The 144,179-nt window shown below is 41.1% G+C and overlaps 5 protein-coding genes and 1 long non-coding RNA gene across 11 annotated transcripts in view; 5 read left to right on the forward strand and 1 right to left on the reverse strand.

The window, feature by feature from the left end:
- The first annotated feature begins 7,636 nt into the window (after positions 1-7,636).
- LOC129157439 (uncharacterized) lies at positions 7,637-9,023 on the forward strand. Its single transcript, XR_008560657.2, has 3 exons — positions 7,637-7,709; positions 7,797-7,884; positions 8,355-9,023. It is a non-coding gene; the product is annotated as an uncharacterized lncRNA (long non-coding RNA).
- A 22,110-nt stretch (positions 9,024-31,133) lies between these two features.
- On the reverse strand, positions 31,134-59,295 carry ca12 (carbonic anhydrase XII). 5 transcript variants are annotated; one of them, XR_008559554.2, is made up of 12 exons: positions 58,704-59,292; positions 58,568-58,588; positions 56,319-56,498; positions 54,972-55,114; positions 42,153-42,248; positions 42,007-42,070; positions 39,809-39,966; positions 39,586-39,712; positions 37,256-37,279; positions 36,866-36,950; positions 33,590-33,727; positions 31,134-31,800 (listed from the first exon to the last, which is right to left on the reverse strand). XR_008559554.2 is itself a non-coding variant. In XM_015964425.3 (11 exons), exons 1-11 carry the CDS (start codon positions 58,765-58,767, stop codon positions 33,649-33,651), a joined length of 1,041 nt encoding a protein of 346 aa, XP_015819911.1. In that variant the 5' UTR covers positions 58,768-59,292; the 3' UTR covers positions 31,134-33,648. The 5 variants fall into 5 exon arrangements, 4 of the variants coding, with proteins under 4 accessions (XP_015819911.1, XP_070406778.1, XP_070406777.1 ...); XM_015964425.3 differs by having other exon boundaries at positions 31,134-33,727; XM_070550677.1 differs by lacking the exon at positions 37,256-37,279 and having other exon boundaries at positions 31,134-33,727.
- A 5,597-nt stretch (positions 59,296-64,892) lies between these two features.
- si:dkeyp-73b11.8 (inter-alpha-trypsin inhibitor) lies at positions 64,893-67,935 on the forward strand. Its single transcript, XM_015964427.3, has 6 exons — positions 64,893-65,019; positions 65,888-66,079; positions 66,585-66,761; positions 66,873-66,917; positions 67,036-67,114; positions 67,220-67,935. The coding sequence occupies exons 1-6, from the start codon at positions 64,956-64,958 to the stop codon at positions 67,317-67,319; spliced, it is 657 nt and encodes a 218-aa protein (XP_015819913.1). The 5' UTR covers positions 64,893-64,955; the 3' UTR covers positions 67,320-67,935.
- A 1,366-nt stretch (positions 67,936-69,301) lies between these two features.
- Positions 69,302-89,822, forward strand: usp3 (ubiquitin specific peptidase 3). Of its 2 annotated transcripts, none has more exons than XM_054733068.2 (15): positions 69,302-69,735; positions 69,971-70,031; positions 70,734-70,871; positions 71,409-71,492; positions 71,582-71,663; positions 71,776-71,855; positions 76,042-76,155; positions 76,504-76,617; positions 83,716-83,865; positions 84,038-84,144; positions 84,314-84,394; positions 84,498-84,616; positions 84,682-84,798; positions 86,903-86,970; positions 88,776-89,822. In XM_054733068.2, exons 1-15 carry the CDS (start codon positions 69,645-69,647, stop codon positions 89,221-89,223), a joined length of 1,854 nt encoding a protein of 617 aa, XP_054589043.1. In that variant the 5' UTR covers positions 69,302-69,644; the 3' UTR covers positions 89,224-89,822. The 2 variants fall into 2 exon arrangements, with proteins under 2 accessions (XP_054589043.1, XP_054589044.1); XM_054733069.2 differs by having other exon boundaries at positions 84,685-84,798.
- A 1,609-nt stretch (positions 89,823-91,431) lies between these two features.
- Positions 91,432-97,394, forward strand: fbxl22 (F-box and leucine-rich repeat protein 22). The gene is made up of 2 exons (XM_015964429.3): positions 91,432-91,975; positions 96,936-97,394. Exons 1-2 carry the CDS (start codon positions 91,638-91,640, stop codon positions 97,282-97,284), a joined length of 687 nt encoding a protein of 228 aa, XP_015819915.1. The 5' UTR covers positions 91,432-91,637; the 3' UTR covers positions 97,285-97,394.
- A 45,336-nt stretch (positions 97,395-142,730) lies between these two features.
- Positions 142,731-144,179, forward strand: part of LOC107388748 (circadian-associated transcriptional repressor) — a 7,376-nt gene continuing 5,927 nt past the window's right edge. Inside the window, exon 1 of the mRNA XM_015964430.3 lies at positions 142,731-142,868. The gene's annotated coding sequence lies outside the window, so the exon portion shown is untranslated. The remainder of the gene's footprint in view (positions 142,869-144,179) is intronic.

Raw genomic sequence — 144,179 nt, forward strand, 5'->3', positions numbered from 1 at the left:
ATATCAGAAGGAGACTGCTTGTTTAAAAAAAATAGACATTTTAACGTTTTAATGAACCTTTAAACATTTTTAAAAATGAACATTTTAATGTTTTAATGAAGATTTTAACATTTTAATGAACATTTTAAAATTTTTGTGAAAATTGTAACATTTTAATGAACCTTTTAACGTTTTTAAAATTGAAGGTTTTAACGTTTTAATGAACATTTAAACATTTTAATGAACATTTTAACGTTTTTAAAAATGAATATTTAAACATTTTAATGAAGATTTTAACGTTTTAATGAACATTTTAATGTTTTAATGAATAATTTAACGTTTTAATGAACATTTTAAAGTTTTAATGAAAATTTTAATGTTTTAATGAAGATTTTAACATTTTAATGAACATTTAAACGTTTTAATGAACGTTTAAAAGTTTTAATGAATATTTAAACGTTTTTAAAAATGAACATTTAACCGTTTTAATGAAGAATTTAACGTTTTAATGAACATTTAAACATTTTAATGAACATCTTAGGTGTGTTCTTGCTGTGTCTTTGTAAATCCATGCTTTCGTTCTTTTTTAAACACAGAAACAGTTTTGTTTACCTGTTTCTAGCTACGGTTTCGCCGACAGCTGCCGGCGAAACCGTAGCTACAAACAGGTAAACAAAACTGTTTCTGTGTTTAAAAAAGAACGAAAGCATGGATTTACAAAGACACAGCAAGAACACACCTAAGATGTTCAAAGAGAAATACGGACAACAAGGAACGAAGGACTTCCGCCGTTTGGAACGATTACACCAGAAATGCGCACGTCTAAGAAACCACCTTCGCTTCTGTTTGAGATGCCGGGACGAAAACATCACACCCACAAGCCTACAGCTGAAAACATCGATCCGGACCCAGACAGCACAAAATATAATAGAAAGAGCACAGAGAGCACTGCTCAAGGAGAGGATAAGGAACGTCATAACCAAACAGAGGCGTGTGGAGGACGAACTGGAAAGAGGACACCTGGACTTGAAAAGGAATTACAAACTTGATAAACAAATGGAGGAACTAATTAAAGGACACATGATGGAAAAACAGGAACAAGAGTTCATAAAAGTGAAAGAAAGACACATAAAGAAGTTAAACAGACTCATAAACAAGAAAAAGAGGGGAGAAATACAAGGCAACTCCACACCAAACTCATGGGTATGTAACATTTCACAATACAAACTAACAGAAGCAGAAGAGAGCATATTAAAGAAAGGCTTAAACTTTGCAGTCACACCAAAAGAAATACCATATGATGAATTTATTGTAGCAACAGAACTAGCATGTCAACAGATCACAGATGAGGGAAAGAAAGCAGAACTCAGAAATAACGTAGTTGGGATATTAAAAAACAGCCAAATTCAACACAGCAATATTACAAAAGAAGAACAATCAGCCATGACAGCTTTATCCAAAAATGAACAGATAATTATTCTACCGGCAGATAAAGGAAGAACCACAGTAGTTATGGACAGAGAAAAATATAAACAACAGATGAAACAGATGCTAGAAGACAAAAATACATATGAAATACTTAAAAAAGATCCAACAGAAAACATTAAGAAAAACATGAAAAAATTACTGAAGCCACTGCACGAAAAAGGCAAAATAACAGAAAAAATGTACAAACACTGGATTCCCACAGCAAACATAACACCAAGAATATATGGAACACCAAAAATACATAAACAAAACACCCCACTTAGACCAATAGTTGACAGCATAGGTACACCAACATACAACATGGCAAAAGATATCAGCAGAATCATCAGCCCGTTATTAGGAAATACAGACCAACACTGCAAAAATAGCATAGAATTGGCAAAAGAACTAAAGGAAATTACAATAGAAGACAACGACATACTCATCTCACATGTCGTCACATCTCTGTTCACAAAAACACCAACCCAAAAAACCATAGACATAGTAGTTAACAGAATCAGACAAGACAAAACTTTACATAAAAGGACAAACCTCACAGCAGATGACATAGCACAACTGATAGGACTGGTAGCTAACTCCACTTACTTCACATACGACAACACAATATACAAACAACTGGAAGGCTTCGCCATGGGTAACCCGTTATCAGCCACCCTGTGCGAGTTTTTCATGGAAGACCTGGAACAAAAAGCCATAGCCACCGCCCCCCCAAACTGCAAAATAAAACTATGGAAACGCTACGTAGACGACATACTGGAAATCATACCAAAAGGTCAAACAGAAACACTAACACAACACTTAAACAATATTGACGACACGGGCAACATAAAATTCACTTATGAGTTAGAAACAGAAGGCAGCATAGCATTTATGGACATGAAAATCACCAGGCAGACCGACGGGACCCTAAACATAAACACATACAGGAAACCAACACACACAGACCAATATTTATTATGGACATCAGAACACCCCACCATACACAAAATGTCAGTAATCAGAACATTATATCACCGAGCAAACATAATAACAGAAGAGAGAGACCGTAAACAAGAGGACAAACACATACAACACGCTTTAAAGACCTGCAGATACCCGACATGGGCAATAAACAAAGGAAAACAACAAACAAAAACAGAAAGCAAAGAACAACCCAAAAAAAGAACCAGAAACCCAGAAAGACAAGAACCAAAACCAGTGATAACCCTACCATACATCAGAGGCATAACGGAAAAAATAAGAGCAACAATGAAAAAACACAACATAAACACACCAACAAAGCCATACACAACAGTTAGAAACAGATTAGTACACCCAAAAGACAAAATATCAGCTGGACAAAAATGTGGAGTCATCTACGAAATCCCATGCAAAATATGCAATAAAACATACATAGGAGAAACCGGACGCCAACTCAATACACGGACAATAGAACACAGAAAGGAGTGCGAGAAAGAGGCAAATCGTAAACACACAAGAGCAGCAAAAGAAGAAGCAGAAAGTACAATAAAAAAGTCAGCCGTAACAGATCATTGCTTAAGAGAAAACCATATAATGGACTGGGACAGCACACAGATCATAACCACTGAACAACAAAAATACAAAAGATGGATCAAGGAAGCAATAGAGATAAGGAGACGTGGATGTGGGACCATGAACAGGGACGACGGAGTTTACACGCTGGACCACGCATGGGACTGCATCGTCGGAGAGGGGAGAGCGGGCAGTAGAGGGCGACAACGTCCTCTGCTGCCCGCAGATAAACGGAGAAGGAAGTGACGCGCCACCATCAGCGTCAGCCTGAAGAAGCCGGCAGCTGTCGGCGAAACCGTAGCTACAAACAGGTAAACAAAACTGTTTCTGTGTTTAAAAAAGAACGAAAGCATGGATTTTAATGAACATTTCAACGTTTTTGAAAATGAAGGTTTTAACGTTTTTATGAAGATTTTAACATTTTAATGAACATTTAAACGTTTTAATGAACGTTTAAAAGTTTTAATGAATATTTTAACGTTTTTAAAAATGAACATTTAACCGTTTTAATGAAGAATTTAACGTTTTAATGAACATTTAAACATTTTAATGAACATTTCAACGTTTTTAAAAATGAAGGTTTTAACGTTTTAATGAAGATTTTAACATTTTAATGAACATTTTAACGTTTTAATGAAAATTTTAACATTTCAATGAACCTTTTAACATTTTTAAAAATGAACATTTAAACGTTTTAATGAAGAATTTAACGTTTTAATGAACATTTAAACATTTTAATGAACATTTTAACGTTTTTAAAAATGAATATTTAAACATTTTAATGAACATTTTAACATTGTAATGAAGATTTTAACATTTTAATGAACATTTTAACGTTTTTATGAAGATTTTAACGTTTTAATGAACATTTAAACATTTTAATGAACATTTAAACGTTTTAATGAACGTTTAAAAGTTTTAATGAATATTTTAACGTTTTTAAAAATGAACATTTAACCGTTTTAATGAAGAATTTAACGTTTTAATGAACATTTAAACATTTTAATGAACATTTCAACATTTTAATGAACATTTCAACGTTTTAATGAACATTTTAATGTTTTAATAAAGATCTTAACCAGGGGCGGCGTTAGGCCCGGCTACTTGGGCTGAAGCCCCGGATTTTTCATAGGAAGCCCCGGATCCAAATCGCGGAAGTAACATGCAGTAGGTCTGTTTCTTTCAAAGCTCATTAGACTAACATGCAGTACCAAAGTCCAACAGAGAGAGAGCAGCTGGCAGTAGTTTGTATACAGCCTGCCTAAGCCTCCACTACTGAAGAAGAAGCCCCTCAGCAGCAGGTTTCTTCTACACTCTTTGCCTGAAACGCATGAGTGAAGATGGACATAAGGACGTTTTTTAGACCAAAAGTACCGCGACAGAACCCCAGCTTTGATGAGACTGGTGCTGACTCAGGTTTATGAGTCTTATTTGAAAATATTTGTTGTGCTGCTGGTTTGCCTAAAGTTAGCTTACTATCAGGAAAAGTTGGAGAAAGAACGGGAATATTTACTATCATCTCACACTAAACACTAACAGGAACAATACTCTGCCCTGAAAATGCTTAATATGTAGCTTCAGATTAAAAATTATGTGGTACAAGACAAATATGTAGTTGACCAGTGAGTGTCACGTGTGCGCGCGCGTATGTGTGCGCATGTGTTAAGCCCTGGATGTTCTTCAGTCCTTAATCCGCCCCTGATTTTAACGTTTTTAAATAATGAACATTTAACTTTTTTAATGAAGAATTTACCGTTTTAATGAACATTTAAACATTTTAATGTTGATTTTAACGTTTTAATGAAGATTTTAACGTTTTAATGATGATTTTAACGTTTTTAAAAACGAACATTTAAACGTTTTAATGATGATTTTAATGTTTTTAAAAACGAACATTTAAACTTTTGTTACGTTTTACCTTCTTCAGGGCGGGGAAACCAGGGAGGCAAGAAGGAACTTGTGTAAAGAAAAACAAATTTATTAAAACATTAGAGGATAACACATAACCAAGGGCTGGAAATCCTAACAGAAATACACTAACACAGCCCATAAAACTCAGAGAGTCCAATGTTCACATAAAATAAAGCAGGAGACTAAGGCTCAGATCTTTTAACTGGCAGCACCAAAAGAAAACCATTCAGACCTATAGTCCAACAGGATGGTACAAAAGAAAGAAAGATGTGGGATGGATTAACTAAAAGACTCAGGGTTATTTCCAAAACCTAAAGAAGCTTTCACCTTCTACATAATTCAGCGACTTAACCTCAAAAGACTCTCAAACTCTAACAGTGGCCACTGTAGTTCTTTTACCAAGAGTAATTACTACACCCAAAGAGAGGCTTAATAAAAGCTGAGGAATTATTTTCTTTCAAGATGTTTAAACTTCTAAAACCCTGAAACCAGCCCAAAGGGAGTCTACTTGGTTACAAGTAGCTCCCAGAATGAAAATTCCTCCAGCCTTTTATCCTTTCCAGATCCAGAGAAAATGATTAGTCCAATTGCTTCCACCTGAAGAACTGTGGAGGGATCCAATGGTGATGAGGCTGCCGGCGCTCATTGTGGTTTCCATGGTTACTGGACAACAGCATGACAGCCATCTTGTATCTGGGTCTGGTGTTGTCACTCCAAAAGAAAACAAAACAATGGGAAGAAAACTACCAAAACAGGGGAAAAAATTCTGACTGAACAGTAATAATAATACGACCAACCATTGTAAAAACCCAGGTGTCGTAACAACGTTTTAATGAAGATTTATATTCAACAAGCAAATATATATATATATATATATATATATATATATATATATATATATATATATATATATATATATGTATCAGACATATATATCTTGTTTCTAGATTATATCAGAAGGGGACTGCTTGTTTCTTTATGATGTCAGAAAGATACTGCTTGTTTCTTTATGATGTCAGAGGCAGACTGCTTGTTTCTTTATGATGTCAGAGGCAGACTGCTTGTTTCTTTATGATGTCAGAGGCAGACTGCTTGTTTCTTTATGATGTCAGAAGGAGACTGCTTGTTTCTATATATCAGAAGGAGACTGCTTGTTTATGATGTCAGAAGGAGACTGCTTGTTTCTTTATGATGTCAGAAGGAGACTGCTTGTTTCTTTATGATGTCAGAAAGAGACTGCTTGTTTCTACATGATATCAGAATGAGACTACTTGTTTCAAAAAATGAACATTTTAACTTTTTAATGACCCTTTAAACATTTTTAAAAATTAACATTTAACATTGTAATGAAAAATGTAACGTTTTAATGAACATTTAAGCATTTTAATGAACATTTTAACGTTTCAATGAACATTTTAACATTGTAATGAACATTTTAATGTTTTAATGAACATTTTAACGTTTTAAAAAAATGGACATTTAACCGTTTTAATGAAGAATTTAACGTTTTAATGAACATTTAAACATTTTAATGATGATTTTAACGTTTTAATGAGCATTTTAATGTTTTAATGAACATTTAAACGTTTTAATGAACATTTTAACATTTTAATGAAGATTTTAACATTTTTAAAAATGAAGATTTTAATGCTTTTATGAAGATTTGAACGTTTTAATGAACATTTAAACATTTTAATGAACATTTTAATGTTTTAATGAACATTTAAATGTTTTAATGAAAATTTAACATTTTTAAAAATGAAGATTTTAACGTTTTAATGAAGATTTTAATGTTTTAATGAACATTTAAACGTTTTAATGAACATTTTAACGTTTTAATGAACATTTCAACATTTTAATGAACAATTCAACGTTTAATGAACCTTTAAACTTTTTAATGAACATTTTAACGTTTTTAAAAATGAACATTTTAATGTTTTAATGAACATTTTAACGTTTTAATGAATAATTTAACGTTTTAATGGAGATTTTAACGTTTTAATGAACATTTTAAAGGAGACATAACATGAAAAACCCACTTTTTTTTCCATTAACACAGCGTGGTTCATTCGTTCGTGTCTCCAGGCTAGTGGCTAAGTACTGAGGGCTTCATCTATCTAAAAGGAGTCATTTCCATCTGAATGTGGCAGCAACGGGACACAGCAGCAGAGCGGTAAGCTTCATATAACTTTAAAATGTCGACAAACTTTACTTTAGATTTACGGCATTAGCAGCACTAAAGCGTTAGCATCCGGCTTGCTATCGCTAGCACAGTATGCTAGTAAAGTTAGCACCCAGATTAATGTGGATTTGGCTGATTTTCGTGGAATAAAACGTGATTTCTGATCAACGCCTTCTTTTACACCAGACGTACATCCGCTGATTGTAGCAGCAGAGAGCCTGTGTGTTATTTTACGTGAGTGTGATGTAATCTTAGCATCCAGTAAATAAAGTCCCATATCAGCTAAAATGCAGCGTGACAAAGTCATTAAAGTGCGTCAACACAGTGGATTTAATAGAGTTTTAAAGAACAATCTCTGAGTGAAGTGAGGTTAGTTTTTTGTCTCACTGCAGATATAAAAACCAACTCTGCATCTGTCAGACGCAGCAAAGCTCACCGTCTGTATGAGCGTGAGCGTCGGAAAGCTGATAAAATCAGCTGAAAAATAATTAAAACAAAATTAAAAATGTTCGTTTGCTTTTTAGAGTCAACATCCAGAAGGTGCTGTGTTTCACTGACAGGCTGTCAGACTAACGCCCTGATGAGCTCAGCTGGGACAAACTGGTCTGATGTTTAGGTAAGTGAAGATCTGCTTCTCCAAGTCCTTGAGATGCTAGTAAAAAATAATTTAGCCAGCTTGCTGTTACTTTTCTTCTCCTCTAAGGAACACAGAACGTTCAGATGTTGGAGCTTCACGTCACCTACTGAAGAAGGAGACCCACCAGTAAAGAGACGGTCTGGACCAGACCAAAGTGAGTGATGACACACCTCAGCCACCCTCATCATTAAGAACACCTCACCACCTGAATCACTCCGTCTGATGACAGCAGAGTGATTTATTTGATGTTTTACTTGTTTAGTCTGTTTAGAAATTATTGAATTACATTATTTTCTGTAAACAACCATCTGATCTGGATGTGTGCAGAATAACTTTCCCCAAATTCAGCAGCAGCTGGCCTACAAAAACAGCTGCAGCATGTAGTAAGTCTGTCTGCACTGCTCTCTAATGAGCTTCCTTTCATAAGGAATCATTTGTATAATTTTAGTGTCACTATTTTATTACATTTGTAAGAATATGAAGTCACTGCAGCAAAGTGAACTTGTGAACAAAGTAAACCAAAACAACACAAACGTGACTATAAACATGAAAGCTAAAGAACCAACTTTCCTAAAGCTGCTTGTAAACAAAATATGTCACTAAAGTTATTGTCTATCATTGCAGAATATGGCGATGACATCATGGAACTGGTCTTTGGAAAAGTTTTCCCTGAACCAACTCCGTTTCTAGATGAGGTAGAGAAGATCTGCATCTCACCAACCCTCTGGTCTCAGTATTCAGACAACGGAGGTCTCCCACTGTTATCCAGGACCAGTTTGAAGCCCACATACTGCCCCTCCCTCCTCATCAGGAAACATCAATCCGTATCCTGAGGACAACAGAAGATGGCAGGAGGACAGGAACTCTGAGACCTAGATACCACCAGCACAGAGACACAAAGCACCTGTGTGCACAACGCCTGTTTAACTACTAAAGCCTGTTTATTATATTTTTCTACTTATTTGCTGTGAGGTTAATACTTAGAAAATTTGTATATTAATGTAAACAATTAAAAAAATCACTGATTGTATGCTTTCTTTTAGATGTAATGGTCCAAACTCAGCCTTGTAGACATTTATTGCATCCTGTAGGTAAATACACAGAACAGGCTCAGATCCAGGATGACCCAGCATGCTCTTCTTCCATTCTGGCTGTTAGGGATTTTATCAATAACTCAATGCCTACTGATGTTTTCACCTAACAGTATTTATTTAGAATGCAGGTAAGATTTAACCATATTTGTTAGCAAAGCAGACTGATCTTGGGAATTTCACTGCAGCACTGATGTCCACCTCTGTGTACACATTAGAGAATTACCACGTTACAGCTAAACACACATTTAATAAAGATATAGGCTACGCATTGCAGACAATAAAAACAAAGTTGTAAGCATTAGAATTATAAAGATCACATTAAAGAACATTTGGAGGAATGTGCTTTATTTTTGACTAGAATCTCAAATCTTTAAATTAAAATGTAACTGCTTTTTATCCATTTTCAGCCATTAAGACACCCAATATAAAATAAGACTACTTATAAAATTATTTATAATTATATGTATATATATAGAGAGAGAGATAGATAGAGATCTTAATAAAATATATTATTTTAATGCTGTATCATTTTTTAAAACTTTTTTTATAGAAATAAATAAGCAAGCAGCATTCCTTGTGTGTGTGTGTGTGTGTGTGTGCGCGCGCGCACGCGCGTGCCTGCTCGCTTGTCCTTCCGTCGGCCGTGACGGGTGTGTGTGTGACTACAGACAAATGCATGAGAGAGTTAGCAGCCTTGAAACAGCTTGATGAACAACTCTCCCCACGTTTTAAAAATGCTAATATGCTATGCTAAATCTGCTATGCTAAATAATGATTTCTCTATAGAACTACAAAGTCCGACTGGGGGAGGAGAGTACAGATCTGCACTATGGAGGGGGGCGGAGTTTACAGCTCCTCCTCCAGTTTAAAGAGACAGTACCCAAAAACGGCTCGTTCTCAAGACTCTTCTCAGAACAGGGGTAGATGAGGGTCTGTAGAGCAACAATAATGAGGAAATCAGAACAAAGAACTGCAGTTCCACTGTATTTAGACCCCAACTGAAGGATTTAGATGTAAAAAGGAATAACTTAAAAGCATGTTATGTCTCCTTTAACGTTTGAAAAATGTATATTTTAACGTTTTAATGAAGAATTTAACATTTTAATGAACATTTTAACGTTTTAATGAAGATTTTAACATTTTAATGAACATTTTAACGTTTTAATGAAAATTTTAACATTTTAATGAACATTTTAACATTTTTAAAAATGAATATTTAAACGTTTTAATGAAGAATTTAACGTTTTAATGGACAATTAAACGTTTTCATGAACATTTTAACGTTTTTAAAAAATGAAAATTTAAACATTTTAATGAAGATTTAAACATTTTAATGATGATTTTAATGTTTTTAAAAATGAAAATTTAAACGTTTTAATGAAGAGTTTTATTCAACAAGCATATATATATATTCTGATATATATCAGACATATATATCTTGTTTCTACATAATATCAGAAGGAGACTGCTTGTTTCTTTATGATGTCAGAAAGATACTGCTTGTTTCTACATGATATCAGAAGGAGACTGCTTGTTTAAAAAAATAGACATTTTAACGTTTTAATGAACCTTTAAACGTTTTTAAAAATGAACATTTAAACGTTTTCCTGAAGAATTTAATGTTTTAATGAACCTTTAAACATTTTAATGAACATTTTAACGTTTTTAAAAATAAACATTTAAACGTTTTAATTAAGAATTTAACTTTTTAATGAACATTTAAACATTTAATGAACATTTTAACGTTTTTAAAAATGAATATTTAAACATTTTAATGAAGATTTTAACGTTTTAATGAACATTTCAACGTTTTAATGAATAATTTAACGTTTTAATGAACATTTTAATGTTTTAATGAAAATTTTAACGTTTTAATGAAGATTTTAACATTTTAATGAACATTTAAACGTTTTAATGAACATTTTAACGTTTTAAGGAACATTTAAATGTTTTAATGAACATTTAAACATTTTAATGAAGATTTAAACATTTTAATGATGATTTTAATGTTTTTAAAAATGAAAATTTAAACGTTTTAATGAAGATTTTTATTCAACAAGCATATATATATATTCTGATATATGTCAGACAAATATATCTTGTTACATGATATCAGAAGGAGACTGCTTGTTTCTTTATGATGTCAGAAGGAGACTGCTTGTTGATATCAGAAGGAGACTGCTTGTTTAAAAAAAATAGACATTTTAACGTTTTAATGAACCTTTAAACATTTTTAAAAATGAACATTTAAACGTAATGAAAAATTTAACGTTTTATTGAACCTTTAAACGTTTTCAAAAATGAACATTAAAACGTTTTCATGAAGAATTTAATGTTTTAATGAACGTTTAAACATTTTAATGAACATTTTAACGTTTTTAAAAATGAACATTTAAACGTTTTAATGAAGAATTTAACGTTTTAATGAACATTTAAACATTTTAATGAACATTTTAACGTTTTTAAAAATGAATATTTAAACATTTTAATGAAGATTTTAACGTTTCAATTAACACTTCAACGTTTTAATGAATAATTTAACGTTTTAATGAACATTTTAACGTTTTAATGAACATTTTAACGTTTTAATGAACCTTTAAACGTTTTAATGAACATTTTAATATTTTTAAAAATGGACATTTTATTGTTTAAATGAACATTTTAACGTTTTAATGAATAATTTAACGTTTAAATGAAGATTTTAACGTTTTAATGAACATTTTAACGTTTTAATGAAGATTTTAACATTTTAATGAACCTTTTAACGTTTTTAAAAATGATCATTTAAACATTTTAATGAAGAATTTAACATTTTAATGAACATTTAAACATTTTAATGATGATTTTAACGTTTTAATGAAGATTTTCACGTTTTAATGATGATTTTAATGTTTTTAAAAACGAAAATTTTAAAGTTTTAATGAAGATTTAAACGTTTTAATGATGATTTTAATGTTTTTAAAAACGAACATTTAAACGTTTTAATGAAGATTTATATTCAACAAGCATATATATATGTATCAGACATATATATCTTGTTTCTACATGATATCAGAAGGAGACTGCTTGTTTCTTTATGATGTCAGAAAGATACTGCTTGTTTCTTTATGATGTCAGAGGCAGACTGCTTGTTTGTTTATGATGTCAGAGGCAGACTGCTTGTTTCTTTATGATGTCAGAAGGAGACTGCTTGTTTCTACATGATATAAGAAGGAGACTGCTTGTTTATTTATGATGTCAAATGGAGACTGCTTGTTTCTTTATGATGTCAGAAAGAGACTGCTTGTTTCAAAAAATGAACATTTTAACTTTTTAATGAACCTTTAAACGTTTTAAAAATGAACATTTAAACGTTGTAATGAAAAATTTAACGTTTTAATGAACCTTTAAACGTTTTTAAAAATGAAAATTTAAAAGTTTTAATGAAGAATTTAACATTTTAATGAACATTTAAACATTTTAATTAACATTTTAACGTTTTTAAAAATGAACATTTAAACATTTTAATGAACCTTTTAATGTTTTTAAAAATGAACATTTAAATGTTTTAATGAAGAATTTATTGTTTTAATGAACATTTTAACATTTTAATGAATATTTTAATGTTTGAATGAAGATTTTAACATTATACTGAACATTTAAACGTTTTAATGAACATTTTAACGTTTAAAAAAATGAAGATTTTAACGTTTTATTGAACCTTTAAACGTTTTTAAAACTGAACATTTAAACGTTTTAATGAACATTTTATCATTTTAATGAACATTTTAACGTTTTTAAAACTGAACATTTAAACATTTTAATGAAGATTTTAACGTTTTAATGAACATTTTAACATTTAAATGAACATTTTAAATTTTTAATGAAGATTTTAACATTTTTAAAAAATGAACATTTAACCATTTTAATGAAGAATTTAACATTTTAATGAACATTTAAACATTTTAATGATGATTTTAACGTTTTAATGAAGATTTTAACGTTTTAATGACGATTTTAACGTTTTTAAAAACGAACATTTAAACGTTTTAATGAAGATTTTAACGTTTTAATGAAGAATTTAACGTTTTAATGAACATTTTAACGTTTTAATGAAGATTTTTACATTGTAATGAACATTTTAACATTTTAATGAAAATTTTAACGTTTTAATGAACCTTTTAACATTTTTAAAAATGAACATTTAAACGTTTTAATGAAGAATTTAACGTTTTAATGGACATTTAAACATTTTCATGAACATTTTAACGTTTTAATGAAGATTTTAACGTTTTAATGAACATTTTAACATTTTAATGAACATTTTAACGTTTTAATGAAACTTTAAATGTTTTAATGATTATTTTAACGTTTTTAAAAATGAACATTTTAACATTTTAATGAACATTTTAACGTTTTAATGAAGAATTTAATCTTTTAATGAAGATTTTAATGTTTTAATAAACATTTTAACGTTTTAATGAACATTACATAAAGTTGTGTCTGGTTGTAGCATTTCATATTTCCTAGTTCCTACTGCAGGAGTTCAGATGTACTAATCCACGCACTTAAATTTTAATGTTCTGATTTTATTGAAACACTTGTTCTGAAATAGTTCCTTTACTATTGTGATCAAAAATATTTAATCTCAATTCTGAGGCTGCTCTGTAAATAGTTTTTGAATAAACAATACACATATCAACTTCTGATCATTCCATATTAATTTCAGACTTAAAATAATGTATTGATGTAAACCACACCCACTTCCGGTTAAACCACACCCACTTCCGGGTAATGCCACGCCCATTCCGAGTACAGATATACCGTAAATCCTCTAATACAGGCCCGGGCCTGTATTTGACTCAAGCTCATCAAGCTCCAGGCCTTTATTGGAAGGAGGGCCAGTATTAGAGGCAGGCCTCTATTTCTATTTGAGCAAAATGAACTAATGGTTCGCTGGAGTTTTTGACAATTAAAATTGCGCCCACATTTTCAAAGTTAAACACAATTCATTTAACAACGGTAGTTCCTGCTTCAGCCCTCTCCCCCCTCCCCCTGCGCAGCGGCTGCAAACTCACTGATGCGCCTGCAGCCTCTCGGAGTTCCTGCTGCTCTAAACATTAAAATAATTATTTCATTTTCTGTTCCTCACTTCTGATTACCTTCAATGGTGTCTGTTTGTTGCAACAGCAGGTACAAAAACTAACTTGTTTTTATTTGACTATTTTTCTGTCCTGCCTGTTTATTATCTTCCTGCATCTCCTCTCAATCCTAAAGAAAAACTGCTACCTGGGTTCATATATATTCACCTCATGAGTTACCTTTGAACTGCAGTTCTAAAAGATCTACCGACCGCTAAAACAGCGGAGCGCTTGCTGTTTGGCGGCTGTATCAGTGATCAGTGCGTCGGAGGACAAGGTGATGCGCGCAGCGCCCCGCTCCACAGCATGCAGCGAAACACATCAGGCGCAAATAAAAGACAGAAAACATTAAAGGAAATGAACTGACATGAACGATCGCGTGTTAAATTAGTTTTTGAGGTGGCTACACCTGATTGTTACTGTGGCCGTGCTCAGGAGGCAGATCTACCGACCGCGAAAGCAGCTGAGCGCTCCCTGCTGTGATCTGTGCGTCGGAGGACAAGGTGAAGCGCCCCGCTCCACAGCAGCGATACACATCAGGCGCAACTAAAAGACAGAAAATATTAAAGGAAATGAACCGACATGAACGATCGCGTGTCAGTACCTACGGTCCGGCACAGCTGGTTGCTGATCACAGAGAATGTGATCATACGATAATTCAATAGGGAGCATGGTTTCACAGACGCGGAAGTGATAGCGTTGGTGCTCTAGGAAACCCCCGAGCGTTCGAGCGTCAACGAAGTGACACGGAAATGCCGTGCTTTCCAGAAGTAAGTAAGATAACTTACTATGAGCTGATAGTTCGTTGGATTGATCGGTAGGTTGGAAACTCTGATCGTGATCTGAAGAAACGATGACTGAGTGGTGAGCTGGAAAGGCGACTTCCGTTTATAGCCGCGGTTTGTGACGTAGGTGCGACGTGAAGGGAATCCCCACGAGGGGCATGCTGGGAGTCCCTACTTCGCGGATTTTCACCTATTGCGGCCAGGTCTGGAACGCATCTACCGCGATAAACGAGGGATTACTGTAGTTCATACACCCCCTACTGCTGCTCCCCAGAGTGTTCTGCAGCATAATCAGCACGTTCTCTTTGAACTTGATAGTGTAATGACCTGGCTGGGGTTGTAAGCAAGGTGCATTCTGGGTATTGTGTTATATGTGTTTCCTATCGTTCTGCTAGTTCCTATGTGCTGATTTGCGTGTTGTGTGAGTGTTATGTAAGCCACAGGGAAGGTGATGTGTGTTCTGTGGAGCGGGTTGAATTAGCATGGTTAACTGACACCGTGACTCTGTGTGGTAGGAGCGTGATAGAGGATTGTGTCTGTAGCTACAAAGCATTGAAGAAAAAGCCTAAAAGAGGTCTGCGTGAACTTCTACTGCCTCTTGCTGGTTGATTTGAGGACTACAACCCTGCCGCTGGGACGCTCGTACTTGCTTGTTACCACATTCCATCCGGCCACAATAAGAGACCGGCCATTATTGGCTCTGCTTACTCCGACACCGGCCAGAATTGGAGACCCGGCCGGCCTGTATTAGAGGATTCACGGTAGATGCGGACAATTTACTTGGTTGAACAGATAAAGATACAGATAGCGGTGTACTCGCTCATCCCTATAGTTTATTGCCAGACTTAAAGTCCATTTTAAAATAAACATACAGATAAAAGAAAAAGATACAAGAAAAGAAAGGATACCAATTAACATTAATACCAATAAAAGCATATATAAAATCACAGGATATAACTGCAGTGGAGGTGAGGGACAACAAAACTCACTAGTTGAGATAAACCCACCCAAACATTTTAACCAGTGCATTCCCAGCCTAGACATATAACGAGAGCAGCTCACAGTGGGACTTGAGAGAGCAACTATAATACTATTGGAAGATTCTTCCAGCCGTCTCATAAACTTGAACATTAAATGTCTTAGAAGTGCCTTAAATGTGCACACTCTCACAGAAACAAACGTTTGACTAGCACTGCCTCCCCTGGGAATTTTGAGGAGGATTCTCATTGCATCATTGTATGCCACTTGTAACCTGTGCAAGCTAGACTTTTTATAGAATGACCACAGATGTGCAGTATATAGTGGTGTGCAGTATGCTTTAAATAATGCCACTTTAACAGGTGTGGAACAACAGCTGAATTTCTGTGCAATGGTGTCTGCTTGCACATATAGCTTGCAGCACTGCCTGTAAATATCATCATCGTCACTCATCTAGGCTGTGATAAAGTGTCCAAGATATTTTATCTTTTCACAGACTGCAAGACTGTTGCTGGACAACTTAAACACAGGAAAATTAAGCCTTTTATCCTGGGTGGTTCTGTAGAATAGAACAACACTTTTGCTCGAGTTATATTTTAAATCATATTCCATTCCATACCCAGTACTAACATCTAGGAGCTGCTGCTGCTCATGCAGACACTAAAGGTGGTTTCCCAGGAGCACTACTCAGCCTAAAACAGCTCTGTACAGCGTGGTTTGAGTCAGCCCATCTGAAAGCAGTTTTGTTCCCACGCCAGCTCCATGAAGCCCCCAGCCAATCAGCAGCCAGAATCACGATACCGGCCCAACTCAGCCTTGCCAGGTACCTCAATGGAGCAGGGACTAAAAATAGGGGAGAAAAATAGAGGGAAAATACCAAACCGTGCCCTTGGAAACTGTGGTCGGGCTGAACTGCATCGGTACGAGTTGCCCTGAGTAGTGTTCCTGGAAAAGCACCTTACCCCTTCTTTCCACCAGAGCCGTCAGCAGCACGTTACTGCAGCAGCACGTCATAGCTGCTGATAGGAACCGCTGTGGTCAACAGAACCTTTTCCACCGGAGCCACCAGCAGCAGTCAGCAGCGCGAGTCGGCCGCGTCTCAGGAGCAGCATGTCGCGGCCCTTACACTCCGGTTCTATTTTCTACACGTTACGCCTCTGAAACGGGTCAAGTTCGACATTTTTGGGGAAGGAAAGACAGGAAATCGGACGCGGAAACGGAGCGAAGCTTCTCGAGATTTTCAGAATAAAGAAACGTACTGCCTTCCGGTTGCTTTACTTTAAAAAAGTTACTAACTGTGCGGCCCCGTGAGAAGTTATCACCTGGCTTGTGGCCTCCTTTGTTTTTCAGGTCCGTATTAGCGATTATAAAACGGACAGAACATAAAACACAAACCTTTTGGAGCCATAATGTAGTTTTCTCCTGCTAGTTGTTGTGTTTACTGACGAAGTCACTCGTGTGACTTTGTGCTCTGTCGGTGACAGCTGCTCCCATGCTGCTACGCGTCTCGTGGGAAGGGCCGAGCAGCAGCATAAGCGAGCAAGACGTGCTGCTGCAGTAAAGTACTGCTGACGGCTCCGGTGGAAAGAAGGGGTTAAGGCTGCAGAACCAGGCATATCAGCTCTACTAAGTCCAACAGACCTGACCGGCAATCTGAAGTTGCAAGTGTGGTATTCTGGCCACAGAGCGGTGAGGGTCTGAGTGACATTTCATTCACCATGTAAAGGGTCATTTTGGCACATACTGGCTCAAGAAAGTGAGTTCAAAATATGAAAATGTTGTAAATTATCACTTTAAGTTATCTTGGTGTCATGGTCTGAGGTGAGTCCTCCTCTCTCTGCTAAACCTTCTCTGAGCTTCTCCTGCAGATGGGCGTGTCAAGGAGTGGACCAGCTGCAGTCCATCTGCTCATCAGTTGGCCAGGGACATAGAAGCTGCTGGGAGACATCTTTATTCACTGGCCAGATTGCTAGTTCCTGTGTGTTTTTCCAAGCTTGCCTGATTTTTGTAAGCTGCCTCTTCTCCAGATTTCCACCACCACCTTTCACACCGTCCTGCAACCTACCGGACCAGTCCCGCTGTCTCCCAGCCGGTCCCTGGCTCTCCACTCCATACTGACCCTGCCTTACCGGATCCTGCTCCCTATTCCGTGCTCAGCTCCTCCAGTCCTCCAGCAACCTGGAAACCCAGGCCTAGTCCACACGTAGCTGGGGTTTTTTAAAAACAAATATCCGCCCCTCCAAAAACTTGCATCCACACCACCGGGTTTTAAAAACAAACTCTGTCCACACGTACCCGGATAAATACGTTGTTAAGGACATGCCAGACCTGTAGGCGGCAGTACTTCCCCCGTTCTTAACCTCGTCCTTCGTCTGTGGTCTTCCGCAAGGAGCAGTAATTCCGCTTGCAAAAACAAACAAGCAAAAAGCGCTTGGACAATTGATGGATCGGGTAGTGACAGAGCGCAGCAGTGAGGGCTTCCATGATGCTGGATAGTGTAAACACAGGTCGCACACGTGATGTCAGCATTTTTCTGTTGCGGACCTTAAAACTCCGGTTTTGTCCGTCCACACGCAGACACCCAAAACGGAGAAAACGCAGATCTTCACTTTGGCCGGAGTTTTCAAAAAGATCCATTTTCGTGTGGATGACAGGCCAAAATGTAGAAAAATATCTACGTTTTGGCAGATCCCCGGCTACGTGTGGACAGGGCCCCAGTCCCCGGAGAACCAGCAAGTGTGTGTCTCTGACTCCCACTCCTCAAGATCCTTAAGATTCAGTTTTTGGGTAAAATTCACTATTTTTACACACACACACTCACACACACACACACACACACACACACACACACACACACACACACACACACACACACACACACACACACACACAGTTATAATCTAAAAGATGATCTCTATATTTCAACATTAGAACCTCCATGACATCCTGGATTAGTGCAAACAACGAATTGAGCTAAGGAGTTACTCCAGCATCAGGAAGATTTATTCTGGTAAATTGTTGGTTAAATATTTTCCAGAGTTATATCAATAAATACACACAGCAGTAAAACTGTAGATTACTGAACTATATTGGGACACGTGATGGAGCTAAGACCAGCTGAGAACTCGTCAGCTTAGAGCTCCCAGTGGAGCACAGGAAATGAAATATTTAAGAAAAGTAAACAAACCGTATCAATTTTGGTTCTGAAGATGAACAGAATCCTCCTCTATGTCCAAATAATAGGACATAGGCAGGTCTTCTGAGTCAAACGGTCTAAAACATGTCTGCACCTCTGGTAGTGATATCCAGCTGGCGGGGTCGGAACTCGGTTGAACTTCTCCGGTAATCCAATATCCGTTCTCGTCGCCGTATCCCAGAGAAAAAACAAATCTGACAGACTAGTAGAGGCTTCAGAAGCTACATCTGATTGATGACACATTGTTCTCTGCTATAACGCTAACGCAGAAACACCGGAGTCAGGCGTTGTGTACTACAACTGTTTCAGCAGAGCTCCATGTGAAACATCAGCAGCTGCCCAGGGCGTAGACCGGAAGTTAGTTTCTGTTTTTCCCGCGCCGGTCACAAACATCAGATTATCTTACAATTCCAGCCGTCAAAATCCAAAAACCTTTTTCATCTAAGGTTTTAATACACATTTACACATGCCGTTCAAACGAATTTTGCCTCTGGCCGATATCGTTAAATGAGTGAGTGAACCCACTGCCAAGGATGAACTCTGCTAACTTTATAAATCAGCTGCTCTAAATAAGCATGAAGGTCAGAGAGGAGCTCTAGGATGGACATGGATAAAGGAACTGAATGTAGAGGTAAAGTTGGAAGAAGAAGAAGAAAATATCATTTATATAGCGCCTCTCAAGATAAAAACCACGAGGCGCTTCACAAAAACAAAAACAAAAAATTTAAAAATTGTAAAAATATAAAAAAGCATTTCGAAAATGTTTAAAAATACATTTAAAATGAGCAAGAATAAGCAATTGCGATTTAAAAGAAAAAATGTTAAGAAAGAGAGAGAGTGAATAGGAAAGAGGGAAACCAGTGGATCCTGAGGAAGGTGGAATAGGTGGGGAGAGCAGAATAAAGAGAGAATAAAGTTGGGCAGGGCCAACGTTAACAGCTGTCATTTGAAATGTTTGACTTTCATTTAGCTTGTTGTGTGACAGGTTAGAGCACAGTCTCATGTTAGAGTTTTGTCATGAGAACATTGAGATACTTCACATGCTGATGGCATCTAAAAATTAACTTTTTTTCAAAATAAAGAATAATTTTAATCACAATTGAAACGTACAATCCTAAAAAAAAAACCTCGTCCAATCAATGTGCACGTCCTGTTCTCACTGATAGGATAGAAATCCTTCCATCAAACTGTGTGTGTGTCCGTGTGTGTGCGTGCATACACGAGTGTGTTGTGAACGTTGTGGTTTTGCACTGATGTAACCATCTTTACGCTGACAAAAATGTAACTAAGTAAATTTTACTTTGAGTACATTTTATTTACAATACTTTTTACTTTTACTTGAGTAAAAATTTAGGCAAGTACTTTAACTTGTACTTAAGTAGGAAATTTTAGTAATCTTTCCACCTCTGGTTATTACATAGTTAGCTAAGTGACAGTCCTAAAACAGCTGCAGTAATAGCTTGTGTCCACCAGAGGGCTGAGAGACCCCTCGGGTGTACCTGCTGCAAAGAGGCAGGTTAGGAATCCGTTGCACGCACATGCGTGTATACGTCATAGAATTAGAACGTTGCTCGTCTATAAAAGCTCATCGAATTTTAAAAGTCTTTCTTTCTTTCTTAGAGCAGCACTTGGTCGAGAGAGCCTCTGGAGATTTGCTTCAATAATAGCCCTTGGACGAGCTTGGAGAGCCTCTGCAGAGCAGAAATCGCTGAAGAAGTTTGTGGCTAGCTGAAGAAGACCCAAGAACCAACCTACTAGAGAGATGTTGGCCTTCCGGGAGGAGCACGGTAAGCTAACATCAGTTAAATTCTCCATCTGACTTATTTCATGTTTCCTAAAGGACAAACTACTGAAACATTATTATAATGTTAAATTCGTGTATTTGAGAGACCGAAGGTGTGTTTTAAAACCACATTTGGTGTTGTACTCGTGAACAAGACCCCGAGATACTTGAACTCCTCCACTTGAGGCAGGACCTCTCCACCGACATGGAGTTGACAAACGCTCTTTTCCGATCGTGAACCATGGTCTCAGACTTGGAGGTGCTGATCCTCATCCCAGCCTCTTCACACTCGGCTGCGAACCTCCCCAGCAAGAGCAGTCGATCTACTACCGCCCACTCCTCACCTATGGTATTGAGCTTTGTGTAATGACAGAAAGGACACGATCGCGGATACAAGCGTCTGAAATGAGTTTTCTCCGCGGGGTGGCTGGGTCAGCCTTAGGGATAGGGTGAGGAGCTCGGACATTCGGTAGAGACTCGGAATAGAGTCGCTGCTCCTCCATATCGAGGAGTCAGTTGAGGTGGTTTGGGCATCTAGCTAGGATGCCTCCTGCACGCCTCCCTGGTGAGGTGTTTTGGGCATGTCCTGCTGGCAGGAGGCCCCCTGGACGACCCAGGACACGTTGGAGAAAGTACATATCCGAACTGGCCCAGGAACGCCTAGGGGTCCTGCCGGAGAAGCTGGTGGAGGTGGCTGGGGAGAGGACGGTGTGGAACAACTGCCTAGTTGGGATGCTGCCCTCGCGACCCGGACACGGATAGGCGGAAAAAGACGAGACGAGATTTGGTGTTTTAGGTGAAACATGTTTTCTGTGGACAAGTGAGGCTCAAATTCCCCTGGAACAGTGAGGACTTTAAGCGCTTTTGTGCTGTTGTAATCTCCAGTTTGAACACATCAAATGTTTTTACTAGTTTTGTTCTGGTATGTATTGGTTTCATTTGTGTTATTGATATAAAAGAGGATGGACAGAAGCGAGGTGATGAGCGCGAAGAGCGCCTGTTGGTTTTTGTCAGCTGGGCAAGCAAAATAAAAGCTGAATATGTGGTTCTTTTAGCGGGATAGAGACAAAAGGTTTCTCACATTAGCACCGACCTGTGACTCAACCTCATCACACAGCCTCAACATCTTGAGGGTCCCAGCCAGCAGGTCGGTGGGATGACTATATCAGACTAGAGAGAACCGTTAAAAGAAAACCACCAATTTGGTTTCAGCAAATCCATTTAGTTCAATTTTACATCGACATGTTTTAAACTAATTAAATGACATGTACGATTCTAAAAATGTATGGTTCAAACAATAACATGTTGTTTTCGTAACCATAGAAACGGATGAACCGGGTATGAAACGTCATGACGTAGAACATGCTAGAACGTACAGCTAGTTTTAGCTTCAGCCTGTTAGCATCGGTGAACATGAGTTGTTTTCATAAATCTGAATGAACTAGAGGACTTTGATCTTTAAGGACTTCATCATTTTTATCCAAGTAAAAAGTTTGACGTGTTCTCTGAGTTGGTTCTCAGGTTTATAAATGCATTTCTGTCCGTTTGAATATTTTTTAAACAGTTTTCACCAGTTTAATGAGTCTTCTGTTTATTTTTATAGAGCCCATTCTAAAACAACTTTATTTGAGCAGTGTTGTGTCTACAAGCTGTAAAAGAATAAATCTTTTTAGAAATACATCAGCTATAAATATGAAACATAAATAATAAACAATCACATCAATTAAAAATGGAAACTTTTTCAGTAAAAGCAGAAATCGGTTTTAACCTGTTAAACCCTAAAAAACAACCAGATTAGTAAAGTGTATCTTGTGCACACATGCAGATGCAGACACACATCTCTTGTATTGTAAACGAGTCACTGTAGCTTATTAATAACTGTTTTATGAGACAAGTAGATTTAATGTGTCTTGTTTTGTCCTCACAGGCATCTTCATCGTGGAGCGTCCCGTGACTGCAGGGGTCCCTGAGGTCATCCGGATTCTCTGTGAAGATGAAGGTGGGTACCCAGCCCTTCACATTCCTGATGATGATGTGGTGTTTGTGTGTCATCATGGTCAGGCTCCTCTAGAAGAGGCAGAGTTTGCTGTTGAGGGTCTGAGTAGTGATGAGGAGTCGGAGGAGACTGACAATAGCTCAGATTGGTCAGCTTTAGAAGGTTTTCTGGCTTCTAGTGTGGACTCTGGTTATGGTAGCTCAATTCTGGATAGCGATGAAGACCAGCAGCTTCCACCACCAGAAGACTTCTGGCTGGCGGTAGCTCCTCCGGCCCCACCGGAAGAGCTTCCAGAAGATCCCAGGCCTGCCCACGGGAGCGCTGAAGAGGTCCAGGATGTAGAAGAACCCACTCCTTCTACCTCGGTCCTTGGATCCAGCCAGAAGAGGACTGGAGAGCGCTTCCCGTACATCCCACCGAAGAGACCAAGATGGGACGACTCGGACGACTCCGACTCGGACTAGAGATATCTTTTTTTTCCCAGTGCAGCGCCACTGAATATTTTTTCTTTATTTATTTCTTGAACTGGTTGACTGGAAACGTTTGTCTCAGGTAGCTTGTTGCACCAGGACTGTTTTTTACCAGGTCACCAGATGTTTGTTTTAGTCACCAAGTGTTTTATCAAGTCAGCTGATCTGGTAATGTCTTAGGTAGCATCTGGCACCAGGACGTTTTCATCCGTTGGCTGAGTTTAGCGTTTTATTATTTCAGAAGTGTGTTTTTAGAGTTGGTAGAACTGGAGATGCTGATGTGGACAGTTTCACCTGGGCTTCTGTGTCTGGTTGCTAAATCTTCTATTTTATTTGGGTCCTGAGAGGATTTCCTTTTCATCTGATGGAGCAGGCAGTCTGGTTTAGCATCATACCATACACACACATACATACATGTATATTAGTATATGATTTAACGTTCACTAAAAGATGTAAGCCTGGAACTCAAGAGGCCATCGGAGCAAACAAGATCCCACCTGAGATGGATGATGAGAGGTAGTAGAAGACAAACATGAGACCAAGGAGGGCAGGAAGATGGAGGCAAAACTACAACTACAGTGATGCTTCTGATAATCTGGTAGAGCAGATAGAGCAGGTCTTAGTGAGAAATGGGACGTTTACTTAGTGACATGAGCATAAGCTGGGGTGATCTTTGATCTGTATGAAAGACAAGGACGATAACATCATCTTCATCATGTCCTTTCTGTTTCACTAACTGTTCTGTCACAAGAAACTGTTCTAAATCATCTGTAGAAAAGTTTGATTCCAGGTTTAGGAGGAGCTCTGCGTGTCTGTTCGTGTCCTCACGTCCTGCTGGACTGAGCTTCTCTGGGCTTTGTGGTCCTGCAGGAACCAGGAAGGAGCTGAACAGCAGAGCTCTGACACAGATGGAGCAAACAAAGGTTTTAGTGTTTAAATGTGCACGCGTTTAAAAATAGCTCTTTACAAAAGATCAACAATAAATACTAAAATATTAAAGGCTGATAAAATATAGTCTAATTAAACATGTAAATGATTAAAATTAACTTGAATATTTTAACAAGTTACTGTGCTGTTAAATTAAAGCAATAAAGACTCAGATTATTTACATTCAACATACCTTTAAGATTCACCGCAGAACAAAATTACGATGCGTTTGACCGCGACTAAAGAACGGATAAACATCATAAAAGAACGAGAAGTTAACGAAAAGCGTAAAAGTCAAAGGAGGCTCTAAATCTGTAAAACATTTATAAAATATTAAAAATTAATTTAATTAGAAATATTTTTTTAATCAGACGGTTTCTTTTTTCCTGCATCAAGACAGAATTTATGTTCCACCAACATTAAATGCTGTGTTGATGCAGGTTTTGCTTTACAGTCTCCGGTCGCCCAAAGCAAAAGGCTCTGGTAACGGAACTCTCAGTAATGAGACGGGGTTCGATTCCCTGCAGGGCCCTGCTGCTTATGCCGACTGAGACTAGCGCTGTTTCACTACACTTTACCGTCTACATAAAGATAAACTAGGTTCAGTTATTCATTTTAAGGAATTTTTTCATAAATCATCATAAAAATCTAAATTCCTCTAAACCAGGGGTGTCAAACTCAAACTCACACGGGGCCGAAATGAAAATCTGGGACGGAGTTGAGGGCCAAACTTAATATATTTTGAAAAAGTGATGGCAAATTTGCACATTTTCTTTATCAACATTTACTCAATTTTGAACCTTTAAATTTGGAAACAATCTTATTTCTGCATTAACACTGAATGTGGAATAACCAAATTACACACGAGCAAGTCAGTTTTAAATAAAAGGCGGTATTCATTACTCGTGGTATAATCAGCATTTTTAAAATTATTCAGGATTTATGTTTTCTTGTTTATTCATTTTTCTTATTTTTTATTCTCCTTTTTTCCTCCTGTAATAAGTGTCATCGCTGCTGTGACATCTAGCTTTCCCCACTGAGGAACAATAAAGGGATTTTCTATTCTATTCATCTATCTGCAGCCTTTCCACTTCCTGTTTACTGTAGGTTAAATCTTTTCTCACGGGCCAACAACAAAATAAAAACATAATTTTATCTTAAATGAAAATGCAATATCTCACCTGTTTAACTTTCATGGTTTGGAGCAGAAAAAGAGCATAAAACCAACATATTTAAAGCTCAATTTGCTCCACTGGTTTACTGTGATGCTCACCTGTTCCAGCCAGATACCTGCATCATGGGGTTGATCTGAGCTGAGGAGAAGACTCCTGTTGTTTTGTTCATCTTCATCATAATAATGACAACATTAGATGACAACAGGTGCTCACATAGGTTTGTGCTGCTGAACATGTCTGAGCAGCTTGACCACGTTGTTGTGTGTCGGGGAGGAAACACAACCACTGAGCCTTGCTGGTTTGAGCGTTTCGCTGTTTGCTGGAGTTATATCGGCTCTGTCTGGACCGATGGTCTGGAAGTTAGTTGGAAAACTTTCTCTTTCGGTTGTGAACACATTACTGAGCGGCTAGAATCTCAGTTTCTGGGCTTCAACGTCAGAAAATAGCTGAGTGAACTCAGTGCTGAGTGAGAGGAGTGTAGTTTGTCCGAGACAGAGGAGCTACAGACACCGGAGTCACCCAATGGAGTCACAGGGATGACAACCACCATGGTGAGACACGCAGGCCCAATGCTGAGCCCAGCAACCGCAGACCCTCTCAAGTGCCGATAAACACCAGCAACAAGCCCTCAATGAAACAGCAGCACAAGAGAACCAGAAGAGTGGAGAACGAGTCTGATCAGAATTATCCGGTTCCTGATAACAGAGCATCACCTAGTGAACACAAACAACAAAGTCACCCCAAGAAAGCTCAGAAGAAGACCAGAAACATGGAAATAAGTCAAGAGCCAGATGAAAACATCAGTGACACCAGCAACCATGAGAATCAGATGGATAACGAGACTGATTGCTCTGATGAATCTATTCCAGAGTCTGTGAGGTCCAGGTCACACTCAAGTGATCGGGAGGGTTCAAGACCTGTATGCTCTACTTCAAAAGGCTCCAGTGGTTCAAAAGGGATTAGCAAATGCAACATGGTTATCAAATTTGATTTGAGCAACGCAGCTCATGAGAAAGTTGTGATTACATTTAAAAATGTAACCGTTACGTATCGGCTCACAGAGATTCACGGAAGACAAAAAAAGAACAACTGAGAAGTTGTGAATGAGGAGATGATGCCTGAGGCCAGACATTTCAAACGCACCGTGTCATCTAGATTAGGTGACCCTTCATCAGTTTGCTTCCACTTGCTTTTTTTTAATGGATTTGTTCTAAAAAAAATTTAAGTCACGTTTTTAATTGGAGGTTTTTTTTCGCAGCTTGCAACAAAACTTCATTAGCTGGCTTCAATTGGGATTTTAAAAAGTTACGTTCAAACTGAAAGATGTCTCTTACAGCGCAGAAACTCCCCCCTTCATACACTATTGCTTTATTTTTGTTAAAAACACACGTGCGCACCACATTTCTGCTACACGCTGACCATTTCTAAATGACCAAAGGTTCCTTGATGTTGCCTCCACTTAGCGGCAAAGTGGCGCCATTGTTTTATGAAACAAACTTCAGAGACGCTCTCTTTGCAGCAAACCTAAAGAGACCCTGTTATTGATATTCTCGAGAGTTGCTTTGAACATGAAGCAGGGTTTTTTCCTTTAGTCTGCCACTAGGTGACCAACTGTAATCAGCAGCAACACAAAAAGACGATCCGACCCGCTGCATCGATGCCACAACTTTGTAAAACATTAAAACTGCTGAACCTGAATGAACATTTGTCTTATTATCTACAACCTAAAACCAAAGTCATTGTGGTTTCATGTTGCTTTTCATGGCAATGATGTAGATGTTCTTTTAAATCATCTTAAGAAGTTAACTTTAATCTGTTGTTCATCTGAAATGTTAAATAGATTTATAGTAGATGAGAATACGTTTAGATCTGAGCGCAGCTTTTGACACATTTAAGTCAATTGCACCCCCTAGTGGGGATCCCGCGTACTGCTTTGGATTAGTTTTTTTCTTTCAGGCGTAGATGGATCATGCTTCGGCTCAGAGCTTAATACCAACAAAATAGGATTTAAGCCTGTTGTTATTGATGAAAGTTCTTCTTTTTGATTTTATTCTAACATTTTCATGGAAACTTCTTGTGCCTTCTGCCCAAACACTGGCAAAATATTAACCTGATAACTTGTTTTAGATTCCTGTGTTTAAGATGACTTTTTTGTGTTTTGGTTTAAAAGTTTGCAGGTATGATTTGATTGTGGGTTTCTTAATTAAAGAAAATTCTGTTATAACACAATTTACAGTATCTGTTAGCTGAATAAATAATAATCAATGATAGAGAGAGTTGTTTGACACCTCAGATCTAAACCTGGATCTCTTGGGACATTATCTTGTTGGAAGGTCTATCTCCCGCATGTCTCTGTAGGTTTGCAGTTGTAAGATACTTTCTTTCATTTTTAGATGAGGGATGAACAATGCTCCTTGAGATGTTCAGTTCTTAGTATCTTTAAAAATTCTTAACTGTTCTTTAAACATCCCGGCTTGATGTTTGTACATAAATCTGCAACTAAAATATTCAAAAAATGTTGACATTTCTAAAATATTGATGCTTTAAGCCTATTGATGTTGACTGAGTAAATGGCTGGGTAGCATACTTTGAGACAATGTGTACAAAAGGCTTCATGTTATTAGTTGCGTTGCTTTGAAATAACGTGTTTCCTTTTGTGGCCACCAGAGGGCAAACTAACCTAAGGTATGATGTAGACCTCTGTCAGACCACCCCAGGGCGGATGTGGCTACATTGTAGCTTACCATCACTGGCAGCGTGTGAATGTAAGAGAATGTAGACAGATGGCAGACAAACATGGTGGTGAACATGACATCTTGATATAAAATTATACAATGAAAACCAGGAACTCTGTTTTTTACAGAATCAGATACACTGGTTCTGATTTAGTGGGGCTACATTAATTTCTAATTCACTATTAGCTCTGATACCAAGAACTAATATTTAACTATATTAATTAAGGAGATCCCATTCAGATTAAAAATCTCTATTGTAACGTGAGGAAATATGGGTTTTCTGTCACAATGGTGGTGCTGGACTCAGCTGGGTCAAAGCTGGGTCGCTGAGAACTTTCACCCACAGATTAAGACCTGAACGCCAGCGAGTCTGGGAGGAAACCATAACATCAGCCACCTGCACTCTACCAGAAGATGTGTTTCCATGAGTTGTACCCAGACCAAGTCAAAACATAAAGTTTAAACTTCTTTTTCTTGATTTTAATGTTAAAATAACCATTATCATTTTGCTCATTATAAATGTGTTTAATCAAATGAATGGTTCTTATGCTTTGGGGTAATTATAATGGCTTAATGAATCCATAATTAGATAGTGTTGAGGATGTTTGTTGCTGACCTTCACACACAAACATTCACACACACCCACACACATCTTCCCACAGTAAACTCCAGACACATTTGATGACGCACACGTTTGCTTTGAGAAGAGAAAGGTTTTTGGTAAGTTTGAGTCTTATGATTTCAGTTCGTGTTGGACAACGAGAGAGAACAGACCTGAAAACCAAAGGGGGGGCAGAGCCTGTTGGCTCGTTCTTCCCCCCTTTCACGCTGTTTCTGCCAAGCCAGGCAGAATAGCTGAATCGCGACTTCTAACGCAGACTCATTACCGAGTCTTTTGATTTCTGAGTGAATTAACTTAAGAAAGCGCATCGATAGAACGCTCTACCATCCACGTGTACCGAGGGCAACTCTGGACCGGTTCCGTTCGACACCTACATCTCCTGTCAGCTGCCGGTGTCATCTGGATGAATCACAACATCCTCCACGGCCCGGATCCGAAAGAGGGTCCACAAGAGTTCGGTGAGACAGAGCACGGTTTTTAGCGTTTGATGCAGTTCTCTGATAAGACCTAAGTTTATCCAAACCATCACTTCACTCAGACACCTGTTTCTTCCTGAAGCAAAATCAGACTCACACACGCATTCATGTCACGACATTCTCAATCTTCATAAATTCACCAGAAGGTCTATTTGAGCAAGAACAGCATATCAACTGTTAAAGATTGTCCCACAAAGTTGCAAATGTTGATTGTTATTTCCTGTTTGTCAATTTTCAAAATCATTAGTTTAATTTGAAGAATTAAAACTTTTAATTGTCAAACTGGTTTCCTCATTGAACTGAAACACAGACACTCAGATATTATCGGCAGTTTATCGATGAAAACAACCTTTGATTCTTCTTAACAATAAAACTGAGTAAAGACAGTTTCTCCTTACAATATGGTTAAACCAACCAAATTTTTCTTTACACTATCAAGGGAGACATGGCCAAGATTGGCAGCAGCAAGGATCAAACACGGTTACAAGGATTACAGTTAAACACACGGAGAAACAAAGATTACATTATTAACAGAGTTACCACCATTTTAATTAACAGTTGTGTGTTGTGGAGTTGGTCAGCCTCAAGGACTTTTAGTTAAATTTTCTGTCATGTTCCAGTCATTCTACAGTGTGTTTCAACCCGATGGTGCTTAGTGGATCGAGGATCTTTATCCAAGTCCAGTTCGTGCAAATAGAAAAGAAAGCAACGAGTGATTTAGCACACAGAGAGAATTAAAAACCAGCACTTCTCGTTTCAAGAAGGAAAATTACAAAGAAAGACAACGGTCTGAGGACTGTACACATAAAGCTATACAAACGAATGTTTCTCCAAATGATCACAACAGGCCATCTCACCCAAAGGTTTAACAGGGGATTCCAATTTGTGATCAACCTCAGACAAGCACGATAAACACGGGTCAACCGTTCAAAGATACTGAGTCAAAGCATTCATGTATAGTCAGGGACAAACTCCTGCATCAAGTGGAGGTGTTTAAGTATCTCTGGTTCTTGTTAATGGGTGAGGGAAAGGTGGGGCGTGAGATCAATAGCAGATTGGTGCTGCGTCTGATTTATGTGGGGGTCGTGCCGATCTGTCGTGGTGAAGAGAGAGCTGAGCTGTTCCAACCCTTATCTATGGTCATGGGCTTTGGGTATTTTCCAAAAGAAAAAGCAGATACAAGCGACTGAAATGAGTTTTCTCTGCAGGGTGGCTGTGCTCTTTCTTAGAGATATGGTCCTCTCAGTCATCCGGGAGGGGCTTGGAGTAGATCAGCTGCTCCTCCACATCGAGAGGAACATGTTGAGGTGGGTAGGATGCCTCCTGGACACCTCCCTGGTGAGGTTTTCTGGGCACGTCCAACTGGGAGGAGACCCAAAGGAAGACCCGGGACATGCTGGGGACAATGCCTTGGGATTTTCCCGGAGGAGCTGGCCTAAGTGGCTGGGGAGAGGAACGTCTGGACCTTCCTGCTCAGGCTGCTGCCCCAACCCTGGATAAGTGGACTAAAATGGATGGAAGGCATTCTTGTATGAAATGTCCTCATAGTCCAGCACGGGCAAAAATATTGCAGCAAGTTGCTTCTTGTTTTCATGTTTCCAAAATAAAAATAAAGTTTTAACTTCATTTTCTTTACAAGTGTGTAAACATGTGGTCTGAAGGTGTGCGAGTCATCAATCAACACACCAAAATATTTTTAAAAATCAATCTGTGGATACATTTGGCCAGTTTCAATATATCACAATGACCAATTTATAATCAACTATTTCTCCCTTTTATATTTATGACTAATTTGGAACTTGTTGGTCTTGATAAGCCTGGTTAAAAATGTTCACATGACAGTTCTGTTCTATCTGACACGAGTGAGCTCACTGACTGGGAAACATGTCAGATTTGATCTTAAGTCTTGTTGCCGTTTGGCGAGGGCTCATCCATGAGCTGAAAAAAAAAGGCTGATTTTAGGATTTAGGTTTAACTAAAACTCTGCTAGAGCATTATTTTTATGTAGTTCAACCATTTAGAGGAAAATACAACCAAGACACAGACTCTGTTTGAAAACACATCACAGTTTTAATTTTTGACTGCAGTTATTTACAGTCAGTGTGAACACATTACAACCACCGCACAAATATTCCAAGTTACAAACACATCCTGACACGTCATGACAGATCTTTTTAAGAAACACGTGGCAACAGCACATCCGCGGTAGTATGCCGGCACAAATAGCCGTGGACAGACAGAAACAGTGTGTTGGGTAAATAGTGAACAAAACGTAACTGAAGGTGATTATTTTAGTTGTAGTGATGTTGCAGTGGAGCTCCTAGAAAAGTTCACAGGGGTGGCCATGGAGCACGAGAAAAGTTTAGGGTGGCACACCAAATTGATCTTTGTGGTAACTCTGGGAAAGTTCAGCCTGTAGTATTGCAATAAATGCAAAATTTTCATCAAAAGAAACTAAATAAATGTATGGTTTGTGTGAACATTAACTCATTAACTGCTATTGACGACAAAAGTCATCATTTTAAATCCAACCGTTCACTGCCAATGACAACTAAAGTCGTCATTTGCATTGTTTTACTGTGTGGGCGTCGGAACGAGCCCCCGCACTGTGAGAACATCCCAGCTCTAAAGCCGATCTTCATCCGCGTATGTCACACGTCACGTGATCAGGAAGCAGAAAATCCATGTGTTAAGAGATCTTTTTGGGCCGCTGCTGTAAAAAAAAAAAAAGTGAGGTGCGAACCAGAAAAGCTTCTGCCATCACAATTCCACAACGGATTATGAAAGATCGGGTAACGCTCAAAACGCATGGATTCTTCTTGATGTAAGAGGTGAGTCTACTCTTTGTTTTGGTTGTTTTGGTTGTTTTGGCGTTGACATCATCATAGCACGCAATGTTCCGTGACTCTTTAAAAACAGTGACAATGCTGAAAAACTCTGGCAGCGAAGGGCTTTTCTGATCAGGAAATGGCTGGCAGTGAATGAGTTAACATGACTTATAGGGAGCTTAAGTCACTTCCGTATCATGGGTCCCCGGAAGAACGAAAAAATGAATGCAAGTCAACGGGGCTAAAAACGTTATTTTCTAATGCGCGTTGCCTTACGCCCTGGATCGCACATATGTTGTGCTGCAATTTAAATGAAAAGTAATGATGGGTGTTTTGACCATGCCAGTCACGTACTTAGAGATTTATTAGCTTGTAAAAGTTCGTAATTCGCATGACTACAAACTAGAAATCGGCATGTCGCACATGGGACGTCACCACATAATCTCCTCTCCCCAAAATAGCTGCTACTTACCATATGACCAGATTAGGGTGGTTCTCCTGTGGGAAGTTTGCTGAACTTACAGCCATTTCCCTTCAGTTTTCTCCGTGTCTGTTTCGATGAAGTCACTTTCGTGAAGCGCATTTGTAGTCCTGGACTTATTTTCACACAAAACCTAAAATATCGTTTCCCCCTGTTCGAAAAGAAGCACGTTCTTAGTATCAAAATGTGTCAAACTTCACGGACATCATATGTGAAATCCATGGCACAAAACAAGCGGATTAGAAAATAATGTTTTTAGCCCCGTTGACTTGCAGTCAGTTTTTCGTTCTTCCGGGGACCCGTGATGCGGAAGTGACTTAGGCTCCCTATTAAAGAACACTTCCGTGGGTGTGGCCTGTGGGGTGGCCAACATTTTTCTAGGCCACCCCTTGGGGGCGCCACTGTGATGATGTGACCTCATACTTGTTTTATTCTACACTGTCACTTCTTCTTATTGTCTTTTGACCATTTAAACACACATAAAAAGACAAATGAGTTGCTCCTGCATAAAAGCGTAAACATAGGTCTCAGATGATGATGTCATGTGTCCCCACTGGTCCAACTGCATGAACTGTACTCTGACAGACTCTCTGGTGTGCTGAGAAGTAAGTCTTGTGATCAGGGTCTGTAGCCAGCCTACATGCAGGCAGTAACACAAAAGCCTTTTTTTCTCCTCTCAACGTCGTTAACATGGAAGGAGCCGTTTGTTCAATGCTGAGAACCCTTTTATTATGAAACCCAGAGCAATTCTAAGTAGAGGGTTGGTGGAACCGTGGTACGGCCCATCCCTTTCAGGCTCCATTGTTTGGTCTGTGGTTAGGTTTTCCATCATGTCAAGAACAAGTGTCACAATCTGATTTGACCCCAGATGTTCACCAGTTCAGTCACTACCCTGCTCTGCCTGCCTGGAAGCTTCTGTGTAGAGCTCTCCGTCAGAGAGTCATCGGACTGTGTCAGATAATTGAAGAAGAATTTGAGGGGACAGTTTGCCCTCTTGCTCTTGGGAAAAGGAAGTCACACAGCATACAACATCTAGCATGGAGGTCAACCATGTTCTGCCTGCCAAGACACAGGAAGAAATGGCCTGTCTGTGGCTTAAGGGGGACAAAAGTGGTTCCCAAAACTCAGTGGATGTTGCATGCATCCATGGATGTTTTAAATGAGCAAAGCGTGACTTCACTAACACAACTCACTGAGGAGAAGGGACAACAGTCTCATTGAGATCCTTCAAACCGAGGTCCAGAACAACTTCCTACACTCTTGAGCCGTACTCGTCTCTGTCTCCAATGTCGTATGCAACACCTTTGCTTTTGTTCTGTTCGGTAGCAGATCTAAAGAAATGAAGAAATACAAGGTCATCTGTATGAATACATAATGTTGTCATGTCCATGGATGTATCTAGGGACCATCAAGGAAGTTGGCTGTTTTATTTTCAGTTTAAACCACTGTGGTTTGTTTATTGTGCACCAGCTACCTGGTCTAATTGCACCTGATCACCACATCTGTTCTGATTTTCTTAGTCCTACAAATCCCTGGTTTTTAGTTGTATTATGTCAGACCCTGCACACACGTAGCCAGGAATCCCAGTGAACAAAGGTATTTTTAAGGTTTGGTCTGTCATCCACACTAATGGCGCCAAAACTGAAACTTTCAAAAACCTTAGACCAAAGCAAAGATTTGCTAGTTTTCTGCTGTTGACATCATGTTGATATCACATGTGAAACCTTTATTCACTTGCTTGTTTTTACACGTTTTCTCACTGCTTTATGTGGATGACCACAAGCGAAGCATAGTTAAAGATGTTTAATGCACCTAGTTATTGCAAGGAATGTTTTACAGCAAAAACGCCAAAGATTTGGAGAACTGCTGCCACCTAGAGGCTTGGCATGCCTATGAATGTGCTTCACAATGTGCTGTTGTTCTTTTTCTTTCTTTTTGTTTGTTTGTTTGTTTGTTTGTTTGTTTGTTTGACAAAAATTCATGGACAGGGGAGGATATTGGCTTTACAAAAATCCAGCTATGTGTACATGGCTTAAGACCTCTGTTGCTGAATTCCTGAATTTAGATCGTGAGGTTTTTTGATCAGTGACTTTCTGGCTTAATGTTTTTACCATTTGTTCATTTTACCAATGTTCTTTAACCCTCCCACTGTCTTCACGGGTGACCCCGCGAGGAAACTTGACCACTGAGCAGGATTGATGGTTTATCCCTTGAGGTCCACGTGGCAGGGGGGAGGTGGTGCTCACTCCTCACCTCTGCCACATGGACCGAAGGGACAGGGACGAAATTTTGATTTCAGAAGTGGGGGGGACACAGCAGGCTTGTGCGGATTTGGGGTGTTATGTAAAGACCCCTTGGCACATCACGTGCCCATCTCAATAATTTTTCCATCCTTATTGAAGTGCAGTTTTGGCTGTTGACAATGGATAGGCCATTGTATTTATTGTTTTGGGTCTTTTTTTATTGTTTTTGGTGCAACATTTTCTAACAGGGAGTGAGATTCCTTTTTTATTTAATTTTTGTTTGTTATTTTTATTCATTTGGAAGTTCTGGTTCTGGGCATTTCAATGTTAAATGAAGGTTTCTTTGTTGCATTTTAAAGGGTGTACTTGCATTATTATGATATATTAACATTATATTAGTGGTTATTTTGGTCTAGATAATGTTGACAATATCGTTTATCATCAACAATTTGTTGGACAAAATATCGTCCAGCAAAATTTGTTACTTTCCCAGGCCTAGTCAAAAGTATAAAAATTATTTATACATAAACGGTCCTCCTGAGATCTGGCCGTTTGTTCATTTGCTGTGTTAGAGGACATGCTGAACTAATGTTTTACACATGATCATCACCCTAACATTTGAGTGTATAAAAACATATTAAATATGTTTTTCCCCTTAAAAGTGTTTAAACAGTTGTTGCATTTCAACACACACAAAAAAAAAAATGGAAAAAATAAGATAAATCTAATGAAAAGTGTACATCTTTGACATTAAGCTTAAAAAAATCTGTTGACGATGATGATACTGTTCATTTTTCAGAGCTTTTTAATGTGAACATATACATTGCAATAGATAAGTTTACAATAAAGTTAAATGATAAAAGTTTTGAAGTTACACTTCTACTACTACTACTACTAGTAATAATAATCATGATGATAATAGTAATAAAAAAATAATTATTATAATAATACGAATAAATTGTGTCTGAGGAGTCAGTTATGTGGAGGAGATGAGTTTGTAAAAGTTAGTTTTGAGTATGTTTGTGAAGGAGGAGGTGAGTCTGAGCTTAATGCAGGGGTGTCACATGTCCAACTTACGTTTTGACTTTGAAAGAAGTCTCTTATATCCACTTTTCGTTTTCTTGACATGCTGCCTCCTGGCTGTGTCTAACTACCAAAGACTCACAAATGGACACTTATTCAAATGTTATGTAATGGAAGCTGAGCTGAGCTCTGATATTACACAGCGTCTAGTTGACGATGTGACTCAGTACCGGTGTTCCCTAGCGGCTCCAAACTAGCAAAACAACGTGAGCACGTTCTGACTGTTTACAACTTGAGTGACAGCAGCAACAGCCAATAATACGTTAGCAAGTATCAGCAGAGCCAATAGATTAGCTTTTGGGCGGGTCTAATAGCAAACCGGCTTCCGTTTCGGTCCTAGTGCTCAACCAAATCCATTTAATGGAGCGTAACATTGTTTTTGGACGGAAAAAAGTGCAGGGGACCAAAACTGCCTTTTGAAAAAGTGGGGGGGACATGTCCCACCCGTCCCCCCCCAAAATTACGTCCCAGCGAAGGGATAAACCATCAATCCTGCTCAATGGTCAACTTTCCTCGCGAGGTCACACCCATTAGGACAGTGGGAAAGTTAAAACAAGTTTTACGCAATTTTTATGTTTTTAATTTTCTTATTTTTACCAAAATAATACCAAATTCAGCCCTGTTTTTGACCTGTTTCCACACAATGTTATTTAGAGACTGATACTTCATTAAATGTTTGAAAAAATATGAATGTACTTTAACACATGGTGAGTCTCTATTCGAGGTTAATTTTGGTTTTAAATGAGATTTCCATAATGTGGATATTTGTTTCCTTTTTCGTTCACCTTGATGTGAAAGTGATTTTTTCTGAAACTGATTGTCTAACTGGTTTTAAGGCAGTTTTTCTTGTTTTGTACCACATTCATTTTAAAATTACTTATATTTTTCCAACTTTTCAGGAGATAAGCAAACATATGAGGCATATCATTGTCATCTGACAAGTAGCATAAATAAAAATATAACCTTTGAAATCCAAACTAATGGAGAAATTACCTGTAACGTATTGAAATGCTCTACTTTTCCTCAACTCTTCACTCGCTTCACAAACCTCTTTAGTAAATTCAAACATGCAGACAACTTCAAAGAGTCCAGAATAAATGAAGTTGCTGATGTTTCATGTAATTGTTTCACACCTTCACTTACCTGTTTTGTTTTAATAGGCAGCAAATTAAAGAGACAATCAGGACAAATCCCAGTATGGAAATCACCAGAATGGGAACCAGTAAACCTGCAGCGGATGGAAGGAACAGAAGCATGAACGGTTTGTGTAGTAATTAGGATGTTGTGATGTATCTTTTGTGTGTTTATATGTCAGGTTTGAAGTGGAGGTTAATTATCACTTCAGACAAGGCAGAGATGGATGGGTAGCGTGTGTGTTTATCTCTATAACTAGTGGGTGTGTTTGAAATTCACAACAGAAAATAACATGTTGGAAGAGTAAAGACCTCTGGATGGAGCAAAAAGTGTGACCTAAAACTTGAGACCGAGTGTTAAAGGATGAAATGGATTGTAACTTTAATAAAACCATCATACCAGAGTTCATCCAGAAAAGGTCATCTGAGTGACGGAGAGAAAGAGGGAGAAACACACACAATAAAACTCAAAGAGCAGAGCATTTAGATGTGACACCGCTGAAAAGAAACACGTTAAAAGGATTTATGGTGCAAACAGGTTGTTGCAGAGATGATTCAAGGTAAATTAACCTGAAAAATTACCTGTGATGCAGCTTTGATGCTCATTTTACATGATGTAATCTGACATTTCATTCACATAAACACAGTAACAAAAAAGTATAGTAGGGTCGTTTGCTGCTATTTTATTTACAGATTAATAACTTCCAACTAAGCCTAAATAATTCTAAAACCATTTATAACCTAAAACCCAAAACCTAAATTCTTCTTCATGACTACATTTTAGATGTGCAAATAAATGATCCAGTTTCCTTTACCGAAGACCACAGATTCCTGTCACAGTGCAAAGTTTGTATTAGAGTGAAGATGGTCTGTGAAATTACGATAGAGTGGTCCTGTCTGATTTTAAAAAGATGCTTTTATTCAAAATATTTCACAGATCTGACATTTTCAGATTTACAAATAAACAACCATTTCAAATAGAATGTTATACAAATCAAAAGAGATGACAAGAGATTACAGTAAATTCCAAATCTCAAACTAGAACAATGGTTCCTAAAGTTAAAACCGCCCCACCATGTAGGGGTGTGTAATCAATCCCCAGAAACCCAAGAAATTTCCCAATTTTTTCTTTTTAACTTTATATTTTTGCCATCTTTGCTAAAAGAGATAACAACTGTAATCATTTGCAGATAAAATAGTATAATAGCTAAGTTTGTGTTGTCATCCCTGTTTTATTAGCTTGTTAGCAGTGTTGATGTAATTCAATGAGTGGCAGTTGCTGCCTGAAGATTAAACAGCTGTAGAAGATGAAGGGCCATCTCAGGCCAGACATTCACATAGAGCTACAGACTCCCATGCATGAAATATGCACTTTCTTCTAGATTACAACATAGTTTAGTCAATGTTTCTTTTAAAAATAAGATCAACACCTATCATGAAAAACCTTGCAGAAACACAATCTGATTGGTGAATGAATAAATATAATTACATTAAATAAAGGCGGGTTTGAGAATGAGGGGTCAAAATTAGTCTTTCACTGTGGGAAACATAATTGTTTTCCACTACAAAAGGCACAGTGTGAGCAATGGCTGGAATCCCTCTAGTCTTCCCACTCCATTGGCAAAAGCCAAGGATGTGGATAAACCCGTTTCTCTGGAACAGCAGTGGAAGAACCGCCAGGGTTTGTCATAATCCCGCTTTTCTTAATTGCTGTCGAAGTCTTCCTTCGGTGCCTCAAGGCTTTGGTCAGGGAGCGGTCCAGCTCTGAAGCCTCATCGGTTGGTCGACCACTGAGAATGTTTCTGATAGTAGGGAGAGCTAAGTCCGACTTACAGTCCAGGTAGCTTTTAAGGTTCAACTCAGGGTAAACTTCATCCCTGAGAGTCTGGATCAACTGGTTCTCATTGTGGGTTTGTTTAAGACGGTGGAAAACTCTATGCTCCAGTGAGGCATAGCAAAGTGTGTTTGCAGCCAGACCCAACTTTCCCACATAGCGGTTTGTCTGGCTCTTCTTCCCAAAAAATGGATTCACAATTTGTTGTTTGGGTCTGGCCAAACTCTGCCTGTCGTCTGGATTTTCCCTTTCTCCAGCACGGAGCTTCTGTGTGTTGCTTGGTAGGAGCTGATACAGCCCCTCATCAGCCAAATCCGCAAGGTCGCCAACCAGTAGCTGCTGAACGACTTGCTTCCTTTTAAAGGGAGGCAAGACTGTGAGAGTACCATGCAGTCCTCTGCCTGCATCAGACACAGAGCCAATGACGTTAAACCTCCCATTGTGTTGGTGAAATCGACAGACAGATGTTGGATTTTCATTCGCACCATGCAACACAGCTGGCCATGGTGATGGAGTAACAGCGCGAGCGGCTCAAGAAAGTTAATAGCAAAAGATTGTGCCATTAGAATGGTGTAGTTTTGAGAAAGAAGCACTGAAAATAAGGAAAACATGCACAAGTGCACTGCAAAATTCAGGTAATGGTTACCCAGGCAACCACAGGAGTGTTTCTCAGTATGTAAGGCTGATATCACGTCATAAAATATGGTCAACGTTTCTTTACGGAAGCTTGATTAATTAAATCCAAGTTGTCAGCATCTACGCCCAGCAACAAGCGAGTGATCTCAGTCCAGCCAAAGCCAACAGGGCCATCTTTAAGCAACACACTAGCTTTTATGTGCTACATTTTCACTCGTGCATCAATAATAAAGCAAACATGCTCAGATGCTTGTACCAACCTTCCTTAAAAGAAACCAAGACAACTCTGCTGTCAACCAGCTGTGGTTTCCTGAAGTTGCTATGTAGCGGCGTATGTGCCGATTCCTGAGGATATGAGGCATACAAGGCTGTTGCAAGGCCCAAAAACTGAAAACAAACAACAAAACAAAAGCTTTACATTTACACAAGTTAAGATTAAAAGTCAAATTTCATCATGAAATGTTAAAGAAACATTCAAAGCACCTGTTTTTGGGAAACGGTCACATGGTCCCTGAAAATTGTCCACAGCACACTGGGGTAGCAGGGGGGGGTCGTCAGCGAGCCGTCGTAACGGTAATACTCATCCAAGCGCGTGGGCAGCAGAGCTCTGATGTTGAAACCTGGCAGCTGCACCTTCTGATCTGATGGTTGAGGTAATACATGTAAAACCTGTAATCAGTTACTGTTTTTAATACTTAAAAATTACTGGACACACCTCTTTCTTGTCTTTCAGCTGATTTCGCTCAATAGCCACCGCTCCCTGCAGATATACTCCCCGGTTTCCTGTCTCATTTTTCAGATCTTACCTTCCTGCTGTCTCGTGATTTTTCTGCACATTTTGCGTGCTTTAAAACCCATTTGTGATAGAGGCCTTGTTGGGTATTTTAATAATTGACCTTTTTGAGGCCTAAAAGATGCCCATTTTGTGTTATTAACACTTCATGAATCTCTGTTTTTGCCAACTGTTGCTGTTCATGAAAGGTTGAGCAAGGATGTTGATTGTGGGTTTCCAACTGAAAACTGTACCTCTGTAACCTGAGAAGGCCCGCTTTCTCCCCCATCCTTTGTTGAATAAAGCCCCTGGGAAACTGAGGAGATTTGGGAGTGACGGGGGAAAAGCCTCGGAGGAGGTTTTTCCCTGCGTTAACTCTCCTGTATTTTGGGGACTCAGGGTAAAATGTCTTCCATGTTGTCAAGAGTGTTTATTTCAGGTTCCAGGGTTATGGAGATTAAATATTACCTAACATTAAATATTACCCAACATCTTGGTGGAGAATGCGGGCATGCAGAGCTGGTGAGCTGAAGGCTTTCCCCAGGATTAGAGGGGGCCTGGTTAGCTCCATGGAGGGAGTTTCTGCGCCCAGCTCTCGCATGACGATTCATGGACATTACGAATAATCACTCTACTCTCTCTCTCTGTGTGTCGTCCTTTAAGGTAATATGGGATAAATCTAAAATTACCTATCAGGCCTAAATCTTACTTTTTTGTCCTTACGTGACCCACATGTGATTATTTATGTGGGACATAAATCTCTTAAAGGTCTTAGAGGTTTTATAAAGTTTGGTGTGCATTTATCAATGATTTAATATCCGATAACTGTAATATACATATATATATATATATATATATATATATATATATATATATATATATATATATATATATATTATTGGTCAGATTTTAGTTTCTTTCAACAGGTTTATTCTTGACATTTTCAGTACTTTCCAGAATGAGCCGTCTCACTTAAAGAAAACAAGGTGATGCTGGCCACGCCCACCCCTCCCCGCTTATGTTTGCACTCAAACGGACACGTATTGATGGAGGCGTTTTCCTTTTATACTTTTCCGCTGGTGCATTAGTGTTGCAAATCAATTCTCCAGGAGAGCAGGGGGCGTAGCGCTTTTCTGGGTTATCTGCCATCATTAGAGTCACGGCTCTAGTGTGTTTATATTGTGTTTACGTATCTCAGAGACTTAAACACAGACAAGTTTGTCCTCCATCTTTTCATTCAGTCACCACCTCTAAACTCACGTTTCCTTAATTTCCTGACGTTAATTAAAAGTTTGCTGTGTATCTTTGTACTGCTTCAGTCACAGTTGTATAAACATTTATATTGTGTAGCTTTTTTCATGAAACTTTCTTCAGTCTGCTCAGTGTTGTCGCTAGATATGTTCATCTCTCATTTTATGTATTTGAAGGGGAATGGCGGTGCTGTTGATGATTAAAGGTTAAACGAAGCAGTGTTCTGACCAATCACAGGCTTGCAGTCTCCATCGCTTTTGACAAATAGTTAGAAAAGTGTCCTTGCAACAACAGATAATGGCGTTGCGTGTCTCCATACTGACGCAGAAGGAGAAGTATAAAATAGCCTTTAGGCTGCTATAAGCTGAGAAGCTCCGATATCCAGAAGAGGCTTGGAATAGAGTCGCTGCTCCTCCAACAGCAGCTCTCTCTTGCACGTGAAGGATTCTCCTTTCCCTGTTTGTGATGTCACAAATGGGGACTTTTTGAAACAGCTTGTTTTAGATACATAATCCTTAAACCACTGACAGAAAATGGATGGATGGCTTCTTTTCATGTTTGGAGTGTTTATAGAAGCAGTAGAGACTCACAGTGTCACAAAAGGATGCAAACGTTTAGTTTTAGATAATGTCACCTTTAACATTTACTTCATACTCACCTCTATATTTGATACCGCTGATAAACTTCAGAAAGTGTTCGAAGGCTGGATTGAACTCCCCAACCTGCGTAAAAGACACAAATACATTTGTTTACTCCTCATATAAAGCTCATTTCTTCCATTTCATGAGATCCAGAAAGACTCACCTCGATCAGCACTCCCAGCACAGCCAAACCATCAGATTTATCTACAGCCATGGATATGTTGGGGTACTTGTCTGAATTGTAATGAACAACATGCATCTATGGAAGAAAAAAATAAGAAGTCAAGTGTGATGGCCTACTCCTTAAAATCTTGTGTTTCAGATTTCTGCAGCGGTTCTTGGGGCAGGACCGTCTCATCTATGAGAACTTTGCCCCACCTGCAGCCCAGTCTGGAGAGAGCTTCTCTTTCCCACGAGTAAAACGTCGATGTGGGAACTATTGGCTGCTTTTATGTTTTGTGTTAAATAAACTTGCTTTTAACCTTCATCTATGGCGTCTCACCCCATGTTTTAGTCACATAGTCGAGCCAGACAAAAGATCTCATAAAGCACGAAGAAACCAAACAAAGCAGCCTAAATGTGTTTTTCTTTCTTACTCCTATGTCTGTTTCTGTCACAACAAACCAGAAAGCAAAATTTCTCTCCTTTCATTTTAAAAAAACACCCTTTCATCATAGAGTTGTGGTTCTGGAGTCTGAGGAGACCTAAAAAGATTCTTAATGTGTCCAGTAAGAAACTTGGCTCAGACCACAACACCTTACATGTGGCAGCACGGCAGCTGCTGTACAGCAGCCTAAAAAACACAAAGGTGCAGCATCTGCCCTCTTGGATGATGCAAAATATATAAAAACACTCTCATAATTTCATCTTCTTGTTCTGTCAGATCTGCTGCTTGAATTAAAGTATCAAAGTAAACCGGTGTGCGAAAACAGCTTACACAGACGGCCACTCCTTTCCAGGGGTGACTGAGAACTACAACCTATAATTGTCTGGTACTTTAATCTCTTTAAACACTGCAGCAATAAGACACTGACATACTAGGTTGCATCATTTAACTTACTTGTATCTCCTCCCCCAGCCCTATGATCTAATATTAAAGAGCAAGTCGCCCCCAAATCAACTTTTGTTTTGCTGCTAAACTATATAAATGAGTGTCTAACCGTGCAGTAGACATGCGTAGTCAATAATTTGCACTTTAGTGAATCTTAGTTAAAATTTAAATGTTCTGCCTAAAACTGTCAGTGTTGCACCGCAGTCAGGCAAAAATTCTGCACTACATTTGAATTTAAATCTGCCACCTCTATTGGCTAAAAGGTACACAAGCTGGTATGTTATGATGTCACAGTGCCTGTCTGTGTGTATTTGTTAGAGGCTCTGCCCTCCCAGTCTGCCAGGCAACAGTGTTTAGTTTCTTGCTGGGGTGACTTGCCCTTTAAGGACACTTAATAGTTAACAGTACCGGGAACATTGGAGGGATTCTCTGTTTATTAATGTTTAATAATGCACTAAGTAATGGTAATAAAGAGACCCTTATTCTAAAGTGTTACCAACACAATGATTTCTTAGCCACCATGCATTTGGAAAAAAAGATAATGAATGCTCCACTTAAAGAAATGTAAGTTGCAGCTTGGCAAACTGTTAAAAAAGATGACTGATATTGGGCTGATCAAACAATCAATCAGTCAATCAATCAATCAATACTTTATTAATCCCAGAGGGAAATTGGAGTTTCAGTACACACAATTCAGAGATCAGACTTACATGGGCAAGACACATGACAAGAATTGGTGACTGTGGTCATTCGCAACCCGAGTCGCACTACCTTAATAGAGATAAGAGGGTTACATGAAGAATTGATTCGGGAGGAGGGGAAAAAAAACGGCACTTCACAGCTACCCTCCCACCAGGAGGGCAGCTTTGCTCTGCAAAAAAACACCTCAACAGATATGCAACAGATTTCAGACAACACAACATGAGACTCCAATAGGAAGGCAGGGTGGGGGTGGGGGGGCTGGGATCCTGTTTCCCCCAGCGAGAGCAGCCATCTATGGCACTCAGCCAACGTACACTCACAGGTGGGAGGGAGATCTTGGGAGAAGTGCAGAGCACATTGACTCCTGCAGGTTGATGACCTCGCCAGGCTGAAGTCCACCAATCCGAAGGCGGTGGGTGGGTGGGGGGTCGGGTTTTCACAGCATCTGTCTGCATTCCTTCGTGGGGGTTTGTTGTCGCTCAAGGCTACCAGGGCGTCAGATTCAGATAACAAGAATTTGTTTGGGTCAGGCTGAGATGATTTTCCTCTCTGCCTTCAGTCTTTAAACTGATCATTCCAGTCCATCAGTGAAGCCAATTTTGGGTATTTAAACTTGTCCATACCGTCCGGTGACTCTCTCCGAGATGACATCCGTTTTGCGCACTAATACCGGTATCGCAGCTAGAACATTGTCCAGCTTACAATTCACCTCGAGTAACGTCCCAGTCTGTGAAGTCTCCACATGAACGGTGCTTTCCGTGGGTGCGGGTCGCCCTCCAATCGCTCCCGTCTTCCAAAATTCCAGAATACCAGATATCCTCCCACTCCAATCAGGAGAAATCCAGTGATCATCAGACCGAATATCCACATGTCTTCGACGTCCTCAATGGACAGCTGGGAGAGGCATATGATCTTCCATTCCTTCCAGGAATCCAGCATATACCCTACCGGATGTGTCCCCTGTGGAAATGTGGGAGCCCCCTGCTCCGTTCTCATTGTTGAAAAAATCTTATCAATCGTGTTGAATGACCAATTTATCAAATCCATGGTTAAAAATAGGGTTTTTCAGAAGAAATGCGGAGAAGTGCTCTGTGGGGAGACAGGACAAAGAGCCTTGGGAAAAAAGATAAGGGAGCGAAAAGAGAAGCATCTGTACTCCACGAGTGCCACTTGATAATATGATTAATGTGTGATTCATTCCAACTTGTAACCAATGCACCTTCACCTTCCCATGAATTAGTATTATAATGAGAATCCTGTTAAATCTGTTATCAACTACCTATTAGAGGCGTGTCCTAAGTGTGGCTCAGGGCCATTTGTGGCCCACAATAGCATTTCTAGAATGATGAATTTTATATCTTTAGCAGTTTATGTAGATTGATACTTTCAATCAATTCTGCATTCAGATTTTTACTAATATACCAGTTTTGACCTATATTGAGGAGTGAACATTAAAATAAAGTCATCATTTAATCATTTTTCACTTTTCCCATCCATCCATCTATTTTCTTTCACTAATCCAGAGTTGGGTCGCGGGGGCAGCAGCCTAAGCAGAGACACTCAGACTTCCCTCTCCCCAACTGGGCCAGCTCCTCTGTGGGGATCCCAAGGTGTTCCCTGGCGTGGCCAGCCAAGAAACATAGTCCCTCCAGCATGTCCTAGGTCTTACTTTAGGTCTCCTTCCAGTTGGATGTACCCAGAAAACCTCACCAGGCATCCAAGAAGCATCTTGATCAGACAACTGAGCCACCTCAACTGGCTGCTCTCGATGTGTTGCTTTTCATTTTTTTTTATTACAAAAATCACATTTTTGTGGCCTGCAAGGACAATTTGGCCCTCGACTTGTTTGGACACCCATTGTCTAACACGAAGATGACAAAGTACACATTCTGGACAGAGAAGATAGATGGTTTGAGAGAGGAGTAAAATAAGCTATCCATGTCAAACGTGAAAATCCCACTTTAAAAAAGAAGGTAATTAGGGACAGGAAGTTGGCTCCCTGGTTTAACTCTCATCTATGAGCCTTAAAACAAAACTCTAGGAAATTGGAGAGAACATGGCGCTCTACGCACCATGAGGAGGCCTACCTGTCCTGGAAAAATAGTCTTGTGCTTTATAAAAATATGCTTCAACAAACTAGAACTGCTTATTTTTCAGCATTAATTGAGGAGAATAAGCATAATCCTAAATTTCTTTTCAGTACAGTTGCTAAACTTGCACAGAATCATAGCTCTGAGCCATCTATTCCCTTAGCCCTCAGCAGCAATGACTTCATGGGATTTTTTTCAAGTAAAATTAATTCTATTAGAAACAAAATCTTTAGCATCCTCCCTAATGTGATTTCTTCTTCCTCAGTAAGTGAGGCAGCTTCAGAGGTGACTGTAGAACCTCATCTGTGCTTGAACCATTTGATCCAGTTGAGCTTTCAGAGTTATCAAAAATATTAGCTTCATCTAAACCTTCAACTTGCATTTTGGATCCAATCCCAACCAAATTATTTAAAGATGCATTTCCTTTGGTTACTGACCCCATTCTAGATATAATCAATCTATCCTTAGTAAATGGGTATGTACCACAAGATTTTAAGGTTGCTGTAATCAAACCTTCACTTAAGAAGCCTTCTCTGGATCCAGATGACCCAATGAATTATAGACCAATATCTAACCTTCCATTTTTATCCAAAGTCCTGGAGAAAATAGTGGCCATCCAAGTATGTCAGCATTTAAACACTAATGTTCTGTTTGAGGAATTTCAGTCTGGTTTTAGAGAGTATCGCAGCACTGAAACTGCATTAGTGAGAGTTACAAATGATATTCTCATGGCCTCAGATAAGAATCTTGTGTCTGTTCTAGTCTTGTTAGATCTCAGTGCTGCCTTTGACACAGTTGATCACAATGTTCTTTTAGAAAGACTTGAACATGTTGTAGGGATCAAAGGAACAGCGTTAGGCTGGTTTAAATCCTACCTGTCTGACAGATTTCATTTTGTAAATGTACATGACAAATCTTCTTCATACTCCAGGGTTACTTGCGGAGTACCACAGGGTTCAGTGCTTGGACCAATTCTTTTTACTATATATATGCTCCCAATTGGTAAAATCATTAGACAGCATGGGATAAACTTCCACTGTTATGCTGACGATACTCAGTTATATTTATCCATTAACCCTGATGAACCTAATCAGTTGGGTAGATTACAGGCTTGTCTTGAGGACATAAAAAATTGGATGACTCTTAACTTCTTGCTTTTAAATCAAGACAAGACGGAAGTTCTCATCTTTGGACCAGAAATCCAGAAAAGGAAATGGCTTGGCCAATCGCCTGACCTTAATGGCATTGCATTGATCTCCGAGAACAAAGCAAGGAACCTTGGTGTTGTCTTTGACCAGGACATGTCATTCAAATCCCAGGTTTCACAAGTTTGTCGGATTTCCTATTTCCACCTTTAGAATATTGCTAAGATTAGAAGCATACTTTCCAGGAGTGATGCTGAAAAACTAGTTCATGCATTTATTACATCAAGACTGGATTACTGTAATTCATTACTCTCAGGAAGTCCACAGAATGTAGTTAAAAGTCTTCAGCTTGTCCAAAATGCTGCAGCTAGAGTTCTGATGAGAATTAAAAAGAGAGATCATATCTCTCCTGTCTTAGCTTCCCTACATTGGCTACCTGTTAAATTCAGAATAGATTTTAAGATCCTTCTTCTCACATATAAAGCTCTTAATAATCAAGGTCCATCATACATCAGTAATCTGATTGTTCCATATGTTCCTAACCGAGCACTTCGCTCTCACACTGCAGGTCTACTGGCGGTTCCAAGAATATCTAAAATTAGGATGGGAGGCAGATCTTTTAGTTATCAGACTCCTCTCCTGTGGAACCAGCTCCCAGCTTTAGTCCGTGAGGCAGACACTTTGTCTACTTTTAAGAATAGGCTTAAAACATTTTTATTTGATAGGGCCTATAGTTAAAATCTGATGTTAGCCTAAATCTGGACAAGTGGGGGATTACAGGGAGGTGGAGTGTACAATCGGTAAAGACGGCTCTCCCTTGCCCTGCCTCCAACATGCCTACATCTAAATAGGATAGATTATCCAGGGTTAACTCTGTAGTTATGCTGCTATAGGCTTAGACTGCTGGAGGACACACTGACCACTTTTCACACTCTACTACTTTATTCTACAGTCTGCTCTTTAACTGTACTATTTTGTGCAATTTCAGCTGTTAACTTTATTTTCTCTGTAAGTGTTTTTCTCCCCAGAAGAAGCTACAATGACGTTCTGCTGAGCTGTGGTGGCCTCATGGAGGGGGCCATCGACTAGCACACTGCTGCTAACCACTTAAACATTTTCCCTCTCCTGATAATAACTTTTTGCTTTCCTTGACGTTGGATGTGCTAATACTAGTTTATCCGTTTAATTATAGATCCACTAGGATAAATACAATAAAGTTTATCTTTCACCAAATACAATATTTACTAAGACATCACAATATAACTATAGACAAATTACTTGTGTGTGTGTGTGTGTGTGTGTGTGTGTGTGTGTGTGTGTGTGTGTGTGTGTGTGTGTGTGTGTGTGTGTGTGTGTGTGTGTGTGTGTGTCTGCCTGCTCTGTCTTCTCGATCCCCAGTGAATCGTGGAGGATGGCTGCTTATACTGAGCCAGGATTCTCTGGAGGTTTCTTCCTGTTAAAAGGGAGTTTTCCTCTCCACTGTCGCTGCATGCTTGCTTAGTATGAGGATTGCTGTATAGTCACTGACACTAGTCAGTGACTTGATGCAATTTGCTGGGTTCCTTATATAGGACACATTATTTCTGATTGGCTTAATGAACTGTGAATTGGAATGTTTATTATGTGAAGTGCCTTGAGACGACTCTTGTCGTGATTTGGCGCTATATAAATAAACTTGAATTGAATTGAACTGAATTAAATGGGGATAGGGGGCTAAAATGTGTCCCCTCCAGTATTGGACAAATGCGTATATAGATCAGATGAAGTTCAGCAGGAACCAGCTGAGGGTGAGACAGGGAGAGCCAGACCTGCTGAGGTGCTACAGTGAAGAATGAGATGGTTTTAGGTTGCTGATGAGAGGAAGATTGGAATGTGATAATAAGTGAACACAGTTACATTTATGTAATCCCATAACAAGTAGGGCTGGGCAGTATGGCTTAAGAATAAAATTAATTCTGTACATGCTTCATTAGAAATATTAGAAAAAATAAGAGTTAAACTCTGCATTCTGGTGCATTTAGACTGCAATTTTGGCCACTGATTTTCTTTTGGCCATCTGAAAATTTATGTAGTTACAGCTGTTGTTGTGAGTGAATTGTTATTTCTTTTTTCATTCTGTCAGAAGCAAACAGATTTTTCAGATTGTTGGTCAGCATTGTTGGCTGATGTAGTTTAAAATATTCTGATAAGTCAGATCATTTCAGACTGAAAATTCACAGCTTTAGTCTTGTATTAAACCTGTTCACACATCTCTATCCTTATGTATAAGGTAATAGATCCCAGAGCTAGAGAAAGAGAGAGAGAGAGTTGCGACACTCCAATTTCTATGGAAAGAATGGAACGTGGAAGTCACGTGGTTCATGTAGCTTCGAATAGTTCCATACAGCCCCTGCTGCTGCATTGACCACAGTTCATTTTCGGTGTTTCGGAAGAATTTTCTCCGCTAAGTTGATGAAGTGTCATTATATATATATATATATATATATATATATATATATATATATATATATATATATATATATTGCATTGTGAAACGTTAGCTAACCGCTTCATACCAAAATAAGCCAACGATGATATTTTATGCTGCTAGTTTTAGCTAGATAACCTTTAATGAGCTAATTATGTGCAGCTTGTAGATTGTGAGCAGGAGGACGAGCTGTAGATGGGTTTAGTTCAGTTTGTTTGATTCTACGTTTTAAAAATATTCCCCAATTTGAAATAGGTTATAAACTTTTTACATTATTAGTTTTATTTGGGATTTTTTGTGCAATAAGCTGGTTGCTGTATCAACAAGAACATGCATCAGAAATGGAAGCACAAATGGAGAGACCAATAATAAAGAAAATGTGATTGTAAAGACAAGTAATTATTTAATATTTTTCAGTTAATAACACTGACTACAACAAACTGCTGAAGCATGAGACAAACAGGATTATGAACGTAAGAAGATATGTTCTGTTTTGTGGACACAAGTAATAAGAATAGAATTACGATATTTCAAGAACAGTAGTCAAACAGCAACTTTTAAAAATTAGACATTTTCCATTAAACTGCTCATTTCCACTTGCTTTATAATGTTAGCATTTGCAATTTTGTTATTAAGGAATGACAAGGAATAAGAATTACCAACTATCAATAAATAAATGTCAAAGAGTAACTAAAGCAAAATTCTTATATTAAAGGTTAAACTGTGTTGTGTGTCCATCTTCATGTTTTCTTAGTGGCTGAGCGGAGAGCTGACCAGAAACAACGGTGGTGGCAAAACCCAGTTGGGTCTGGGATGGAGTGATGCACGCCTGGAGTGATTGCCATCTCATCCACAGTAAGCACACAATCTCTTTCCATCTGTCAGATTATTAACCTTCAAACTGAGCATGTCACACACCTCTCCTAACACACCTGGTTCCAGTTAATGGGCTGCATTTGTCTTTGCAGGGTTCTAACATCAGGCAGAGGGATACTCGTGTCCTGAAGAAACCTGTAGCCTATTGAACCCACTGAAAAACCGAGTTGTACCGCCTTTTTGATTGTCTATTTACTCCCTTAGGTTTTCCAGCTGGGTTCCCTGGTTGCATAGCCTGTTCTCTCCTCCTGGCCCTGACGCCGGCTCCTCATGGCTTCCTGGGATGTCCCTCTCTCCTGTTACCATCTCATGTTCCCCCTCACTTTCCCTCATCTCATTTGCCTCACTGCTGCTGCTGCTTTCCTCATTCTCTGAAATTATAATGACACTGTTAGAATAAAGAATCATTTTTAAATAAAATAAATACAATTGTCTACTATTTCAAAAGATTCGTACCACAGTTTACTTGAGTACAATATGTGTGGTCACTGGTCAGTGGATCAACATGCAGTGGTTCTGCTGTACTTCACTGCGGGATCCGTCCTCCTCCTTGGTTCAGGGCGATGAACAAACAGGGTTGGAACAGCATCAGCCCTGAGTCTCACCTTGCCTAGCCTAGTCTTAGTAAACTGTCCCTCCTCAAAATGTGCCTGTAGAGTGGTGTAGTAGTTTATTTCCTGCCACATTTAACAGTTTAATTGCAGCCTTGTGCAGTTGAGAGCAAAACATGTAGAGCCTTGTTAGAAAACATTTGAGAGTGCACATTAAACTCACTGCACACAGCTATTTGTTATTGTGATCTCTGGTCATGGTGAGGTTGCTCCTGCTGACTTGAGCCAACCATTTTCTTCTTCTCTCTGCATCTTTGGGTAAGCCATAATTCTGATTCCTCCCTCAGACCGATTGCTATATGCAGGGCAGCTAACCATGGTAAGATAATCAACCTATAAAGGTATTAAAATACTATTTTGTACATATAGAAATATTGAACTAAATGAAAAATATATAGATGTAAAATTACATTTAAAATTTTATCCAACCCTAAAATTTGTAATTTAGAATTTTTTACCCACTGACAATTTTTTAAAATAATATTCAAAATGAAGTTATTCAAAAGAGTTTCATTAGGTCTTGACTACATTGCTCATAATTATTGATTCAGCTTATTTGCGCATATGTAATGACTAAACTGTTGGTAAAAATGCTTTATCAAAAATGCTATACATGTTGTACAAGTTTGGTGTTCATTTTTTCACAATTAACACACTTTTGTCATCTACTGTGTTTGACCATACAGTTTTATTGAAAATTTCTTTTTAATTAGTTGCTATTAGTCAGGCTATAGAAGCCAGATAAACCAGGTTATAGATGCATGTACTGTCTTCACATAAAAATATAAAGTAATGATTGTAAAATGTATTCTACTGAACATAATAGATCATCATTCAAAGCATAAACAGCTACATATTTTCTTCAAGGTAAGCTGGAGCAGAATTCTAGCTTTCAATAAACCACTTTAAAATGGATATTACAACTATTAGAGCAGTGTGTTGCATTACTACATCAAATGTATTGCCATAATATATTATAGTAATGTATGTGGTCTAAATGTATTCTACAATGTGTTAGGACTGTCGTGTTACCGTAATGTAGAACAGTCACGGGTGTCTGTCTTCCTACAAATGCTCGGAAAAAATAAAGGCTACTTTGTGAAGGAGTTGGGACATAATATGTGATATATAATGTTATTCAATAATTGCCAAAAATCGCCAGGGGAAATGTGACGATATTATATTTTTGTGATTTGTTCCACCATACGTCGTTCAGACTGACTTAAGGCGCTGGGATGTTTGGAACTATTGAGAGCTCCATAAACCACATGACCGCGAGTCGGCGAGTTCAAAGCGTGTCGCAACTCTCTCTTTATACAGCTCTGATATATCCATTTCCATATCCATATTCATTTTATTAAATAAAAATAAAACAGTACTGACATAAACAGCTTTTTTATAATTTAAATGTCCATGTTGGCCGGTAATTATCTGGATCTGGGTGAAGTGGAGCCTAAGTCTCCTCCCCTTCTGGTTGGCTCATGGGTCCCCGATCAAAAAAAAAAAAAAAGTTAGTGAACTGGGCTATAAAAGTTATTTTCTTGTCTTTCTGGGCTTTGCCTTACACCCTGAGTCACATCTGTCAGGCTTTTCTAATCCTAGAGTTTCACCGTCTATCAGATTTTCTATCAGAAGCTAATGCAGGAGATAGCTGTAGGAGACTATGTTCATGTTCAGCCTGCATGAAACACTCAGTGACATGTTAGAATCAGAAATAATCATTCAATGTATTTTTTTCTGTGAGATTGACCTATATATTGACCTAAAACAGATTTGTTAGATTTTCTAAAATGTGTCCCACCCAATATTAAACTCGCTCCTACGCCCTTGCTCCAACGTATGATTACGTGTACTAAAATTACGTTATTTATTCATATGAGCATCACTGTTCAGAGATCTTCTCATTCCGGTGTGAGAGCAGCAGCTGAACCCGGTCAGGGGCGTGTCCAGATGCTTTAAAATGGGGTGGCCCAGGCGAGTCACAACTTTGTGCATGGGTGGCACCAATGGTTACGCTTTTTTTGTTTTACCCCCAAGCCTTTTGTGGACAATGAAAAGCCTATTTAAAGGTAAATCAGTGTGGTGGCACCTGGGGTGGCCAATCAGATTCCAAGGGTGGCATGTGCTACCCCGGGCCACTCCCTGGACACGCCCCTGAACCCGGTAACACCACCAGCAACAGAAGCTGGTAGGGATCCGGACTTTTTAAAAATCAGCTTTGGTGTAAAGTGAAACGCTGTTTATAACATAATGTTATAAATCCAGAGGGGTGATTTTAGGCAAAGTCAGCAACATGTTTACATCGGTGAACAGCTGCAGAGAGAACATAAGCTAATGTTGGTAAGCTAGCTAACATACCGCTCTCTATGAGCCCCGGCTAGATGCGCTACTTCTTCTGATAACTGAACTGGGCATGAACTAGTTGAAGGAATGCTGGAGGAGTTTTGTTTTTGTTTTGATCGCAACAACAATTTCAGGCTCTACTTTTCCCTTTGTTTAGCACTCATGTCGCTCACTTTTTACATGCTTTTGCCGTCCAGCATGGTGGACCCACGTGATTAGGTGACGTTGGTGCAAAAGGTCAATAGTGCAGCTTGGAATCTCATTCCTAAGCAGCTTCAGTCTATAGGTCACACCTTCCTGTATCTAATCAACACAATGACTCCCTCTCAATAAAGGCCAACGACTCATCAGGGGATAGAGCTCCGGACCCCACGTGACTCTCAGTTAGTGGACGCCATTTTGGCATGCAAAAAAGGTAAACAAACACGGATGTAACCATGAACATGAACGGGATCCGCTTGGATTTTACTTCGTCGGAGTTTACTTCACACTTTAAAACAGAAGAAATCGTTTTATATAGTCAGAAACTAAATAGACTAAACATCTCCGACCCTTACCGTGCCCCTGGGATACTTTTTAAAAATGCCAGAAGCTGTCGGAGCGGACTTCTTACCGGCACAACACCGGACCTGACCGGGGAACCCCTTGGGATTTACCCGGAGGAGCTGGCTCCGGCGGCTGGGGAGAGGGAAGTCACGCTACTGCCCCCGCAACCCGACTCCGGATACGCGGATGAAAATGGATGGATGGACGGACAAATAACAGATTTACACGTAAGTAGTCTCGGTGAGACAGATAATAGCAATCCAAAGTGCTTTTTATGTGTGATCTGATCAACCATTGCTTAAAAATTATATACAGCTTAGCCGGTTAAATGCTGTCATCATAAAACACGGAAACGGCAGCACGCAGAACTCACGAGGCAACGTTTTCATGATGTTTACTTGTTGCTATGAGTAATAAGACAGAAAAAGCCACGCCAAAATAAGTTTAGGAAGCCCACTAAGAATCATAATAAAAGCATTTAAAATAAATACCATACACAGTTGAGGAAACGTTGGTTTAAGTACCTGATATGAAGTGGTCGCTGCATAAGCGAAAACCTTTACTCTCGGGATCCCACAGCTTCATTTTCGCCCGGTCACTAGCGCGTTTTATTACAATGATCCAACGTTTGCGGCGCTCCGGATCTTGGGGAATCCTGTAGATGGCTCATCCCTTATGTCGTCTGTGTCTGTTCTGCATCCTGGGGCACAACAGGAATCTACCATATTTCCCGTTTGATTGAGTTTTCTGACAATAACAAATAGTCCAGCTGCCGGCTTCTGCATGCCAATATGGCGCCGTTTCGATTTGAACTGTTGCATGCTGGGAGAAGTGACGTCAACTCCCGGAGCTCTATGGAGGGGCGGGGTACCCAGAGTAGTTTTAGCTCGTTAAACAGCAACAGACAGCCACAGCTTATAAGCTTGACTCTCCCAGATTCCAGTTAGAATTGACAAAGATTTAAAAACCAAAGAAGTCCCGTTTCCTTCATTTGAACCCTTTGGATCATTGTCTAACACCATTAAACAACATCCGTGTCTGAGCTGTGGCAGAACATAAGGACACCAGATATAACAATAAATTTGAAAGTATACAATAAAGTAATTTCAATAATGTGAAAGTAGTCATTTATAATAGTTTGCTGTGATTACCTCTGCTGCATACTGTTTCCTGTTCACCGTGTGTTCAGAACCGGTGGGTTGGCCGGAAGAGCCCCAATGGAAATGCAGCTGGGCTGCAGAGTAGCGATGACGCAGGTTTGAGATGAACATCTTGGAGGGCAAAGATATTTGCACTGCAAATCCACCCACACACACACACACACACACACACTCACGTCAAAGGGCAGATCAAGTGTCACCTCAGCTCACAACAATCAGAAAGCATTAATTTTACCCTCATCCAAACACAGAACGCAGTCAGAGTCGTGTGGCTGCCTCTAACACACATAATGGTTTTGTGATGTATGTTGCACTTCACATGTTCGTCATCGTGTCATAAGTGCTTACGCATGAAAAAAAACCTCTGTCAGCTAGTTTGAAACACACACGACGATGTCACTCAGTGTGTGGTGTGAAGGTCCATCAGGTATGCATGCATAAGCATTTGTCTTCTTTACATTCTGTCAGTTGTAAACAGTTCATTTATGCAGATTTATCAGCCATGAGTTATCGTCGTGACTTGTCAGACGCTGCATGTTAAGCACAAGTGTCACTGAAAGTTCTGATGTATTCTGACAGACGTTCATCAAATCGGCTCCATAGAATCCTACTCTATGCAAAACACGCGGAGAACATGAGCTGGAAATAAAAATTACACGGGAAATTGAAAACATAAGTTGATTTCATTTAGATGAACTAGTTCTGATCACAGACATTGTTAAGAGCTTTCTATCTTAGTAAAGATAGTAAAATAGTGTTAAAGGGATGCTTTGCCATTTTGCTTTCTTAGCACCCCCTAGTGTCCATTATTAATTCTCTGTGGTTAAACAGAAAATGAAACTTTTCTCCTCGTTCGTCTTTTTAACACCTTAATCTAACAGCTGAAATGTCTCCTCAGCTTTAATTAGTTTCTAGAACAGCAATTCATCACAAAATCAAACAAGTCAGCTGTGTCCATGATCTATAACATGCAGGAAATGTGCTGGAAGCAAACTCCGGCACCTCCATGTCAGCTCCACTCAACTTTACAGCCCCTCCAACAGCAGGGACCAGATGGCAACTCTGAAGTTGCAAGTGTGATTTTCTGACCACGGGGGCAATAGGGGCTGGGTGGCCTTTCATTAACCTTGTAAAGGGACATTTCAGCACATACTGGCTAAAAACATGATTTAAAAAGAGGAAAAAGTTGCCTAATAATATTCCTTTGATGCAAAATGGTTGCCAGGACGATCTGAAAATGAATTAATTTGCTTTGCCTCGTTCTCATCAGTTGTGAATCCTTTAACGTGCATTTTTAAATTTCAGATGTTTTCATAGATTCTGTTGATTCATACTCACTCGAGTGTCCATTATTCCCAAGAGTGAGTTGCTCGATTGGTGACAGGTTGTAGTTCTGAACTTCGATTGGACGTAAAGTCGGATCAAACCTCAGCAGCCCTGAACTGATGTCTATTGGGGACTGGAACGTACCGCCGCAGTACGGGAAATGTTTGGGCCAGTGATGTTCTCCTTCAGATCCTGCAACACCAACAAGAACCCTCAGTACACCAAACAACCACGTCAAAGTAAAAGACAAAGAGCCACGTCTAAGTCCACGTTATCACAGATCCACAAGTGTGGTCTATTTCTTTCTAAGGAAAAGGAAGAAGTACAGAGCTCCAACAGGAGCCTCAACAGACGTGGTTTTTTAAACATTTCAACCAGTCAGTGGTTTGCTGGTGAGTCAAACTGTGCCACATTATGGAATAATGGCTACAAAGCCAAACAGAGTGAAAACCAAGTTCATTTTTGCACCAGTTAGAATTTTATCTTCTAAATGAGAGGTTTTCATTCAGCACAAAACACCCAAAATGCCACATCTACGGATCCAGATTCACATACTAGATGAACTCAGCTTTTTTCCAGCAAACACATCTGCTAAAGGAATTAATCACAACATGTTTTATAACAGGATTTGACAGTTTTTTAAACTTTTCTAACATTCTGATAAAATTAGGGCAAATATTTGATATTTTATGTCCTTTCTCCAAATGTTTAATTGTGAAAATGTTGCATGAAACAGTATTCTCCTGTCAGTTGTGTGAGTGGCACAGATTCAGGAGGAATTATTCCAAAGCTTCATCTGACGCGAGTGGAATATTAATGAAACAGCACACAGCTTGATCCCAAACCCGACATTCAGACAAATCGAATTAGACGTGCCAAGAAGCATCGTGTGAAGCTGAAGACTCACTGAAAAGGGGGTTCTGGCAAGACTCAAACCGGTTTATAAAGTTTTATCCCATAATAAATAGTTTTCAAAAAGCACAAATGTTAATAACAGCTCACTGATCACTTTAAAGTGTCCTTTAGTTGTTTTCTTTGGTGATAACTGATCAAGCATAGACATCTTGGGTCATTTTATACACTTATTTTATGTAAAAAGACTGAAAATCAAACCATTTCTGAAGGATTTTCTGTTATATGAAGTAAAACTAAAACAATCACCTTTAAAACAGTTTTAAGATTTAGTGTCCGTCTTTTGCTGGAAGGTGAAGTGATGTTTGGATGGATTTTGCGACTCAGCAGTGGCTGTGTCAACAGAAAAGGCTGCCAGCCTCACAAACTGACTGTTCTGAAAATAATCCTCTCTGGGGTCTGAATGTAAGTGAGAGGGAAGTTTGTGACACCTCAGGGAGATTATTTAATAATTTTATTATTGCACAATAATCTATAGGATTTTCTTCTCTGTTTACATTATATTTTATGTTTTTTTTATAAGATTGTGTTGGAAATGCTAAAATGGGCAAATATGACCCTATAATAACACAGGGATCATAAAAAATGCTTATATTCTATTAGGGTGCCTGAAATTTTAGAAGACTAAACTAAAGACTCTTCATTCTAAAAAATCCATCCAAGTATGTTACTTTCGTATTATTAAAAGTAAACAACAGACTTGCTGAAAGAGATAAAACAGAAAACAGACAGCACAGATGACCTCTAAAAAGAAAAACAGTTAAAGTTTTTTATTTTTTTTCTTGCTTGAGCTTCCTCACGTTTGGTTCGAACCTTTATTCCTGGAATGGAAATAATTTTTGAGAGGCAGTGGCTCAGTGAGAAGTGGTCATGTCGTGACCACAGTTTATGTAAGAGAGAGTCATGGGTCAAGAAGTCTTTAAACCTCACAGCGTGGCATAAAGGCAGCAGCCACTAATAAAATGTTTTGAAGAGAGTTTGTAAATGAGCTCCACGATAACATGAGGTGATGGGGGTGATGTCAGCAGTTGTCCTGTAGTCTCGCAGACTTTTTGGTTTTCTTTTGATGAGGAAACATTAACACTTTACCCAAGTATGGGAGGGCAAAGCAGCATGCAACACGCTGTCTGATGAAACTATTGCACATTTTTGTTGCATAAAAATTATTTACAATGTTTGATTAGTTAGTTTTTTTTTACTTTAAGGTTGTACAATTTATCATTTAGGTAAGTTATAACATTTATTTAGTATTTCTGTAAAAATATAACTTTTTAACTTGTTAGATTTCAGTCATAAAACAGATTATGTTCAGAAATGATTAATTGTGAGAAAAATATAGTCAAACTCACCGTTGTACGTCCATTTATCACCTGAAACAAGCCCAAAAAAGTTATTTTTACTACATAATTTTGAAAAAGTAAATTGCGACATAATATGATTAACAGCATTTTCGGCATTCCCAGAAAGTTTTTCTGGTTATCTCACCTCTCAGAGCGCTGATAAAAGTCAGCTGCAGGACGGCGCTGAGGCTGAAGGTCTGAGAGAGCATCCTGAACAGCTTTCCTTTGATGAGGAGCAGAGAGGAGCAAAGCGGAGCAGAGCAGGAGGATCCAAAAGTCTTTTTATACTCATGTCAGCTTCCCTGAAGCCTCGTGATGTCACAGCCATCAAGTCAACGCAGGATGACAGCAGCGCAGCAAGGACCGCATCCAAGCAAAACCAGTCATTTGTGTTTCCAGCTCATCAGCAGACGGCAGAGGTGTCGGGGTGAAGCGCAGAGCCGAGGCGAACCGAACCGAGAGGAGCTGAGCGCGCATCCCGCTAGAGCTTGCTCCACTCACCACAAGGGTGACCAGATATCCCGCTTTGTGCGGGACAGTCCCGCATTTTCATTATTTTTCAATTAAGACTCATGTCCCGCATTATTGACAGTTTGCCGTTTCGAGTTTCAATTTCATAGAAGAAACTGGAAAAATCTGCCTGTTGCTGTCAATCAAACGGAGGCGGGACATTATCGCAGATCCGGAGCGTGTGTGGAGCGCGCCCGAACCACCAAAACAAGCGTGAGCGAGCACGGAGGAGAAAATGCAAACACAGACAAGGTGCTGCGATTTCAGATACCTGCGTACATGCAGCACAGTGAAGAAATAATGAGAGAATAAATGGAAGCTTTGATCACTTATTCTCAGAAATTTGAGGCAAAAAGTAACTCTTAAGAAACTCTACTTAGATCTTAATTTTGTAGAGGTTAGAATCTGATGTTGATTTTCTCACCTAAAAGCTCCTCCTTGAACCGTCACCTTATCGTAGTGGAGGTGTTTGAGTGCCCTAATGATCCTAGGAGCCATGTTGTCTGGGGCACTTTGTGCCCCTGGTAGGGTCTCCCATGACAAAAGGGTCTTAGGTAAAGGGTGAGATAAAGAACGGTTCAGAAGATCTTTCATGGATGTAAAAACAAAGAGCCGGAGTACCCGGCCCGGAGGGTTACCAGGGTCCCAGCCTGTAGCCAGGCCTGGGGTTGGGGCCCATGAGCGAGCGCCTGGTGGCCGGGCTGTCGCCCATGGGGCCCGGCCAGGCCCAGCCCGAACCGGATACATGGGCTCATCCAACTGTGGACCCACCACCCGCAGGAGGAACATGAAGGGTCCGGTGCAGTGTGGATCGGGTGGCAGACCGAGGCGGGAGCATTAGCGGTCCGATCCCCGGACAAGGAAACTGGTTTTTGGGACATGGAACATCACCTCACTGGCAGGGAAGGAGCAGGAGCTTGTGACAGAGGTTGAGCGGTACCAGCTAGATATAGTCGGACTCACCTCGACACATAGCATTGGCTCTGGAACCCAAGTCCTTGAGAGGGGTTGGACACTCTCCTTTGCTGGAGTTGCTCCGGGTGAGAGGCAGAGGGCTGGGGTTGGCTTTTTGTTAGCCCCAAGACTCTCTGCCTGTGTGTTGGGGTTTACCCCGGGGGACGAGAGGGTAGCCTCCCTGCACCTTCGGGTCGGGGAACAGGTCCTGACTGTTGTTTGTGCTTGTGCGCCAATTACCCACCCTTTTTGGAGTCCCATGGACAAGTGCTAGATAGTGCTCCATCAGGGGACTCCATTGTCCTGCTGGGGGACTTCAATGCTCACGTGGGCAATGACAGCATGACCTGTAGGGGTGTGATTGGGAGGAATGGCCCACCTGATCTGAACTCGAGTGGTGTTTCATTGTTGGACTTCTGTGTAAGCCGCAGTTTGGCCATAACGTACACCCTGTTCGAACATAAGGATGCCCATCAGTAAACTTGGTACCAGGGCAGCCTAGGTTGCAGGTCGATGATAGACTTTGTGTCACGTTCTGCCCCTGCCTTCCTGACTGTTTCTCTCTCCTGCCCTGATTAGCCCTTATTGTGCTCACCTGCCCCTCGTTAACCTGCCCATGTGTTTCTGATTTCCCTGTATATTTATCCCTCCCTCCTTGTGCCAGTCTTTGTCAGATCATTGTTGCTTGTAGTCATTGTTGTTTTGTTCCTGTCATTCCCAGTCCACCATTAAAACCATTTTACTTTTTCTGAAGCCTGCATTTTTACCTCCTGGTCAGCTCTGCCACACATGGTCCGTCATCCACACCCGCAGAACATGACAAAATGATCTGACCAACCTGGACCTGTGGTGAGCTTAACATCTGTTTCTGGACGATTATTTTTTCTTTTTTTCCCTTTCAGCTGAGGGAGATTCTGACGCGAGGGTTTTTCGGCGCATCCTACCTGTTTCCGGGGTGGTCGGACCCATTGAGGGCGTTTCGGCGCTTCCTGTTTGTTCCCGGGGTGGTCAAACCCATTCTCCTCTCCTGCTGTTCTGCCCCGTCCTGTTTTTTTCACGGAAGCTGCTTTTTGATAGAGGTAAATCCCCCTACGCATGCCAACGTTCTCCGGGGTGGTAGGGCTGGTCTTCCTGCTCCGTGTCAGCTTCCCTTCACCCAAGCCTCCGCCTGTTGGATCCAGTTGAGTCATGGTGTGCACCTGCTCAGGACTGTTTGCAGAGTACCTGCTACCGCTCCTGGTTTCCTCGTGTCGCTCCTGCTGTTTCGTCCCACTTCCTGGTCCACGCCTGCAGGGTCTATGCCTGCAGGTCCTTCATGCTGCAGTCTCTGCTGGGTTCCACGCCTGCTGCTGCAGTTCTCTGCTGGGTCCCATGCCTGTTGCTGCAGTCTCTACTGGGTCCCACACCCGGCTGCTGCAAGTCAAGTGTTTCCTGTCCCAGTCAAATGTTCCAAGTTCTCCGAGTCCTGTGTTCTGGTGTTCCCTAGTCTCCTGTGTGATATGGCCTCGTGGGCGTCTGGTATCCACCCCTTGGGGGGGGGGGGGGGGGGGGTACTGTCACGTTCTGCCCCTGCCTTCCTGACTGTTTCTCTCTCCTGCCCTGATTAGCCCTTATTGTGCTCACCTGCCCCTCGTTAACCTGCCCATGTGTTTCTGATTTCCCTGTATATTTATACCTCCCTCCTTGTGCCAGTCTTTGTCAGATCATTGTTGCTTGTAGTCATTGTTGTTTTGTTCCTGTCGTTCCCAGTCCACCATTAAAACCATTTTACTTTTTCTGAAGCCTGCATTTTTACCTCCTGGTCAGCTCTGCCACACATGGTCCGTCATCCACACCTGCAACATGACACTTTGTAGTCATATCATCTGACATGCGGCCATATGTTTTGGAGACCCGAGTGAAGAGAGGAGCGGAGCTGTCAACTGATCACCACCTGGTGGTGAGTTGGATCAGATGGCAGGGGAAGATCCCGTGTAGACCTGGCAGACCCAAACGCATAGTGAGGGTCTGCTGGGAACGCTTGGCAGAAGAACCTGTCAAGACGGTCTTCAACTCACACCTCCGGCAGAGCTTTGACCGCATCCCGAGAGCAGTGGGGGACAATGAATCCGAGTGGGCCTTGTTCCACTCTGCGATTGTTGAGGCAGCTGTTGCTAGCTGTGGTTGCAAGGTGGCTGGTGCCCGTTGTGGTGGCAACCCCCATACCCACTGGTGGACACCAGAGGTTCGGGGAGCCGTCAGGCTGAAGAAGGAGGCCTACAGGGTATGGCTGGTCTGTGGGTCTCCGGAGGCAGCAGACGGGTACCATATAGCCAAGCGGGGTGCAGCAGTGGCAGTTGCCAAGGCAAAATCTCGGGTGTGGGAGGAGTTTGGTGAGGCCATGGAGAAAGACTATCGATCTGCGCCAAAGAGGTTCTGGCAAACTGTCCGGCGCCTCAGGAGAGGAAGGCAGCAACTCGCTCACACTGTTTACAGTGGGGATGAGGAGCTGCTGACGTCAACTGGGGCTATAGTCAGACGGTGGAAGGAATACTTTGAGGAGCTCCTCAATCCCACCTATGCGCATTCCGAGGAGGAACCAGAGCCGGTAGACCTGGGGATGGACTGTCCAATCTCTGGGGCAGAAGTTGCTGAGGTAGTCAAACAACTACACAGCAGCGGAGCCCCGGGGGTGGATGAGATTCATCCTGGGTATCTCAAGGCTATGGACGTGGTAGGGCTGTCATGGTTGACATGTCTCTGCAACATTGCATGGTCATTGGGGGCAGTTCCTGTGGAGTGGCAGACTGGGGTGGTGGTCCCCATCTTTAAGAAGGGTGACCGGAGGGTGTGCTTCAACTATAAGGGGATCACACTCCTCAGCCTCACTGGAAAGGTCTACTCCAAGGTACTGGAGAGGAGGGTCCGATCGATAGTTGAATCTCAGATTGAGGAGGATCAATGTGGTTTTCGTCCTGGCTGTGGAACTGTGGACCAGCTCTATACCCTTGCAAGGGTGATGGAGGGGGCATGGGAGTTTGCCCAACCAATCCACATGTGTTTTGTGGATTTGGAGAAGGCGCTCCAGGAGTATGGGAAGGGTCGCCTTTTGTTAAGGGCCATTCAGTCCCTTTACCAGAGGAGCGTGAGTTTGGTCCGCATAGCCAGTAGTAAGTCGGACCTATTCCCGGTGAGGGTTGGACTCCGCCAGGGCTGCCCTTTGTCACCGGTATTGTTCATAACCTTTATGGACAGAATTTCTAGGCGCAGCCGTGGTGTGGAGTGTGTCGAGTTTGGTGGCAGGAGAATCTCGTCTCTGCTTTTTGCGGATGATGTGGTCCTCCTAGCTTCATCCAGCTCTGACCTTCAGCTCTTGCTGGGTAGGTTCGTGGCCGAGTGTGAAGCGGCTGGGATGAGGTTCAGCACCTTCTAATCTGAGACCATGGTTCTCGACCGGTTAAGGGTGACTTGCCAACTCCGGGTTGGGAGAGAGGTCCTACCTCAAGTGGAGGAGTTTAAGTATCTCGGGGTCTTGTTCATGAGTGAGGGTAGGAGGGATCGGGAGATCGACAGGCGGATTGGTTTGGCGTCTGCAGTGATGCGGACGCTGAGCCGATCTGTCGTGGTGAAGAGGGAGCTGAACCAGAAAGCCAGGATCTCGAGTTACCGCTTGATCTACGTCCTAATCCTCACCTATGGTCATGAGCTTTGGGTAATGATTGAAAGAACGAGATCGCGGATACAAGCGGCCGAAATGAGTTTCCTCCGTAGGGTGGCCGGGCTCAGCCTTAGAGATAGGGTGAGGAGCTCGGACATTCGGGAGGGACTCGGAGTAGAACTGCTGCTCCTCCGGATTGAAAGGAGCCAGTTGAGGTGGTTTGGGCATCTGGTCAGGATGCCTCCTGGACGCCTCCCTGGGGAGGTCTTTCAGGCATGTCCTGCCAGCAGGAGGCCCCCGGGTCGACCCAGGACACGTTGGAGAGGTTACATCTCCAATCTGGTCCGGGAACGCCTTGGGGTCCTGCCGGAGGAGCTGGTGGAGGTAGCCGGGGAGAGGATGGTCTGGAGCTCCCTAGTTGGGATGCTGCCCCGCGACCCGGATAAGCGGAGGAAGATGACGACCTAAAATGTAGAAGAGATGTGTTGTCATGTTTTTAAAAAAATATATTTTATTTCAGAATTATGAAATAAATAGCAAAAAAGTATGGATAATTTTTTCTATGAGATGCTGATTTTAGTGGAAAATGAATTAAAACCAAACATAAATATCTATAAATATAATTTGAAAACCGCATTGTGTATTTACCCTGGATTCATTTGCCTGGTGTTTTTGCTGATCTGGAACATCTACGTGTGACAAATATACAAAAGCAGAAAAATGACGTTGGAGGGCAAATACTGTTTTACAGCACTGTATCAATACTGAGTTCAGATAAAAGACAGAAACTCCTGTTTTGTGAAGAATGAGTCAGCTGTTAAATGTGCTGAATTGCAAATCAACGCAATAAATCAAAATACCATTCGCTATACTGTACATGATGTCATCAACATCACCATCATTGTATTATATTCAGTCCTATTCCTGATAAGACATGTTTCTGAATAGCATGCCTTTAATGAATCTCCTGATGAAACTGTATTCTAGAGTAATCGGTGGATGCAGGTTACAGCAGTTTGTTCCTCTTTTCCTCTTTATTGGTTCTCTGGTTAATATTGAAATAGTTATGGTTTTATGATCCACGTTTACTAAAATGAACAGAATCATAATTTAAATTTGAACTGAAAGTCTTGATACATATTTGCAATCAACTCATTGCACTTAACGTTGGTTTCAATAAGCATAACCAGCATTAGGGAAGCACTGGTCCAAAGGTCAGGCATTAGTACCCACTCCCATCGTAGTTTATGATACCTCAGTCATTTCAGGAAAGACTGCACCAAGACGAGCAGCAACATGAAGAGCCTGTTGCTTTTAACAACTGTTTTGGCAGCATTTCACATCAGCCACTCCACTCCAGGTACGAATCAGATAATCTAATTTATTCTAATTTCTCTACAATTACAATTAGATTCAAAAACATAAAGAGAAGATGGTTTCACAGGTTTCAGACTAGGTTGGCTAAGCTATCTAATCGGGTTCATGTTTTGTGCAAAAGGTACAATTTTAAAACTGTAGATTCTATTTGGTTCTTTAGTTTCAATGAAACAGGATCAATGGTGGTAAAGTTAAACCATCAGTCATGTCAGTGATCATCCTTATCTGGAAACATGGGGTTTATACATGAGACTGAATAAACAGAATGTATTCTGTACAGAGAAAAACAAGAATAAACTATTTTGCGACATCATGTTTTTCCCTCCAAACAGACATTACAGCAGCATGGCTGCATGTTTGTTTTCGTCTTTAACTCCACGTTGATTTAAAGCTGAAATGATGCTAGTTTATGTTTGTTTACCTTCCTGACAATGAGCTTTATATCCTATTTTCCATGTTTTGCTGACAAGGTTCCCTTTCTAACCTTTTAACTCTGAGATCACTTCTGTCTGAGCCTGAAAAGGCAAGAAAATAATTACAGCGATGCCATTTTAGTACGTTTCAAAACATTTAAGGGACATTTTTAGCAAATTTGTTAAAATGGGAAAAAATACAACACCAAAATCTGATGTGCTCGTGAACAAAGAAAACATCTGTAAGCACTTCCTTTTTAAGAAATACTTTTTATTGTCGTCATAAAAAAGGGAGTGGATTTCTGGCTAGTTAAACATTACTAGTGTGTCTGCTGATGAGTCTTGCTTAAACACATATTATACAGTTTGTAATTTTGTAAACTCCCACCGAAACCACTCTAAACTTTATTTGTATTTGTATTTTTCTTTATCCAACAGATTACTGTAGAGAAGGACCTAATCCAGGTCAAGGCACAAACTTCACCTTTTTCGTTTTCTATGATCACGCCTCTGATCGGTGTAACCCTTTCTTCTACAATGGCGAGGGAGGAAATGGCAACCGTTTTACAAGTGAAAGCGATTGCTTGAGAACCTGTTCACCCAATGCTGAGAATACCTACCCCATGGATGGTGAGAGGGTTTTGACTTGAATAAAGTAGAAAAATGGTTAAATGTAACTTGAAATTTACTCAAAAGGTAAATGAGAATAGAGTTTAAATAAAGGTTCATTCTGTTGATGGACTTTGAAGCTTGACTTGGCTGATAAGACTTTTATGGTCTGAAACACCTCAAGGGAGCAAAATAAAAGCTCCTCACAAGATATTAAGCCCCCAAAAATGTCAAGAAATGTACAAAAAAGTCAAATTTCTGAGCTACTTCATGTAAAATGACAAAAAAAGTGTTCAACTTTTGATTCATTCTGACAGCAACTGTATTGGAAAGCCACCTGTCTGCTTTAAGAGACACCAATGCACCACCAAGTGGTGAAAAGGAAAAAATACTGAAAGCTTTAAATATGTTTGAATAACTAACTCACTGTCTTGCAGAAGTGTGTATGTTTTATGTTCAGACATAGTAAAGAATTTAATTAGCAGCAACTGAATCATTAAATTGATGGTGTTTTTTTCCCCCACAGTCCGCAAAGTTTGCAGATTAAAACACACCACTGGTGAATGTGGTGGCACCTTCTTGAGGTATTACTACGACTCTGTTCATGACAAGTGCAAAAAGTTCCTTTGGACTGGATGTAATGGCAATGGTAACAGGTTTTTTGATGCTGAAAGCTGCAACGCCACCTGTGCCGGGATCCACGGTGAGCACTGATTTCTCTCTGGAAGAAGAACAATCTTTCGTCAGTTGGTTGATGTTTCACTGTTTAGATAGACAAACAAAAAAAAATTCTTTCTTGTTTTGGTTCTAATAGATGATAGAGAGGAAGAGGAAGAGGATGAGCCGGACACTCCAATTGGTCAGTAATAAACAATGACAGAACAGCTCAACTTTTATTACCATAATCTGTTTTTCTTCAGGTTATAATCATAAAACCTCATATATTAGTTCCATTACTCCTAAATCTTCTTTCCCAGCAATCATCTGTGGAGTTTTGCTTGGCGTCATCATTCTTGCTGTCATCATTGCTGTGACTGTCCTCACAATTCAGTCAAAGTAAGCACAATTTTGTGTGTCTTTTCTTTTTTTAATAACAACATGAAGCCATATGATTAATTATAGTTAGAACAAGCATCTTTAAGTGTTAATTGGTCATCCTAGGAACAAGAAGAAGAAGAGCTCGAAGCAGGCACCCAAGGCAAAAACCAATGAGCCCCAGGTGGAGTCACCTCTTCAGGAGAGTGGGATTGAAATGGCATAAATCTCCTGCATCACTGTTTGTGTTTATCTGAAGACCGCATTCAAAGTTCAAATTTTTAAAAAAGATGGTATTTGTGATATATTAGTTTTTAGTTCATTTGCTTTTTCCTCTCTTGTGAGCAGAATGATCTGTTTTATCATACAATTCAATGGCAACATAAAAAGAAGTTAAGAAAAATCGAAAGAAAAACAAACACCACAGTGTCATTTTCTATTTTGTCACAAAAGTTAGGAACGGTTCCACCTAATAATGTTTGTAGTCAAATTGCAGTCATTTTTTAATCATATTTTCTTTTTCTCTGTTTGATATTTCCTAAGAGTAATTTTTCTTTGTATTTTTTGTCCTTATATGTGATTTTTTCTTTTTAGGTAAAACTGTTCAGAGAAACCATTCAGATTCTGTCACATTTATCGCTTTTACATAGGATGTTGTTAGGCTATAAACAGATGCTTTGTTTCCTGACCAGTTTCAGAGCAGGTGCTGTTAAGATTGGCCAAATGTCTATTATTAAAGTATTCTGTGCTGTTTTGGGTGCTTTTATAATGTTTGCATTGCAGCAGGATTGAAACAAATGAGTTTCAATTTGAATTTGTTTCAATAAACAATGCTTGTGTTACGTTTGTGTTTATCCTGACATTCTATGTTAAAGAAAGTAAAGGTTAATATCAGGAGAGGGAGAAAACCACAGCACAGCAGAATGCCATGTAGCTTCTTCTGAGGAGAAAAAAAATATTTAGAGAAAACATAAAGTTAACAGCTGAAATAACAGGAAATAATGCAATTGGAGAGCAGTGGCAGAAGAAAGTAGCAGAGTGCGGAAAGTAGTCAGTATGTCCTCCAGTAGCCTATAGCAGCATAACTACGAAAACTGCTCAGGATATCAAAACCTTTCAGGTGGAGGCATGTGGGAAGCAGGACCAGGGAGAACCATCTTTACTGACTGTATTCCTCGCTGCACACTCTACCTCATTCCCTCACTTATCCACACCTGGGCTAGCATCATTCAGAATGTAACCATAAGTCCTATCACATAAAAACGTTTTAAGTCTAGTCTTAAAAGTAGATACGGTGGCCTCACAGACTAAAGCTGGGAGCTGGTTACACAAGAGAGGAGCCTGATGACTAAAAGATATGCCTCCCTTCCTAGTTTTAGATATTCTAGGACCCAGCAGTAAACCTGCAGTGAGAGTGAATTGCTCCATTAGGATCAAGGAACAATCAGATCAGTGATGGAGCCTTATTATTAAGAGCTTTATAAATGACCATTTCTACCATTTTACAACACATGTCAATAATCTGTTTTCAATATATGGGCAACATAATAGGTAAGGACAATAAAAAAGTGACAAATTGCATAGAAAAATGTCAAAATTAGCATTTTTGTTAAAACTTAAAACTAAATTTAAATAAGTGGCCTGTATTTGATATAGCACTTTCTAGAGTCCTGGAACCCCCCAAGGCACTTTACAACACAATCAGTCATTCACCCATTTACATCCTGGTGGTGATGAGCTACATTGTAGCTACAGCTGCCCTAGGGAACACACAGAGGCGAGTCTGCCGTTCACTGGTGCCACCAGTACCTCCGAACACCACCAGCAGGGTAGGTCACTTAAGTGTCTTGCCCAAGGGCACAATGACAGTGACAGACTGAGCAGGGCTCGAACCTGCAGCCTTCTGCCTTCCAATTACTGGGTGAGCACTTAACTCATGTGCCACCGTCGCCCAAATAAATTAAATTAGAAGTTGAACAACTACCTGAAACAAATTAAATAAAGAAATGGAGGGTTGCTTTTGTTGCAAATGTTATGCAATTATTAGAAGTTATTCTTATTTCATTACTATGTTCTTATATGGGCTGTTTTCAAACGATGCATAGCAAACATTTGACAGCTCGGAATACTGAAAAAAACGGAAGTACTCTAACGTCTTCTTCTGTGGTTTTTCCATCTTTGTATAGCCTAGCCGGCAGAACCTACGTCACTTCCTCAAATTATATCCATTTGTTTGTAGCGAGCGCCAGCAGTTACCTGCTACTATTAACACCAAAAAGAGCGTTTTGGTTTAACCTTAGAGCGTACGTGTAGGCGGAACCAGTTTTCGTTTTGTTTTATGTAAACCCCCACTTAGAAAAAAAATGCTAGCTTCATAGCAGTTACCAAACGCTTTGGCGAGAGCAAAAGCAGGGCAACGTGCGTTCTCGGTCAAAAGTAGTTAGTCGGCTAAGGCTAGCCAGCTAGTTAGATTAATTGGCTAACTATTGTTAGCTGCCCGTCCTTGTTCCGTTAGTATTGTATTGGCAGAGTTTCTTGCTTTTGCTAGCTGATGGAGTGCCCTCATCTGGGCTCTAGCGTAGGCTGTGCCACCGATTCCCCCAGGTTCCCTAACGGTACTCCGTCCTCCTGGTGCTGTAATGGTAAGATGGTGCTGTTTGTCTCGATTTTTCTACTAACTTGACGATAAAATGAACACAGATTATAGTCTGGAGCATTTATGTTGATTCCAGCCTTTGATTAGGCTACTGAGAATTCACTGTTTACATCAGCCTGATAGCACACTGTAGCTACAAGTCAGCACAGCCCGAACCACAAGGGCAAACAGCAAAATACGAGTTATACAGACGATTAAAGAGGCTCGTGTTGTATTTTCAGTTTGTAGGTCTAATAAAAGTCCATGGATCTGCCTCACCTGTCTGATGGTCCATTGTGGGCGGTAAGTTGCTATCTATTTATAGGTGATTATTTTATTTGTCTTTCAGCTGAATAATTGTGAATGAGCATCTGTACATTAGTTATGGTTTAAAACGTCTTCAGAGAACAGTCACAGGTTGGATCTGTGAGGTTTTTGCTAAATGTCAGAGGTCAAAAGGCACTAATTAGAAGTGACTAGTAACTTTCCTTCTGGTTTTGTTTACTTCACAATATGTACACAAATGTTGTCACTGTTATCAAAGGTTAAGCTTTTCAAACTTGGTGTTATTTTTATGTATGTGATAACGTAGTAATTTGATTTTAATTCTCATAATTCATACCTGACACAACTTGTTATTTTATAAGAAATTAATTTGAAAATTTAAAACCTTTGGCCTTTGTAAATGAATACGGGCCTTTTATCTAAGTTTACCTTAAACCTACTGATGAGAATAAAGGAAAATAAGCCAGAAGTTTCAGTTTTTACACTGAACGCTTAAATTAGGTAATTAAACTTTCTGTCACTGATCTGATTACTACTTTTTTATTACCCATATTAGTAACTCAAACAATGCATCAGTTGAAGCACCTCATGATTTATATCTTGAGAGGTGGCACTCTTTATAAAATACTGTTTCTTCTATTTATATCATTGTATATGAAGTATTAACTGTTCATGTATTTTTTTCCTGCTAATTCTTAATGCCTTGTTTACCTTTTATAGATATGTCAACGGACATGCTAAGAAACACTTTGAAGACAGCCAAGGCCTTGGCTTTTGTCAGAAAAAGGGTGACAAGCAGGAAAAGGATAAAAATATTCATTCGGCCTGCATGGACTGTTGTAACCTCAGTGTATTTTGGTGAGTAAGTGCTGTTGTGTGTGTGTGTTGGGGGGTGGATGGGGGAGGGGTGTTAAAATTATCCCAAGGCTTCATGACTGACAGGGGTCTGTTTTTTTTCTCATTCCAAAAAAATCAATATTATGTTGTGGTATGTTAGTTTTTCAAAGGACCCAACATTCATGGTGGCACTGCTGAGTTTCCCTAATAGAAAGAAAAATATCTGAAACATATAGAGCCAAGCAAACAATAGTTTCAACATTTATCAGTTAAAAAACTATTTTTTGGATATGTTGAAACATTTTCTCTGTCTGATAATTGGGACAGTTACTGATCACTACTACTGGTGAGAAGCATGATAGAAAATCTTCTTTGTTTCCTCTCAAGGTGTGTGTGTGTGTGTGTGTGTGTGTGTGTGTGTGTGTGTGTGTGTGTGTGTGTGTGTGTGTGTGTGTGTGTGTGTGTGTGTGTGTGTGTGTGTGTGTGTGTGTGTGTGTGTGTGTGTGTGTGTGTGTGTGTGTGTGTTAATGATGCATTTACTAATTCTGATCTTTATAGTTACAAATGTGATGAATTTGTCGTCAACGACACCAAACTCGGGTATGTTCAGAAGTTGAGGGAACATCTTCAGAGATTAGAAAAGTAAGTACTGATAAAAAAAAACAGTCTTTGTATACTTTTGTTTCTTTTAGTTCCTGCTGTGATTTTAATTAATCTTTATCTCCTTACAGTGCGGTCCTTTTGGGTGACCGACAGAGGAAAAGAAAATTCCAGGAAAGCCCAGCTGGGGATGGGAAGTTGTTAAAAGACAATGTATGTAATTTTCAGTTCACTGTTAGCCTGTGATGTTAAGTATTGTCATGCTTTTCTGTAAGACTTCAGAATAAATACACACTTAGATATAATAATTATTGTTTTTTTCTAGGATGAGTTGGCTTTAGGGGCAACTGGCTTGAGGAACCTGGGCAACACTTGCTTCATGAATGCCATTTTGCAGTCCCTCAGGTAAGTCTGCACCAACAACGAGGTATGTGGGTGGTAGACTGGCGTTAGAAATCACATCAGTAGCTCTGGCTCTGTAGACTCAGGGCCACACAACCAGTCATCCTTTATTAATATAGTCTGGGACACAATCACGGGGATTACAGGGGCTGCTTAGAAACAAGGAGCAGCCAGGGCCAGGTTTCACTCCTAGCACACATCTCAACCTTGTTACTATGGTTTTTACTGTGTTTTAACTTTTATATCATGTTTTGTTAACACTTATTAATTAGGGCTGTAGCGAAGCCTCGATGACGTCGACGGCTCGATTCTAAAAATTCGTCGACGTCAGATCCGGTAGTCGACGCACCGCGCCCACTTGTTGCATCCCCAGGAGTTTGTAAATAGAGGTGGAATCTGCCTGTTTTTCCTCTAGTTCGCCCTCTTCTCCGCCTTCACTAACATCTCAGCCAAATACCGAAGACCCGGAACAATGTCCGTCCGCTACTAGGTTCCTTTCCTGTTTTGCCCGCCTTCGTTTCCCGGCAACGGACAACAACTTCCGGGGTCAAATGCGCTGCTCCGTCTCTATAGCAGATGCAGAAAATCACCGGGAGCGTTTCTCCCTTCATAAAGGAGCTTCTTTCAGACATTAGGAGAGCTGTTTTGGTGGTAGCAGTCTCTCCTCCATGCTGGTCTGTTTGCTGCTGGGTGTTTTTGGTTTATTTAAACTTGGCAACTTGAACTTAACGTTGGTAAAGCTTCTGTTAGCATTTTCGCTAACAGCTTCTTGCGTTTGGATAAGCTGTTACGTTTTGGTTTAGAGTTCATCTTTTTCCAATCCAATTTAATTTATAAAGCGCATTCACAAGGCATTACAACCAAACAAGGCGCTGTACACTAGAAATGTTGGTTAATTAAACAAGCGATATTTAAACATGTTGAACACATATAAAAAATAATAATTTGTGGTACAAATTAATAAATGTCTAAATGTAATAAAATCTCCCTTTTATTACATTTAGAGTGTTGTGGGTTTTCGGTTTAGTTTAAAATATCACCTTGAGTTTGGTTTAACCGCCCAGTTTAGAGTTTGGAACTTTGGAGATTCTTGTTTTGGTCCAAAACCCTGTAATCTTTGCCCAGCGGGACATCCCTAGTTATCTGTACTTTTGTTTTAATTCCCCACAGGCAGAATTAGTTTTATTACTCCCAACCTGTGGATGGAAAGATTTGTTTTTTTGTAGTTGTAAATAAACCTGATCATCATTTTAACTTTTAAATCCCACATTATTGTCCCTTCCTTTTTGCACACGAGCCAAACTCCCCAGGAAGAGTCGTAACACCACTCGCCTCACGCTCATAAGTGACCAAAACAAAGCAGCATGGAGACACTCCGTCTCCAACCACCTCTCCGGCAGCAGCCTGCACTCCCAAGTTCTACACGTCACCAGAACATAACCAACCAACACAATAAAAGCAGTGTTATACAAAATGGGAGGCCTGTAGTGTTTATTCTCTTACAGTAACAATTTATCAATTTTTTGGAGGAATTTATTAGAGATTTTTTGGTTTTTATTAACTGTGCAATAGAAAAAGAATCATTAGATTAATTGTATAAATAGTCATTAGAATAGTCGACTATTCGATAAAATAATAGTCAGAATAATCGTTTTAAAATAATCGTTTACCCCCAGCCCTATTATTAATTGAAATGTTTCCATTCCTCTTATTGTCTTACTGACATTAATTGGTGAACCCTACAGAGATGTTTTATATTGAGTGTTGCTTGGGTGAAATTATCCTCATACAACCAACTTGGCTGTCTCCTCAAAGTCATTAGATAATGGATGACATGTAAATACATTCCAACTGTAAAATCTCAAAAGTACTCCATTAGATCACAATCACTGACTTTATTAAGTTATACATACTTGCTAATGCTTCTAAAGTTAACATCTTAAGGAAAATAAATTATCTGTAAAAGAAAAATTATCATTTAAGTTTACTTCATTGATCAGTAGCCCACAGGTGTGATTATGAGGATGGAAACACTTGACCTGGCCCGCAGAGCATTTTTATGTTGCCTGCGAGATAAATATAAAAAATATATTAAAATTGACCTGCTGGCCGATTTCACAGCAAATACAACAACTCCCATGATGCTTTGCGGCGTTAGCGCGGAGCCGAAGCACCCCCTCCTTTGTGTTTTTTCCAGAGTTTGCTGCCGGTGTCTGCAGCTCCGCTGTCTTGGACAAACTAAACACTCCTCTCACTCAGCGCTGAGTTTACTCGGCTATTTGCTGACGTTGAAGCCCAGAAACAGAGATTTTAACCGCTCAGTAATGTGTTCACGACTGAAAGAGAAAGTTTTCCAACTAACTTCCAGAGAGAGCTGATATAACTCCAGCGAGCAGCGACACGCTCAAATCAGCACGACTCTGTGGCTGCAGTAGTTTTTATTTTTCCTCCCCGACACACAACAACGTGGTCCAGCTGCTCAGACATGTTCAGCAGCACAAACCTATGTGAGCACCTGTTGTCATCTAATGTTGACATTATTATGAGGAAGATGAACAAAACAACAGGAGTCTTCTCCTCAGCTCAGAGCTCAACCCCATCATGTAGGTGGAACAGGGGAGCATCACAGTAAATCAGTGGAGCAAACTGAGCTTTAAATATTTTGGTTTCTCTTTTTCTGCTTCAAAACATGAAAGTTAACTGATGAGATGTTGCATTTTCATTTAAAATAAAATGATATTTTTATTTTGTTGTTGGCCCGTGAGAAAAGATTTAACCTACAGTAAACAGGAAGTGGAAAGGCTGCAGATAGATGAATAGAATAGAAAATCCCTTTATTGTTTCTCAGTGGAGAAAGCTAGATGTCGCAGCAAAAAGGAAAATAATAAATAAGAAAAATGAATAAACAACAAGTGTGCCGGCTTGTTCACATACACGAGAGACACGAGCGTTCCTTTTACTGATGTTTAATGCGGTCTTGCATCTTCTTTATCTTTACACCACATGAACACTGTAGAACTAATGAAAAAGCATAAATCATGTACAAATTAACAAGTTAGTTGCCTTAAGTTTGCCAACTTAAAGAGTTTATAAATAAAGAATAAACATACCACTTTGGCCTGCTAGTAGACAAACCGGTAGACTTGAACACACTTAACCTTCTTCTCAAATGTTCTTAATTGGCACAAATTTGTCCGTGCGCATCAATAAAATCTCCGAAGCTACGAGAGACAGGAAGTGACGTCACAGCGGTCTTAAACACTTAAAAATGCTGAATTTACCACAAGTAATGAATACCACTGATGCATTTTATTTAAAATTGACTTGCTAGTGTGTAATTTGGTTATTCCACATTCAGTGTTAATGCAAAAAGAAGTTTGTTTCCAAATGAAAAGGTTCAAAATTGCATATATGTTGATTAAGAAAATGTGCCAATTTGCCGTCACTTTTTCAAAAAATATTAAGTTTGGCCTGCGACTTCGTCCCAGATTTTCTTTTCGGCCCCGTGTGAATTTGAGTTTGATATCCCTGACCTAAAGCATGAAAACTGATGTGACTGAAGGAGAGTTGTAATAGATATTTGATTTTATTAATTACATTTTATTTTATCGTGTGTGTCATGTTAAACCTGCTATAGCGAATCTGCAAACACAATCCCGGAACACTCACCCCTGCCCTCGGGTATCTTCACCAGAACTAAAAATCAACATTGCCAAAGAAAACGAGATAGTGCTAAACACCAGTAACCATTTTCTACATCCAAACGTCTTTTGTTGTCCGTGACTTCAAATTATGTTTTTCTTTTTGGGACTCTGGATGTTTGTCCTAAAGTTAAAGTGGTAGCAGCCGGCTGTTTCTCCCTCTCTGTTATTATTGAGCGGAGAACCTCTCACACCAGTGGTGCTCTGTTGCTAAAAGCGCGAGTGCGGAATGAACGAAGGACCCAGGGAAATGTGGCGATTCATCGAGACAAACAACCGATGGTCCAATAGTTGCTTTTCATCTGAGCCGTGTTATTGGTGGTGGTTTTTAGGAAAAAAAACATTATTATTATTATTATTATTAAATCTCCACAACATATTTATAGCTATATTGTGTTTTGAACGTTGTTAAGAGGCATAAAAATGTTTTTCCAAATTTGCTATAGCAGCTTTAATTGATGTTATAACAAAATGGTCTTCTTTGACAGCAACATTGAGCAGTTCAGCTGTTATTTCAAGGAGCTGCCTGCAGTGGCTCTACGCAGTGGTAAGACGGCAGGAAGAAGGATGTACCACACTCGCAGCCAAGGGGACAGCAGTGTGTAAGGTCCTCTTCTGCATGAATAGATGTGGTTTTAATTTCTGCAAGTAGAAAAAAAATGTGTGTATGTGTTTATGTACACACACACACACACACACACACACACACACACACACACACACACACACACACACACACACACACACACACACACACACACACACCACACACACCTCACACACACACACACACACATTTGTGACTTATTAAAGGCAACACTAACACAAGTGGTAGGATGCTTAGAAATTGTTTAACAAGCTGAGAAATCTGTACCTTAAGTTTACCATTTTAAGGCAACAGAGTGTTTCCAAAGTTTACTTTAGTGTAATAGTTTTACTTTCTGATGCAGGTCGTTAGTGGAGGAGTTCAGGAAAACTCTTTGTTCCCTGTGGCAAGGAAACCAGACCGCCTTCAGTCCAGACTCCTTATTTTACACCATATGGAAGATCATGCCAAGTTTCAGGTAAACCATTACAGCACAAAGACATATTAAAGCTAATAATACTACAAAACTAGACAATTCCAGAAGAATCATTGAAGGAGCCTGCCAGCTGCTGCATGATGAATGCAACAGGAGTGTGATCATACAGAAAAACAAAATGTTGTCAATCGTTCACCTGGCCCCTCACTAGAAGTATCCTGAAGATTTGAAGGGCTCTCGCATTTGCAGCATAATCCCTTACAGAATAAATGCTGCAGAAATTTGGAGACAGTCTTAGCCAATCAGAGCTAGGACGTTCCAGTAGGGAGCTGAAAATTTCAGATACAGGGGTGACAGCAAGGGCAGAAGAGGAAGTCTTAAAAAAAACGGAGAATCAATTAAAAAATCCTCTAGAAAAAGACTACTTCATGTGTGAAAACAAACACAGATGTTGTTAGCACAACATCTTAGCCTTTTTATGTTATGACTTTTAAATATTAGTAATTTTTTATCTCATTTATTTCAATAATCAAACGGGGAGAAATAATGTCATGAAAAGTACTTTACGTTGTCAAGCCTGCAGCACTGAATCAACATGATTAGTCAAGAGGAGACAGTACTAGGGCTGAAGGATTTATTGCATATGCAATTAAATTGCAATGTGACAAAAGAAGATTTTCTAATCGCAAAGGCTGCGATTTGACTGGCATCGAGTGGTTAGCACAATGCTAATATACGTCTAAAAACTCATAGGGATGCTAATGCTAATATCGCCGATTACATTCTTAAAAATTATGATTTAGGAATATGCTAAATGATTACATTTGAAGTCTAATAAAAAGCAAAAACTGCCATCAATCAAATAAGTACAGACAGATACTTTAGTAAAGCCAGAAAACCGTAAGAGACTAAATTCACGGAGTTTTGGCTAGCAGCTATGGATGTAACTGAACTACGGAAGCTCTGCATGGACAAGACCAATAAACGGGACACACTTTTTTCCTGCAAATACATTTTCACAGGTGTTGGTAATACTTATGCTCCTTCAAGGGATGTGCCCTTGGCTGCAAAGCATTGCACCTTCAAATACAAAATTTTGTCTTTACTTGTGAGTGTTTATGTTTATGTAGACTGTGCATGCGTGGGTTCTCTAGGTACTCCGGCTTCCTCCCACAGTCCAAAAACATGACTGTTAGGTTGATTGGTCTGTCTAAATTAGGGCTGCACAATATATCGAAAAATTATCGTCATCGGGATAACAGGACGTGCGATAGGCCCATCTAAAAGCACATCAAAAACGGCGATAAATGTTTGGTTCAAACATTTCCATCCGTGTCATACATCACCTTTTTGTTAACCAGCTCTTTTTTTTACGTGGAAGTATTATTTGACCAATCAAATGTAGTCCTTCTGATATGCGGCCAATCAGATGGGTCCGTTCATGTAATACGCCCGCCCCCTATGTAGACCCTTACGCCGGGGACACACCGGCCGCGGAAGCGCCGCGAAGCGCCGAGAAGCGAATCGCTCACGAAATTCGGCCGCTGCTCGCCACTCCTCAGTTCAGATCAGACGCGCCCCAGTCGAGGCGCGCCTCGGCTCAGCTGTAGTTTTTCTTTTAAACACTTGGTGTCCTCCATTTCCTCTCTGCGCAGCTCTTTTCCTCTACGTTTGAGTGTTTGTACGGTTTGTGCGTGTGTGTGTGTGTGCATGCGTGCGTGCGCGTGTGTGTGTGTGTGAACCTATGGTATGAGTTGTTTCTGCCAGTTGAATCTCTTGGAACCCGCTCCAATTCTGCGGCTGTATCCTAGCAGTTTCTTCCGAAATGGGTACGTAAATAATCATGTTTTTTGGGGGTCGTACAGCTCCTCGTGTTTCTCAACTTCCATAATTAATTTAGAGTCATCCATCCTAACTGCTTGCCTCAGACTTTCTGCCTCTCTGTCCTGTTTGCTCCAGTGAAAAGACACCCAAAACCACACACCCCTTCACGTGGTCACACACGCACACACGTTCGATGTGTGTGTATGTGTGTGTGTGTTCGTGTGGTTTTTCTGCAGTGTGATTACGAACACATTTGACTATTGCGGATTTTTATTTTGAAATGCTTTATTTTGTTAAATTTACCGGCCTGCCTCTTATGTCTAGGTTTGACTTCCTGCCAGAATTGACGCGATTCACCCGCGGCTCGCGAAAAAAATAGAGCCGACGCCGAAATGATCGCTGCATGGCGCGGGCTGGAGCGCCGGCGCAAGGCAATTTGCGGCGCTTCGGCGTCCCATGTGGCCTACAGAATAGCTTAACAAGGGCGCCGAATGAAGGCAGTCCCATTTTCGCTGCGCTTCCGCGGCCGGTGTGTCCCCGGCGTTAGGATGGGTGGAACGCACAACCCAAACAGAGTTAGCGGCGCCGTTCCCTTGTTCGTCATGCTGGCTCAGATTAACGACCGCACTTTGTGCTGAGGTTTCTGGAATGAGTTCTGCTTTCAAACGTGAACGTGAGTGCGCTCGGTGTCGTTAAGCAGCTGATAATAACCGGGCTGACTCCGACACGTGCCGGTGAACCAACCCACCTACCTTCAAGTCGCTAGTGTTCCACCGGGTGGTGATGTTAGCCCCAGGCTCCGGTTAGCTTCCAGCTAAAAGGCTACAGCACTCTCCTCTAGTGTTGTCAAAAAATTGATACCTAGATATAAATCGATGCTAAAAGTGGTATCTAAATTAGATATTCCATCCCTGTGGTATCGATATTATGGACTATCATACACAGATTATACCCAGATGCCGTAAAGCAGCCTCCGCCTCCCAGACAAACAGAAGAAGACGCCGCATGGCTACATTGCAATTTCCCACGCGAGTTGTCTCCGATCCAAGTTTTGTCTGCCAAATAAATAAACAAAAACATAAACAGCGAATTTGGGAGGCGCTTCACAGCCCAACTTAATTAGCATACCAAGTCCAACAGGTAGTTGTATATTCACGCTTATATGCTTAAAGGAAAAATCCCGTTTATTGCAACCCGGACTTAATTTCTAGCATGCAGTACGTTTGTTAACTCACGCTGACAACTTTGGTGCTACTTGGATTCCCCGGGGTATTTAGATCCATCAGCGAATCGCCATCAGTGTATATCCATATAACGGGTGCGGACGGGCACCCATGGTGCAGCCTCAAAATAAGACATTATCTGCACCAAAACATCTCAATGTCGAAAGGTTTTGTTAGGAATCATTAACATGATTCCCCTGTTCGTTTGGAGTGAGTCTGGGATTTCTTGGCGTGAACAGACTAGCCGCGGCTAATCTAACTGGTGCTTTTAATGACGTCACTGCCGTGTGCCAATCTGTTTTTATTAAGATTACCGGTAGATGTACCTTTGTCCTACTGTGGAGAAATTCGTTTTCTCCCTTTATTGACCAACAGAGTTGTTCAAAAGTACAGAACAAAACATTTGGCATTACATCTTATGACAAAAATGCACCTTAAACAGAGTTTAAGCAGCAAAACATCACTCTGCAAATAGTGTGTATATAGTGAGACAATTCATGATTAAAGTGTTAACTTTCGCCAGTTTTTGTATGCACTTTTAAAAAAATGCTGATACTTGAAAGGTTGAAGCACTTTACACACTTAAAAAAATAACATTCCTCAATTTATATTGCAAAAATTAAATGTTAAGAATTAATAAACTTGTTCAATAAATTGGTGTTTTTAAATAGTATCGAAATCGAGTATCGAGTTTTTTTTCTTCCCGTATCGAATCGAGTTTGAAATTTTAGTATCGTGACAACCCTACTCTCCTCCCAGTCCCACCCTGCTAAAGAGGGCCTGGAAAAGTTCCCCCACACATCAAAGTGATTTTTCATTCATGAGCTTTTATAACCTTGTAAATCAGGATAGTTGATTTGTGCAGGATACTGGTTGTGCAGTGGTTGTGCAGCGCACCAGGCTAAAGACCAAAGGTGACAGATCATTTGCTGCTGTGGCCCCCAGATTCTGGAACTCTCTCCCCCTGGGCCTGAGATTAGGGATGCACCGATGGATCGGCATTTGATCGTAATCGGCCGATAGCGCCCCTATCGGTTTTGATCGGAATTTTCAAAATAGATCAAAGCAGACCGATCAGCCGTAGGGTTGTCACAGTAACCAGTGTAGCGGTAAACCCCGGTAAAAAAAAAGTTGACAATAATAACCGTCTTGTTTTTTTAAAAACTATATTATCTTGGTGGGTTTACCGTGGCTGCGGTGTAGGCGCGGTGACCCTTACCAGCCACCGTATCATCGGCTGAAGTTGCCGGCGGCACATGCACGCTTTGTTGTTTACGACCAAAACATTCATGAAGCTAAAGCTGAAATAATGGTCAAAGGAGGAGACGGCAGCGCTCAGGAGGACATTTTTTATCCCTCAAAGAAGACAAAGTCGGAAGTACGGGCATATTTTAGATATTTGAAGAATGCCGAGGGAGTTTATAGAAGGCGGCTATCCTGTTTGCAGCACTGCAGAAAAAGTGTCTGTGAAAGGCAGCAACGCTTCAAATCTCATCACACATCTGCGTGACCATCACCCACAACTCTACAGTCAACGCAAGGCAAGCTAACGTTAGCGTTTTAGCTAAAATGCGTGATCCGAGGATTTGGGTTGAGGGAGAATGCAACGAGTTGATATATAAAGCAGCCGCAACGCCGCTACCTGCATTTACACCATGTCGCGGACACCCCCATGTTGAAATGACGCTATGCATTACGGGTCTCCCAGGGGCAGATAAGAGTTGGTCTCTCTCCGAGAATAATTATGAATTTAACAAAGATTACTGCCTGATGACATTTTCCCAAATCTGCAAAGCTCACTGGAAGGACACAAACTGAGGACAATATTTTCCTGATATAGGGTTTATTACTCAAGTAAGGGTAAAAAAAAAGTATCTGATTAGAAGGCTACTTGAGTACTGAGTATCATCTGATCTAATATTTTTAAATGATGACATCAAACAGACATGAAATAAGAAGTTATGGGCAAATATTGGTATTTTAAAGACTAAAGGGAAAAAATGTAAACGAATAAACAACATAATTACAAAATAACACATTTTAGGCAAAATTTAGACACAAACTGAGGACAATATTTCCTGACGTACAGGGTTTATTTAATTGTGTGAAAATGTAGCACGTTTAAAAAAAATACCGCGATAATCCCGAAAACCGTGGTAATTTTGGTCACAATAACCGTGAGGTTAAATTTTCACACCGTGACAACCCTAATACAGACCATTTTAGATTAGGTTACATTTCCTTTATTCCCAGATTATGTAGTTTGTAGCACTCATCATAATGTTGTTGAAAATTTCTGGCCAATCCACGTGATCGGTATCGGTGATCAGCATTCTTTGATATCGGTATCGTGATCGGCAGCAAAAACCTGATCGGTGTATCCCTACCTGAGATCAGTGGACTCAGTGAACTCCTTCAAAAAGCAGCTGAAGACTCACTTGTTCAAGCTGGCTTTTGTATGACCTTCATCACAACTCTCTCTTTATTCTGCTCTCCCCACCTATTCCACCTTCCTCAGGATCCACTGATTTCCCTCTTTCCTATTCACTCTCTCATTCTGAACATGTTTTTTAATCACAATTGTCTATTTTTGCTCATTTTAAATATATTTGTAAACATTTTCTAAATGCTTTTTTATATTTTTACATTTTTTTGTTTTTGTGAAGCGCCTCGTGATTTTTATCTTGAGAGGCGCTATAGAAATGATATTTTCTTCTTCTTCTTCTTCTTGATTTGCTGCTGCACATAAACTGTCAGTCAGAAGCTCTGCTAGCCGGTTATCTTAGTTCAATTTGTTAGCTTGTTATCAGAATCATAGTTGCAGTTTCATCATCTGAGCTGCTTTTTAAGATCTAGGTAAACTTGTTCAATTTGGGGTTATAAACAAACGTTTTCACATATTTTCCATGTAGTTTTTTTGCCAGTTCCTCTTCTGAAAGGTTTTCTCTTTCCCTCAGAAAATCTTAATATTCTCCTAGTTTGGCCCACCACAGTTCACTTCCCAGTTATAGCAACAGCCTTATATCATAACCACATAAGTGGAGAAAATGTTCAGTAGCAATGAGAGAATTTGCTGTTGCATTTAAGTGATGTTAACTATTATTTAACATTTAAACTTATTTTCTGATATTTTTATTTATTCAGAAAACCCTGGTAAGGGATGTTTTTCTGTATTTGGAGCATCAGAAAAAGTTTTACAGTGGTGGTGATGTTTTAAAGTCACTGAGAAACTGCATGCATGCAGTTTGTTGTTTTGCTGCTAATACAGTAGCAGGTGCAGCTGCATATTTTTGCAATAAAAATGTTATGTTGTACTGGAATTCATGCATTAGTTTTTGTTTGCTTTGAACCCAGAGCAGACGTCACACACCAGATGACATCAACACCGCATACTTTAGTATTTGTTCATTTATCGAAAATAATATCGATATCGCAATATTAAGCACTGTTATCGAATATCGCAGGTTTTCCTAATATTGTGCAGCCCTAGTATAAATTGTGTGTGTGTGTGTGTGTGTGTGTGTGTGTGTGCGCGCGCGTGTGTGTGTGCGTGCGCATGCGCGTGCGTGTGCGTGTGCGTGCGTGCATCATTGTTCGTCCTGTGTGTCTCTGTGTTGCCCTGCGATGGACTGGCACTCAGTCTCTAGTGTACCCTGCCTGATTGCCCCTTGACCACTGGAGATAGGCAACCAGCCCCCGACGACCCTGCATGGACAAGCAGGTTCAGAAAATGGATGGATGTAGACAAATAAACTTGTAGATATGATATGTAGATAAATATGTAGATGCATAAACTTGTTTATATTCAGTTCAAGGTACATAGATTTATTTTTTGCTTCCGTTATTTGAAAAATATGAGAAAAGCTCCTTGAGAAAATAATTATGACTTAAATCACAATTGCAATATTGAAGAAAATAATCGCAATTAGATAACTTTCCAGAATCGTTCAGCCCTAGACGTTACACATCGATTTTCCTGGCAAAGCCATGGCATGCTCTTTATCCCTGTGTACTTCAGGGGCTTACCCCCCAATTAATAGTTTCCTTTTCAAATGCAGTTCCTGTTGATTTAAAGCTGTGTATGTTCACACAGAGGCTATCAGCAGCAGGATGCTCATGAGTTCATGCGTTACCTGCTAGACCATCTCCACAGGGAGCTCCAATACAGCCGTAACGGGGCGTTTCACCCAGTCTCCCCTCAGGACAGGGAGAGACTTTCCTCCACTGATGGGAAATGCTGCATGTGAGTTGTTCACTGTTACTCAGTGGTATTCTCTCTTTCTTTGTGTCAACACTTGTTGCACTGATTCAAGGCGTAGGGTTAGTTTTGTGTAAAATCTGATGCATTTGTTTTTCTGTTGACTGAAATGCCCTTTAGACAATAAACACAAACTGTCTATGTGATTACTTCACAGAAATGGGCCTGCCAGTGTCGTCACGTCTATTTTTGGCGGCATACTTCAGAACGAAGTCAACTGCCTGATATGTGGGACAGAGTCTCGGAAGTTCGATCCGTTTCTTGGTAAGAAAACGTGCTTTATGGAAAGTTAAAGAAGCTTGGTGTATTTTTTGTGTACAAAATCACATATAGCTTAAAGTTTTGTCTCCATTCATGTGGATTCAGGTTGTGAACTTTCTGAAGCTTTGAGCGTAAAGCTTGAAACTGAATATTTTCTTTTTCTTTTATTCAGATCTGTCTTTAGACATTCCCAGTCAGTTCAGACAAAAGAGAAGTAAGGACCAGGAGCCAGGCCTGACGTGTACTTTACGTGGTAGGTTTTCTACTGTTAAGGGGAATGTTCCAAGCTCTTTTTATCACTGAAAACACAAAATTATGTGATTAATGGAGATTATCTGATTTAACATTGGTTTCAGACTGCTTACGTAGCTTCACTGACCTGGAAGAACTTGATGAAACAGAGCTGTATTATTGCCACAAGTGTAAAAAACGCCAGAAGTCAACTAAGAAGTTCTGGGTCCAGAAGCTGCCAAAAGTAGGATCAAGAAAAATGTCATTCCATTGAAACTTTTTTCACATAACTAGCATGTTTTCATTTAGCAGGTTTTGTGCCTGCATCTGAAACGATTCCACTGGACGGCGTTTTTGAGAAACAAGGTGGACACTTATGTGGAGTTTCCTCTGAAGGGTCTAGACATGAGGGGGTACTTACTGGAGGTGAGTAACGAGTGTCTTACACTCTTTAGTGTCAACACTTGTTGTTGTACCATGTGTCGGTGTAGAGGTGTTATTCAGTATCTGACTCTTGTAATTGTGTCCTTGTGTCCAACCAGCTGCAAAAGCGTCCAGCTCAGGTTTCCATGACTTGGCGAGTCTTCATGACCGATGAGTCATATATTTGTTTGATTATTTGCTGAGCAGTTGTTTATTGTTCCATGTTAAAGCAGGCGTGGACCCTGCTAACAGCATCACATGTGATAGATCAAAGTTCCTGCTTGGTCAGCAGGTATCCATGTGAAGCAGTTTTGATTTTTTTTTAACAATCTGAAGACATTTTTTGGGGAAAAGCAAAACCCTCCAGAATATGTTAATGTTGTTAAAAGAACATTGGAGACACGTATAGGGATGAAGGGAGGATCAGTTATAGTTGTTATTGAAGTACTATGTTTAGTGTTGCCATTTTAAGGATTTACTGTTAAAACTAGGGATGCTCCGATCCGATCACGTGATCGGAAATCAGATCATTTCATGACTTTCAGGAAATTGAAATCAGGTGGTGGTGGTGGTGGTGGTGGGGGGGGGGGGATCAGATTTAACCATTTAAAACAACAAACATTACTTTATAATTCATCCTAAGAAAGACATTTTCAAACAGAATAACAATGGCGTGGTTTTAAATTCAACAAGTTCCTCTACATCAGTATTCTTTGTTCACAGACAACTGCAAAGCCCACGACTTAAGGTAGCCCGGGAATTCACACTCCATAACAAGTAGCTGTTCGCTATCACAGAGCATTGTTGTTACCTCAATAGAGAGAAAATGTCTGTAATTTGATGTAAAACAAACAGCAAAGGGAGTATAATAGACTCTTATGATGTGTGTGCAAACTGGGCATTTAACATGGTGGAAAAGGTAGTGCTGCATTCAACACTATGAATCTGATGCACCACCTTAAAAAATACTAACCCTGTGCAACAATTTGGATAAGCCAGCCGACACGAATAAAAGATGTGTTAAGAAAAAAGAAAATGTCTACGGACAGCAAAAAAGCCCAGATAGCTGAATATTTATCACACTGGGTGAGTCTGTGGTTGCAAACGTTTGGTTTTGAAACCTCTTTGAGTCGCGGTATGATCTGCTTTCTCTTCCTACTTTTACAGACGCAGCAGCTCTTTGGGTGTTTTGTAGAAAAGAGCGACCCTGCTGCTGACAGTCATGTGCCATACCATTCCTGTCGCTGAAGATGGCCAATCAGTAAACAATGTGTAATATGAGCGACAACGAGGCTAATTTTACATTTATTCTTAAACATTAACATGTTTCTTACTGATGTACTTCCTAAACAAGTGATGTTTTATGGCAAATAAATGAAAGAAATGACAAATACAGAAATAAAGAAACGTATTAATGATTACAAAAATTAAAGGACCTCCCTAGTGTGTTCTCCTTTTTTCTCAATGCGTTTTTAAAGTATGGGATTAGGACTCCATATCGGCAGATTCTTAAAATCAAATGAATCGGATCGGGAGCAAAACAACGTGATCAGAACGTCCCTAGTTTGAACTGTATTTGATGACTGCTCTATTTAAATGTGAGGGCTGGATGGTGAAGCTGAGGTGAGGAGGGAAATGTTTCTCTTCTGCATCTGATTATCTTACAATCTGAAAAAAAAAACGTTTAGATCGGTTTTACTTGTTGTGACTGACTTTTGCTGTAGTAACTAGGGGTGATGGGTTGCACTTACTTGCTAAAACAAACAAGACCATTTGGTTTAGTCAGTTGGATTATCATCTTTAAAGTCCTGACAACATAAATTGCTTAACTTCAAAGAATCTAATAAATAAATAATAACTTAGTTTTTGAAGGTCATAGAAGTAAATATATAAAATGTTAGTGATCCAGTCAGAACTGTTTTCATCCTGCAGAGCCTGCTACAGTGTAGGATTTGATACCCAATGAAAAAGATGTCTTATGCTATTACTAATGATTAAGCTGGAAAACCCTAAATGGCCGTTGGTTGTTCTGGCATTGGTACAATACTTTATCTTTTATTTCTAATATATAAAATGAACATTGAGCTTTTTATTTTAATGTTTGCAGCCGGAGAACTCATTACCAGGGAGCTGCCTGTATGATCTCGTTGCTGTCGTGGTGCATCACGGGTCTGGGTGAGGAGGTGTTTTGCATCTTTCAGCTGCAACTTTGTAATGTTTTTATTTTTTAAGATGAAAAAAGGGTCAAAGTTGCTGCAATGTAAAGATTTTCTTTGGTTAGGCATTGAAATAAAATAATATAAATAATTGATTCACTTGTTTTTGCCTAAGCATTAAAGGGACTATAAGGAAGTTTGACAGTCAAAACATGTATAGAAATAATACATTTCTTCTTCATACATTCTCCTGCAATGCGCTGGTCCCGTAGAATGAGCCCTGGCATTTTTACTGTGATTGCCTTTTTTCTCTGTAAAATCACAGAAAAAGAGAGTTGCTCGGGTCGAGCAGGCTGCTTCATGCGTGTTCACGCTCAGGCATAGCCCGTAGCATTTGCTATCAGTAGCTTTAGCAGCAGATAGAGAGTCAGTGCCAACTCAGTGACTTTGTCGCTATTCCTAACGCCTAGTGATGAACCTAGCTACAATTCTGAGGACCCTTAGCTACTTTCTGTAGAACTTTCTTCTAGATATTTCCTGCAAATTAGCAACAAAATAGCCATTTTCGCTCCGAACCGTTTGTTGGATTGACGTTGTTTCAGCTGTCATCAAGGATATAAATGTTACAGATAGACTGAACATCACTGGCGCTTTAGCTCACCTGGTAAGGTGTCTGACTTTCTTGCAGAAGACCTGGGTTCGACTCCAGTTATGGACATAATTTGTCATTTTGAGTTTCTTTTTTACATTAATGGTGTATTTTTTTACAGTAAGATGCCCAAATTTTTATTTGAGACTCGCCAAACTGCATCACGGATAAAAAGATGTGGGTTCAACTTTCATTTTGGAACAATTTTTCAAGCAAGGGAAGGGAATGATCTGAGCATGTAGGAGGACTGACCCATCATAAACCTTTGTCGGCTGTGCTGAAGAGAAAGGTACAGAACCAAATTATTTAATGAATTAGCTGTGTGTTCTCCTGTCCTCTGTCCTCTGGGCCACACACACACACACAGGACTGTCTCAGCTGTTATTTCGTTAAGGAGTGTAGAATGAGCCCTGGCATTTTAACTGCTTGTTGATTCATTTCTGTTCCACCTCAGTTACATTTGTGATGTCACATGGAGTGTACAGCGTGCACACCTCATGCACGAGCTTACTTTTGAAGCTGCAGTTAGGCGTTAGGCCTGAGTGGCGATCGGGAGCATAAAAACTTCAAACTTCCTTACAGTCCCTTTAATTATAGTATTTATTTGATGAGAACAGCTGCTTCGTTTTGCAGCGACTTGCCATGCTAAAGCTGTTTTAGGGGAAGAAGGTTAAGCACTCAGGTGCATTTAATTACAGGTCCGTTATTTAACAGTGGCTGTGATTGTAGTTTGAGTTGTCAGCCACTGTTGAAATATCTCAGACATGTTTATCCCCCAAAGCTTTAAGATTCATGTGATGAAACAGTATTTAAAAGCATGAAAATGAGTTTTTGCAGAATTAAACATTCAGAGTTGCACTGTTAGCTTTGACCTCTAGGTGGTGGTGTTGTTCTTTATTTGTGGCATTTCTTTTGCTCTAAGCCAGAAGGTGTGTGTGTGTGTGTGTGTGTGTGTGTGTGTGTGTGTGTGTGTGTGTGTGTGTGTGTGTGTGTGTGTGTGTGTGTGTGTGTGTGTGTGTGTGTGTGTGTGTGTGTGTGTGTGTGTGTGTGTGTGTGTGTGTGTGTGTGTGTGTGTGTGTGTGTGTGTGTGTGTGTGTGTGTGTGTGTGTGTGTGTGTGTGTGTGTGTGTGTGTGTGTGTGTGTGTGTGTGTGTGTGTGTGTGTGTGTGTTTACAGGGTTGGATCAGGGCATTATACAGCATACGGCAGCCATGAGGGCCACTGGTACCACTTCAACGACAGCACGGTGACTCTGACCAATGAAGACACAGTGAGGAAGGCCAAGGCCTACATCCTCTTCTACGTGGTGAGGGTCGGTCAAGTGGACGCGGACGAGACCACCGACAGCATGGCAGCGGAAACGCTGGATGTGGACGCAGCAGCCATGGACAGCGTTCAGTCAGAACAAGTTTCTCAGGACAGCGCCCCAGCTGATGCCACAGAGACGGCTTTGATGGATGGGGCGCCCACACAAACGAACGCCGCGCATGAAAAATCCCTGAGAAACACAGCCGTTAATACAGCGGAGGTAAACGAGGCAGACACCGTGTTAGAGGAGGTCGTGACAGTCAGAGATACTGGAACAGAAGAAGTTCTCCAATCTGTCCCACCTGCTGCACCGTGACTCTGTCAGGGCTTCAAACGAGCTTGTTGATTCATTTCTGTTCCACCTCAGTTACATTTGTGATGTCACAAGCTTGATTATTTAAGTGATGACCTTTCCCATTTAATGTATGCATCTCTCCCGTTTAGGACACTTTGGAAATCCTCATGTTTGACTGGCTGCTTTATTTTGTACGTGTCTTGGTTTTCTTTGTGTATTTCTCCACTGAGAGATGTCTGTGTGTGTGTAGTAGACTTCTTTAAAGTGAAGATGTGTGTGATGAGTGTCATGGTGACACAATTTGGCATTTTATTGTTTTCTGTATATTTCTTTTAATTATTTTCTATTTCCCCCCTTTTTAACATGTTGTATATTTCTGTTTTTCAGTCGTTCTGTGATTTTAGTGTTTATTTTCTGGAACATTTGCTTATTTGGGCTTTTAGAAAGCCAACAAATTGTTTTAAAGATCAGAGCATCTCAAAAGCATTCTGTCTGTGTTGGTGGTGAGCGATCACTTCTTACATTTCAAGTAAAATTGACTGTTTTGGGACCCAATGACTTTAAAAATGTACCAGCCAATGTGGCTGTATGAGAAAACAATGAAAACTTCCTGATTCGTACTTGTGTTGCTTTGTTTTGATTGGTTTTTTTAATTCTGTCTTCAGGATCAACCAATAATGGGTTTTTGAAGCTTTAATGTTTTTAACTGAGAAGCTCAGAGTCAGAAATGTTTCTGATCTAAAAAGGCTCTTAAAGAACGCTGGAGACCTTTTTTCTCTCTCCGCTGCTCGTCTGGCCTTCAGCTACGATCCACCCACACCCAGGCACACATGCACATCCAGCTCCCTTCACTCACGTGCCAACCCCTCTCCCTCCAGCCAGAACAAGCCCTCCTGTATGTGGAAGAACAGCTGCTCTTCATCACCAGCTCACAGGTGGCTGTGAGCTCCACACTCTGCGCCCCGTTAGTGACACAAGTGGCCTTTTTTTCCTTCTCGTAGAAACCAGAATCTCACTCGTTGTTTTGTTTTCGTTGGATTGGAGGTCTGCTTGGGAACACCGCAACACTCTGAGTCAAATTGTAATCACTGGCACTTCCTATCTGGATTTTTAGTTTTATTCCCCCTTTATAAGGTTGATGAGCTGAACAGGACATTCTCGGGTAGTAAAGTGGTGACACGTGCAGCAGGCTTATGATATTCTGCCATCAGCACATCCTCTGCTCCTGTTGGGCAAACACGCTGAGTCATAGTTTACTGTTGCTTCTGACAAAGTCCTACGTAATGTTTCTGTGTGCTTGTGACATTGAATCACATGTCGAACATTCCAGATCGGGGCCGGGAAGTTATTTTGTCTGGATTGTCTGAAATCTGACACCATCTGCTGCTCTGAAAGCGGCTCATTGATGATTTTTATGAAACCCATGTAAAGCAGCTCTAATTCTGTAGACATCTTTAAACAGTTTAATAGCTAAAAATCCCCACAATGGACAATTTACCTCAGTTAACAAGTAACAGTCTAGAATCATGTTTTTTATTCTCCCGTTGAATCGGCTTGTGAAGATGGCTACATTTTTTATTTTTTTTCTAAATCAAAACTAAAAAAAATCTTTTTTTAACATCTGTAGCAGAAACTGTATTTTTAATTAAAAAGACAGGCATAAAAATCTGACATTTGTTCTGATCTCAGAGGCACTTTGAGAATACGAAGTTTCATATGTGGCCACATGGATTAAAGTTAGCTGTGTTAACGAATTTTTCAGTTATGACCTCATGAGTTCCTAAACTTGGAGGATGACTGATTAAACGGCAGATGACCTCACATGTTCACGGATTAGTGACTAATAAGAGTGATTGTATGGTCGGGAGTTCATAAGTATTTAATTATGGAAAAAAGCAGAAAGTAATTTTTGAAATCCAAAATGTTTGAGATTTATCAACCAGTTCAACATAATTCGTTGTTGAATCAAACTTTTATGTGTGTATTAACAGATTTTTCTAAATATTGACCCTTTTTTGCATCATTTTTGAACGTACAACATGTGCTTTTCAAACTTTCACTGAACCTTTTAATTAGGAGTAATACATGCACGTTGGAGGTGTTCCTCACTAGTGTGTGTGTGTGTGAGTGAGTAAAGTAGGCCAGGACAGTGTAAACATCTGGCTCAGTCCAGCGCTTGCTGCCTGTTGAAAGCCGTGACAGATGGCAGGGGAGCGGATGGGTCAGACACTTCCATCTTTTAACGTATCACAGTTGTCTTCCTAAAATAGCCTCCACTCCACCTCCTTATATGTGCAGGCCTTCAGCGTGTGTGTGTGTGTGTGTGTGCACGCCTGAGGGGGCATCATGTATCTAGGCCACACAATACAGGCTGGGTGTTCATTGTTGCAGCCTTCCAGCGGGTCTGTGCGCCCCAGGGACGAGGCCTCTTCAGCATGCATCTCACTCAGCTCAACCGTGAGTGTCTCCTCCACCTTTTCTCCTTCCTGGACAAGGACAGCCGCAGGAGTTTGTCCCTAACCTGTCGTCAGCTGCGGGAGGTCTTCCTGGACCCCTGCCTTTGGAATCTACTCCACTTCAGCTCACCGTGCCAGCTCAGGAAGGACAACTTTGTGCTGGGACCCTCACTGCGCTATCTGACCATTTGCTGGTACTCCAGCAGGGTCCTGCAGGTGTGCAACATAGAGGACTGGTTGAAGAGCTCGTTCCAGAAGGACATCTGCAGCAAACATGAGAGCCTGGTCAGCAATTTCCTGGCTCAGGTCTGCCACATGTGAGTGTCAGTGTGTGGTTTCTGGTTTTGGACAGCAGGAAAGAATTTGTTTTCTCTTGATGAAGCAGAGCGTGGACAGCTTCCTGCAATATAAACAGCACCTGTCTGCCTTTTGAGTTTGTTTCATTAAAACATTTCTAAATGATGTTTCAAAAATACCTTTAGTTGGTGATAATGATTTGGCGTCTTTCAGGGTCACTTGAGACCTCATCAGTGAGGGGAAAAAAACAAGTTTTCATTTGGAAGCACATGTTTTAAGTCCAGCTGCCATGTTTAGCTGTCGGTAGCGGGGAACAAAATCATCAGAAACAGATGGTGGGTCTGGATCCTGCTGCTGGGAGAGACCAAAGAAATGACACATCTGTGGGACATGAGACTAATTCTATTAACTAACACAACTCTGGACTCCTATCAAGTGAAATTCACTGAGTGACGTGACACTCTGGGTTTGATCTGTCCCTGAATCTGGGCTCTTTGGGCTTCTGCTGCTGCAGGATTCGTGCAGGACTCAATCCAGAGAGGCCTAATGAGAGACTCTGGGACATTTCTTCATAATAAGTGCTGATGTGAGGGAGCTCAGCCAGGTCAAAACTAAACAAAAAAGGGAGGGGAGGGGGGGGGGGGGTTCTAGCTTTGTGGGACAATGAGCTTTTCTTGTGTTGTGAAATCTGAGATTCAAGACACGAGAGCTGAGAGATGAGTCGAAACCAGAACCACCTACTTTTGTCCAGGGCTTGCATTTCAACGCCTTTTAGGGCTCATTCTCTTGCATGCTGATAAACCCTCCCTCTGCGTCTGCAAGAGAGAGGAAAGGTGCACGTGACGGGGTGGGAGGGCCCACAGAGAAGCTGTGGGAGTGATAAAGAGCGATTTGGCCACAGACGCTCCCAGTCAGCTGCACACTGAAGATTTATGCAGGCAAGGTGGAGCCTAAGAATCGGCTCTTTGTAGCTGTTTGAGGAATGAACATGTGTGTCTGTCTCTGCCTGCCTCTTCTACTCTGACGCCAAGCACGTCTGCCTTTACCTTCATGGAAAAACCAGTAAAACCTATAGCACGTCAATGGACTCCATTATGGTGCTGTTGTGAAACGTCTAGATCCCTCCCTCATCCAGAACCCAGGATTAAAAAGAACATGCATGAAGAGAAAAACAACCAAGTGACCAGTCTGTGGTACATAGTTGGTTTATAATTAAATATTGCTGAGGGGCATCAGTCAGGGCCTTATCTGCATGAACTGAAGCTTTTTCTTGCTAAATCAGTTTCTAATTGAGTAATAGTTTCTCCTGCTGTGGACATATTTTAGATTTTAGCTAGTTGTGGAAATAAAAGGACAAAGTTCCATTATAAAGATTTGATGTCTTTAAAGGACATCCTGAAAAGACAAGATGTTCAGGGACTAGCGGGATGATGACAGGTGTGTGTTAGTGAGATCAGAGTGACCTGTAAGCTTTAGGTTTGTGTGTAAACTACATCATGTCTGAAACGTGACCAAAGGAAGGAATGATGCAGATGTTTGTGAGGTTTCAAACTAACAGCCAATTAAAAAAACACTTTTGACAATCCTTACATTTAAACATCTATGAGGTTTTTGGAGGGGGTCATATGTGACATATACTCTGTGTCGTTACTTATTTATGTAGCTTCACGATTAAAACATACAGTCATCAAAATGTAACAAGGAAGCAAAAGTGAGCTGTGATTCTTGGCAACGGAAATGTCAAGAAATAAAAAATCAGATTTAATTTTATCCAACGAGAAAAGGGCAAAGGTGCAATTAACACACTCAAAACTGACTTGTCTTGTAATATATGTGCACACACTTGTGTTGTTTTAAATTTTGTCTACACTTTACAATAAGGGTCCCTTTATTAACGTTACTTAGTGCGTTATTAAACATTAATAAACAAAGGATCCCATGTTACCATTGTTGTTAACTACTAAGTGTCCTTAAGGTTGGGACAATGGAGTCTGCTTAGTAATGCATTATATAATACAGTTAAGCAGTTGTTATTACTCTATTAAATAGTCTATTAATGCTTAACAATGCACTAATTAACATTAATAAAGGGACCCTCATTGTAAAGTGTTAACAATATTTTTAAGTACTCTAAAATAATCAGATGAGAACATTTTTAAAAATTTTAAAATGTAAAAGATAAAAATGATCTTTTTTTACAGCTGAAAGGGGAACTCAAGTGTTCAGATGTCTGAATGTGAGTTTCAGCTCTACGTTTGAGTTCAGTTATAGCAAAATGTTACCTAACAGGTGGGTGATTGGATTGTTTTATTTTTAAAAGATGACGGGGACATTTTCAAGCTTTCAAATCTTTAATGTCTTATCACTTGTAAGTCGCTTTGGACAAAAGCGTCTGCTAAATACATAAACATGAACAAATGCGGTCATTAATTATAATGAGAAGCCTGCCTCATGTTTTTTATTAGCATCTGATTCAAATAAAAGTTTCATCTACATGTGGAATGTATTAACCCTCTGGAGTCGGTGGTATAATTTGCCGTTTTGACAAGTTTTAGTGTTCACCTTTATATTTGACACTATAGTTTATTGTTTATGCCGTGTTTGGTATCATTCTTTTCAGCACAACCTCACCTTTGTGAACTTAGAGTCATTTTGTCAGACTGTGTTAGCACATTGAACCTAAAAGTACACAAAAAAACGACATATTTATTGCAGTGAAAAACACAAACATTTGTTATGAACCATTTTCAGTACTCAGAATTAAACTACGGGGTGTGAGTAAAAACCAAAACGCTCAAGTTTAGCAAATAACTGTTAAATGCAAGTTGTTTGCATGAAATATGCCTCAGGCGTGGAGTTCCACATGCCTACTTCTGCCACTTCCAAAAACGTCCAGCAGAAAACAGGATAAAGTTTAGCAAACCACTAAATGATATACATATATTTTCAAACAAAGTGTCATGACCAGAAGCCACAGTTTCTATGTGCCAAGCCTCAAAGTAACACACGGGACCATCAGAGCTTTACAAATCCAGTGGGTGTCCTTCCTGACTTTGTCCACCTGGCAGCAGCAATGGGCACACGCCCTGATGCAGAAATCCTTCCCTGCCTGCGCCTAGCAACTATTTGCACATGATTTTGTGATTGGGTGAAGTGGTTCGTATCTCATCCTATAAGATAAGTTCGGTCTTGTTTTTCTTCCTGACCCTCCTAGCTTACAGCGTGTAGCAGCGAGAGCCAAAAAAGAGCTCTGAATGCCACAGATTGAATGCACAAACACAGCCTCAGCTTGGCATGAAATGTTAACCTTAAATGTCTTCCTTTTACTTGGATGAACACGTCAAATCACAACTGTTATTTAGTTTAAGCCCCCTTTGTCGAAAAAAGCTGGAACCATGATGCTAAGTTGTTTCCTGCTTGCATGACAGGAGTTAAGCGACCGGCGCTCCACCACATGCCGGCGCATGGATTGACTCCAAAGGGTTAATTAGTCTTCAGGTTTTAGTCTGGCCAGCTAAAGCCCCCACTTTCCCAGAATGCACTGCAGTTCATAACACCACCTTTACTTCATCCTCAGTCGTAAACAGTCATTATCTCACCTGCTTATTAAAAAGTCTTCATATGAACTTATGTGATTCAGTTTTTTGGAGCTGGTAGAAATTCACGTTGGTCTTGTCTACATTTTGATAATCTGAATTGAAACTCTATTTCTCCTAACTGAGGTTTTTCAACTATCTACCTTCTACAGGTAAGACGTTAACTGATCAGAACCTTTCCTCAAAATTCATAAGATCTATAAGAAAACTAAAACCGTGAGCCATGAAGGTTATGACTACTGTGAAAATATATCTTTTTGTTCCTCCCAGCTTATTTAGTAATGTCAGTTTTGCTGGTGAAATGTCCACAGACAGGCCAACGTGGAGAAAAATAAAGCCGTGAAAACATGAAAGGTTTTAAATTATACATCTGAAAACGTGCGTGACAAGTTGAACTGTTATGACATACATCATTATATTCAGTATGTGTGTGTGAGCCAGAGAGAGAGAGCAATAGAGAGTGAGAGTGTGTGTGTGTGTGTGTGAGAAAGAGAGAGAGAGAGCAATAGAGAGCGAGTGTGTGTGTGTGTGTGTGTGTGTGAGAGAGAGAGAGAGAGAGAGAGAGAGAGATAGAGATAGATAGAGAGAGAGAGAGAGAGAGAGAGAGAGAGAGAGAGAGAGAGAGAGAGACGGGGAGTTATGTAACAAAGGTTGATCATTTCTTTCTAATTCCTGTTCCACCTACTTGCGTTCTCTTCAGAGCACATTTTATCTTCCCTGCTGGAACACAAAGTCACAATAAAGCAAATAAATGTTCAAACGCCTCTTTTTTCCACCATCTCTCACATCTTTTTTAATTGTGATTTTGATCAGATCTCCTAATAAAGCGATTGCAGCAGCTGCCGGGCATATGACCGTGCTGTTGCATGCTCAGAGGTTACTGGGGCAGCGCCCTGGCAGGGCTGGAATATGTTTGTCTCACATGTAGGAAAGCAGTAAGATTATGTAAGTCTTTATGTAATCTGCATCAGCGGACATGAATGACAGCCCTGATCTGTTGCCATCTGAGCGTCTGCCTACTCGCCAGAAGGCTACAGTGAAACTCCACGCTGCACAGAAATCAATCAAATGCACCCTTTTTATTCACTTTTTCTTAAATGTTGTATTTAGGGGGGATAAAAGCAAAAAGTCAATAAAATAAGAAGTCCTTCTTTAGGTTTGAAGTGTGAAGTAATAATGATTCTTGTTCCAGAACACGCTGCTGCTTCTCATTTCAATTCTCTTTCATCACTCTGGGCTACTTGGGTCTATTAATCTGAAAATAAGCACTCACACCTTTAATTATTTTTTACATAAGATGTGATCTCCCCAGACAGACGGATCTCCTCCCTAGGAATCACACGATGTGGTGAGTAATACCAGGTCTCTGTGAACTGTCCCACAGGTGTCCCAACCTCCTCTCACTGACCCTCTCGGGCTGCGCACACATCACCGACCTGGATGTGACCTCCGTGCTGCGGAGCTGCAGGAAGCTGCGCAGCCTCCACCTGGAGAACTGCGTCCGGATCACAGACTGCAGTTTGGAGGGAGTAGCGGTGCACGGAGGACATCTGGAGGAGGCCAGAGTGGATTTCTGTAGGAACATCACTCAGGCAGGGCTGCAGAGCTGTAAGGAGGCGAGACCAGTGATGCGTCTGAGTGCAGAGAGGAGCGCTGATATGATCCCTGACAGTAAACCTGAAGAGAAGGTGCAGCTCAGGAGATCACTGCCGAAAGTCCTGCAGTTCTCCTGACTAGAAAGAACTTCATTAGAATGCTTTTGTTAAAATATGTGACTGATTTCAGTGTTTTTATACTACTTTTTATACAATATTTATTCATTATTGAAGACTTTTTGCTTAAACAGACTGTATGAGTTCTATTTACACGTGTGGCCTTATCACTGATTCTTAAGCACACTGACATAATTAATTTGTTCACTTTTTGCTGTGTAAGTAACCGAGTCCTTAAGATCCAACTGTTACATTTCTACAACCACCTGTAAAAAGGTTCATTCCGACCAAAGATGGTCCCCACGGGCATTTATTCTCAGGAATAATTAACCTATGGTTTGTTTTCCTTTAGTGTACGAAACCATGCTTTCAAAAATAAAAATAGGAAAAAATGGCAAACCATGAAACCAGGTGAAGGTGCCAGTAAGTTTCTGTTCACAGCTGAGGAGACCTGAGTTGCAGACAGATGAGAAGTGGAACGATTCTTTCCTGGAGAAAAAACACCACAAAAACAACTCAACAACATTCCAAGTAAAGTTGTTGCACAATCCTGCGAAAGTCAAGTCACTGAACGACTGAAGGGTTACATTTAAATTGTCTGGCCTGAGCTGATAGAAGAAACAGATTCAGGGAGAGGAATAGGCAGTTTAACGAAACCAGTGGCGCCCCCAAGGGGTGGCCAGAGGTGGCCATGACCACCCCTAGAAAATTGCTGGCCACCCCACTGGCTTTTTTCTAACATGTTTGTGTTTTTCAAATTTGATGTGCGCTGTTTTTTTCTGAAAATGGACGAAGGAGCATTTATTGCATCACTACAGGCTAAACTTTCCTCGAATTACGACAAGGATTAATTTGGTGTGCCACCCTCGTGAAACTTTTCTTGACACGCCTCTGAACAAAACCATCAAATATCTAAGATTTGAAAAGTAATATAAATGCAAATAAATCATAAGTTCTATATAATCAAACCTGAAAAAACATTGAAAGTCAATTTTGTAACATTTTAAAGGTGTAGGACATTCATTTAATCAATAGATTTCCAGTAGCCTCTAGTGGACATGAATGCTTTGCAAGTCATACTCGGGTAGAAAAAAAAACACTGGGATGCACCTGAATGAGGAAGTGTAATTCAGCTGGAGGAGAAAGTAACTTCTGATGATTTGGAGTCTTATTTCCTGATATATGTACATCTAGCCTCTGATTGGATAACTGCAACAAGACTCCACCACTGACTGTTTGCTCTGCAATGTTAGTGTTTTATCTCCACAAATAACACAAGCCAAGAGGAGTTCTGCTGTGTGGTGAAGTTGCAAATGTTAATGGTAGCTTCTGGTCAAGACTTTCTCTGCTGTTTCCTGGATGCTAAAACAACAGCAACTTCCCCTTCATGAGTCGAGATGGGCGAGTCCATGATGTGAAGTGACAGTGTGACCTGATCTGTCAGGCTTTTCAAATCCTAGAGTATCACCGTCTATTTTCTATCAGAAGCCAATGCGGCAGATAGGTGTAGGAGACTATTTTCATTTTCAGCCTGCATGAAACTCTCAAATATAATCAGAAATAATCATTAAAAATAGTTTCAGTGTGTTTTAGTGTTTAATAAAGAAAAACTATTTGGGAAATTAAGCAAATTTAAAGGTGCCATTGTCATTGGCCCGGTCTGTCTATTCATGGAAGCTCTTTAGGCTGCAGGATGCCCTGCTTTAAAACACATTCATGTCGCAATTTTTCCAAAAATAAACATGCCAGAAAAAAGCAGGATTCTGCCTTTGAGCACAAACTGTTCAACAAAAGCTGACTTCAGAGATAGCTGCCCCGCTAGCTGAGCGTTTACTAGAATAAACAGTTCAGATTCATGTGTTTCCATGATGAGGCGCATGCGGCCGCCTGCAGCACTCAAACACAACAACAGGACAGAGGGTTGGACGAGTCACAACACGGCCTTATCGCCGCCTCTCCGCTCTGCTTGCGTCAGCAAAGTTGTGGTGGCTTCATTCAGTCATCAAACACCAGTTAGCCAGGTGTGTGTCCTAAAATGCACTCACTTTCTGCCCTGAAACTACTTATTGGGATTCAGCTGAGCTCGCTTTAATTCGGTGTCACACAGGAGTGTGTCCGTTTGTGTGAAGACATTCTTTTAATTGGTCTTCGATACTTCTGCAGCAACAGAAAAAAAAGCTTTTTGTTGATCTTTGGAGCAATTAGAATTACGAGTTAATAGAAAGAAAGAAAGAAAGAAAGAAAGAAAGAAAGAAAGAAAGAAAACAATCCTTTATAAAGCACCTCTCAAGATAAAAATCACGAGGTGCTTAAATAAGGTAAAATATGATAAAAAATAATATTATGGTAATAAAGTTGTAGCATAATAATGTTTTATTCAAATATTACCACATTCTTTAAGACATCATGACTAAAATCAGTTGTACCCAGGGTCAAAGGGTTGCATGCTGCTCACTGAAATATTTGGGATTTTATGGTTTCAACCTTTCAGTTTCAGGGGCCATTAGAATAATTTATTCCTGTTTCAGTTAAAAGTTGCAGATAAAGATTTAAAGCACGCACAAGTGATCAAATGTGTCACCTGCCCTATGCAAGGTCATTACTAAAGCTTTTTATGATACATAACCCATCCAAAAGATAATTCTTTGGGAAAACAAAATCTAACAAACTGTAAAATGTAATCCAAATAAAATAAAAAAGAGAGAGCAGCTATAGGTTTGTCATTGGGCTTTGATCTCTGTCACTGTGTTGTAAAAAACATAAAATGTGTCTTTTGTGAATTAATATTACTGCCTCTGCTGCAATAGGATGTTGCCCAAACAGGTTTTTCTGACAGTGTTGGGTTATTATTGAAATCTATCTTTGAAATCTGAGTTTATTAAACATATTTTTTTGACATTTTGACATTAAAAGACCAAACGAGATAGGAGTTACACAACATTAATGCCTTAATAAATCTAACCCACAACTTCTTGTAGATTTTTGACGTAAACCCTTCTCAAATCACGTCTGGCCTTAGAGCATCTAGATGCAGTATTAGGATTAGTACATTCATCAATGACCTTCCATGTGTTTCTCAACGTCAAAGAACCTCACCTTGATGTCTTGGTCCCACACCGGTTGCCTTGGAGATACTGCGCTTGTTAGCCGTTTAGCTAGCTGAGCAAGGATACACGGGAAGTGTCTTGTAGCTAGGGATGGGTACCGTTGACATTTGAATCGATCCGGTACTTAACGGTACCAATTTTCGATACTTTTGAGTGTTTATTATTTTAATTCTCTTTTATAATTAAATATATATTTTTCTCAATATATAACAGTATTTGATAAATATCACGATAAATACCATTCAACTGTTTGTATTTTAACATCGTCCTTGTAGTTTTATAAGCTGGTAATTAAACTGAAGCAAACATCTTTACTGTGAACTAAATTTACTGTGTATCTTCATTCCTTTTGCCGTCTTTTTTCATTTGATTTTTCCTACTGGGAAGATAGAATTTCTGAGGAGAAAGCAAACACACCATTAGCTGATAACAATGGTAGCAATGGAAGCTAACATACCAAGCTAATGTTATCTTAAACAGTTTATTTAGCTGCTGGAGCAGATTAAAACGATGATGCCTCACACTTAGATCGTTGTCACTGGTTTCGTCTTCACCCGTCGCATTTAGTAAAGTGAAGCCAAACTTTAGAGCGCGTTCATGTTCTTCTAGTCGGGAATTCAGAGTTCCGAGGAGAAAGCGAACGCACCATTAGCGAAACGGAAGCTAACATATCAAGCTAATTATATTTACCTTCTGGAGCAGATTAAGATGAGGATGTCTCACTTAGATCGTTGTCGCTGGTTTCATCATCACCCAGTTACCCATCACAATTAGTGAAGTGGACCCAAGCTTTAGCGTTCGTTCTTTCTACCATGCTGCTCTGTTTACAACTGGCTCGCAGCGAGCGACGACAAAACGCTCTTGCGCATGCGCAGCTGTCTAGGCAAGTTCTCGTTATGAAGGACGGGTACCGAAACGAGGCACCGTTTGAAATGACATGAATTGGTGCTCGGTCGGTACTATGGAATTCGGTCGGTACCCTAAAAAGTACTGAATTCGGTACCCATCCCTACTTGTAGCCTGACCTTGGTGAATACAGCTCAGTATTTTGGAAAGGATGGTGTCAGATTAGGATCCAACAGCTACTCTGGGGGCAAATTTTACAATTATAAGTATATAATTTAACTTTACCGCACGTGTCACGTGACGTGGCTCCCGCGGCGGTCATGTGAGATAAGTCTGTTCCATTTAACCGTTTTCTTTGACTGAGGAAGGACAGTGTCCTTGTAGGCAAGGCGCCTGGCCTAGCAAGAGACAGCCTTGCTAAGCCAGGCGCCTTGGCATTGAGAAACACCCCTAGTCTTATACGCATCTACTGCCCTCTGGTGGAGGATCTAAAGGAGGCAAGGGCAGATTTTATTTCTTTATTGCTGTTATATTCTTATATTATTGCAGTTAATGTAATGAAATAAAGGAGGTTAATATTTAGTTGATTAATTAAACGTAGTCAATAACAGGCCAGCTTTAAAGACTAAATGTAAAATTTCTGGCTGAAATGACAGGCAGCAGCAGACAGTTAAGAGAACAGCAGGAATTTAAATCTGACATTCTGACAGATAGTCATATAAAATACTAATTTCAAGTGATTGATTCAATCTGTTCCCTGTGCTCCATTAGAATAACAAATTTCATTATAAAATCTTCAGCCGATGGAAGCTAACAGCTAACGCTAATCATTTTAATTAGCAGCTCCGCTCTCTGTCCAAGAGGGAGATCATGTGGAGAGATGAGAGACCGCCACTGATGGTGATGAGCCTCGAGGAAAAGGTTTGGATGCAAATCTAACCACCTGAAAAGCAAATCTAAATTTTAATAATTCATTTGCATAATTTATCTTTTATGCAGAGGTGCAGGAGCAATTTTCAACAGTGGATGAGGTTGAACCCACATTCCTCCGTTTTTCCAGTCATTGTTCTGTTAAATTCATGGAAAAGATGCCGTCTACCACAAACTATAAATGAGCTTCATTCCACTTTTTTTTTGTCTGCTTTCCAGCATAACCAGCTACTTATCCGTGCACGGCATTGTCAGAGAAACAATAGGCCGTTCCTCTAATGCAGGGTTGTCAAACTCAAATTCACACTGGGCCAAAATGAAAAACTAGGACGAAGTCACGGGCCAAATTTAATATTTTTTTAAAAGTAACGGCAAATTAGCTTATTTTTTTTTCTGCAGATATGAACGGTTGAACCTTTTCATTGGGAAACAAACTTATTTTTGCAGTGACACTGAATGTGGAATAACCAAATTACACACGAGCAAGTCGATTTTAAATAAAGCACACATCAGTGATATTCATTACTTATGTCTCAATTTTTTTTACATATTTTATTCCTTAAAATCTGCATATATTCAGCATTTCTTCTTATTTTTTTATCTTTTGAATCTTTTAAGTGTTTCTATTTTATTTTATATTGTGTTGCTCCTGTAATGAATGTTATTGCTGCTGTGACACCAAGCTTTCCCCACTGAGTGACAATTAAGGGATTTTCTATTTTATTTCTATTCTATTCTTCTATCTGTAAGCTTTACTGTTTTAAAGTAGATGAATTCTTTTTTCACAGGCCAAAAAAAAAAGCAATTCTCTTCAATGAAAATGCAACATCTCACCTAATAACGTTCATGCTTTGGAGCAGAAAAGGTTAATAAAACCAAAATAATTCAATCCCAGTTTTTTGCACTCTGATTTCCTCTGATGCTCACCTGTTCCAGCCAGACCTGCATCTGTGGGGTTGGGCTCTGAGCTGAGGAAGGAGTTCATCAGTGAAAAACAGCTGCTCACAGGTTTGTGCTGCTGGACATGGAGAGCATCTGGACCACGCTGTTGTGTTGGGGAGGGGGATAAAAGCTGCAGCAGCCACAGAGTCATAGTGACTTGAGTGTGTCGCTAAACTGGAGTTAAATCATCTCGGTCTGGAAGTTGGTCGGTGCGCTTTCTAATCCATTTCTGGGCTTCAAAGTCGGTTAACTGCTGAGTAAACATGGCGCTGAGTAAGAGGAGTGTTTTCCGTTTGTCCGAGGCAGAGGAGGTAACGCTGCAGACGCTGATGTTAGTAGCATGGACGCTAATGACTGTAAAGACATACCGGTTCTTCTCCTTGAAGCATCAACATGTTCCATCTTTGTTGAAACACCCTTGCTTCTGCATCAATCTTTCTCTTCCTGGACATTTTGGGATGATGTATGGACAGTTATTTTCACTTGTTGCATTAATTTAACATGCAAGTGGATTCACTGCAACCTAGTGGCGAGTCACTGCATTGGGAACGCAATCGCCATGCATTATGGTAAATATAGTTTGTAGTCAATGTGCGCTTTAAAGCAGCATAGACTTATTTTAAGACACTTGAATCTCTCGCGGGCCACACTAAATGATGTGGTGGGCCACATCTGGCCCACGGGCCTTGTGTCTGACACGTGTGCTCTAATGAATGGATCAGTAATGACTTCTCCTCCTGGGATTCAGGATGCTTAAGTATACCTCCAACACGCAGTAACAACCAATGTGTTGTCGTTCACACCTTAAATCTTGTTTACTCCATTGATGTATATTTGTAACTTTAAATGTTCTTCGGAGCAGATTCAAAGGAAGTTGAGGAGCATTTGTGAAGAAAAAACAAAGAATAAATCAATAGAAATAGGAAATGTCCCTTTTCCTGTCTTTGCGATTAAACGAGAACAAAAGAGCCAAACATAAAGCTTACTCATCAGGCTTTCAAATAGAAAGCCATTTGCTCCTACGCGGTTGCTTTAAGTCTCTCGGTCAAATGGCAAAGTGGAGAAAAACATACAGTAGATATAGATTGTATCCTGGAATTAGAGTAGATTTGCAAAAAACAGGTTAAATACTTTTTTGGCGACAGCAGAGAGGAAAAAAACACAACTCTGGCTTTTTTAAGGCTTTTGTTGCTGCGTGAGTCTCTCTGGGAAACGTGAGCTGATAAAGACAGGATACTGGCAGTGATGGAGGGAGGGGGGCTGAAGAAATGGAGAAAAAAGGGAAAAGGAGGGAAGTAGAGTCCTAAAAGTCAGCAGCTTCCTGACAACCGTGGGAGGTGGTTCCCTCCTTAATTACTAACCGATGGTTGATGGGTGGGTGGTGTCTGCAGGAGGAGGAGCAGAAAACAAGCAGAAATCATGTTTCCAGGTTTTTAAGATATGAAAACTTCATTCTGTTTAACGCAATCTTTCTATCTATAAGGGGTGTTTGAGCCATAGTGTGATCGTTGATCTATGCGCAACTTTTAACAACATAAAGAGTCGTGTTTTAAGCAGCACGGGGGTAAAGCTGTAACCTGAAGCCCCTCTTTAGACTGAGCAATCTAGGCAGATGATTGGACATTCTTTTGTGTGGGAACGTGTGTGAGCGGTTTTCAATCCTATTTACACCAACATATCTTACTTGCTATTTCCACCAAATATTTCAGTGAGAAGGATTCGGTTTCAGAGAGTTCATTTTACACACAAAAGGAGGCTCAGAGTTGCATTAGCAGTGGATCAACTCTGAGCTGCCGTTTCACCTTGGTACTTTCACACTCGGCACCGGAGAACACGGAGGCGTATCGGGCTCAGCTCAGGAGGGGATGCATGAAAGCAGCTCCAATGTAATGCTGATATGCCCATAGTCCATTATGAATTGTGTGGTGTGTTCAGGACCTTCGTCTTGTTTGCACAGCACATTAATATTTAATCTTGTATTCAGACAGTGGGATGTCTCCAACTTGCTAACATGTAGAGTGAAATGCTTCCGATGCTCTGAGCATGACAGGTGTAACAGGAGGATGAGTTTCGTCGATTAAACCACCACTTTTGGTCTAAATCTGTAGAGCGCCACCTACAGGTGAGGTTAGGAGTTGAAATATTAGAGACACTTTAAACAAGTCCTTCACGAAGAAACCATTTTTTTTACTTATTAAAAAAAAATCAGTCACACTGAGTTTTTCATGCAGGCTAAAGATAAAAATAGTCTCCTACACTTATCTCCTGCATTAGCTTCTGATAGAAAATAGACGGTGAAACTCTAGGATTAGAAAAGCCTGACAGATCTACGTCACACTGTCACTTAACATTCATGGACTCACACATCTTAGCTTGCGTGGGAAAAGGCTGTTGTTGGATTAGCGCCCAGGATACAGCAGAGAACGTCTCGACTAGTAGAAGCTAACCATTAGCATTAGCATTCCCCCACACAGCAGAACTCATTCAGGCTTGTGTTATTTGTCTAAGCTGCAGCTGTTACACACCTGCTTAGACTCTATTAAAACCTGGATGGCTGGAGGCTTTCTACAGCTGAATGAAGACAAGACTGATCCTCCTCTGTGCCCCAGACAGGCTGGTTCCCAAAGTCAGAGACTCTCTTGGTCAGCTTTCTTCTCACACCAAACCCTCTGTCAGGAATCTTGGTGTGACCTTTGATCCAGCTCTCACCCTGGATTCTCATGTCAGTTCTCTTGTTCGCTCTTCCTTCTTCCATCTCAGGAACATTGCTAAGCTGAGTCCCATTCTGTCCCGCTTTGAACTTGAGACAGTTATCCACACCTTCATCTCCTCACGCTTAGACTACTGTAACTCTCTTTTCACGTGTCTGAGCAGAACCTCCCTGAACCGTCTACAGGTGGTTCAGAATGCCTGTGTTCGGCTTCTGACCAAGTCCTCCAAACACACCCACATCACCCCGCTTCTCCTCCAGCTTCACTGGCTGCTAGTCAACTGCAGGGTTCGTTTCAAGATCCTGGTTCTGGTCTAGGGCCTTACATGGAGAAGCACCATCTTACATTGGTGATCTTCTTAGTCCCTACACCCCCAGCAGGTCCCTGAGGTCCAGTGATCAAAGCCTACTGGTTGTGGAGTGCACCAGGCTAAAGACCAAAGGTGACAGATCATTTGCTGCTGTGGCCCCCAGACTCTGGAACTCTCACCCCTGAGCCTGAGATCAGCGGACTCAGTGGACTCCTTTAAAAAGCAGCTGAAAACTCACTTGTTCAAGCTGGCTTTGGTGTGACCTTCATCACCACTCTCTCTTTATTCTGCTCTTTTTTCTTTTCTTTTTTACCAATTACACCTTTCCCAGGATCCACTGATTTACCGCTCTTATTAATTTTCTCTTTCCCTTTTTTCACATTTTTTTTCTTTTTTTTTCCTCATTAAAAAAAGTATTTTTAATTTTAAAATTTTTGTTCTTGTGAAGCACCTCGTGATTTTTGTCTCGAGAGGCGCTTTATAAAAGTTTTTCTTTCTTTCAAACAGAGTCATTCGTAGAGTCATGTTGCTGTTATCCAATCAGAACTGAGATTTCCAAATATCTGGAAATAAAACTCCAAATCCTGCTGTTTTCTGCCACTCTGTTCCAGCTGATTTCTCTGTGCTGATACAGGCACTTCTGCCCCCCCCCCCCCAAAGTACGACTTACAAGGCATTAATTCCTAATAGAGACCACTACAAATGTATTAAAGATACGAGTGAAAGATCTCTTTAACAGAACTTTGTTGTGCGCTTTGAAGAACTAAAAACAAAAGCTATTTGGTGTATTTCATTATTGTATGAAACTATAATCTCACTGGGATGCATATGTGGGTCTGTGAACTGCATTCACATTAAGTTTAGTTTCCATGGGTCAGAAATTGTGAGTGAAATGAGACAACTTAAAGTTAAAGTTAAAGACCCATTACTTGTAACACACACTGATGTGTGTGCTACATTGTTCTCCACATTTTAGCGGTGAGCTGCAAACATTTGGTGGTACCCCAAATCCAACCCCTTAATCGCTGTGTCAACAAGGAAGGCACGAGGTCCTATTTTATAAGTCTTTGGTATGACCCGACTAGGGTCATACTGATCTCCCAGTCCCAGGGCGGACACTCATACCACTAGGCCACTGAGCTATATTTTTACAGCTGTTCAACCAGGAAGCTAAAAGCTAGCTTAGTGGCTAGCTCACACTTCCTGACTGCAGACAGCCAGTGAAAGCAGAACTCACGGAACCGGGTGCAGAGCGTTCAGCCACCCATTCAGCGTGAACCACCCCTTTTTCTTTGAGGAGGGCTAGCGTCCATAATGTAAAACAATAAAAGGAGACTCTTTGTGACGGAGTTTAACAAGAACTTTTCAAGACTGTCGCACAAATTTACTCTAGTTTCATCATAAGCAGCAATGTCAGTGTGATTCCAGATGAAAAGTTATATATTTTCTTGTATTTTTTAGTCTCCAATTAGTCCCGAACAGCCCAAGCCAAGTGAGATACAGGCCAAAGCTATGATTACAGACTCAACATAACCAGAGCTGCTCTGCAAATATCTCGATGAAAGTTAATTACTGGACAAGTGTGTGTCATACGCTGGCAGAGTCACACAACCACTGAAGGAGAACGAGATGTGCAGAGTCAGTTTTTCAGTAAAAAACACAAAATGCTCCATCTTCATGAACACAACCTCATCACCTCTCACCAATGCCCCCTCCATGTTGCTTCAGTGTAACTCTGATCCATATCTGAGCTAGCAGTGAAGGTAGTCACAGAGCTGAGTGTGTAAACTACAGTTTTTTTTATGAATGTAAACTTTGGGTCTGACGTGTTGATACCCAAAAGGAAACAAAACAACAGCTTTAGCCTCATGTGAAGGTTCACAGTCATCCAGGTCACGGTAATCCAAGGGGACGTGAATGAAGGCAGCTGGACCTCTTTGGTTTCTTGAAGATGTTTCACTTCTCGAGGAGCTCAGAATTGACAAAGCTCGTCGTAAGAGAAGCGAAACATCTTCAAGAAACCGAAGAAGTCCAGCTGCCTTCATATGAACCCCTTTGGATTACCTGTAGCCTCCACCTCACACCCACACCATTCAGATCTGTGACTACCTAACAATGGTGGATCAACATCAACCTTTTGGACTTTTATTGTCTTTCCTTTTAATTTTTGATTAAGACTTAATGCCTAAAACATCTCATAAAGTGTCTGAAGCTCTGAAACATTTTCAGAGTTTGCGTTGAACCGCTGCCTTTTATTTTTATTGTTGCACGTGTGTACTTCACTACATGTTTGTGCCATTTTGCACCTTCTTGAGCAGGTGTGAGTCTGTCCTCAGGCCTCAGTCTGCTGCAGATGAAGGGAGTGGTTTAATAATGTAAGAGTGCTTTGAAGCCCCTCTGCTGTCCCGGGATACTATATTCTCCACATTTCCTGAAGGAGAAACTCAAAGGCTTCACGCCTCAGGCCTCAGTCTTTAAGTAGCTCTCTTGAGTCTGTCTTGTAGCGCCAGGGCTCACTCTTAAATTATTTAGATGGATATATTTATTCCAGAGGTGATTCTTGCATCTTGGAGATAATTGGCTGCTTTGCTTTTTGTGTAAAATAATCATACAAAAATGTTATTAAGGCGTAAAATTTAAAAACTGTTTGTAGAGATGTTTTATGTCGTCCATCTCACCTCAAAGAAAAATTCACCGTCTCCGTGGGCTGCATCCTTGAAAGAGAAAGGCAGGAAATCATCTCAAGGACGCACAAAGTCCAGGAAAGACATTGTGAGTGTGTGTGTGTTTCAAAAAACACGGCTGCAAAGTTAAGAGAAAAAAAGAAAATGTGAAACACGGGAGCTGTAACACAGATGGAGGTTTGACTCAGTCGTTAGCAGTCTCTCACCTCCCACTTTCACACACTGTGAAACCTCATCAGGACTTTCTGCTGGATTTACATGCAGAAACCAGAGAGAACTCACGTTTGAGCTACGATGTGAACTTTACTGGATGCAAAAACATCTTCTGATTTTCTGCTCTTTTTTGGCCTTCATTGAGCTGCTTTTGTTCAGACTCGGGTGCTATGGCTCTTCCTGCGTTAGCGCTGATTCCTCCCTTTCACATATGAGCATCATGAAACACAGGAGGTCTCGAGTAATTCAATCATCTCTCTAATGGCTTCCAGGAGATAAATGGCTGCCTTTATGTTTTCATTCTCTTCAAATATTTCTTCATTCATCTGTAGATTCAAAAACATGGCAGGCTGTGGTGGATTCAGGTAAAAATAGCCTCTTTCTTGGCTCTTATTTTGTCACTTTGTTGTTGACAGACAGCTGAAAGCTCTGAAAATTAGCCTATTTTCATAACAATATGCATTTATGCACACATTTTTCTCTTCCTCCCCTGATACCTCTGGTATAATCTAATAAATCCAAATTTGATTTCCCTGTGGTTCCTCACTAACTCCTTTTGGCCTTGGGCACACATGAAATAGGAGGCAAGAGCAGACAGAAGTGGGGCTTGTGCTCCCCTGTGAGCCAGAGGAGAGGTCTATTTGTGGAGTTATTTCTGTTCTCGTCTGTCAGTGCGTCCACAAAGGCTGCCGAGCTCCGGCCAAAGGAACTGGAACACTAGAGGGGAAGACCAGTGGGGAAACTGGTGGTGCTCTCTGCTGGGACAAAATTTAAAGTCGAGCCAGAAGCGAAGACGCACAAAGCATTGATAAAACACACCTGGTGTTGTTTGCTTGTCCCCCGTCGGTCTGGTAATTAGACATTAATCGAGACAGTTCTCTGTGTCTGCCGTTAATCACAGCCTCTGCAAAGAGGCTTCACAGTTGGACCGTGCTGCCATTCCAACTGGTCGCACTCCACAGGCGACGTAGGAGGACAGCCAGCCTCTTCTGACGTCAGCGCAGACAGAGGACAGAGCAACCGATGACATGTGCAAAAAGGAGTGGGAGGCTGAATGAAGCACGCTCATGAGTCACAGCACGGACACGAGCGAGCTACTTATAATGACAGGCTTTCAGCGTGAATTCATAATGCATTCACTCTTTTGTTGTCAGTGCTATAATTACAAAGGGAAGCATGGTTGGGAAGGGTTAGAAACTGAGGGCCAGAATGTCTCTAAAGGAAACCAGCTGCATCTCTACTGAGGTCAGCGTTCAGTGAGCATCTCCAAAGGTTAATCATCTCCAATAATCCAAATATTATACACAAATAAAAAAAAATCTGCGTGTCTTTGAGCCACAACACAGGACACAGCACTTGATTTTGCCATGCACTTAAACACTGATGCATGCCTACTTAGCAAAGCGGCTCAAAACTGTTACTTCTGCTGCAAGTTCAAGATTCAAGAAGGTTTTATTGTCATTGCACAAACTGACTCTGCAGTCACTAAAGGCAGCTCATGAAATATGAGTGAAATAAAATAGCAAGGCTAAAGTTGATGTCACACATGCACAGACTTTCTCTCTCTCTCTCTCTCACTCTCTCTCTCTCTCTCTCTTTCACACACACACACACACACACACACGCGCGTGCACACACACACACACACACACACACACACGCACGGTCAGTTTAAGGTGCAAAAATGTAAAAGTATAAATGTAAACATAGTAATAAGACAAATCTAAAATATAAACTGAAATATTAAGTAAAAATAGTGAAAATGTAAGCAGTCGCATGTTAAGCTGTCAGGATGAACTAGCTAGATGTGAAGGTGCTATAGAGCACCAACTGTCCCGCAGAATCACTGTTTGTGTTTGTGTGACCTCCTAGCAGCAACATTCAGTTCAGTGAGGGCTCTCACATAAAAGCTGTTTATCTTTTAGAGGTGGAATATGGAACACGAACACCAGAGTCAAATCTAGTGCGTGGAGGTTGTAATTGCAACAATGGAACATGACTTCCAGCTGCCGGGATACCACAGGGCTGCCAACTCTCCTGCATTGAGCGAGAGACACACACTCCCCCGCTCTGACGGCCAATGTACGGAAGCGATACAGTTTGCGTTGAATGGTTGGATGGTATTGAAATCATAATTTCTTTGGTTAGGATTTGAGTCAGATGTCTTCTAAACCTGAAGTCCTTAGCAAAGCAAAAATCTCAAAAGCAAAACAAATACGCTCACATATTGCACACATTAGCTTTTTGTACACACTCATGGTTTAAACATGACACTCCAGAACCTTTTTGAGAACAGAATGTTCACAGAACAATGCAAATGTCAAACACTTCACCGTTAACTTTGGGGAGAATTAACATTTTCATAAAAGATGAACTGAAAATCTGCTACGAGGCCAGAGACCATCGAAGATTTGCAACTTTGTGTCACATCGAAGCTCAGTAAAGTTTCTGTAAACCCCAACGTCATAAATCAGAGTAACGCACAATCAAAACATTTTTAATTTGAATTTTTTTTATCATTAATATGTAAATAAAGTAAGCTCTAATATACAAAACTATGTTAAAATGCCTCGTGTGGTGAAAAAAAATCATGCAAGTGGCTTTCCATACTTTGTGAACAGATGGAAAACTACACAAACCCACTGAGCTGCTGGGAGTGCAGTCTCTGCTCCACGTCTCTGGAAGCTCCTGGATTCATACATCTGTGACTCTGAACCTTCTGACCTTGTGGAATAATACGTACTATTCAAACATTCAACTTAAAGAATCTTTTGTTAAGACTTGATTTTGTTAATTGTGTTTTTGGGTCCTCCTTCACCCCATACATATGTGCAAAAAGGAAAAACTCAAAATATATGCTGGTTTCCATGACTTAACCCATCCCCCATACATAATTACATGTTTTCCTCTGCCTGCTGCATACATAGGCTCTTAATGTCAGGGATTTCTGCTGAATTCAAAATAAAAATCACTGTAAAACAAACCTTTTACTGTTTCATGGCCTTCATGCTTACAAAAGGAGAATACAATCATAGGTTCAGACACAGATGTTTATCACAGTGGAAGTACAAAAAGGAGTGTATGGAAAAATGAGCCACACTCTTACGGCATGGTCACGTTTTATTGACTGAGTGAAAATACCACAGAGAGGATAAGCTAACTTTACACAGAATGAAATCACAAGAAGAGGCTTGTTCAGTAAAAAACAAACAAACATGCTGAAACTTTCGGGGAACGACTATGATTTATTGCTGAAACGTGACTGGTTTCGGTTGAGGCTTCGGCCCGCATAATAAGCTGCATGGCCATTAAACTGTTAAACCTGTCGCCGGCTGAGCTGAGCTCCAAACATTCACTCTACATGATTTCAGACGTCCTTCGGAAGTTTGTGGGGGGAGAGGCTGAAACTAAAACTACATGACAGCGATTCATCCCTGCAATGAGATTTTGTGCTCAAAGTCCACTGAATCCCACTCCGCCACCAACCTCCAGCCTGTCACCACCTCTCTTTTGGCTGTTGGCAGATTCATTTGCGCTTGACCTAGTTAATGTCTCTGGAGAAACGGGGGAGTAAACACACACACACACACACACACACACACACACACACACACACACACACACACACACACACACACACACACACACACACACACACACACACACACACACACACACACACACACACACGTAATCGTTCCTCACCAGAAAGCCTGGAATTTTCCATACTTTACACACCCAGCTCAAGAGCCAGGCGGAGAGGAGCATAGTGATCCTGTAACCTTCTACATGGGGGAAAATCCCAAGACTCAACAACCTGATATCACAGCTGAGGGGTCATCTCTGACTACTGAAACACTCTAGCAGAGCACAGGTGATGGATTTGAGTGTTACATCCTTTCAGACCCCTGAAGGTCTGCACTGAACAAATCGGTAATTCAAACTAATGTTGGTTTCCATTTTTAAAACATCCATTTTTCGTTATTTTTTGTAAAGTGCTGGGGTCAATTATGCCCGTAGGTAGTCCTGTTTCCAAGAATCGCTGTATTCGGCTTCAAAAAAACATTTAAGTGTGTGTCAGAGCAGCGGCCTCGTGAGCAGCAGAACCAAGTGTTGTCCTGCAAAAATTGTCAAAGCATCACACGGTTTGTGTTCTTCCCATTTTACCAGTCATCATCCATTAGTGGTGCAGTTCTGATGTTCACATGTTGATTCTAGTTTCTATGCTACATCTTCTAGTAAAAACATAAACATGTCAATAATTACTGCTAAACTTGACACCATATTGGTTAAAGGAGGCTAGTTTTAAAGGCACACTTGGCAGCTTGGCTTGCTTTTAGCACCTCCTAATGTCTGTTATAAATTCTCTGTGGTCAAACCGAAAATTGAACCAATCTCCTCGCTGTGCGTTTGTCTTTTTAACACTTTAATCTAACAGCCTTCATTGGTTTCTGGAGGAGCGGTTCATCACTAAATTATACAAATCAGCTGTGTTCGTGATCTAAAACATGAAGGAAATGTGCTGGAACCAGACTGCAGAGCCAGGTATGTCAGCTCCATTTTCTCCTATGTCCAACAGGTGGTGGCCCGCCAGTCTGAAGTTGCAAATGCGGTATTGTGGCCACACAGGGCGGTGCGGATGACATTTCATTAACCCTGTAAAGGGTCGTTTTAGCACACTGGCTCAAGAAAAAGATTGCAAAACATGAAAATTTTGTGTAGTATGCCTTTAATTTTGTGCGTGCTTCGATCGATTTTGGTTGTTGTCCCAAATCCAGAAAGTGATACACAGTCTGTCTATGAAATATCTGAGCTATGTTTTGGTTTAAGTATTTCAGAAAATTACGTACAAAAGTTTCATTACAAACTACGACTCACAGCTCTTTTCATGGAGAGAGTCACGGTTCTCCACTCAAACCTTTTGTTTTGCAGACAAAACAAGCCCTTCACTCCAGAGTTGGTAAAAACTCTGATGCTTTCAGGTACCATCACGTAACATTTTAGCTCAATGTTGATTCACATATTCTGAGTGAGTTTAGAGTTCAGTATACCTTTAAAATGACATTTGTACATTTAGTCTTTTACACAGCTAATGAACAGTTGCTGCAAAGTCACAACTGTGGAATGATTGACACGAATTCAGACTCGCCTCGGGCCAACCGGTTGCTCCATTCCTCTGCTGTTTGGTCAGTCATAGCTCCGTGGAAACATGGGTGAAAGCTTTCCTGCAGAGGTCTTATTAGTCAACCCGAAGGCATTATTTAAGTGTTCTAAACGTGTGCTCCTTTTAACTAAGGAAGTGAACGGAAATACGGTTGGTGAGACTTTGGTGAACAGTTACAGACGTTGGTTTTAACCAATGGTAAGAAATGTGTGATAGAAGACATGCATTTGGTCTTTTGTTAGATTTATTTATTTAATTTATTTGATGAAAAACTGATCTGATTGCATCATCCCAGAATTGTGGCACTTGTGCACAAACAATTGTCTTTTCAAGTTGAAGAATTCATTTTAATGTTTTGCAAATTTTATTCATTTGTGTGTAAGAACAAAGGCAGAAATACACCCAGTCTAGAAAACAGTGTATTTGTCTGCATGTCCATGTTACAAATCATTCAAATACGTTGTTTGCTCTCATGCGAGGGCCTGCGGGTTCTAGTCTGAACTTTGGTGAAGATACATGTTTTCTTTGCTGTTCTTAGTTGTACTTACAGGAAAAACGATTCTAAGCTCATAAATCAGAAGATGTTAGCACAGGTATCTGAGACCCAAAGGACCTTGGAGTACTATATGAAAATATCAGAAACACACAAAATGTAAACAAAGAGCATCGTAACACATATCAGATCAGCTGCATGGGAAGAGGACTGGAACACTGAGGCTAATTTAATGATGCATACTTCCTCATGATGTCCCCCAGTGGCAATATGTAAATCAAAAACAATAGTTGTCCTAATATTGAACCCTGTGGGAACCCCCACTGCAGGTATGTGAATCCAGAACTAAACCCACCCATCCTTACACTTACAGTCCTATCCTTCAAATAAGATCTGAACCAGTCTAAGGCCAGACCAGAGATTCCGGCATTATACTCCAAACGATGGAGCAACACTTCGTGGTCCACAGTGTCGAACGCAGCTGTAAGGTCCAACAAAACAAGTAGCACAGGTTTCCAACATAATGTCATTTAATACCTTTATCAGTGCTGTTTCCGTACTATGAAAATCTTTAAAGCCTGACTGAAAAGTTTCCTTAATGTTAGACTCTTCTAGGAAATCCATTAACTGAGTAGAGACACATTTTTCCAGAATTTTACTCAGAAAAGGTTTGCAATCGGCCGGTAGTTGCAAGGCTGCATACCATCTAACCCCGATCTCTTTAACAGGTGGTATGATATCTTCAGGAGATCCACTCGGTTTAATTACGTCCACCAACTTAACTAAGTCATCAAGGGATACTGGCTGAAAAGACTCTAAATGTCTATCCAAAGGAAATGAGGGAGTTCGCATATTTGCTCTTGACAGTGCAGAATGCAACAATCCCACCTTTTCAATAAAAAACCCAAGAAAACTAGTATACATTTCATCTGATAGCTGTGCAGGGAAACCATTATCCACATTAATCACAGCATTAATTGAGGCATAAAGCATTCTAGAGTTGTTACAATTAGAAGCGACTAGGTTTGAATAATAGTCTTTTAACAAACTCCTGATAACTTTTCCAGCTTTCCCTTAGGGCAATCAGGGAGCCATGCAGTTTGTCCTTTTTCCATTTTCTCTCACATCTCCTGCATTCCCGTCTTGCAGCCCGCGTTAACTTTTCACCAAGATCTTGCTTTGATGATCGCTGCACAAAGCCTTCCCAAAAGCACATCCCAAAGATTCTCAGTGAGTGTGTTTAGATGCAGCCAGTAACCCTTTTAAAACCCGAATATTCACAATAACCTGGTTCCGCAGGTCCATGTAAACACCGCCAAAAACCCGGATATGCTCATAACCGGGTTTTAAAAAACCCGGTTACTACACCTGGGGTAACCCTTTTCTAACCCGAATGTTTGGTTGTGTAAACGCATATCGGGATATCCCCATCAAAGCGTGTGTTCTGCGCATGCTCTGTTCGCAAGGAATCTTGGTCTTTTGAGTAGCGAGACGTCTTGTATGCGCCAGAACACCGGAAGTAAACAACAAGTTGGGAGCAACATGACGAGTCGCGGCACAGCACCACACTTTTGGAGTGACGAAGAAACTAAAGCGCAAGCAAACGCAGTTGCTATCTCTTCCGAACTGGGAAACATTTTGTTGTTTTCGCGGATACTGGAACAAGAAGAACCGCATATTGCGTCTGGACATAGTCCATAAATCCTGACGCTACCCCAACGTCCGCATTTAAATCGGGTTATGCAAGTTAGGGGTAACTCTTTTTATTTATGCTTGTAAACGGATTATTCTGATCAACTCAGAAACCCGAATACCGACCTTAACCCGATCATAACCCGGATATTGGCTGCATGTAAACGTAGTGAGTGAGGTTGAAGTGACAATGTGCAGTTTTTACCATTAATCTCTGGAAATGTTCATTGAAATGTTGAAAATGAATTAAATGATGCCCAGTTGTTGAAAAATATTGGCGGCTTTGTAACATGTAACCATAAATATTCGGTCTAAAGTACATAGGGTGTGGGTCTAGTGTCTTTGGGGGACGCCATATTAGATGCCATGTTTCCTTCTGGCTGGCTCGGGGTCCTGCGCCGGTCGATGATGTCACACTAGATGACTGGCTGGACGTACGACTTACAGAAGTTACGTTACCTTGTTAGAAAACGTAGGTAGTAGGAAACATGAATTTCATTTAAAAACTGCCAAACTCTTTCCAAAACCTATGTGAAAGAAGAGAATCACAAAAGAGATGCAATATATTTTGGCCAAGCGGTATTGCCGTAGTATGATGACATCATTGGCAGGCGTAGGTCCCTGACCAGAGCTGGAAACTACAGCATCAGAAAACCACAATCAGCATTGCGTTCTCTCGATGGAATTAACTGAAGCTTGATCAAAGTCTGAGGTGTCACGCCGTTGTTGTATGTTTTCTGATCCACAGGTAACAACATTTACTGTAATGTTTTTTTACCTAGCGACAGTCACAGTGATATAATGTAAAACTACCCTGAAATGTATGTAATGTCCCTTGTCATCAGGAAACTACACACTGCCACTTTAAGGTCTGGACTCTCAGGTGGCCAATCAATGTGTGAAAATGATGTCCCATGCTCCCTGAACCACTCTTTCACTGTTTGAGCCCAATGAATCCTGGCATTGTCATCTAGGGAATATGCCCGTGTCATCAGGAAAGATGGAATAACCTGGTCATTCAGTATATTTAGGAAGTCAGCTGACCTCATTCTTGGAGCACATCCTGTTGCTGAACCTAGACCTGACCAACTGCAGCAACCCCAGATCATAGCACTGCCCCCACAGGCTTGTACAGTAAGCACTAGGCATGATGGGTGCATCACTTCATCTGCCTCTCTTCTTACCCTGATGCACCATCAGTCTGGAACAGGGTCCATCTGGACTCACCAGACCAGTTTATAATAATGTACAATAAAGCATTGGACAGTTCTTAACCCAGATTTTGTCGTTTCTGCATCTCCTTAGAGGTTTTCTCTGCGTGATGCATGCTAATGATCTGACCCTTCTCAAACAGACTAACATTTTTCCCACGACCACCTGAAGTGTCTTTCTACATGGTTGTTTAACAGATTAGAAGCAACTAATTTCACCAATTGGGTTAAATAACTTGTTACAGCTTAAAGATATTTGCCCATGCAGTAATTATCCAATGGGAGGCTCTTACCTATTTGCTTAGTTTAATCAATTTTTAATGAACTTTTCAGGTTTAGGTTTCAGACTCTTATGTTAAGGTATGAAAACATCACTTTATCAAATCATTGCGCTAAAGCTCACAAGGAGAAGCAATTCTTGTTGGCTAAGCAATGTAACTTAAACAAAGAGGTGAAATTGTACATAAATGTTTTACTGCAAAATAAGCAGAGGAATTAAAAGATAAAAGGGGAGATGTAAAATTAGAAAACGGGATGGAAGTGTGAGACAGGGCAGCGAGGGGGCAGGACCAGGATTAGTGTGTATGTTGACCGATGGGAGGTACATGTGAGTGAAAGAGAAAGTTGGGGGCAGGGAGGGTGGTGGTGGTAGTGTGTGTGTGTGTGTGTGGGGGGGGGGGGGGGGGGGGGGGGGTCACGTGTACAGCCAGAAAAAGCTTGGAGCTGCAGAGGGGAAATCTCTGAACACAGCAGCAGCAGAAAGTCAGACCCCTCAGTCACTAGGGTCGCTCATGCTCCATGTTCTAACAGCAACACTTTAGCACCTGTCCTCCCCTTACGACCTTATCTAACCTCGTCCCCAGCTCTCATCCCCGCCCTATGGCTCATTTAGTCAAATATTTCTTTCCCATATTGGTTGATGATTAGGAATGATTATCCTCCCTGCACACAATGCCTCGCTGCACACGCTTCTTATGGAGAGTGGCCTTTATTGTAAATGAGTGTTAACATCTGAAAGCCATTACTTATTGACTCATTTCTACTCGTGCATTACAGCAGGTCCAGTCAGTGCCCTGAAGCAGCGTGCAGGACACAGTCATCACTTAATGTACCACCCTGGTGTTTCTGATTCAAAGCAGGTGATGGAGGCAAAGCTAACTCCGTCTCTCAGTCCTCCTCCTCCTCTTCCTCCTCAGAGGCAGAAAAAAGCTGGAAAGATGCCAGGTACTTTTTTTTCTCTTTAAAGCCTGGAATGACATCCTGTATTCCTACTTTGGGCCTCACATTATTATGCAACAGTATGACTGCAATCGAAGCTCAAATTTAAAAGAAATAATGAAATACAGAAGAGCCATGCTGAAGCATTTCATCTCCTATTGGACAAGAAATCAGAAACCTCACACCTGGGGCAGGGCCAAGGACACGTGTTGGCCGCAAACAACCACTGCTATTAAAGATATGCTCTGTTTGGAAATTTCTGAGGTCGGACCTTGTTACCACGCTGTAAAGTCACTCCAAACGCACGTCTGCAGCAGAGCAGCAGACGTGATTCAGGACCAGGAGGCTTCTTAAGGTGAAACTGCACCCTGACAGAGCAAGTCATTGTCACCATGTAGTTTTAAAAGTGGAAAAGAATTTCAGCACCAATTCAGTTCTCCTGTTTTTCAATTCTAGACCACCCCCAATCATTAATCCTCTGCTCTGTGTTTATCTTGTGTTTAACAGACACACTGGTGATGATGGGAAAGAGGACAATATTTATTTAGGTACTGAACACACACCCAACAGGCTGTTTGTATTTAACGTGCGTAGCTGTTATCTAACACATGAGCAACGCGTGAACCCTAGATATGTCAGCTGGTTGTTTTAAAACTGTTTTCTGTGTCTTTACTAAACTGTTCATTAATTATTGCCGAAAATAGTCACCACGTGCGCCTTGACCAATAAACATGCCCATACCAGACTTGAATGTTCTCCTAGTTCACCAGTTTTCACAAGACAATATCAAGGTTTTTGTTTCTGTCAAACTGTCTCAAAAACTGTAGTTAAATAATATGAAGTAAGTATTGAAAGAGACACATAACCTGGAAACTGAAGAAAAAAAATGAAAGAAACACAACTGCCCCCTAGTGGTTGGTTGCTGTATGTGTTTTAAGCCCCACCCCTTCCATGTAACCCTTAGGTTTTTGTTAGTTGTACAGGCCTTCCACTGGATGCATAAGCATCGTTCAGCGTCCACAAAACGTAGTAAAATTATATGATAAATGACCCGCACTTGTATAGCGCCTCTCAGAGTAAGGACTCCAAAGCGCTTTACACTACAGTGTATCATTCATCCATTCACACACATTCACACACTGGTGGGGATGAGCTACGATGTAGCCACAGCTGCCCAGGGGCATGCTGACAGAGGCGAGGCTGCCGAGCACAGGCGCCACCGGTCCCTCCGACCACCACCAGCAGGCAAGGTGGGTTAAGTGTCTTGCCCAAGGACACAACAGCAGAATTCTCTGTCCGGAGCCGGGATCGAACCTGCAACCTTCCGATTACTGGACTACCCGCTCAACCTGTTGAGCTGCTGCTGCATTTTTGTAGGTGTACCGCATAGCCGCTCATCTTGGACACATCCCAGAAGCATACAGCTACATTATACTTCTGGACTAGTTTTTATGCGCCACACTTCCTGGACATGCCTAGCTCAGCAGTTTAGATTGGCCTAGGCAGGAAGTCAAACATGGTGCAGTGTAAAACATCTGTTAACTTTCAAAATAAGAGACAAGTGCACTTGCAAAACTTCTGTAGCTGAGGTAAAAAGAACAGAAATTTCACCACAGACCTTTTGGAGACATCTTTGGTATGTTCTTGCTGTGTTACTTTTCTAACTGCATTGTTGGTTCTTTTTTGAAACACAGAAAATGTTTCTTTTTACCTTGCTGACAGTTTTGTTCGCGGCTGCAAATTTCCTCAGAGCTGACGCTGATGGTGGAATCACTTCCTACTCCGTTTAATCGCAGGCAGCAGAGGACGTTGTAGTAGTTAACAGAATTAGACAGGACAAAACTTTACACAAATGAACAAACCTCACAGCAGATGACATAGCACAACTGATAGGACTGGTACCTAACTCCACTTACTTCACATATGATAACACTATATACAAACAACTGGAAGGCTTTGCCATGGGCAACCCATTATCAGCCACCCTGTGCAAGTTTTTTCATGGAAGACCTAGAACAAAAAGCCATAGCCCCCCCCCCCACCCCCACCCCCCCAAACTGCTAAATAAAATTATGGAAGCACTACGTAGATGACATACTGGAAATCATACCAAAAGGACAAATAGAAACACTAACACAACACTTGAATTACATTGACGACACAGGCAACATAAAGTTCAAATATGAGTCAGAAACAGAAGGTAGTGTAGCATTTATGGATATGAAAATCACCAGGCAGATCGACGGGACCCTAAACATGAACACATATAGGAAACCAACACACACAGACCAATACTTATTATGGACATCAGAACACCCCACCATACACAAAATGTCAGTAATCAGAACATTATATCACCGAGCAAACATAATAAAAGAAGAAACAGACCGTAAACAAGAGGACAAACACATACAACACACTTTAAAGACCTGCGGATACCCGACATGAGGAATAAACAAAGGAAAACAACAAACAACAACAGAAAGTAAAGAACAACCAAAGCAAAGAACCAGAAACCCAGAAAGTCAGGAACCAAACCAGTGATAACCCTACCATACATCAAAGACATAACAGAAAAAGTAATAAGAGCAACAATGAAAAAACACAACATAAACACACCAACAAAACCATACACAACAGTCAGAAGCAGACTAGTACACCCGAAAGACAAGATACCAGCAAATGTGGAGTCGTTTACGAAATCCCATGCAAACTCTGCAATAAAACATACATAGGAGAAACCGGACACCAACTCAACACACGAACAATAGAACATAGAAAGGAGTGCAAGAAAGAAACAAGTCGAAAACACACAAGAGCAGCAAAACATGAAGTAGAAGGTACAATAAAGAAGTCAGCCGTACCAGATCACTGCACAAGAGAAAACCATATAATGGACTGGGACAACACAAGGATCATAAACACCGAGCAACAGAAATACAAAAGATGGATAAAAGAAGCAATAGAGATAAGGAGACGTGGATGTGGGACCATGAACAGAGACGATGGAGTTTACTTATTGGATCGCGCATGGGACTGCATCATCGGAGAGGGGAGAGTGGGCAGCAGAGGGCGACAACGTCCTCTGCTGCCCGCGGATAAACGGAGTAGGAAGTGATGCCACTATCAGCGTCAGCTCTGAGGAAGTTCGCAGCCGCGAACGAAACTGTCAGCAAGGTAAAAAGAAAACTTTTCTGTGTTTTAAAAAAGAACCAACTTTTGGAGACATGCTGCCACCTTTTTCCTTGCTTTTCTATTGTATGAACTACCAAAATCAGGCATGATTGTACTATTCTCCGGTGATCGTGTAATTTCATGGATCTAGCTGTGTGGAACACGTTTGTTGTCGTTTCGCTTCGGAAACGCTCCCGGCAGGAAGGGGCATGCCGCTGAGCTTGTGGGTAAAACAAAACTTTTACATTATGTGTCATGAGATGGCGAATAAAAAGCAATCAAGTCAGTTTCTTGAGAACACAAGAAACTTTATCCCAATAAGATGCAGATCAGATAGTTTCTTAAAAAGGCTTCTGGTGCAGATGAAGTGCATCCAAACAACCAAAATATTCTTAAACTTCTACAAAGAATGACTGCAGAAGCATATCAAATTCCATGAATGTGAGCTAAATTATAGCAGGGTTCTTCAAATTCAACATGTCAAATTTAAACTTTTTCGTTAATGTAGGGCATGTATGGGGCTTTTCTCTTGTGTGCAGTGTGAGCACACACATCAATTTTTTTAAAATGCATTTTTCCACTGGTGTGCCCAATGTGGCTCTGTTGCTTAGGTTTAGACTCGGATAAAAATTTAACTTACTGTAAAATATACCCTATGGCAGTGCCCCAGGTGCTAGACTTATGATTTCTTTAAGGATATCAGGTTTGAAAACCATACTTGGATTTAGTCAAAAACCAATGTTAGTTTTTCCCCCTGTTACGTTTTTTATTATTCAAAGTTATTCACTCTTATAAATCCCACTTAATCAATATTTTAGCCATTTATTTGATTCCCCTTTTAAATTAAGCTTCAAATTAATAGTTTTGAAGGGGAAATTTCTGTTTGGTGTAAAACATTGGCTTGTTTATAGTTTTATCACATGCTATAAACAAATATCCTGAGTACTATTTCCATATCCACCAACTGTAATCACAGCTGAAAGGAAATATTGAAATAGTGTCATTAAAGTACTTTAAACAATGATCCCAAGTTGTTTTTTAAATGTCTTCTTTTCAGAACCAAAAATGTCCCACCCCCTCCCAACCAACCGCTTCATCCTCTTTTCAGAAATGAACATAACTGGATGGCGTCTGTGAGGCTGCTTCCAGGACATAACATTAACACAACTTGTGTGTCAGGCAATTAACTCCAAAACAAACCTTGTGCATCTCCCAGGGACACCACAGTTTTCACAAAACAAGAAGGGATTCTCAGTAAATTCCTCTGAGAGCTCTGCCTGTTCCTGGCTAAACCTGATGAGAGTTACAGAGAGGAACACTGACACCACTAAAGCCATTTTTACAAAACGATGCTGTCAATTTGCCACAATGCCGTGGTCACATCAGGGAGCTTTAGGCTGTTTGTACGTTTTCAGAACGTGGCGTAATGTGGTGCATTCATGTCCTTTTTATAAAAATTCAGTTGATGGTGAAATAAGGGGCTATGAGCAGGGGTGGACTGGGATGAAAATTTGTCCCTCAGAGCGGAGGCGATGTTGCTGCTGAAGGATACGTCCCCATAGAGAGCCTAAATCACTTCTGCATCATGGGTCCCTGGAAGAACGAAAGACTGAATGAAAGTAAAGACTATATTTTCTAATTCTGCTTGTTTTGTGCAATGGATTTCACATATGATGTCCGTGAATTTTAAAAACGCATTTTGATATAAAGAACAAGCTTTTTTTCTAACGGGACACACACACACACACACACACACGATATTTTAGGTTTTGTGTGAAAATAAGTCCAGAACTACAAATGCCCTTCACGAAAGTGTTGTCATCGAACCAGACACGGAGAAAACTGAGAGAAAATGGCTGGAAGTTCAGCAAACTTCCCACAGGAGGAAAGAACCACAATAAATCTGGTTGTTTGGTAAGTAGCTGCTACTACTAGAGGAGCTTATGTGGTGACGACATACGTGCAACGTGCCGATATCTAGTTTGTAGTCATGCTAATTACGGACTTTTACAAGCTAATAAATCTCTTAAGTGCGTGACTGGCATGGTCGAAACACCCATCAATATTTTTCATTGAAATTGCAGTACTACGTGTGCAATCCAGGGCGTAAGGCAAAGCGGATTAGAAAATAGCGTTTTAGCCCCGTTGAGCCTCATTTTTTCGTTCTTCCGGGGACCCATGATGCGGAAGTGACTTAGGCTCCCTATGCTGCCGAATGTGAGAGTGGGGGCCCGGCCCACTTGGGTAAGTGGCCCATTGGGACAGTGCTAGAGTGCCAAATAGGCCAGTCCAGTCCTGGGTATATGCACTGTTGCAGACGTTCGTTTATCGTCGTCGTCTTCCTCTGCTTATCCAGGTCCGGGTCGCGGGGGCAGCATCCCAACTATGGAGCTCCAGACCGTCCTCTCCCCGGCCACCTCTACCAGCTCCTCCGGCAGGACCCCAAGGCGTTCCCAGACCAGATTGGAGATGTAACTTCTCCAATGTGTCCTGGGTCGACCCGGGGGCCTCCTGCTGGCAGGACATGCCCGAAACACCTCCCCAGGGAGGCGTCCAGGAGGCATCCTGACCAGATGCCCAAACCATCTCAACCGACTCCTTTCGATCCGGAGGAGCAGCGGTTCTACTCCGAGTCCCTCCCGAATGTCCGAGCTCCTCACCCTATCTCTAAGGCTGAGCCTGGCCACCCAACGGAGGAAACTCATTTCAGCCGCTTATATCCGCGATCTCGTTCTTTTGGTCATTACCCAAAGCTCATGACCATAGGTGAGGATTGGGATGTAGATCGATCGGTAAATCGAGAGCCTGGCTTTCTGGCTCAGCTCCCTCTTCACCACGACAGATCGGCTCAATGTCTGCAGCACTGCAGACGCCGAACCAATCCGCCTGTCGATCTCCCGATCCCTCCTATCCTAACTCGTGAACAAGACCCCGAGATACTTAAACTTCTCCACTTGAGGTAGGACCTCTCTCCCGACCCGGAGTTGGAAAGCCACCCTTTTCCGGTCAAGAACCATGGTCTCAGATTTGGAGGTGCTGATCCTCATCCCAGCCGCTTCACACTCGGCCGCGAACCTACCCAGCAAGAGCTGAAGGTCAGAGCTGGATGAAGCTAGGAGGACCACATCATCCGCAAAAAGCAGAGACGAGATTCTCCTGTCATCAAACTTGACATGCTCCACACCACGGCTGCGCCTAGAAATTCTGTCCATAAAGGTAATGAACAGAGCCGGTGACAAAGGGCAGCCCTGGTGGAGTCCAACCCTCACCGGGAACAGGTCCGACTTATCACCGGCTATGCGGACCAAACTCACGCTCCTGTGGTAAAGGGACTGAATGGCCCTTAACAGAAAGCCACTCACCCTATACTCCTGGAGCGTCCCCCACAGAGTGCCCCTGGGGAGACAGTCATAAGCCTTCTCCAAATCTACATAACACATGTGGATTGGTTGGGCAAACTCCAATGCCCCCTCCATCACCCTTGCAAGGGTATAGAGCTGGTCCACAGTTCCAGGACAGGACGAAAACCACATTGCTCCTCCTCAATCTGAGATTCAACTATCGATCGGACCCTCCTCTCCGGTACCTTGGAGTAGACCTCTCAAGGGAGGCTGAGGAGTGTGATCCCCTTATAGTTGGAACACACCCTCAGGTCACCCTTCTTAAAGATGGGGACCACCACCCCGGTCTGCCACTCCACAGGAACTGCCCCCGATGACCATGCAATGTTGCAGAGACATGTCAACCACAACAGCCCTACAACATCCATAGCCTTGAGATACCCAGGACGAATCTCATCCGCCCCCGGGGCTCCGCCACTGTGTAGTTGTTTGACTACCTCAGCAACTTCTGCCCCCGAGATTGGACAGTCCATCCCCAGGTCTCCCGGCTCTGGTTCCTCCTCGGAATGCGCATAGATGGGATTGAGGTGCTCCTCAAATATTCCTTCCACCGTCCGACTATAGCCCCAGCTGACGTCAGCAGCTCCCCATCCCCACTGTAAACAGTGTGAAAGAGTTGCTGCCTTCCTCTCCTGAGGCGCCAGACAGTTTGCCAGAACCTCTTTGGAGCCGATCGATAGTCTTTCTCCATGGCCTCACCAAACTCCTCCCACGCCCGAGATTTTGCCTCGGCAACTGCCACTGCTGCACCCCGCTTGGCTATCCGGTACCTGTCTGCTGCCTCCGGAGACCCACAGATCAGCCACACCCTGTAGGCCTCCTTCTTCAGCCTGGCGGCTCCCCGAACCTCTGGTGTCCACCAGCGGGTACGGGGGTTGCCACCACGACTGGCACCGGCCACCTTGCGACCACAGCTAGCAACAGCCACCTCAACAATTGCAGAGTCGAACAAGGCCCACTCGGAGTCAATGTCCCCCACTGCTCTCGGGACGCGGTCAAAGCTCTGCCGGAGGTGGGAGTTGAAGACCATCTTGACAGGTTCTTCTGCCAGGCCTTCTCAGCAGACCCTCACTATGCGATTGGGTCTGCCAGGTCTATGCGGCATGTTCCCCTGCCATCTGATCCAACTCACCACCAGGTGGTGATCAGTTGACAGCTCTGCTCCTCTCTTCACCCTGGTGTCCAAAACATACGGTGCAGGTCAGATGATACGACTACAAAGTCTATCATCGACCTGCGGCCTAGGCTGCCCTGGTACCAAGTGTACCGATGGACATCCTTATGTTCGAACATGGTATTCGTTATGGCCAAACTGCGGCTTGAACAGAAGTCCAATAACGAAACACCACTTGAGTTCAGATCAGGCGGGCCGTTCTTCCCAATCACACCCCTCCAGGTCATGCTGTCATTGCCCACGTGAGCATTGAAGTCCCCCAGCAGGACAATGGAGTCCCTTGATGGAGCACTATCTAGCACTCGTCCCAGGGACTCCAAAAAGGGTGGGTACTCGGAACTGATATTTGGCCCATAAGCGCAAACACCAGTCAGGACCCGTTCCCCGACCCGAAGGCGCAGGAAAGCTACCCTCTTGTGCCCCGGGGTAAACCCCAACACACAGGCAGAGAGTCTTGGGGCTAGCAAAAAGCCAACCCCAGCCCTCCGCCTCTCACCCGGAGCAACTCCAGCAAAGGAGAATGTCCAACCCCTCTCAAGGACTTGGGTTCCAGAGCCAATGCTATGTGTCGAGGTGAGTCCGACTATATCTAGCCGGTACTGCTCAAACTCTGCCACAAGCTCCTGCTCCTTCCCCTCCAGTGAGGTGACGTTCCATGCCCCAAAAACCTGTTTCCTTGTCCGGGGATCGGACCGCCAAGGCTCCCGACTCGGTCTGCCACCTGATCCACACTGCACCGTCCGTTTATCTTGTACATTAACTTGCTTTTTATTGTGAATGAAGCTGTGAACGTCACTTTTTTTAACAAGCATCTCCTAAAGGCGTCTGTCCCCAACAGTCCGTTAGCAGTCTCTGGTGATTTGAGCTCCATAACTGAGAGAAGCTCATGGAGCGCTGCAGCACTCAAGTTTGCCATCTCAGCAGACTTTGTTCAAAAAGCAAAACTTACTGCCAGTGTTTACTTTCATTTTCAATATAGTTGCCAGGTGGAGCTCAGCCGTAACTCCCCAAGTGATCATGACACCACCCTTTGTCGCAGCAAGGCGCAATCTCCATTTATAAGACAGACAACTACAGATAACATAACCAAGCGAAGCGTAACGAAAGCCACAAAATTTGCACAATGCCATGCTGACATGGCGCGTTTATAAGACAAACCGTTACGGTAAAATTACGCCGATCTCCCAGCACGGTGTGTGTTGTAAAAAGGGCTTTTAAAGCATTTAAATAATCCTGCGACTTAGGAAAATGTAGAACTTTTCCTGTGTTTGGATGAACTGGAATTCAGTAGGGGTGTAACAATACATTGATACATCAATACATTGATACAACAATGCATTGATACATTGATATATCGGTACATCGATACATCGATACATTGACACATTAATACATTGATACATTAATACATTGATACATCAATACATTGATATGTCGATACGTTGATACATGGATATATTGATCCATCGATACACTGAGAAATTGATACATTGATACATCAATGTAATGATACATTAATACAGCAACATATCAATACATCAATCAATACATCAATGTATCATTGATACATTAATACATGTGGCCCCTCATACTCACTATTGGACGCTCCTATAGAGAAACTTTACATATGAAAGAGCATGTATGCACACAGGCCTTTCTGCAGGTCTAGAAGCAGACTCTTGTTCATCATTGATTGTTTATTTTTGTGGAACACCCCCCCCCCCCCTTCCTTTTGTCTCTTCCTTTCTCTTTCATCTCTGTCTCTGTGTCTGGTCAGAATTAAAAAGCATCCAATAACACTGACAATAAAGCTTTAAGTATCAGGCATGACATTAAAGCTGAAGCTTTGATGCTCCACCTAAGAGTCAATCTGTAAGGCTTGTCACCAGCATTCAGACATCAATTCTGTTTGCTTCACAACCAGACAGGATACAATGAAAAAAAAGATACATTAATACATTGATATGTTGCTATGTTGATACATTGATACATCGATACATTGAGTCCTTGATAAATTGATACATTGACACATCAGTACACTGACACATCAATACAATGATAAATTGATACATCGATGCATTGTTGCATCGATACATTGATACATCAATATGTTGATTATATAGTCAGCGATCCATAATGCAAAAATTAGTAGAATGATTATTTAGCAAACAAACTTTTTTATTTAATTATTCATTTTTAAGTTTTGCTGACATTTTCCACCTGTTCTTGCACGTCACCAAATGTGTTTTATGAAGAAGTGAGCAGTGTCATGTTGAGCAGTTTGTGAAGAAACCTTCTCTTTTAATATCGTTTCACATGGATGGGTGGATTCTAAATCAAATCAAATGGAAATTTAATTGCAACTGAGTTAGAAAAATTGACAAACAATGACTCACAGTCCATTGTATCAAAATACTATAGTATCATGATCAAACTGATAATGCAGCCCTTGGTTGCAGCCCGTGGGATAAAGTAGTTGCAAGATCACATTTCAGGTGGAGAAATAATTGGAATAATTTGAGAAGTTTAATGAGAAATTAAATGAGAAATTAAAATCAATAGTACAATAAAAAGTACAACAAAAAACATTTTCAGGTTTACAAGCAAACATACAACTTACACAGTTCTAAGAATGGGTGCAGGCAGAAGCATAAGCTTATAAGCCCAACCCCCCAAACCCTTTCTATTTAAACAAAATTTTAGAATAGCATACCAATTCCATAATTTTTACATCATATTTGAAATGTATGGGAATATATTCAAATCCCCATTCTTGCTTTATAAAAAATAATGGCCTTTAATATTTTATGCATTTTTTCATTGACTTGATTCATAATATTTAATCACATTTGATTTAAACATACCCTTAAACTTTACCATTGTTGATCTTTTTGCTCCTGGTCTAATTTATTCCACACATCAACCCCAATACAAAGTTGTTTAATTTTAGTTCTTACTTTAGGCTTTCTAAACATTTTACACCCTCTGAGATCATAAACACACTCACTGATCTGGAACAGATCCTGAATTTGTTTTGGCATCAAATTATTCATCACTTTATACATAAATCGTGCAGTTCTTAATGTAACTAATTCTCTTAGCTTTAAAACTTTTAAACGAATAAAAAGTAAATGTGTATGCTCTCTACAAGCTGCTTTGTTTACACGTCGAATTGCTCTCTTTTGAATTATAAACAAAGACTTGAACCGTCACCTTATCGTGGTGGAGGAGTTTGAGTGCCCTAATGATCCTAGGAGCTATGTTGTCTGGGGCACTTAGTGCCCCTGGTAGGGTCTCCCATGACAAATTGGTCTTAGGTGAAGGGTGAGACAAAGAACGGTTCGAAGGATCTTTCATGGTGGTGAAAACGAAGAGTCGGAGTACCCGGCCCGGAGGGTTACCGGGGTCCCACCCTGGAGCCAGGCCTGGGGTTGGGGCCCGTGAGCGAGCGCCTGGTGGCCGGGCTTTCGCCCATGGGGCCCGGCCGGGCCCAGCCCGAACCGGATACATGGGCTCGTCCAACTGTGGACCCACCACCCGCAGGAGGAACATGAAGGGTCCGGTGCAATGTGAATCGGGTGGCAGACCAAGGCGGGAGCCTTGGCGGTCCAATCCCCGGACAAGGAAACTAGTTTTTGGGACATGGAACGTCACCTCGCTGGCGGGGAAGGAGCCGGAGCTTGTGGCAGAGGTTGAGCGGTACCGGCTAGATATAGTCGGACTCACCTCGACACATTGCATTGGCTCTGGAACCCGAGACCTGGAGAGGGGTTGGACACTCTACTTTGCTGGAGTTGCTCCGGGTGAGAGGCGGAGGGCTGGGGTTGGCTTTTTGTTAGCCCCGAGACTCTCTGCCTGTGTGTTGGGGTTTACCCCGGGGGACAAGAGGGTAGCTGCCTTGCGCCTTCGGGTCGGGGAACGGGTCCTGACTGTTGTTTGTGCTTATGGGCCAAATATCAGTTCAGAGTACCCACCCTTTTTGGAGTCCCTGGGACGAGTGCTAGATAGTGCTCCATCAGGGGACTCCATTGTCCTGCTGGGGGACTTCAATGCTCACGTGGGCAATGACAGCTTGACCTGGAGGGGTGTGATTGGGAGGAACGGCCCACCTGATCAGAACTCGAGCGGTGTTTTGTTATTGGACTTCTGTGCAAGCCGCAGTTTGGCCATAACGAACACCATGTTCGAACATAAGGATGCCCACCGGTACACTTGGTACCAGGGCAGCCTAGGTCACAGGTCGATGATAGATTTTGTAGTCGTATCATCTGACCTGCGACCGTATGTTTTGGACACCCGAGTGAAGAGAGGGGCGGAGCTGTCAACTGATCACCACCTGGTGGTGAGTTGGATCAGATGGCAAGGGAACATGCCGCGTAGACCTGGCAGACCCAAACGCATAGTGAGGGTCTGCTGGGAACGCCTGGCAGAAGAACCTGTCAAGACGGTCTTCAACTCCCACCTCCGGCAGAGCTTTGACCACGTCCCGAGAGCAGTGGGGGACATTGAGTCCGAGTGGGCCTTGTTCCACTCTGCGATTGTCGAGGCGGCTGTTGCTAGCTGTGGTCGTAAGGTGGCCGGTGCCAGTCGTGGTGGCAACCCCCGTACCCGCTGGTGGACACCAGAGGTTCGGGGAGCCGTCAGGCTGAAGAAGGAGGCCTACAGGGCGTGGCTGGTCTGTGGGTCTCCGGAGGCAGCAGACAGGTACCGGATAGCCAAGCGGGGTGCAGCAGTGGCAGTTGCCGAGGCAAAATCTCGGGCGTGGGAGGAGTTTGGTGAGGCCATGGAGAAAGACTATCGATCGGCTCCAAAGAGGTTCTGGCAAACTGTCCGGCGCCTCAGGAGAGGAAGGCAGCAACTCGCTCACACTGTTTACAGTGGGGATGGGGAGCTGCTGACGTCAACTGAGGCTATAGTCGGACGGTGGAAGGAATACTTTGAGGAGCTCCTCAATCCCACCAATGCGCATTCCGAGGAGGAACCAGAGCTGGGAGGCCTGGGGATGGACTGTCCGATCTCGGGGGCAGAAGTTGCTGAGGTAGTCAAACAACTACACAGCGGCGGAGCCCCGGGGGCGGATGAGGTTCGTCCTGGGTATCTTAAGGCTATGGATGTTGTAGGGCTGTCATGGTTGACACGTCTCTACAACATTGCGTGGTCATCGGGGGCAGTTCCTAGGGAGTGGCAGACCGGGGTGGTGGTCCCCATCTTTAAGAAGGGTGACCTGAGGGTGTGTTCCAACTATAGGGGGATCACACTCCTCAGCCTCCCTGGAAAGGTCTACTCCAAGTGGAGAGGAGGGTCCGATCGATAGTTGAATCTCAGATAGAGGAGGAGCAATGTGGTTTTCGTCCTGGCCGTGGAACTGTGGACCAGCTCTATACCCTTGCAAGGGTGATGGAGGGGGCATGGGAGTTTGCCCAACCAATCCACATGTGCTTTGTGGATTTGGAGAAGGCTTATGACCGTGTCCCCAGGGGCACCCTGTGGGGGACGCTCCAGGAGTATGGGGTGGATGGCTTTCTGTTAAGGGCCATTCAGTCCCTTTACCAGAGGAGCGTGAGTTTGGTCCGCATAGCCGGTAGTAAGTCGGACCTGTTCCCAGTGAGGGTTGGACTCCGCCAGGGCTGCCCTTTGTCACCGGTTCTGTTCATCACTTTTATGGACAGAATTTCTAGACGCAGCCGTGGTGTGGAGTGTGTCGAGTTTGGTGGCAGGAGAATCTCGTCTCTGCTTTTTGCGGATGATGTGGTCCTCCTAGCTTCATCCAGCTCTGACCTTCAGCTCTTGCTGGGTAGGTTCGCGGCCGAATGTGAAGCGGCTGGGATGAGGATCAGCACCTCCAAATCTGAGACCATGGTTCTCGACCGGAAAAGGGTGGCTTGCCACCTCCGGGTCGGGGGAGAGGTCCTACCTCAAGTGGAGGAGTTTAAGTATCTCGGGGTCTTGTTCACGAGTGAGGGTAGGAGGGATCGGGAGATCGACAGGCGGATTGGTTCGGCGTCTGCAGTGATGCGTACGCTGACCCGATCTGTCGTGGGGAAGAGGGAGCTGAGCCAGAAAGCCAGGCTCTCGATTTACCGGTCGATCTACGTCCCAATCCTCACCTATGGTCATGAGCTTTGGGTAATGACCGAAAGAACGAGATCGCGGATACAAGCGGCCGAAATGAGTTTCCTCCGTAGGGTGGCCGGGCTCAGCCTTAGAGATAGGGTGAGGAGCTCGGACATTCGGGAGGGACTCGGAGTAGAACCGCTGCTCCTCCGGATCGAAAGGAGCCAGTTGAGGTGGTTTGGGCATCTGGTCAGGATGCCTCCTGGACGCCTCCCTGGGGAGGTGTTTCGGGCATGTCCTGCCGGCAGAAGGCCCCCGGGTCGACCCAGGACACGTTGGAGAAGTTACATCTCCAATCTGGTCCGGGAACGCCTTGGGGTCCTGCCGGAGGAGCTGGTGGACAAGGCCGGGGAGAGGACGGCCTGGAGCTCCCTAGTTGGGATGCTGCCCCCGCGACCCGGACCCGGATAAGCGGAGGAAGACGAGACGAGACGAGACGACTTTAAGTGGGTTTCGTTGGTATTTCCCCACACTTCAACACAATACATGAAATAAGGCAGAATTAAAGAACAATACAAAAGATATAAAGCTTTTTCATCTAAAAATTCTTTAACTTTATAGAGAACTGCTAATGATTTAGATAACTTTGCTTTAATTGAGTCAATATGTGGTTTCCAACTTAACTGTTTTTCTATGGTTACGCCAAAAAATTATATTTCATTCACTCTTTCAATTTCTGTATTATTTATTTTGAGATGTGTATCCACTGTAATTGCTCTATTAGTAAATATGATACATTTTGTTTTATTTAAATTTAAAGTTAATTTATTAAAGTTAAACCAACACTTTAATGCATTTAATTCTTTCTCAACCTTGTCCATTAATGTTATTAAATCTTTCCCAAAACTTAGAACATTAGTATCATCTGCAAATAGTATGAAATGCAATGTTTTAGAAACTAAACATATGTCATTAATATAAAGAATAAACAACAAGGGACCTAACGCTGACCCCTGTGGGATACCGGTGGTCACTGTCAGTAGCAGTGAATCAGTGTTGTTACTGTGGACATATTGGAGTCTGTTCTCTAAATAACTCTTAATCCAGTAAGAGGCCACACCCCTGATGCCATATCTACACAATTCTTTTATTAATAAGTCATGATTAACAGTATCAAAAGCTTTGGTCAGGTCTAAGAACACCCTAACAGCATGTTGTTTGTTGTCAATTGCATCAGATATTTTCTCCACTAGATCAACAATTGCCAGAGAAGTTGTCCGATCACGTCTAAAACCATATTGCTGTTCAGAAAGAATATCATGATGCTCAATAAAGTCATACAATCTTTTATGAAATATTCTTTCTAGTATTTTGGAGAATTGAGATAAAATAGAAATTGGTCTATAATTAGAAAAGTCATGTTTGTCTCCAGCCTTATAGATAGGAATGACTTTTGCAACCTTCATCCTTTCAGGAAATCTTCCTGATTGGAGAGACTGGTTACAAATATGTGTAAGTGGTTTGGCTATAATCGCAATGATTTCTTTTATAACAGACATATCAAATCCATGTAAATCTGCTGACTTTTTACTTTTAAATTTTTTTAACAACTGTTATAACTTCATTTTCATTTGTGCCTTGAATAAATATGGTTTTATCTAAATTTGTTATTTTACTTGCAGCATCAGCATCTAATTTAGTATTTGATATATCATTTGCCAAATTTGGCCCAATTTCGGTAAAATACTTATTGAATTCATTTGCTATTTCTTTAGACTGATACATTTCTTGATTGTCTTTCATTAGAAAAATATTTAGCTGCTTTGGTCAAAAATTAAAAATACCATCTCAAGCAATATTGATGTATGATCTGTGTTATGTTGTGTTATGATCAGTAGAAATTTCTACAACATCAAATTGTGGCTCATTATCTTTAAATTCAAACAAATTATACTAACTTTGACTCTGGCAAGGGATGTAAGAAAATATCGCTAGACTATAATATTGTGATATTTTGTGTTATGATACAGAATCAGTATATAAAAGTGGTGTATCACATTTTTATTGAGAATTTACATACTATTACTTTAGTTCTTTTGTTAGGTGCAGTTCAAACTCCAACCGCTAGGTGGCAGCCGTTTTTCTGCCTTCATTCTGATGCAAATGGAGATCATGTACTTGGTTGCAATGTGGATTGGCTGCCTATAGACGTGAATGTCATCAAATGAATACGTAGACGCCCCATTGGGCATTGTAGAGCATAACAGCATGGCCGCCATATTGGATGGGTCTCCTCACTCTCCAAAGTCAATGCAGTGCGGGAAACTAAGCCCGTTTTTGAGGGTACTTAACTCCTTTGCCACCGTCGCGCTATAAGTTGTGGACGTTTAGATCTAATGACAACTTTCTGAAATTTGAATCAAAATCTGTCAAATTGTTCAATAAATATTTTTCTCACAAACACAAGCAGAAGCATCATCACAGTATGATTTTAAAAAATAACTATTTCATATAGATTAATCCTGATTAATAAAACTAACATGTTCTCACATGTTTTATAGTTCAAAAATCTTACAAATTTCCTGAAAATTTAAAACGGTGTTTCGAGAAAAAGGTTTGTTACAAAGGGTCAAACCTTGTTGCTACAATTCAGTGAAAGAGCTGTGATCATCAGATCCTCTCTGTGTAAGGTCGGCTGGTTGCTCACAAAGAAATTATCAGCCCATATTACATCACTTTTAGATAAGATCTCACACTAAATCGCCCACGTGATGATCCCATAAAAGTGGTGGCAGAGGGAGCGTGGGCAGCCCCACATTGGACATGAATTTGGCTGCTAGCCTGGCGTCAACCATCTCATCCGCTCTCCGCAGGGAGTCTCACATAAAGGCTCGGCCAGCCTATCGATACATGCAACGACTTCTCAATTGTCTGCTTCCTTCATGCAACATGATGGCAGATAAATTTATTCTTAGCAGCTGCAGACAAGTGTGAGCTGAGCTTTTTTTTCCACCTTTCATTAGTCCCTTTATGTAACTCTAACCTTCACATTAAGACTATGCTGTAGTGCTAACTCAAAATGTTACATAATCTGGAATCATTAGGAACACATTTGCTGATGGAAAAGATAAGCTTGCTCACAAGAGACTATCATTAATTGTATTTTTGAAGTAGAAAGAAACAGAGGAATCCATTTCTGTGAATTGTGGGTGTGCTCAAATTACAGCCTACTGCAGGAATTATTCAATGTGCTGCGAAGGCAATACTTGTGGTAAGCTCACAGCCCTCTGCATCATGGGTAGTCCTCATCTGTGCGTGGAGAGCGCAGGCTGGAGCGCTTACATAATCTAGTTAAAATATATCCCGCTCACATGTAGCATTCAGCCCTGCAGATAGATATCCCACTGTCGCTTGAGCTGCTCTGGCAGCCGTTCAGACATTAGAGAGAGTATAAAGACACACACACACACACACACACACACACACACACACACACACACACACACACACACACACACACACACACACACACAGTCATAAAAGATCTGACAATGATTAGCTGCCAGACATTCTCAGCTGCCTGCATGTGATCTGTTTGTAGAAAATAGTCAGGGAGCTTTCTGTCTGGATGAAGAACATGTGACTGAGTGAAGATAGACCAGGAAGAGAGCACAAAAGGAGAGGGGAGGATACGCGGCGGGGTGCCGGAAGTCCAGCCCTTCAAGTCACAGGAATACACGCAGTATCACTTCTTCTCTGACCGCATACGTTCTAACATCAGCTCCAAATGCGATTGGCTGCACACACAGAAACACACATACGCACATGGAGACTGGTGCAGCAGCATGCCTACACTGCATGCAGTCACATTTTTGGTGTGTGGGTGGGGTTTACTTGCGGAACTAGCATTTACTTACTTTAACAGGATGACACATCTGGAGGAGTAAGCCAGAAAGATGTGCAAGAAGTGTTGATACTTTTAGCCAAGCAAAGTCTAAAAGGGATGTCTTACCAAGAATAGGGTTCAATCTGCAGAAGATGCTGAAAATTCTTTTATTCACCTCTCATTAGGAACATCTGTGCAAAAAAATAAAAAGATCAAATAAAACACTTGGAATGACTTCACAACAGTACATGATCCAAGATTCGAAGCTGTGATTCAATTAAAGGTTTCTGTAGAGAGGGAGATGATCAGTTGTGTCTAAAGATAGAGGGTGCCCTGAAGCAGCTGGTTTGAAGGCTTTGCAAGCATTACAGAACAAAAGTGTGTAATCCTGCTTTTACAAGCCTCTGAACTGCTCCAAGGATGGAGCATTCTGCAGCAACAATAGTGTCCAGCCAGCAAAAGTATCCTTGCTCTGATCGTCACTGTCATTCCTTTCATGTTTCTGTTTCGTTTTGGACTTTCCTGTCAGTCCTTTTCTACCAGTGAGTGAAACCCACACCTAAGTTCCACTCCCGCTAATAATGGTGCTCCGAAATGTGCTCTGAAAAACCCAGAAAATACATGTTTCTGACTTTAGAGACACACTGACAACACTTACATATGCTGGCACGTGTTTCCAAAAGTCCAAGTCAAGTAGCAGCACGCTGTCTTGGATCAAAGCTAGCTGAGTCATACGTGTGGTTCGTAGTATGGGACAGACAAACACTTGGCTTCTAGATACATCCAAATACCCTCACATAGACACCCCTAGGAAACTCGTAAATAGACACCAATAACATTGATATGGTTTCTATGTCTGTGCATGGTTAAGTTACCACTGCCCACATGCTTGTATTCAGACTATGGGCCATTGTGTTTGTTTAAATGTGTGAAGTGTCAGAATACAATTCAGCAAGTGGAAATAAGGCTGTGATTTTTAATTTCTAAACAAATTACTGATGTCTGTGGGGTGGGAGTGTGGACCACAGAGGGAAGAAATGACTAGGGCAAGGGCCACAAGCTATGGATCTATCTGACATTCATTCATTGTCTGGATATACCCATTACATCCTGAACCAGAAGTGGTGCTTCATTATTCTTCTTTGCTCTTCCACCATAGACATAAGCAGCTCAAACTAGCATTTGCAGTAGCCCAGGCTAGCATTAGCAGTAGCTCAGACTAGTGTTAGCAGTGGGTTGGGCTAGTAATGTTCTGTGGTTAGCCTAACCACGGCCAACATTTTATATTGCTGACATTGAAGTGAGCCGAGAAATGCAAAATCAAGGTGGTGTGTCTGAGCGTATGATGTGCACGAACCCTTTCTCCACAGCCATTACAACATTCATGGGCGGAGCCAGAAGGTAGCTAGGGGTTGCTAGAGTGACGACAAGATAGGCCAAGCAACAGCTTAGCAACCTCCACTCTTGAACACCCACCACACACGCACACACTTTTCACCCCATGCCAATAGAGAGCAGCAAACCCAACCACTCACCAAGCAGCTGTCAAGCAACTGCAGGTAAATGTTGTTCTAAATTCTAGGTTTGCTTTAAGAAATTTGGTACAATTTAGACCAGCAAACTTCAGGCTGCCAATAACCAATCATAAGTCACCATTTGTGCCAGCCACACCCTGTGAGAAGGGGGTCTTAAATTAGAGGAGGGGAGGGGTCAACACTGGCAAGGTTCTGAAGACGGTGACTGAGTGATGCGAGAACTGTCAGATTAAGGTAAGAAACTTTCCTACACTGTGTTTTAAAGAAGAAACAAAATGGAAATTGAAAAGAAGCAGAAGGAACACAACAAGGGGAGGGTTCTCCCTCATCGTGTTTTTAAACATCGCATATACACCTTGCTATTGCCCCACTTGGCCACTACTGCAATCACGACAAAAGCACGATTTGGTAAAGGAATTAGCTCACCCATAAATGTTGATTGACTGATTACACTTTCATATTTCTCGGCCAGTTGGCCACCAAGGTTTCCCCATCCTTGAGCTAGCTTACCCTGTCATATATCGACTGTCAAGGTTCCATCCCACAAGAACTGAGAAAGTTTGCTCTCACTCCCGGGACTGCAGGAAAAAAAAAACATCTTTTTCTGACCAGTGTTTGGGAGTGCTCCCAGCTTATTTTTGACAGCAGTAGCTCAGGAGGTAGAGTGGGTTGTGCAGTAATCGGAAGGTTGCAGGTTCAATCCTGGCTCCCACAAGAGAATGCTGCTGTTGTGTCCTTGGTGTAAGAAACTTAACCTTCCTTGCCTGCTGGTGGTGGTTGGAGGGAACAGTAGCACCTGTTCACGGTAGGCCTCGCCTCTGCCAGTGTGCCTCAGGGCAGCTTTGGCTACATTGTAGCTCATCATCACTAGTGTGTGAATGGGTGGATGACTGATTGTGTTGTGAAGCACCTTGGGGGGTTGCAGAACCCTAAGAAGGCTCTATACAAATACAAGCCATTTACACATCATCTGGAAATCACTTTTGCTTGTGTGACGCTGTGAAATTGTGTGATATGAGAACTTCCCATGAGTTCTGCTCTTCAGTTTCTTGCAAAGTATAAAACGTTCCGTCCAGAACAAACTTTGTTTTCTCAAGTTCTAGCCAAATACGGTTACTACCTTAATTAGTGGCTAAAAATGCGTAACAGCAGCGACATCCCGTTCAGAAATCAGTTTGTGTTTGTTTTGATTAAAAGTTCTTTTCATTGCGCGTTTGTTGCACTAAGTGAAGACTCCTGGCAAATTGGTACAGTCACACCAAAGAGTCAAATGGATAGTGGACCTTGGCTTATGTATTACCACACAGCGATAAATGAAACAAAGGTTAGTCTAGTCCATCGGCAAGTGCTGCACGTGCACCTGGATACCGACAAGTGAATTTAAAAAACTCTTCACTCTGTCAGGATCAGAGCTAACATGACTATAAACCACATTTGTAATCAACTCTCAAAACTCTGCATGGTTTCCAAAGTCCTTTCAGCCTGCAGGATGAGGTGTGGCACTGACGTTCCCTCATGCACACGTGCTGCTTGTTTTTTCAAAGGAAGGGTTAGATGGGGACAGATGTTCAGAGTATGCCCTGTAGTAACGTGGGCGCTATAGTCTCTGATTGGAGTTTTATTTTCTCATGAATGAGAGCAGGACACTTCCTGTCTCCGTGGGATGCACACTCCAGTTTGAGTCGTGTGACTCATCTCAGATCCTGACGGGAGAACTCGCAGACAAAAGAGCTGGCTTGGAGGGGAGACTGCCAAATGTTTGGTGTTGTTCTTTGTGTAAATGACAAATTGCTGAACAGATGAATAGAGCGGGATCATTGTTAATAATTCCAGGAGATCTGGTGCAATACACTAGGGTTGATGCAGAAAAGCACCTTCAGACATAAAGAAATTATAATTTGAATCAAATAAATGCAGGGATGGATTCCTTTAAGCGTAATGCACTTTGTGCGCTTGTGTGTGTGTGTATGTAAAGACATCTCTTTGATCCTAAAACAAACATGGATGTGTGTTTTCTGGTCTTTGAAGTAAATGGGTTGCGTTCATCAGCGACATGGACGGCTTGAAGACAACAAAGGAAGTCGGAGGAAGCTCTCTGTCGTCACAAAGTCTGGTGGTGTGTGTGTGTGTGTGTGTGTGTGTGTGTGTGTGTGTGTGTGTGTGTGTGTGTGTGTGTGTGTGTGTGTGTGTGTGTGTGTGTGTGTAGGGAGTTGTTCGCAGTAGGATGTGATTAAAAGCACAGCAGCACAGAGTAGACAGAGTTTAGACTCAGGACTGCCAGTGTCCTTGTCCTCACTGCTCCTCGTTTTGACACAAGCGCATAAAACAAAATTATTCATATAAGCTTTATGATCACTTGCCCACAAATTACTCTTGGAATCTAATTCCCGCACTACAATCTCATAATAGAAAGCACAGAAGACAAGCCAAGAAGTCATTTTATGCATTTTTAAGGCAGACAGATTTGCAGCCGGTTGTTGCAGCCATCTGGGCAGCAGCGTCCTTGGCTCATCCCGCTTTTTTTATTCCCACATGATGTGGCCCGCTGTCGCCGGAGGTGGAGTAAAAAGAGAGATGTTTTAAATCCAGCTCATGCTCGCTGTCACTCAGAGGCGATGCGAAGAGTGGGCACCTTTGGAGTGGGTGTCAACTGAGAAAACGTGATCCCATTTGCCATGAGAGGTTTTTATTTGTGACTTGCAGGCTTTAGCTCGAGATTCTCGTCGGGCCTCCAACGGAGAGGAGCTCCTCCTCATCCCATTTCCCATTTCCTGGTATAATAATGTAAGAAAATACAAATCACACTTGTCTTGAAACGTTTTGCTAGAATAGACTTTCACAAAGAGATCTGTTGTTTACTAATTTCTGTCAAAGAACGACACGCAGCCCTGAACTTTCACCCAATCCAAACCGGTTTGCATGTGGTTAGAAAGTGTCACGAAGATCTTTAAAAAAACAAAAGCCTGACAAAAAACATGTCATCCTTGTCTAATTCTGAGCCATGTTCAAAACAACATGATTTCAACACATGTAGTCTTATTCTGAGTTAAGGAACGACAGCTGGAGTTAATTTATCATTCATTTCTCTATTGAGCAAACTGAAGTGAAACATGATATTTAGACTGTGGATAAGCAGTGTGGCAGGTTTTTCTAGACAAAGATGCAATGTGAAGGTGAGACTGTTTCTGTTTTCACTTATTTAACCATAAAAAATTGCAAGGTCATCATATTTTTATTGTGTCGCTTTTTTCAGTATTGAAGTATTTGAACCTGGCACTCTACCTGATTGTTTTCATCAAGCAGTAAAGCCTTGCATCTTGTGACTGTCTTTTAATTTGGTAACCAAAGTTAGGTTCTGACTGAAATGATGCCAATCTGAGCGGTTAGTAGGATATTTATACATTTAATTAACTTATCTCAAACATTAATGGCAATATATTTTATAAAACTCTTCATAACTGTAAATTTCAGGGAGAATTCAATCACTGTCAAAACTCACAACCCACCTCTTCACACAAGCGTTTACCACATAGTTTTAATACATAGTTTTTTTAATTTTAGCATCTCAGTATTTTTGCATATTTCTGTACTGTGTTTATCTTGTTTTATTATTTTTCCCATTGTTGTAAAGTGTCCTTGGGTGTCCTGACAGGCGCTGTTAAATAAAATGCATTATTATTATTATTATTATTATTATTATTATTATTATTATTATTATTATTATTATTATCATCATCATTATTATTACTATATGCAGATGAAATTGCCTCAAAGTATTAATTTCCTGCCTAACTACATTAACCACCATGACATGTTTGGGGTTAGATTTGTTTTAAATATGACAGAATTTTGTTTTGTTATTAGCCAAATTCCAATTGGCCATCAGGTCGCACATCTGAAGAAGAATAAGAATAATAATAAGAAGAAGAATAAGAAGAAGAAGAAGAAGAAGAAGAAGAAGAAGAAGAAGAAGAAGAAGAAGAAGAAGAAGAAGAAGAAGAAGGGTTTGTTTGTAAAGTGACTTTCATGATTAAAAACCTTAAGGTGCTTCACAAGCACAAAAAAAATGTAAAAGTCAAATGAAAAATTTAAAATTTGAATAAAAACACTGAAAAAAGGGAGACCAGAATATAAGGAAATGAAAAATTCTAATGAGCAAGCAGTGTAACTGATCTCTGCTTCTCCAAACTGAGTCTGCTCAGAGACCAGGTTAAATTTTAATTGTTCATCACCTTTCCCCAAAAATCCAATTTAAGACCATTAAAATTGTCACCAGCTGCTTTATTGTTAGTGAGAAAAAACCCCCACTGCCAAGACTAAAAAATATGTGTGTGTGTGTGTGTGTGTGTGTGGGGGGGGGGGGGGGGGGGGGGGGGCATTAGTGCGCTCTGCTGAAGTGCCCATGAGCAAACCCTCTCAGTGAACGCTTTGATGACGTTTCTGCTGCGGGTGTTAATGGGGGAGGGGGATGCCTGCGGATGGCTGACCAGAGTCCTGACGTGACTTTTCGCCCCGGCTGCTGGAATGGAAACCGATCCGCGTGTCCACGTGTTTGTGTCACCATCTCATTTGCATATGTAAACAGGCCTCGCCTATCGCTCCGCGGCAGCAGCGAGCGCGCCACCACATTGGTCGGCGCGGGTTCAACGGAGGAGCCAATAGGAGCGCCGGATGCCGCTGATCCCGCCCCCTCAGACACGTTGCCTTGGGAGAAGCTACACGGGCCATCACTGGCTGTGGCTGCTACCTCGTCGCTCACACGCAGCACGTCCTGCACATCAGCTGCTCTCTGGCCGACAGTCCTACCGGATTCACCGCTGAACAAAGGAGGAGGACGACCAGCCGCCGGATCCTGGGAAGGTAGGTCACCTCCACATCGACTCTAGTAGAACACCTCTGCTTCTGCCGTCTGGAAAATCACCCACGGGAATCCAGTTACCAATAATATAAAACATGTGTTAGAGATGGGATTATTATTGGTTTTATATAATCTGCCAGATTTACTATAAACCAACGAGGAAGTCTATTGTGTTACTCAGCTGATCTGAGCTTTATCCTCTTGATGATGGAAATATTCTCATGTTTATTATAAAACGCTCTTTCCTGTCATCCAGGATCCTCCCAGTGAGCAGAAAACGTGCTGATCACATTCATGTCGTGTTGTTGTTTCCTATATTCTGTTAAAAAATACACTCTTATTTTAACATTTGGTCGGAATAGAGGAGTGCAGGGCTATGAGGTGTTGTGGTGCATGTTGAGGCCCTGGGAAATCCGAGCTTTCAGTTGTGTGCTGTTGTCAAATCAGAGCAAACAAAAAGACCCCAAACAAGTCATGACTGACTGGATGTTGGACATTTTTAGAAAAACACGTTGTTGTATGGAAATTAAAGGTTCCTGGCTGCTTTTTTTCATGGTTTTAAAGCATTTGCCTTCATTTCAGAGAGACTGTTGGTTAGAAAAAATGTAAAAAATGTACCTTAACAAACAGAAATGTTGGATAATAAACCATCTATAGTTGAGAAAGGCTTTTACAAAATTTGCATTGCCTTAATTTCCCCATCTGTTTATAAAAGAGTCAACGAAACATCTTATTATGTAATTTTCTATCTGTTAGGCCTGTGTTAGTAAGTCTCTACAGCATCAGAAAAGTGGCCATCCTGAAAGGAAAGAAACACCTCTCCTACCCCCAGATTTCACAGGAAACCAACGACTTTAACCGTTCAAACACTAAAAATGATCCCTGTGCTGAAAATGCTGCTCTTACTTCTCTTATGCGCTAATCGCCAAGGAAACACGTCAAAGCTCCAGCAAGCAATTAAGCATCAGTTCAGAGCGCTTGGAGCTTTTATTCACGAGATGTTCCTCGATCCAGGGACAAGCGGTTCTGGTCTTTTCATTCTTTTACGCCCCTTTTGAGTGTCACCTTTTCTAGGGAGGTCAGCAGCGGTCCACTGAGGCGTGGGTCGTCATGTTGACAAGACCCCTGCCCCCTTTTTGAATAAACACACTGAGTGTCTATGAATGAAGGGCAGCAGCTGGATAAAAGGAGAAAAACTCATCCCTGAATGTGCAAACGTGGGAGATTAGTTTGTAGAGACGGCAGCACGTGATGTGTTTGCCTTAGATGGAGGGCTCAGGTGTTGCATCTGCCAAACAAACAGGTCGTTGTGG

The sequence above is a fragment of the Nothobranchius furzeri genome, chromosome 4 (genome assembly GCF_043380555.1).
Source record: "Nothobranchius furzeri strain GRZ-AD chromosome 4, NfurGRZ-RIMD1, whole genome shotgun sequence".
In the NCBI taxonomy this organism is placed as follows: Eukaryota; Metazoa; Chordata; class Actinopteri; order Cyprinodontiformes; family Nothobranchiidae; genus Nothobranchius; species Nothobranchius furzeri.

Excerpts from the sequence above, each read along its gene's own strand:
- ca12 (XM_015964422.3), bottom strand. The coding sequence starts at position 58,767 with ATGCTCTCTCAGACCTTCAGCCTCAGCGCCGTCCTGCAGCTGACTTTT. Across the intron at positions 55,115-56,318 it reads TGGGAATAATGGACACTCGA|TGCAAATATCTTTGCCCTCC; the intron begins GTGAGTATGAAT and ends GTGGATTTGCAG. Across the intron at positions 42,249-54,971 it reads GGAAACAGTATGCAGCAGAG|ATGCATGTTGTTCATTACAA; the intron begins GTAATCACAGCA and ends TTTCTTCCATAG.
- si:dkeyp-73b11.8 (XM_015964427.3), top strand. The coding sequence starts at position 64,956 with ATGAAGAGCCTGTTGCTTTTAACAACTGTTTTGGCAGCATTTCACATC. Across the intron at positions 65,020-65,887 it reads CATCAGCCACTCCACTCCAG|ATTACTGTAGAGAAGGACCT; the intron begins GTACGAATCAGA and ends TTTATCCAACAG. Across the intron at positions 66,080-66,584 it reads GAATACCTACCCCATGGATG|TCCGCAAAGTTTGCAGATTA; the intron begins GTGAGAGGGTTT and ends TTTCCCCCACAG.
- usp3 (XM_054733068.2), top strand. The coding sequence starts at position 69,645 with ATGGAGTGCCCTCATCTGGGCTCTAGCGTAGGCTGTGCCACCGATTCC. Across the intron at positions 71,664-71,775 it reads GGAAGTTGTTAAAAGACAAT|GATGAGTTGGCTTTAGGGGC; the intron begins GTATGTAATTTT and ends GTTTTTTTCTAG. Across the intron at positions 71,856-76,041 it reads GCCATTTTGCAGTCCCTCAG|CAACATTGAGCAGTTCAGCT; the intron begins GTAAGTCTGCAC and ends CTTCTTTGACAG.
- fbxl22 (XM_015964429.3), top strand. The coding sequence starts at position 91,638 with ATGCATCTCACTCAGCTCAACCGTGAGTGTCTCCTCCACCTTTTCTCC. Across the intron at positions 91,976-96,935 it reads CTGGCTCAGGTCTGCCACAT|GTGTCCCAACCTCCTCTCAC; the intron begins GTGAGTGTCAGT and ends ACTGTCCCACAG.